General features: G+C 38.5%; 9 protein-coding genes, 1 long non-coding RNA gene and 1 other non-coding gene across 22 annotated transcripts; 3 read left to right on the top strand and 8 right to left on the bottom strand.

Moving 5' to 3' along the window:
- Nucleotides 1-10,574: 10,574 nt before the first annotated feature.
- LOC103716921 (protein LATERAL ROOT PRIMORDIUM 1-like) lies at nt 10,575-12,483 on the bottom strand. Its single transcript, XM_008805123.3, has 2 exons — nt 11,529-12,483; nt 10,575-11,302 (listed from the first exon to the last, which is right to left on the bottom strand). The coding sequence occupies exons 1-2, from the start codon at nt 12,157-12,159 to the stop codon at nt 10,932-10,934; spliced, it is 1,002 nt and encodes a 333-aa protein (XP_008803345.3). The 5' UTR covers nt 12,160-12,483; the 3' UTR covers nt 10,575-10,931.
- A 29,360-nt stretch (nt 12,484-41,843) lies between these two features.
- On the bottom strand, nt 41,844-47,964 carry LOC103716920 (phosphatidylinositol 4-phosphate 5-kinase 6). Of its 3 annotated transcripts, none has more exons than XR_005506933.1 (8): nt 46,460-47,964; nt 45,277-45,441; nt 45,019-45,184; nt 44,795-44,923; nt 44,507-44,700; nt 44,327-44,387; nt 44,103-44,216; nt 41,844-43,469 (listed from the first exon to the last, which is right to left on the bottom strand). XR_005506933.1 is itself a non-coding variant. In XM_039115868.1 (8 exons), the coding sequence occupies exons 1-8, from the start codon at nt 47,776-47,778 to the stop codon at nt 43,181-43,183; spliced, it is 2,454 nt and encodes an 817-aa protein (XP_038971796.1). In that variant the 5' UTR covers nt 47,779-47,961; the 3' UTR covers nt 41,844-43,180. The 3 variants fall into 3 exon arrangements, 2 of the variants coding, with proteins under 2 accessions (XP_038971796.1, XP_017700645.2); XM_039115868.1 differs by having other exon boundaries at nt 44,103-44,187; nt 44,281-44,387; nt 46,460-47,961; XM_017845156.3 differs by having other exon boundaries at nt 44,103-44,187; nt 44,281-44,387; nt 44,807-44,923; nt 46,460-47,778.
- Nucleotides 47,965-60,634: 12,670 nt separating this feature from the next.
- Nucleotides 60,635-68,031, bottom strand: LOC103716919 (L-asparaginase-like). The gene is given in 4 exon segments (XM_026808396.2): nt 60,635-63,931; nt 65,815-65,902; nt 67,829-67,855; nt 67,857-68,031. Coding segments are annotated over 4 exon segments (345 nt in total). The 5' UTR covers nt 67,908-68,031; the 3' UTR covers nt 60,635-63,752.
- A 4,199-nt stretch (nt 68,032-72,230) lies between these two features.
- On the bottom strand, nt 72,231-75,608 carry LOC103716918. The gene is made up of 4 exons (XM_008805119.3): nt 75,434-75,608; nt 75,142-75,278; nt 72,982-73,086; nt 72,231-72,891 (listed from the first exon to the last, which is right to left on the bottom strand). Exons 1-4 carry the CDS (start codon nt 75,509-75,511, stop codon nt 72,459-72,461), a joined length of 753 nt encoding a protein of 250 aa, XP_008803341.1. The 5' UTR covers nt 75,512-75,608; the 3' UTR covers nt 72,231-72,458.
- A 3,145-nt stretch (nt 75,609-78,753) lies between these two features.
- On the top strand, nt 78,754-80,902 carry LOC103716937 (ABC transporter G family member 23). Its single transcript, XM_008805141.3, has one exon. The coding sequence runs from the start codon at nt 78,889-78,891 to the stop codon at nt 80,809-80,811; it is 1,923 nt and encodes a 640-aa protein (XP_008803363.2). The 5' UTR covers nt 78,754-78,888; the 3' UTR covers nt 80,812-80,902.
- A 4,565-nt stretch (nt 80,903-85,467) lies between these two features.
- On the bottom strand, nt 85,468-90,216 carry LOC113462003. Of its 3 annotated transcripts, none has more exons than XR_005506931.1 (4): nt 90,064-90,216; nt 86,334-86,817; nt 86,142-86,253; nt 85,468-85,984 (listed from the first exon to the last, which is right to left on the bottom strand). It is a non-coding gene; the product is annotated as an uncharacterized LOC113462003 (long non-coding RNA). The 3 variants fall into 3 exon arrangements; XR_005506932.1 differs by lacking the exon at nt 90,064-90,216 and adding an exon at nt 86,959-86,995; XR_005506930.1 differs by lacking the exon at nt 90,064-90,216 and having other exon boundaries at nt 86,334-87,011.
- An 8,137-nt stretch (nt 90,217-98,353) lies between these two features.
- LOC103716936 (AT-hook motif nuclear-localized protein 29-like) lies at nt 98,354-99,740 on the bottom strand. The gene has a single exon (XM_008805140.3). The coding sequence runs from the start codon at nt 99,713-99,715 to the stop codon at nt 98,909-98,911; it is 807 nt and encodes a 268-aa protein (XP_008803362.2). The 5' UTR covers nt 99,716-99,740; the 3' UTR covers nt 98,354-98,908.
- A 9,415-nt stretch (nt 99,741-109,155) lies between these two features.
- Nucleotides 109,156-109,316, bottom strand: LOC113463375. Its single transcript, XR_003387510.2, has one exon. It is a non-coding gene; the product is annotated as a U1 spliceosomal RNA (small nuclear RNA).
- A 7,450-nt stretch (nt 109,317-116,766) lies between these two features.
- LOC108511028 lies at nt 116,767-118,762 on the top strand. 6 transcript variants are annotated; one of them, XM_039115867.1, is made up of 2 exons: nt 116,767-117,054; nt 117,154-118,762. In XM_039115867.1, the coding sequence occupies exon 2, from the start codon at nt 117,195-117,197 to the stop codon at nt 118,530-118,532; it is 1,338 nt and encodes a 445-aa protein (XP_038971795.1). In that variant the 5' UTR covers nt 116,767-117,054; nt 117,154-117,194; the 3' UTR covers nt 118,533-118,762. The 6 variants fall into 6 exon arrangements, with proteins under 6 accessions (XP_038971795.1, XP_038971794.1, XP_017696720.2 ...); XM_039115866.1 differs by having other exon boundaries at nt 116,768-117,054; nt 117,147-118,762; XM_017841231.3 differs by having other exon boundaries at nt 116,768-117,058.
- Nucleotides 118,763-123,934: 5,172 nt separating this feature from the next.
- Nucleotides 123,935-125,297, bottom strand: LOC103716935 (pentatricopeptide repeat-containing protein At2g13600-like). Its single transcript, XM_008805139.2, has 2 exons — nt 124,435-125,297; nt 123,935-124,268 (listed from the first exon to the last, which is right to left on the bottom strand). The coding sequence occupies exons 1-2, from the start codon at nt 125,295-125,297 to the stop codon at nt 123,935-123,937; spliced, it is 1,197 nt and encodes a 398-aa protein (XP_008803361.2).
- A 15,603-nt stretch (nt 125,298-140,900) lies between these two features.
- Nucleotides 140,901-142,183, top strand: LOC103716933 (protein IRON-RELATED TRANSCRIPTION FACTOR 2-like). 3 transcript variants are annotated; one of them, XM_026808402.2, is made up of 3 exons: nt 140,901-141,293; nt 141,458-141,742; nt 141,825-142,183. In XM_026808402.2, the coding sequence occupies exons 1-3, from the start codon at nt 140,967-140,969 to the stop codon at nt 141,924-141,926; spliced, it is 714 nt and encodes a 237-aa protein (XP_026664203.1). In that variant the 5' UTR covers nt 140,901-140,966; the 3' UTR covers nt 141,927-142,183. The 3 variants fall into 3 exon arrangements, with proteins under 3 accessions (XP_026664203.1, XP_038971831.1, XP_026664202.1); XM_039115903.1 differs by having other exon boundaries at nt 141,407-141,742; XM_026808401.2 differs by having other exon boundaries at nt 141,404-141,742; nt 141,825-142,182.
- The last annotated feature ends 1,996 nt before the right edge of the window (nt 142,184-144,179 follow it).

Here is a 144,179-nt window from a genome sequence, read left to right as displayed (position 1 = left end):
TCCGACGGATTAGACCTCAAATCAGCATACTTCTGGATCCTTCAATAGTAGATGGAGATTATTAGAATCCATTGGAGTCTATTGAGGGTTCATAGGGGAAGAATCTCCACTAAACTCAGATATGAACAATTTAACTTCTGATATTAAGGACTAAAATAGTTGAGCAATAGGCCAGTGAGCTCTGTTAGGTCGGTTCTGACCAGATTTGGGCGTAGCGGCCACATGGTGAATGTTTATTGGTCAGCTATGATGTAGGCATAACAATTTACATCTATTGTTTGCCTTTGGTACTCCTTGGCATTCACGTACACCTTTTAATGTTATGCATACATGAAGTTTCTAGTCGTCCCTCTAGCTGAATTTAATCTTTCAACTAAATTGAATTCGCATCATTATTCAGGAGGGAATAATGATGTGTGGGATACCTGCTTCTGGCCATTTCTTCTCTTCGAAGATCATCCTCCGAGATCACCAATTTGACCGTGGCCTTCAAAATTGGACAGAAGCTAAAAGTAGAGAAGTGAATAGATCATTGTATTAGGATGGATCAAATAATATGAAACCAAAAGATTATTCTCTGTTGGAGAAAACAACAGGACCTCCCCAAAGACATTAGAGGTCCCCCAGACCATTCCTTGGAGCTATGGGTCGCAGGCTATTTCCTTCCTCTTGTTCTTGGCTTCTACCATCTCCAATAGAGGCTAAATTGACACCTATTTCACTTTCTCCATGAATAGCAGCAAGATGAATGTCATCATCTCAAACTAGAACATGCATTCTTGTAACTTTTGCCGGCCAGGACGGACTGCACTGCTTGCTATTTTGGCCTTCCAACAAGGATAAAAGCTCATGTACCATGACTTCTGCCATGACTTCATGTTGGTTCATGCTTGAAACTCATAGTATTTAGAATCCAAAATATCATTATGACATATCTCCCAAATAAGAGAAAGGGGGAAGCCCACCACCCAAATAAATGGAGGAACTCCCAAATAGATTGTCCAAATCATCAAAGGAGATGATGATCAAGGCAATTAAACTGAAAACGATTAGTACGGAAGCTAGGGCTTTGGAAGGTTCATAAAAAGTTGCTAACAGACATGGACAAGCAAACACAGGGTCTAACTTGTCATCGCTCTGATACGAGTTTGTCGGTTCAATTTCTTGTCTAACTTTCTGTGTTCTTCCTACTTGCAAATGCTACCTTTTAACCTATTCGCACCAGCCGAACCTATCTACCTTGCAATGAAAGCAGCTACCCCACAACAATTGGAACCATCTACAGGGCAAAGATTGAATAAGACGTGAGCTATACTTTGAACCAAGGACAGACCTATCATTTATCCTAGCGACATGATCCTTAGGACCACTCTCCGAAGTGACTATTTAAATTTTTGCATTCTTTAACAAGCAACGGAAGCACCTTTCCAATGTCCACATGACTCCATCAATACAAATCATGGAAATGATGTCCATCTAACTTTTGCTTTTTTTTTTATGCGCCCTGTACATGAACTTTAGAGCTTCAGAGCCAAAAAAATATGAATTATCACATCACATAAAGCCCGACAAGGAACCAATGACTGCAAAATATTAGATCAGCTAAATGATTATATACTAACAATGTTAAGCCAAGATAACATGCTAAAGTGACACCAAATCACACAAAACCACCTTGAAAAATCTGATTACCACCTACTTAATCATGTATAAGGGATAAATCAGCAATTCTTCTTGACTAAACAAAGCCTTGGTTGCCTTTCCCCATATCCTCATCCTAATAGTAAGATGAATTATTTCCCTTTTTTTTTTCATAAAGTAGATTTGTAATAATAAGAATAGCAAACCTATACACCCATGAAAGCTCAATCTGATGACTTGCTTAGATTATAGAATTAACTAGTGTACAACGGTCAACATAACTCAGGCAAGAGCTTGAATTTGCGAGGATCAGCCCTTGAGATTAAAAGCAGTGGGGAAAAAATGCAGATATTTTATACAGTTCAGCAAAATGCTGGAAACCCGCAGCACACCGCATCGATGCAACGAAATAAGCAAAGATAAAAGCAGAGAGGAGGAAGGAAACAGGAGAGTGAGGACCAAGTTTTGTCTTTGCACAAACTGCCTATTAACTGCACGAACGATAGATAAACACCTGTACGCAAAAGCTAGCATAATAAGGCTTGCATAAGGCTTCAGATATAATAAGTTTGCCTTGGCGTTTAGGCGACATAAAGACTTCATCATGCCTATAAACTGGTCGACTGGCTATCTCTAAACATCAAAACCAGAGCACCCCAAAAAAAGATAAAGGATAATACTAAAAGAAATGAGTTGACAGTGGTCAAATATTCTTTGACAGGCCTATTCGACCTATTTCTTGTGTCTTAACAATAGGCCTGGAACCCTCTTATTCAAAAGATATAGTAAGAACAGCCACCCCTAACTCATCATCGCTGGAGTCAGGTAATCTCTTCATCACATTTATAATTGTAACAGAGGTTCTGACTAAATTTACCACCACATATAAATATATATTCTAATCAGTAACAATGAAAAAGTGGCATTCAAATATAACAGCAACATTCTCGAGATTTATCAACAATCATGTCTGGAATCTCGCTAAAGATATAAACATATCCATACGCACCAAAAATAGATTTACAACAGACGTCAGAGTGTAGCAATATCAGCGTCGCTATATTACATCATGCCAACGTAAGATTCATATTCTAAGGAAACTAGTAACTCTTTGATACCAAATGCCGAAATGGTATCGGAAAGAGTTTGTTTAAGGGTTAGTTCATTAATCCACAACGATGTCCAAAAGAAACAACGCAAGAAAAACGACAGTATCCTTGCCAGAACCCTAAGCAACCATAGGCTTTCTTAAGGGAAGCAAGTAGGTAAATGTTATGCGTAAAAAAGAGAAAAAGGTCAGTCACGGGAAGTAAAGACCAAGCATTGAACCATATTAAGTTTTTTGTTTCCTATAAAGTATAGTTCTGTCAGTAAAAGCGAAAGATCTGTCGAACACAAACTGTAAAAAGACATGTTACTATCCTCTAAGCCCAGCAGTCTGAGATGTAGATCCCATCCAAGAACACAATCTGCCAAGGGTGTATGTCACCTTTTTCGTTCGATCAGAACCAGTCATTTTGCTAAAAACATAATTTAGTCATTATCATTTATTGGGAGGCAGGTAATACAAACAACTGATTACAGAAAATAAATAGCGACATCGAGTACTTGGCAACTACACGTCATTCTCAGTAGTTACTGAGAATTACTAAACTGGAACCTTTTTGGGGGTGGGGAGGAATGTTACAAGAAATTGTGTATTTTCTTTAACTCCTTCCACCAAACATTGCGAACTCTGAATGAGCAAAATCCCCATTGGTAATGCAAAATTTGATAAAACGTAGAAAGATGGCTAGATTTCTTTCAGATTATAATAATAAAACCAAAACAGCTAAGTTGCATGGTTAGATATGTGTACTCTAACCATGAGAAGAGTGATGACCAATTTCAAGTACATAACCTAATCTATTGCCTTTCCCTGCAATTAACACAAATAAACATCTAAGGTGAAACTAAAGTCAGCAAATGCTTATTACATCCAAAGGGATTCAAACATTATGTGAACACAGTAAAGTTGAAAGTTTTAATTTTTAGGAAAACCATAGCAATCAAGCAATAGAAGACTGATTCCAAAGGTAGCTCAAAGTAAAACGCTTAGAAATATGTACCTAGAAATACAGGTAATCAAAATTATCACCTAGTGGTATGCAAAACATACCACGGCACATTGATAGCAGAAATCTTGAGACTCCAGGGTCTAGCAGATTCAGACTACTCTAAACTCATACATATCCTAAGAAATCTAGAATCTAGAAAAACAAGACAACTTCAGGAAGATAATTAAATACCTAAGACATCCAATGAAATTATGAGTCTAAACCACATCAGAAATGCCTAATTGAAAAATATAGAAGCAACAACAGGAATTCTAAGGATAAAATAATGTGGCTCAGCGGTTCCATGCAGCGCTGAAATCCGAATGATCCATGAAATCTATATTCTCAGTACTTAAGTTTAACAAATAATAGTTCCAAAAAAATACCAGATATTCTTCTATGAAGTTTTAGATAGAAAACATACAATTAATGCACTAAGAGAGCAATAGCAATAACAAAAATGATATTTTTCTAAGGAAACATATATCTAGTTTCTTTCTGCAAGTTCAAAATAGTAGACAAGCTATGACATCACTGTACGGATAACATGACCGGAATGTGCAAGGAAATAATTGTAGAGTAGGTATCTTCAGCCATTCTACTTATGGTTTATTCACCATTTTATTTAATTTTTCTTTCAAGTTCTTTCTACTTTCACTCTCCTCTATTTTGTTCATGTTTTCTATAATGCCTTATATCAATTGATATGGACATTTCTGAGGCCATGCTACCAAAAAACAACACAATAATGACTAAAAAAAATGGCCCAAGATATCTGTATTGTAAGTGAATCGCTACACTAAATATTTCATCTGCTATTTATTTAATTTATTTTTGCCCTCAAATGGTGTAATTTGAGTGTAAAGAGACATTCAACCAATGAAGAAATACTCGAACAAGCAGCAAAAACAAAATGACAGACAGCATCCCCAATCAAGTGCAAAATCTGAAAAAAATATTTTCTCCCTGGGAATGCAATGCATCACTTCAATTGCAACTGAATACCTCCAACTAAGCAAGACAACAACAATGCAAATGCCAAAAGAATTGGGTCCTAGCTCACCAAGATAATTTGTTAGATTCTGAAGTCTAGACCTTGTCTGATATCTCCATTCTCTGGTCAAAGCTCAAACAAAGAAAAGAAGCCTCCTCACCACCAGTAAGTTTTTCAAACTCTCCTTGGTATGCAATATCTCTAAGAGCAAATCTGATACCAAGTAGTTTTAGAACAGTACCACCCTTGACAAAATTGTAGTTCCTTTGACGAAGTGAATCGTGACAACCATCCTTAAAAACTTGTGTCTGACTAATCTAACACAAAATCCTTCAAAAGACAACAGTGATATCCCATGTTTTAACTGACAACCTTTACGCGAGCTGAAGGCATCCAATTCACAGGAGTGAAGAAACAACTATCTAATCATTTATATATTTTCATGCCTTTCCTATGTTGAAGAATAACAAAAATTTACTTTTTGCAAGTTTTCGAAGCACCTATCTCCTTAAAGATATCATACAGATTAACAAAATTGAAACAGGTGATGTTTATGAGATTCAAAATAAAAACACAATCTTGACAAACACAGTAGGTATTCCATCAGAGTCTTCTGCACACCTACAAGCAAACACAGTCACGTATTCCAACTGGATTGATCATTTATCCAAGCTTCATTCAACATAAATTTCCAGCCCAATAGTCAACAAGACATAAAAAAAAACTTTATTTTATACAATATAAAACATAAAAGCTCTAGAAATTGTGGAAATCCAAACTTGTTTTGGCTAAGTTGCCTTAATTTACTCAGAACTTCCCTTCACTACATTTTTCCCACAAAAAACAAAATGCTAAAACCAAGGTTTAGGTTTAGCTTTCAAGTTTGATTCTCTGACAGAAATCTCCATATTAGAACTAAATTTGCAATGTGTTAAACTGAGAAAAAAATAAGAATAATCATCACCACTAGATCTCTTGCCCAAACTAGAATTTCAGTATGATATCTGAAGCTCATGGTAAAGTTTTATTACAGCATTTCAGGAACTTCCCAATATGGATATTACTAGCATCTTATCTTGCTTTAATTAGTTATATAACATCCGTTTTTCCAACTTCAAGTAAAGACAGTGTTAGCTAATCATGCTATTCTTCTGGCAACATATTTTATTCAAGAAACAAATTATTCAATATTACAGTAGCTTACAGGAATAAAATCATTAACTGATCAAGCATACATCATGAGCAAGCCTATCGTCAACATGATCTTGGGTACAAGAAGTTTATTTACGAACCTTTTTCCATTAATGTTGCTGCTTCTTGACTCTTACCACTACTTCTTCCAAGCAAGCAGTCTAGATAACAAAATAGAGAACAATTTAAGGATGTAACAACCAGGACCTCACCCAAAATGGCTAACCGGAAGGTATTATTTGGGTTCCTTGATCCTGTATAAGTACCCAAGATCTACCCAGCGAATAACCGATGTGGGACTAAACACACGCCCGCACGGGTCCTCACATACTCCTCCGTTCAAGCCCCAACGTCCTCGTCAGGCTAGGGGTTCAAATCTATTCACAAACACTACAATTGACTCGTGGTCAGTCCCAATCGATCCGTGCTGCAGTGTCCCCTAGTCCACATAGGTTATGGGCCGGGTCCGCTCTGATACCATTTGTAACAACCCAGACCTCACCCAAAATGGCTAGCCGGAAGGTATTATTTGGGTTCCTTGATCCTGTATAAGTACCCAAAATCTACCCAGCGAATAACCGATGTGGGACTAATCACACGCCCACGCGGGTCCTCACAAAGGAAGCAAAAATAATATCATGCTTATTTAGAAGCTTTCATATATGACAGGAATAAATGCAAGAAACATGTTCTCTTGTTCCATCAAAGAGCTCAGTTTTAGCGCTATCCACAACATGATTATCTATAATCTACCTTCCGCAGAGCACACTAAAAACCTTTTTCCTAAGCTTTTTCACCAGTCACATAAACCTAAGTGTATAACTGGGTGTATAGAGATCCCACTGACCCCAACCAAGTCACAAGGACAAGCATTTCTGTAATTTATTCCCCAACTATTCAGAGTTCTCCATATGAATCATTAGAGTACAAATAGATGGCAACTTCAACAATAGCACAGACCACCGACCACTCCAAGATTGGCTGTAGTCATGTTAACAGGTTTAACCAGATCTCGTTTTGCTCGACATGCTAACTTGTCCCCCAGATTCTTAAGTTTTTAATTATTAAATCTGGAGTGCCTACTTACGAACACTTGGACAAGACAAAACATGGAACAACACTCAATGGGAATAAAAAATTGCTGGGTCCCGATTATGCCACTGCAACAGTCTCGACATGAGATAAATTAATCACATATCAACCTACAAAAGATGAGGGCAATGACATTTCAACTATCATTATTCTGTATCAAATCATATTTGTCAGAATTGTTCAGGCACTTCTATTACCAGTAGATAGTGAACAGGATGCATGTATTGGCTGCTAGAATAGCATCAAATAGGGCAGCTGTAGCATCAGCTTTTAGATTGAGAACAAAGGAATTATCTTATGCTTTGATATTAACCATGAAAATAGTATGTGCACAGTTGTCATCTCCAAGCATGTCATGAAACCAGTGTTCATGTGGTAGGCATCTGCAAGCATGTCTTTCCAAGTGAATGGCATATATAATTAGCCACAGAAGAGATAGCACCATTGCATCAAATCATAAAATCCAGAAACATAAATGAACTAAGCCCCACAACAGATTTAAAACATATGATGGACACAACTGTATTTCATAAGGTCATTGAGTTCAAAAAAAATGGCATCAATAAATACAATTTTTTTTAGCTTTATAAGTACTCATGACTATTAAACTTGTACCTCCTAGACTATGAGAACAAGAAAATTGCCACATTCGAGTGGTTTAATACATGCAACATTTTAAGCAACTACATCCACTAAAACAAATTATTTCTTTAATAAGTTTAAACTCTTTAGAAGGCACTGAGCTTGCTTAAGTGAATCTAACTATATTTAAGAACCCATTGAACGTGATAATCTGCTAAAAGCTGCTAGAATAATTATATGATCTTAGTCATTGACCAAATTATCAAATAATCAGCCAAAATAGAGCAGCAAACTCAATGTGCATTGACGATATCCAAAGGTGGAAGAGAGATCTCATACAATAACCAATCATCGTGATCACAAACTGATAAGATATGACAAATTTATATTGTTAGAACAGTTAGTCAAACAACATCGGTACAACAGAAAGATTGGCCCTTTTATGATATGGAGGTCGCGTTCTAAATACAGAAACAACCTTTCTGGGGTAAGGTTGCATGTATCCAACCCTCCCCACACTCCACCATAGAAGGAGGCTCATGCTCTGGCAGTCCTTTTTAAAGTACAATTGGTCAAACTGCATGAATTCTAGATTGGCAATTTCTTACAAACATCTGGTCTGATCAAAATATTACGATACTAAAATAAATTGAATTCATTGCTTAGTTATATAGATGAAACGTTATAGTAGGATATACAATAGTAAATCATGTTAGTATGTCATCTTCATCACTGCGAATGCATGTACAGGAATATCCCGGATGAGATATATGTCCATTAAACAATGTATATGTATTACATGATATTTCTGAAGAGCAATTTCCAGCTTGCAATACAATAAGTTCAGTGATAATACAAAATTCTTAATGAAGAGCAATTTCAAGCTTGCAATACAATAAGTCCAATGATAAAGATTGCATCACTAGCAATATACTTTTTTCATTAAGAATTTTAAATGTAACTAATAAGATGTTTGATAATTAGAATAGTGAACTCTTGAAAACATTAATTTTAAATGTCTGTTACACCAACACAAAAATCCTAAAAGAGTAATCATTGAAACACAACCCTTTTTACCAGTGACTTTAAAATATAGGTGTTCATGATCTTGTATACAAATAACAAATAAGAAACATGCCTCACATAGAAGCATAAACTACCCCAGACATCAGGATATATATAATATGACATGTAGAAGCACGTCAGACCAATATCATAATGAAATTCAGATTGAATCTCAGAATTAAATATTGGAATGGCCTTGTAACCATAACAGCACTGCATGTTAATAACATTAAAAGCAATGTCACCAGAATACGTAGATAAAGAATGCCCTATAGATTTTACTCATAACATGACTACTATAGAGTGACAAGTCCATTAAATCTGGCTATTGTGGCAGCTATGATATGGCTTTACCAAATTACTGTCCTTTAGTAGGACAATAATGATTACGCTGGAAGTTCCCCAAAGTGGTGTTGCAGTAAGATGTTATGTTCATATGCTGTAGTTGAAAGAAAGATGAAAAAAAATTGTTAAGTTATTAACATGATCTACACAATATGCATGAATAAAATATTCTAGTTAGCCTTCATCGCGTATCTTGATAGATCCCACATTCTAGTTCAGTCAAAATATAACAACAAACAATTAAAATTGAACATTGAATTCACAGTCATAAATTCTTTGCACACAGATCAATTATATAATTTAAAAGAACTCTCAACAAACAGCAAGCAATTAAAAACCTGGAATGTTATTCAGGAATAGCGAATTCCACAAAGAAACTGGTCCGGTAAGGTGTCTAAGGCATTGCCCGATGAAACTAGACCTTTGCCTAAGATGTTACTTCCACTTCTAAAAGAACTGAATTCCAGAAATCCTTAAAAACCTTACGTCTAAAATCCTATTAACACGTATTATTTTATGCATGCTAGGTGGTCTTACTGACAAGATTTTGTGAACGGCTGTTTCTAAATCTTATAACTATATTTAGCCTGTGTCCATTGCTAGGAAGAAGAGAAAATTCTATCTCCCAGCTTATTTCCCTTGATGGAAAAAAAAGAAAGGTATTTAACAAGCACAAACTGACATGGAAACTGCATGTTTTGGAATAAAATGTACAGCACTCTAAATTTTCCATTCAGTATAACGTATATCATCCATTACTTTTGCACCTGGCTAGCCACACACAAAAAAGTGAAGAGCTCTTCAAGTAAGAAACGTACCTACAGTCAAACATCTAAATGTGTAAACCTTTATCACAAAATATATACGCATATGTTGGCGGGAGCAGAAAGCGTCCATATCCCATTCATTGTACAATGCCGTGATTGTAGGTTGCTAAGCTACAGCAGAAAAATAAAGGAATTGTTGAAGCCTATTATAATTCTTAAGTACTGGAGCTCATTCCTTTAAAACAACTTAAGCGGTATACTTCGTTGATTAGACAGCTCTACAAGACAGCAACATTTAAACAGAAAGACGTACATACGAAAAGCTTGGCAAAACTATAGTAAAAATAACAAGGCAATACTTAGTCGGATGTGATGGGTTTCACAGGCAAGAATAAAGGGAATGCACAAAAAATCAGGAAAAGCAGCAACACGGCTCGGTATGGTACATTACTTCCCCCATGCTAAAGGAAGAAAGGGAGTAAAGCAGCCATGCTTATCGCCCAAGGCGTTGAAAAAAAATTCCTCTGCCACATGCATTATAATGCTTTGCAGGAGAAAGCGTCAATCAGTTTCAAGTTCCAATGAGATGCCCTACAGCACACTCACCGACCCTTATAAAAACCATTAGATGGCTAGAAAGCAAAGAAAAAGGGGACCCCGGCGGTCAAACATTGAGCCCCGCAACCACAAGATCACATGAAACGAAATAGCCACGAATAAGGCGCTGAATGATACGCTACAGCAGTCGAGCAGTGTTGCACCCCAATCCATCCATCCCAAACCAGGAAAGCTCAATAGAGATGAGCATAAAGGAAGACATAGCTTAAAAAACTACCAATCAACTTACAAACAGTGCAACCGTCCGTGATCCTCTCTCTTTCTCTCTTCTCTTCTCAGAGTAAGATAGGATCTAGTTATCACCACCACCATGAGAAGTAATTATTAGAAGCAATAATAATAACAGCACTAGTAGCAGCAGCAGCAAAAAGGACATAAAAAAGAAGCTAAGAAGTCGAGTAGAGAGACATATGTTTACAACAACAGCAGCAATAGCTGAAACAACTCCTCGTTGACCACCATGCATGACTTGACGATTTCATAAAGTTGAGTCGAGAATGAGAGAAAGGAAAATAGAACCTTAGATGCAGTGAGGAGAGCTCAATTTATTGGGTTACCATAGTTTGTAGTACCTCCAAGGAATCCACCGCCACCGGGCGGTCCGTCGCCGTAGTCGTCGGACGGCATAATGGCGGCGGAAGAGGATCCATTTCTACCAGCAGCAGCAGCAGCAGCGCCGGCACCCCCGAGATGGAGCTCCGAGATGTTTGGAATGGCATCATTGCTCGCCTCGCCCCGCCCGTCGTCCACGCCTTGGTCGTAGAGGAAGCCCTTGAAGACGTGTCCGCCGATCTTGACCATGGCTTGGTACGCGTACTCGTCCTCGCCGTCGTCGATGGACGTCACGCGGACGCATTTGAACACGGCCGGCGCTCGAACGTGCCCAGGCAAGCTGTCGCGAAGGGTCGCATCTGGAAGCAAGTGGGAGTGAAGGAAGAGAAAGAAAGAGGGAGAAAAAGGAAGTGTCATTTTTTCCAATAAAATCCCATGCATTCATTTCAGGCCTAATCCGGCCGAACACAACCAAACACGTGTATTGTATATAGACATTGGAGGGTAGCAGTTTAAATTTAACGATAATTAAGCTGAATTAAGGAGGAGGGGGGGGGGGGGGGGGGGGGGGGAGAGAGAGAGTACCTTGGTGGCTGGAGCTGGTGTCGAGGCTGCGAGGAGGGGTGTTGGAGTTGGAGGTGTGGGAGGCGGTAGTGGTGGTCTGGGAGGAGATGAGGCGGGGTTTCTTGGGAGCGGAGGTGGAGGTGGAGGAGCCGGCTGCGGCGGCGGCGGCGGCGGAGGAGGTGACAAGCTGGCGCTCGCGGCGGCGGGCGGCGGGGACCCAGGTGCTCTTGACGTGGGTGGAGCACTCGAATCCGCGGGACTTGCAGCAGGTGCGGCACCGCCGGTGGCTGCAGTCCTTCTTGGCCTGGTTGCCGCAGTCCTGGCACGTCGAGGTACCCCCTCCACCGCCGGCGAGAATGCCGGCGGGGTCGAGAGTGGGGACGGGTTTCTTGAGGTAGGAGAAGGTAGGGTTAGGGTTAGGGCCGGGGTTCTGGGGGGGCGGAGGGGGCTGTGCCTGCCAGAGGTGAATCCCGCCGGCGGGCTTGGGTCGGCCGCCGGCGCCGTCGTGGGCCTCATCTACGAGGCAGGGGGCGGCGGTGAGGAGGGGGATGATCGGGTGCTCGGCGGAGGAGGGCAAGGGCTCGTGGTACTGTGGATGGAACGATCCAGCGGGGGCGACGACGAGGACATCGCGGAGACCGACCATTCCCATGTCTGCGATGCCATAATTGAGCCCGCCCGTGCGGCCCGAGGCCGAGGAGATGGATCCCCAGCCGCCGGCGGTTGCGGCTGCGCCGCTTCCGGTTCCGGTTCCTCCTCCGCTTCCGCCTCCTCCGGCATTAAAACCGAGGCAGAGATCGTCTCCTCGCCCGGTTGCGGATGACGCCACCCAATCCGCGAACGCTCCGGTGTCGGATGGGAATCGCCTTCCAGAAGCCACCCCGGCTAGTCTTGTATCTAAATTTATGCCTCCTCTTATATACCCCCCTCCCCCTCCCCCTCCCCCTCCCCTCTCTCTCCCTACTTCTATCGGACTCTCTCTCTCTCTCTCTCTAAGTATCTGTCTATAGATCACCAATTATATATCTATACCCTCCTGTGTGAATCTAAAGGTAACCCATAAGTGGGGACTTTAGATTTCGCAATTTCTTGTTGGGGATGGTGTTTCTTTCTTTCTTTCTTTCTTTCTTTCTTTTCTTTTCTTTTCTTTTCTTTTTTTGCTATGTTTTTGGCGGGTGGGGGTTTATTATGGGAGAAGTGAAGGGCGCTTGGGGCTGGCTGTGGGGACTCTGAAATTCCTTCTGATCGAGATCTTCTCGATCACTCTCCTCCCTCCTCTCTCTCTCTCTCTCTCTCTCTCTCTCTCTCTCTTTGTTTCTTTCCTCGCAGGCTTCTGTCTCACTGCCACTCTCTGCTGCTGCCGCTGCCGCCTACCCTGCTGTTGTTAAAAGCTAAGCCCTCAGCTTTCGGCCCTCCTCCCTGACCATTTTTCCCTTCAATTACCTCTCTATTCCCTTCTCTCTCCGCCTTCTTTCTCCTACTTAATATTGAAGTGTAACCTTCGTTAACTCTCTCTCTCTCTCTCTGTTTTCTTTACCTGGGGTCGTGACATTATTATCAGGCCAGGTCACGTGATGGATATTAACTAGTGACAACGGTAAATCGCGATATAAATAAATTGGGTTGAAGCCTTGAAGGTCCGAAGGACGAGAACAGAGGAAGGAAAGTTGGGTAAAAAGGAGGAGACTGCAGAAGAATGAGACACGTGTAGAGAAGCCAGGACGGGCCCCTCTCTAATGCTCCTACCCCCCCTTCTCCGTGTCCCGGCCATGGGGTCAGGGGTCGTAAAAAGGGTCGAGCTCGGGAGGCTCAGCTTTTCTTTCTCCTAATACTGACCCCCCCCTTCCCTCTGGCCTCCATCAATCCCATCCCTCTTATGCTATTTTATTTTTTCTCTTTCTCCTCCTTTCCACTCGCCCGTGCCTTCTTGCTACCTCCTTAGCTGAACACTTGTGATAAAATAATGGGAAGGGAACGAATATATGCCGTAGCTTTCATGGCGTTTTTTTTTTTTATTAAACATAAACGGGTTCCGTTCTAGCTTAATTTAATCCTTTGTAGCTTCATTCAGTCCATCTTAAAAGCTCCAGCAAAAGGTTGTGTGTGTTAGTATTTTAGGAACAAGGTGACATGCACTCCCTCCGCTTCTTTCTTTCCTCATCACCCGCCTAATTTCTTTATTCTCTATAGCAATTATAGACATGCCGCGTCCGCTAAAGTATGCTGTCGAAATATTCCTATCATTATCTACGGAATAGTATTTGTGTTGTCATCTGCAAGCAATGGGAAGAGAAAGTTTTGCACCAAATTAAATAAGCTCGTCTGCGTGATGAAATCGACTTGAAACGAGACCCTACTTAGCCTTCCAAGATCCCCACAGCACAGGGGTTCAAAGCCGGAAGTGAGTAGCCTCTGCCCTGCTTTGTCTAATGATATAATGATTTGAAGACTGTAACCGAGTTGGCATGTAGAGCAAAACAGCAAAACAATAGCTTTTTCAATATATATATATATAATCATAAAGATAATAATGTCGCCTTCAATCAACTATATGGTCCTCTGCAAAACATTTGTAACATGAATTCAACATATGAAGCGAGAGAAAAATATAAAATCATATATGCTTGCATTTGGACAGTTGTATTTGTAGTGTAGAATACATGTTATTAATGTTTTTAGGATTGTCTTCAGCCTATAGTTATCCAACTTAAAAATTATGTCTAGCATCCGAATTTCCATCCATGCATTAGCATCGCAGTTTCAGCCACTTAGTGTGAGGGATAGCAGAGAGAAAAGAAAATAGATCAGGAGAGGTGAATAAAAAATAAGTGCCAAAGGAAACTAATTAATTAGGATCTTGTGATATGCATAGGTTTGGATTGTGGAAGTGGGTACATGAGTCTATTTGCATATAGTGGGTGCATGATAAGATACAAGGGATGGAATTAGGGTTTGAGTAGGTGCACCAAATTAGACTAAACAACAATTCGGGAGAGCTATGGCTCTTAGCATCAGGAGATTCTATTTTTTTTTCCCACTCCACGATCTACCATTTCCAAATTCCACCAATCGTTCATCGAAAGGTCTCAGAGATTGCACGAAGATTAGCATAGAACATTCAAGTGCAACTACACCTTCTCTCCACATACCCTCAACCATCCCTCCCATGTACCCTTCAACCATCCTCTCCAAAGGTCACCTGCGTGTGAAAGAAAGTGGAACACAGATTTCATCTCTCAAGTGTGTTAGAATCTATTGATTGATTGATTATGCCAAACTTAGTCGGTCTTGCCAAACTTCACCATTGATTGTGTCAAATATAATTGGCGTCCATAAAGGCTGATTGTGCCAAACTTAGGCCCTGTTTGGGGGAGCTGTTGGCAGTAGAGCTGTTAGAAGTAGAGCTGTTGGAAGTAGAGCTGTCTGAAGTAGAGCTGTTATAAAAAGCTGTTTGCTGTTTGGTAACTACATTCGTAAAGTGCTGTGGTACTTTATTTTGTGTTTGGTAAACAAACTGAGAAAGTACTTTTGTATGACAAAATTACCATAAAGGACATTGCATAGTATTATACAACAGAACATAATAAAACATAACATAAATTAATACATAAATATACGATATAGTATAATATTTATAGTATAGTTATTAGAGTAATATAATTATTAGAGTAAATTAATATTTGGTAATATAACATAATATTAAATTATTTAACATAACATATTAATGTATTATGATATAATGTAATATATATTATATTTATAGTATAATACAATAATAAAAGTATAAAATATTATAATTATTAGTATAAATTAATTTCTCATAATATAACATAATATTAAATTATTTAAAATAACATATTAATGTATTATAATGTAATGTAATATAATACAATATTTATAGTATAGTACAATAATAAAGGTATAAAATATTATAATTATTATTATAAATTAATTTTCCATAATATAACATAATATTAAATTATTTAAAATAACATATTAATGTATTATAATGTAATGTAATATAATATAATATTTATAGTATAATACAATAATAAAGGTATAAAATATTATAATTATTAATATAAATTAATTTTTTATAATATAACATAATATTAAATTATTTAACATAACATATTAATGTATTATGATATAATATAATATGATATTATATTTATAGTATAATACAAAAATAGAGGTATAAAATACCTTTTCTTACAGAAGGGAGTCTGACGGCTAGGGTTCTTGGCTCCAGCAGATTTTTAGGTTTATAAAGGGACAAACTATGTAATTATGTTATTTTAATATGGACATTTTTGTCAAAAATACAGTTTTCCGAAAAAGCTGAAACAGCTTCCTCCCAAAAGCTCCAAATTGCAGCTTCCTCCCAAAAGCTGTTTTCAGCTTCCCGCAAAAGCTGAAACAGCTTTTTGAAAAATTTACCAAACACAGTTTTTCATCTAAAAGTACTTATCAAACTTTTAGTTGACCTTACCAAATTTTGTTAGTCTCCTAGTCTATATAAAGCCTGCTCATGTACATTATAACAAACGGGCAGAAATATAATTTTTTTCTCTAATTCTTCTTTTTCAACAAAATGTTTGGTGAGGAGTTGAGGATGAGGATTGCATCCACACCCATATCCATTGCAGAGTGCCCGGACATGCTAGGTGGAGAGGACTTAGTGTTTTTCAAAATCAGGTTCAGAGATTTACACAGATTCGTGAGTCCAAGCTGGGGACGATGCTTGGATATGGGACATGGGGATCCACCCGAGGGTTGCTCTTTTACAGTAGAAAGTAGCTTGAAGTCATTTTTCATGTTGCTCATTGTTATACCAGAGAAGCATGATCAACACACCTCACTATCACTTGTGCTTAGAAATGGAAGAGACTATTGGCCATGTTATACTACATTGTGGTAGAGCCCATAGAGTGTGACATGTTGCTCTTTAGCATAGTATTACCAGGGCCTTGATACTATCTTTGGATGCTTTACTGGAGTACTTATAGGAGGGGCGACGGAATGACTAGGAATTAGGATGGGTGGACATCTCTTGCCATATCATTTATTACATTTAGCAAGCCGCTCCTCGAGGGCTCGTCGGACGAGATCCTCATCCCACGTCCGCCCACCCAGGGTAAACAGGTCGCAGACCCTACGCCCCTCCAGGCAACTAATATCGGCCAAGGTGGGCCAATCAGGGAGTGGCACCCTCAATATCAACTTTGATGGCAGTGTTTTGGATGAAGGTGTGGAAGGTGGTGCTAGGTTTGTGATTCGTGGCCAGCGAGCTATGATATCATTGTCCCTCTAGCATATGTGAGAAGTTCTTGGGAGGGTCTGATGTATGTAGTAGTTGTTCTTCAAGCCCCTAACATAGTCTTAAAGAGGCGATTCAAAGACGGTCATTAGCTGGTTATCCAACATCCCGTCGGATCTCGATGTCTCTCACCCCACTATAGAGGCAACCAAAGCAGTAGATTAGATGACCTCTTTTATGGCTAATTATGTTGGGTCCTTCTCTTAGGAGTCGGCCCAATTGGCCCCACCAAAGCTTTTTGATACTCTAGTTATATTTGTTATACTAGGGTTATGTCCGCCTAATTGAAAAAATAGGATGCTTTAAAATTTTAATTAGATAAAATTAAAAAAATACTACATTTTAATTTCATCAATAAAATAAGTATTTACAAAATTATGAGACTTAATTCACGTCAGCCGGGCAATTTATTCACATACAGACCTCTGATGTGGTAGAAATGAAGTTATACAGGAACAACCATATATTATGATGAGTCAATTTGTTTGCTAATGCTTGAAGCGCGCAATAAAATTAGTCCCATTGATGATATAACTTGCAGCAGGATCAATCCATACATGACATCAAAAATCTCCCAAAAGCTCGTAATGGTTCAACTAGTTGTTATATTGATAACTTTTCGGTGTTATGCAAGGTAATGATGGCATTTACTTTCTACATGATAGAGATCTCCCAGTTGATGGAGTTTGCAGTATAATTCAACCACAGAGCAAGAGGTAAAGATAATGTAGCTTTGCATGGCCATGTTCTGACAAACAGTTTTCAGAAAGTCCAACATATGGACACAAGCTGTAGTTTTTGACGCATTTGTTTGGCTCTATAAATAAATATAATCAGTTTGATAATAGGACGGCCACTCTTTTTTATCAAAACATAGAGCATCCTATAGCTCTGAAAATTTTGGTTTTATAGCACTGCGATAAAATTGTGTGATCAAAGTTAAAATCAAAAAAAAAATATTTTTATCAGAAAACGTTGATTTAAAGTTGAGAACATGCGGTTTAAAATATCCATTTCGATCCTGTTCAGCTTGCTTAAGTGCCTTTCTCTTGTATTGTTGCCTCTGTTGTGAGGTATTAACCATCACCAGTGGCAGGAAGGAACAAGGCAAAGAAGGGAAGGGAAAATTTGTCTCCAGAATACAAACATATCGTTTCTTGGGGCAGAGTGCACTCCTCATGTTTGTACATAGTATTAATCAAATACAAAACAAATTAGGTGATAGGATGTACTATTTGTAGCTTACTGTATTCTGGTTGCTTTTCTTAATATGAAACCAAGGAGAGGGGAGGGGTTGTTTTGGGGAGCATGGAATTATTGGTTGGGAGTGGGGCCCATTGCAGTGGGACCCTTAGCTTAAAGAGCGACGTCCGTACGGCCTCGCACCTCCACCACCTCCGTAAATCTAGCTTGGATTGTCTCCGCGCGTTGGCTTCTGGAGCGCCGTGCTTTGAATCCACGGCCCTCGACCATTCTCTTTATTGTTTTTTTTTTTTTGAAGAATCTCCCTCCCTCCCTCTCTCTCTTACATTGTGGCTATTATTTTTTAGTTCTCTGTATCTCTCCTATTTCCCGTACCATTTTTCATGGAATTTTACTGAGTCCAGCTAAGACCTGCGTCCTCCGAGAGACTTGAGACCGTTCTCCAGCTTTCAAAGTTTTGGATGGCTTTGATCACAAACGTCCGATGTCTGTTTTGGATGGCATGCATTAGCAGTTTAGCGTAGACTGGCAACGAGGACCCCACTCTTAGGTCTTCACTGCCGAACGTCGTGAAGTGAGTAAATAGGATTGCTTCCTACTTTAATGAACACAGGCTCATGAAATGGAGGATTTCATGTGGAGCAAGCAATGCTTCAAACCGTGAGGACACAGTGGAGAGGCAAAGGAGATAAACTTGGATTAGCATGACTCTAAGATAAGATAAGGATTGCATATCATAGGGGTAAGGCTTAAACAATGTTTGGCAGCTCAAATCTAATATTATTCAAGCAGGAATCTTGGATATCATGTGGGATCATGTCACACAGAATATTTTAGATTTCGTCATGGAAACTTTGCAACAGGATAATATAATCTTTTAAATTTCTTTGGTCAGTTAAGGTTGCTTTTGGTTTTGGAAACTTAAAGGTCACTCCAAATCTAAAAATGAAAGTATATGACTTTGATTTGGTTCGGCAATTATAGCATCAATCATTCCCCCTTTTTTTTTTTTCTCTCGGCAAATTATCTTATTCATGTGACTGTTCTATGATATTCTAGTTCATGCTATTGTTCAACTGATGATCATAATGACTATTGTTAAACTAGGCAGTATTAGGCATTTCACTTTGGTTTTTAAGATATAAATTGAAGCCAAAATATTGCAGATCAAATCTTTGTTTAAATTACAATGCACGTCGCATGTTCTTAATTAAGTTCCATTATATAAAACTATATATCCTACATTAGGAGAATTCATGTAAGCTGCTTGATAAATCGGTATAGGAAAAGAGCGTAATGGTTCCTTACAGAATGAGGTGAATGGGTCAAACTTGGAGGACAAAATGAGGAATCAGCATGGCATCTTTGGAAACCCACCTAACGGGTGACTGAATGAGTATGCATTTGATTTTCTCACTAGTATGGGTTTTTTTTATTAATTTTTTGCGAGGAAATAAAGTTGTCTACTGTCAACTTGTCAGCTGCAAAACTATTGCTCAGTCACCTGCAACTTTTTTAGTCGAGTATGGGCACAAAAACGCACTCATTGGACTGTGATCTTACTGTTCTCATAGGCAGGCTTTTCTTTTTTGCTTTATATCATCCCAAATCATTTTTGTTTTTATGTAAATTTAAGACAACATAATTGGGAAAAGGTTGGCATAGGTAGCAATATGCTTAAGTACCTTGGAAATATAAATAACCTAAAAACTGCTATATCTTTATTTTATTAAAGTATTAGAAAAGAATAATCTACTAGAATAAAGTGAGAAAATTGAAAAGAGATCGCCTCAATTGAGATGTATGGTATATATTGTCTTAAGAACATAATTCGTCTCCTACGTATAAATTTACGGCAATTTTGTCCCCAAAGTACAATAACTCGCTCAACCTGATATCCTCTTTTAATGAGCACGATCGTTATGGGGGCTTGACCAGACTGATTCTTGTAGATGCCCAAAAAATTAAAAAAAGATAAAAAGTAGAAAGTTGAAGGATGGAAGAATTCTCTCTCCAAAAAAAATTCTCAGAAGATAGAGTACCGGTAAGAGAAAGAGAGATCGGATTGTTTTTGCATTAATCCTAGAGGAGTCTATTTATAGACTATATCCAGAAGACCGAAGAGATGTGATAGTTTCGAAGATACGTTATGTTTCGAAAACACCGTATCTTTTCGAAAACCAACGTTCTCTTTCGAAGAGTTACAACTCTTTTAAAAGAGGTGTATCATAAAAAAATATTTTAAAGCATTTAAACTACTAAAATTTAGGAAATTAAAAATTTATTTATTTTTTAATTAAAACTTTAACAAAGTAACTTACAGAAGTATTATTTTTTGTTAATCTTTATGGAGCTTGAGAGAGAGAGAGAGAGAGAGAGAGTTTGCAAAAATATATAGGGTGCACCTATCATCAAGCTTTGAAGATCTATATTTCTATAAGATTCCTCTCCATTAAAAATGTGAGGTGGGGAAGGATGCCCGAGCACTACAAAGAATTTATATTGATAAAAAAGCAAGAATTAATGGAGGTTTTTTTTTCAATATTTCTATGAAAGTTGGCATCTCTAGCTTTCTAGGAAACAGTTAGAGAACCTTCCTCATATCAAGCATTGATGCCTTTCATGAAATTTATAATGTTAGGATTGCAAAATGCTCTTTTGTCCAGTGATTTAATAGTCATGCCCTAATTGAAGACATGCAGACCCTTAATTTATTCAAAATGCTTAGATACTTCATTAACCTTTTAATTAATGAGAGGATAGAATAACAATGAAAACACCTAAAAGTGGAACTTCACTGACTTGGGAATCTCCCAATATTCAAGTGTTTGAGGATTTACATGAGTAAAAGAGTTGGCAAATACTGAAAAGTGGAGTCTCGATATTATATATTATTGCTAATGCTGCATATATATTAAAGTGACATTATATTAAAGTCTATTTCAATCGTTATTTTTGTTAATGAAGCAGCATAACAACAACATTCTTTTCTGGGGTGGGGTCCTATATCAATGTCTATGGACATGACTTTCACCTCAGCAGCTCCTTTATGCAAGCAATATAAGCTTCTGCCAATTATCAAGCCATGATTAAAATAATATTTACAAATATCTAATATATTATCAAACTCTCAAGCCAAACTTAAAGATTGTTCATTGAACTTATATGCCAAGTTTGTTACAACATACTGGATTCTCTTTATCCTATATATATACTAGAACAAAAACTTTAGTGCTAAAAATTAAATGATGCATGCCATAGCAAGTGCTGGGGAAACTGGACAAATGCTTTTCAATCTAAAACTCCATTGGTTTTTTGTGGCTAGCACAAATTGATATATATATATATATATATATATATATATATATATATATATATATATATATATATATATATATATATATATATATATATATATATATATATATATATATATATATATATATATATATATTTTATAACTAGTTGAAGGAGCTGGAATTCTATGTGACATGTGTACATGCTTTCTTTGATTTGTTCTAAATATTAGGGAAACAACCAATTTTATACAATGCTTGCTTCACAAATCTAGCAGCTAAGCATTTGCATCACAACTTTATAATTAATCATCGCCGTAGCATTGCTTCATCAAATTCCGTTTTACAATTTGCACCAGATTACATCTCAAAATAGTAATGATGGCGAAGTTGAATGCAAGTACTTATGGTTCCTGACTTCTTGCTCTTTCAACATTTCTCGATATCGTCAGAAGTCTTCTTTTCAAAAAATCAGATATATACAACTCCGGGCTATCAGTAATTTGAGCACAATTTCTCCACTTTCCTTCATTTTAATTAATTCACAGTTATAAAAAACCATCTAAATGACACGAACAAAATCTAGAAAAAGTTCAAATCCTCTTTCCCATCTACAGAGAGGTCTAGTTCACCCATTGTCTGCCCATTGTCACTGTCTTGGAAAAGCCAGTTGTTTGGAAGTAAGTCAGCAGTCTACTTGCATAATGCATGGCATGCCCATTGTTTCCATGCATGCACTTAATCATACATATCCACATAGTGCAAATCTCCTACTCTTGGAAATGAATGATGGAATGGTGACTGCTCATGCTTCTGTCTGCTTGCACGCATTAAACTTTCCGAAGTGCTCATGGAGCACGACATGTGCAATGCCTGTTCAGAGCTTGGGCACTTTACAAACAGTTTTTCCAGAGACTTTTTGAAGCATGAGCCGAAAGTTTTGCGTTTATGTTTTACCTTTAAGCCGAGCAATGGAAATATTTTCTAGGAGCAAAGTAATGAACTAATGTGAATTACCTTTGGGAATCTTGCGATGTAACCCTCAAAAGATATGTTATCTCTGATAACAAGGAGACAAGCCAGAACAGAAGTTCATATTGCTGCCTTGGGAAGCTGGTTACTTTGAGCCAACTATACCAACTACTATTTGACAAGTTTACATGGTGGATGGAGGCTCGAAGAAGAAAGAGATGGAGAGGGAGGAGAATCTCTTGAATAGCTTAAAAATAACTCCAACTCCACATTATTATTACTGTTATCACGGTTATATGCTTTACTTTGGCCATGTTACGAGGTGGGCGAGTAAAAAGCCGGCTGTTTTACATTGGATGCGTGTGTCGAGCGTTCTGAAAGTAAAAGAGGGAGCGCTTACAAACGAAGTAAAAGAAGGGGACCAGTTTTGGTGTCCAAAATCTCTGTGGCACCGTCCTTTCCCACTGCAAGCAAAGCATGCATAACTCTCGCTAAAATACGAGAGAGATAGAGTGCGTGAGAGGGAGAGAGATGCTGCTGCCGTGGGAAATGGGATGGGACGAGGTGGAAGGGGACAAGGAGGAGGAGGGGAGTGGGGGGCAAAGTGACGTAATGTTTCTTGGTGACGCGTGGTAAAGTTCATTCACGCCTTCCCCCTCCTTCCAAATGAATGTTTTCCCTTTGTCAGAAGGTTTCCACCAAGGGTACAGACATGATCAATTAAACTAATTATAAGTGCTGCTGCGTGACATGAAAGGGAGTAATTGTTAAGGGATTGTATACTCTTTTTCATTTTTTTTAATGTCCGTACATTTTAAAATAATTTAAACATTGCGCAACAATATATGTCAATTTATATTATTTTTTTATTAATATATATATATATATATATATATATATATTAGAAATGATGTTATATCTGCCTATATTATTTTTTTGGTATGAAGCCTGTATACAAATATATATAACCTCCAAAATGTACCGTATATAATAAAATAGAAAAATAAAATTATTTTTCTTTCTCTTGTTTTTATTTTTTTTCTTGTTCAACGTATATTTTAACAATATATATGGTAACTGCTCAGTAATTGAAATAATATATTTTGTATAACCTGCACGAGAGGTACCTCTTTTTTAATGATGATCCACACGCCTCCAAATACACTATACTTCTAGAGATGGTTCCAAACATTATTAAGGACTTTGTTATTTAGCTGGTTAATCATTTGGTCGTTCTATAGTTTTCTTTTCTGAATTGAGTTGGGAATGTATGTTGCATGATGATATTGTTATTGGGTGAGCTTGTGCTTGATGGAATTTACGTACAGGCTTGAGGTTATAATTTATGACAGACTAGGTCTCTCCAGTATCCCAAAATATCATTTCAATACAGACATTTTTCTTAGGACTATAAGATTTTTTTTTATAAAATTGGATATAAAACAGTTGTTTCATTTTTCTTCTTCTAACCAATTTGCTCTACTTAATTTAGGGATAATCGTTATTAACCTTGTTTTTCTTGATCCAACTGCAAGCTTAACGTAATTAACCTGACCTTTTCATTGTTGAATCAAGCATTACATTTTTTTTTTTTTTTGTAAAGGAAAATACTATAAGGTGGCCACCTCCATTACCAAATTATCATCAATCTAATGTCGTACTCCGTGAATGGCCAATCACGCTCTTAATCACATGCATCTTCCAAGAATTGGATTGATTTTGCAAGGTTAGTTTGCAAACTGGATTGGTAATTGGTTTGAGTCTAATAATGACATTCCTAGTCCCAATTGTCGGCTTGTATAATGGGTGCTTGAACAATACTTTTTATTTAGTTATCATCCTTGTGTAAAAGTTATTATATGAAAATATAAATGTTGCTCATTAAAATTTTCACTTTTCATGTGCTCAAAATATTTGTTAATATTTCAATTATCATGTAAATTTAGAAATAACAATTTATTTTATGTACTATAGCCATATTACTACCATCCTCCATCCACAAGGGTATTCTATTACTATCATTTTCGAAAAGCATAGCTTTGCTAGTTTATTTTTTGCTTAAATAACAATATATGATATAATTTCTTTTAAAAAAATATTTGAAAGAGTATCACGGTTATTGATACTTCTTCTGTGTTCACACTTCTTCTCATGTTCATTGCACTTCCCAACTCTAGCTATTGTGCTATTGTTATATAAATACAACAAAAAGATGGACACATACAAGATATATAAGCTTGATTTGATTAATTGCAATTGTATCAATCTAAACAAAAAGAAGTTCGGACATTATTGCCTCTTGTCACTTGGGCAAGAGGATGCATCTTAATTTCGCTTGGTGCTATGATTAGCAAAATCCTAGCTCTTCTAGTCCTGGACTTAGGTGGGGTTGAGTGGGTATAGTGATGCACAAATTTGACCTAGCTGTCATGTATTTGACTTGGTTCATGTCCAAGGTTGCCTAGAAGTGCAAAGGGTTTTGATGTTAGGTTAGGACCTCTAGAAGCTACTACAGTTTACAAATAATTTTAAAGATCTAATTAAATAAAGTTGGTATTAGTAAAGTCTAAGCAGGTTCAGAACGACCGGACATCAAGATCATATTCGATCAAGATATATATTATAGGAACATATTTTATTTTTGTAATCACTTTCTACATATGCACCAAATCAAATCCTAGCATGTTATCGGAAATATTGTTTTTTCTCTTATTTATAATATTTTTATACATTTTCACCTAGAAATTAATATGGACATATTTGTAGATGGATTCAAAGGTGCTATAACAATAAATATGCGCACCTAGCCACCATAAAAACCATCTTGAGTTAAATAAAATTTTAAGTTCAATATTCATCCTCAAAAAGAACATTGAAAGATCATTTTGTATGCATGGACATATTTCCTTAAGCAAGAAGATCTACCTAGTAATGCAATAGCAAGATAAGAGGAAGAAGTCAAATAAGAGAATTAAAAATTTTATTCAATTCAACATAGAATTTATAATAACTAGGTACATCTATTTATAGTTATAGAACTTCTTAAATCTACTTGCATAATATATCCATATTCATTTTTTACTACAAAATTTAAAAGAGTGCTATAGATAAAAAAGAAAAAAAAAATGTGAGGGTGGGCTAGAATTTGATTTAGTGCAAATATAGAATGTGGTTGGAGAAATAAACAATATTCCTCATAATATACTTTTTGATTAGATAAAACTTTTAATCGATATGGCAGTAGGGTGCTTTCAGACTTACCTAAATTTTATAGTTATCAGCCTTATTCAATTAAATCTTCAAGATTATTTTCTATTCTATAATATCCCTTTTGACTTAGATCCGAACCTAACATCAAACTCCCTTGCTCCTCTAGTGAGACTTGGACACGAATCGGCTCGATACGCATCCTTAATTTCTCGACAACATGCATCGATATTGGGTAATGAATTAATGGAGATTAGTTTCTCCCTATTAGACAAAAATCAGCTATATATAAATTTAGCCCCACTTTCTGGTCGCATGAACCAAAAAACCCTAGATGGAGAGTTGCTCGGCAATCTCTCTCGAACTCCTTTCGAGTTCAAGGATTGAACACACCGGCCTAGTTCTACAATCATGGTCATCCATAGCATGAGTCTGATCATGACACATCAAGGCGCATGCCATGTGCGATACAGCAATTTCTTTGTGTACATAGTTCGATTGCATCGTATGACTGTTTCATCATGCATGAACGGATGCCCGTGATTGCACAACTTTGGTTCCAAATCTTTTTCGAAGAAGAATTCAGGCTCCTGGAAGAAGAACACCATGAGGTGGGAGAGTATCCACGAGATTGAAAGGTGCGGCAATGCGTAGTACTTCTTATCAAAGAAGGATACACAGTGAGTCATGCTTCAGAATGCGAGCAAAACTTTCAAACGTCACCGATGATCCAATCATCCCAACCAACCGAAAGCGTACATCTCGCTATCCAGCTTTTTAGGTTCGAAAGTGATCCCAGTGACAGCTTCACCCAACCCAACCCCTAATAATTCTGGCTCCGTGACGCCAGACTCCTTCACGATCCATCCCTTTCCATGGTACCCAAGTACATGCCACAGTAATTACAAGCAACAAATCATGTTTTTTTTAAAAAAATTGGCTGTTCTAAACTATATAACGGCTATCATTACGTTATCAAAAGGGATGAATTACATTATTTTTACACGTACTAATAACGCATATTTAAATAAATGTCCCTATTTGACCACCATTATCATCTTACATAACAGTTGTTATTTGCCAAGAAAACAAATAATTTTTTAAATTTTCACCACTTTTAAAAATAATTTTTGTTGAGCAAACAATGCTTTGCATAAATAATAACAACAGTATTTTTCTATTATTATTTGTTATCTTTTGATATGATATATATATATATAAATGGTTTTTATGTTCGATAATTTTATAGTATATAAGATTTTATTAGATAACCGTAGCTATTATAATCCAAGTTTTTGATCCTGATCTAGATCTAAAATTAGTTGAGGACGAGGCCAAAATAGTTTCATCTTGATATTGATAAGATATTTTCAATGAATTAGCATCTTGTTGTTTCACTAGAAAAATTATTTTTTTTACTTTTTAACATATTATATCCACTAAATACTAATTTTTCTTTTAAACCAACCGCTGACGATTTTGTTCTAGTTCTACGTTTTTTTTCGCTTCCGCCTCTTTTCTTTTGTTAGTATTAAATTCATAAAAATAAAATATATGATATATATTAATTATTGAGTATTAGTGACAGAAAATATATTAATTATAAGAAATAACTTCATAATTTTAAAAAATAATAAATTTAAAATCATTTTAAATAATAAAGAGATGGAAAAAAGGTAAAATGAATAGATAAAATAAGGAGAGACTGTTCATTAGATAGCTAAAGATACCATCCAAATTGCTACGACGATGTCTGGGTGGATATCTGAATAACCATGGCCTTATTAATTATAGACTGTTCATTCTTTGAAAAGGAAAAAGAAAAGAAAATTTATAGAAAATTGATAACTCGATCCATTATAGTGCAATGCAATGCAATGCAATGTAAGGTTATAAACTTATCTTTATAAATACCTGATCAGGAAGAGAAACAGAGTTAAAAAAAAAAAAAAAAGAATACAGAAGATGGAGAGGGAAAAGAGGAGATAAGAGCGAAGGGTACGGAGGGGGAATAGAGAAGTAACTGGTCGCAGGGCCCGAAAAAAGAGAAAGCGGCGCTGGTCTGACGGGGGGCGGCCTCAGCTTATCATGTCATATCACGTACGTACCCTCCCGGGAAGGGAAGCTACCAGGAACCAAGAACATATAAAATGGAGGAGGATAAATGGGGTGGGGGATCCCAAACCAAATAAATAAGGAACCAGAGGCCGTGCTGCTCGTGGCCAGGATCCAACGGTGAACACGATGGAGTCAGAGATAGAGCCCTTCTCGAGCCCAGGAACGGAAGCCATAAAGGCTCGTTTGGTTTGCGGGAAAAGAAGGGGAGAAAGTGTGGTCAACGGAAAAGTAATGAGATGCCTCTTGTTTAGTTGGAGTTTTCAAAGAAAAGAGAAGGAAAAGTTGTATTCCCATGGGAATGTGATTCCCACATTTCATGGGAAAGTCTTTCCCATGAGAAACATGGGAAAGTTACTTTCCCATGAGGCGGGAATCACTCCATTTTTACTTTTTCCCAAAAAGTCCCTTCAGCATTAAAGAAGCATTAAAGAGGCATTAAAAATCTAATTTTTATTAAGGGCATAATAGGAATTATATATAACTTTCCTAGGAAAGTGGATGGCCAACCAAACATAATCACCTTGGAAATTTGTCACTTTCCCATGGTCAACCAAAGAATGTTTATATGAACCTAATGAGTCCATACTTCTTTCAGACCTCGCCACGGGGCTTTCTGATTTTTATTTTGACTCTCTCTATCTCCAAGATTTCCGGCCATATATAAATATTGAATATTTTCAAATATCATCCCTTTAATCAAAGTAACTAATTGTATGTTATTTATTACTTTAAGAAAGTATTTTAATTTTTATTTATTTTTGACCATCTAACTATTTTCATCCAATAAAAATAAAAATATCAGCCAAAGGAACAGGAATTTTAATTTTTATTTAATTAAAAATTAAGATGCTAGAAGAAATTAGAAATAAATACTCAGTGTGCATACTAAGACGGCTTGACGAGCACCAAAGCCGGTTTAGATGATATATAAAGAGAGTTAAGCTTAATATATATTGTTGGTTCATTCTTATCAGCTTAAACTTTAGACGAAAAACCAAGGCAAGAACGAAAGTCTTGCTTGTGCTTTAAGAAATAGAAAATTAGATAATATATCAAAAGAATACTTAAAAAAAATTGAAAATTAAATTTTGAAGCAAAACTTAAAAAGTTAAATTTAAATGCAAATTTCTTGAGTTGATCATTCTAATAAAATATGTTGATTAGATTTGTGTAGGTGAGGAATAATATTGTAACAATGATATCTTAGGGTTGGTGGAACATGCGGGACATGAGATCTTATGTCAATCTCTTGTGTCAACCATCCTTGTCGTCCGCTCATTCATGGTCACGGACGAGCAATAGTGAAGGCAACAGTAAAAAACAAAAGGTTGCTTGGTGCCATCAAGCAGTCAACTTTGCCTTGGAATATTGCTCATTGGACTTCTGTAGAGTTTCCAGCTTCATGGGTCCTCTATTAACATCAAAAAAAAAAAAAAACACCCCAGAACAAATGAGCGATTGCAAGAGATACTGATTCCCAAGCAGGAAAATAGGAAGTATTGAAAGACAGATCCATCAGATATCTCTTTTAACCCTCTTCCGAATAGGTGTGAATTGGTTGGTACAGCATAGCATGAGCGGCTTAGTCTTTCGCAACTCATGTGTTCCTGCGATTATGGCTGCCAGAATCATCGTAGGTTAGTCGAGGAGCAAAATGAAGGTTGCGTTAATGATAAAGATCTCTAGAGAAACTGCTAAAAAAAGATTGAACATGTGGGAGGGAGGAGAGATAACGAATTCTGCTTTCATTTCCCCCGTTTTCAAAATCACAGAGTTACTTACAGAATGTCAAATCTTTCTCGACGCCGGCCAGCCTTTTTTTTTGAAAATTCTTGCGTTGGCTGGTGACTGAATTTTCTCCGGACCATATAAGTTTATTATTTTTATGTTGCTGGTTGCCATTGCTAGGGTTTGCTGGAAGGAAAGAAATGCTAGAATTTTTTTTAATAAATATCCTTCCATCGCTTCTGCCGGTTTGCACTTCTTCAATGAATGGCCAATTTTATGTAATCAAAAGTTCTTCCCGGCAGTTGGGATGATCCAAGCTCACTACCTAATATTTAAATCTTCTTTGTTTTTCTTTTTCTCACCACTCAATATCTAAATTTTCTTTCATGTAGACTATCATTATCATCTTGATGTAAATTTGTTTTTCTCTTCAATTTGGGTGGCTTATTTTGCTTCCCTTTCAATCCAAAAACAAAAAACATTAAATTCAGGATGGTAGAATTTCTATTATCTCCAGTGACCTAAGAGTTGTAGTTTAAGTCCGAGCAAGGTTTTATATATATATATATATATAACAATGGTAGAAGTCCATCTTTTTGTATTGGAGCAGATAATCTTTTTTCAGTGCAAGTGCTAAGAAGAAACTTGTCAATTGATGGACCCAAATCCTTTTTGGCAAGCCATAACTGACCTAAGACTTCAAGCATCGGGTCCCTTTCAGTCCTAACACAAGTGATGCATCTAGTTAATTAGGATGCCATATATGCTTGTCTATTGGTTAGAGTTTGATGGGCTGTACTTGTCAGGCCGGGGCTACAACTGCTGCCAAACGGAAAAGAGCCACCACCTACAATGGATGTCACTTTAGAAAGCATCCACCATTACTCATTTGTCAAATCAAATACTGCAAAAAAAATATTATACTAATCCCAAAGCTTTAGCTATAATAACATGTGTTATCTTAGAAATCGCAAAAGCTTAAAATGTATGTAACCATATCCTTATGGGAATAATAGTTTCGTCTAGGGGTAACAATTAGGTTGGATCGAGGCTGGATACATGATAGATTAAAAATCTATCTATCCGAAACTCGATAGGTTTATTAAACATGTCAAAAATTCAGATCCAAATCTGATCATTTTATTAAACAGGTAATCTAGCATGGATCAATCAAAATATGGATCGGGTTGGATGCATAATAGATTAAAAATCTATCTATCCGAACTCGACAGATTTATTAAATAGGTCAAAAATTCCGATCCAAATCTGATTATTTTATTAAACAATAATCTAGCCCAATCTACAATAGATTAAAATAAGTTAAATGAGTTAAATAGTCAAACATTGCAGCTCATTGTTTTGTTTACTCAAATCAATAATTTTAAACTAAAATAATGTAGCTGATCAGGCTATGCCTTATTTATATCCCAATGGCCGATATGTCAATGGGTCACATGCCACCAATAATTCCAATTGCCAACAAAAAACAGTTGACATTTGTCGTTCGCCGTAAGGACAAAGTTTTCGATTACTTGCTAAAGTAGGAAGTGGACATTTTGATCATAGGAGGCAACAAGTCTTTGCTTACAAGGCTCGGATTATCCAAGTCCAATCGCTATCACTATTAGATGAGGCTTTAGATCGAAAGCTTTTGTTGATTAAGAGAGCATCATCACATGCCAAACTTTCCTAGTTATAAGGCGATGAACACCAATAGGCCATGCGATGGCTTCCAATTAATGCACAGCTTTGTTTACTAAAATACATGAGAGAGATGATGGCACTTTAGTCTTGTGACAAAATCTTTTTACCGAATCATGTGAGGCTTCTACCATGGCTTTAAATAAATGGTTAATTAATGGTGTTACAACTGTTATAACAATCATTGCAATGGTTTACGTCGCGCCCGTTATGTTATCAGGATACATAACCATGAATATTTTCATTATAATGGAGTATTAGAACATAAATAATGGTTGAATTTTCTTCAAAAATTCCTCCAAAAAAGATTGCACAGTCAAAAAAAAAATGAATTTTCTTGGGAATCCCCCCTCCCCTGGCCAACTCAAGGTGAACTTTGATGGTAGCTTGCCCGGTGGTGGTGGAGCTGGAGCTGCATTCGTGATCAGAGATTAGGCGTTCAGATTGGTTGCTGCTGGGGGGCGCCGCTCCTTCGAGGCTTCAGTATTAGGGGTGGAGCTTCAGGCTGCATGGCAAGGCATTGCTTATGCAAGACGAGTGTTAGGGGCCAGACAACACATCATTCTGGAGGAAAACTTGACGGTGGTGATAGAGTGGATTCGACAGAGAGGGTGGAGGGGAGCAGAGCACCCGTTCCTTGGCGACATCTGGTAGTTGGTGAGGGAGTGTGATACCTTTCAGGCCGTCTATGTGTACCAGAAGGTGAACAGGGCGGCTGACTGAGTTGCCACCTATGCCGCCCAGCATATCGAAGAGATTCTCTGGACACGGGAGTTCGACGTTCCTTCATCATTGAGAAGTTTTCTCTCTCTTGATTGTGCTGGCTATACTCATGTGAGATTAGTGTGAGTAGCCGATGTACCAAAAAAATATATTTTATCTAATATACAATGAAAGAAGAATAATGTTGTTATTTTTTTTTTATTATCCATTATTTTCTGTTCTAACATCATTAATTATAGTAACCATTATGTTAGTGATTAAATTTAATGTCAGAAATTTCAAATATTTCTCATTAAGGTAGAAAACGACCCTTATAATTATTGATAACGATTTGATGGTGTATGCTATAATGGGATAATGTGCTATTGGAAGCCCGATCAAACAAAAAAAAAAAAAAAGTGTTATTAGAAACCTTGGCTTCTACTAAAGTGAGTAAATAATATGTAGTATCATAAAAGGAAAAATAATAAAATAAGTTTAGAAATGTATTTGCTTAAAGGCAATGAGAATTTGATAACTCGATTATTGATATGTGTGGGTATAAATCTATTAAAATTTAAAAAACCAATCATAGTTGTGAGCTTATAATTTAGATGCTGCCTATCAAAGTTGTCTCAATTAAAAATGATTGCCACACATGGTGGGTAGCATCATGATGGTGCCACTTTTGCCTTGTCTAAACTTTAGGCACCGGCATATCTCTTCCGTATCATATCCTTTCTGGTTTCTAACCAAGTAGGTCCTTCTATATAATTATCAATACAATTTACGAGCTAGAAATTTACCAACAAAATTATTAAGATCTGTTTACACATTAACTAGGAATCAAACGAAAATGAGAGTCTAAACCAAAAGCTACGACAAAATGCCTAGCCGATGGTGATGCCAAATGATGATCGGTCGATAGGGCGATCGAGAAAGAAGAATTCAATCACAATATCAGTTATGTTAAATTATTCTCTTAAGTAGGCCTACTTTGTTAACATATAATTATCAGGGTAGATGGCTAATTTTGGGTGATAAATAGGTCCTTAAGATCCAGCCAAATTATTATGTGTTTTTCTTTATTACACAATTGACAGTTTCCTTAACAAAAACTAGGGTTTAAGAGGCCCCTGAAAGCGCCATTTAGAAGGTGAGGTTTTTCCCGGCAGCAGTTATAAAGCATTAAATCAATTGACGGAATGTACAACTCATTGTGATAGGGAGCTGTTTAGTATACCCTGAACAGGCATCTCTATACCGTTACAGAAATCTTTACAACTACTTTTATACTGGTTGATGTCTAGTTTCACTATTTTATTATCTTTGACCTTATTCTTTTCTGATTGAGATTTTGAAGTATCATATACTGAAACCTCACCTTATGGCTAGGACATCAGAATAGGGTACCATTGCAAGTGTTGGGATAGGACCGTCGTCCCGTCATTGTCCAAGCATTTCGATCGGCATGTCTTGAGATATCTTCCGTCCCAAGTGTTAAGATAGGGTCGAGGATGGTAGCATGTCCTGTTCCGTCGGAAGACCGGGACAACCCATAAAATTTAAAACCTTGATTAGGGCAACCTAATTTTTGTTTTATATAAAAAAATAAAAATAGAGAGACCATCCCATATCCCTAATTCCTAGTGCTGATAGATCGTCAGTTGAGCCTTTTAGAATGGTTTTGTTAAGCACCTCTGTTTCATAATTTATTAGGATGTATCATGTCTTCTAGCTTTCTAGCCCAGGATAGGTTGGGCCAAAACCCATTTAGTGGTCAATGGAGGTCCATGGGCTAAGTCTGGGGCATACGCAAAAAGTTTAGTGACCAATAAATGCAAAGGAAACACTGCAAGACTAGGCCCGGCAGACTGCCCTGTTGGCATCTTTGCTTAATTTCTCCAAGATTATAAAAAAATAAAAGATCATGTGAAATCAATTGTGTTTCTTGAACAAGTCATGAGTAAAACATCTACAAATCATAACATTAGTTTTGATTACTTCGATTGTAAACTAAGAACAATTTGGGAAATCATCTGGCCAAGGAGAAAAGGGAAAAGATAGAACATTGTTACCATGGTCCAATACATTATTTTCAAACATCTCAATCTAATACCTCATAAGCAAGCTTTATTTTTTAAATAAACTTGCAGTGCACAAGTTGTGTATCCCTACATTTTCTGTTTCAAGTATTTAACTAATCCTTTTTAAGATAGTGCTGAATGAGACTGTTGATTCTAGATTAAAATGTTTGGCGAGCATCATGGAGATTGGAGTGGTAACATATCAAAACAAATTAAACAGCCAAAAGCTTCATAAGTCTCTTGTTCTATTTTTTTTTTTTTTAATGATAAGGGAGGCAAAAAGGTGCCACTCAGCCTTTATTCGAAAAAACACAAAAGGTATTTAAAAGATGGATTGAGAGTGTGTGATGAGCATGGAGGAAAGAAGGAAGCAACAAAAAACAAAACAAAAAACAAAACAGCAGGGGTAGAAGCATCAGCACGAAACTATGAAAAAATCAGCACTAATGCATCGGATTCCATCAGAACTCCACACATTGTATTCTCACATGATGCAGCACTCATCAGGTTCATAACTGCTCCCAGGAAAACATTGTAATAAATTGTTATTATATGCCCTTAGATTTTTCAAAGGTGGCAGCAATTCACCATGATCTTTGACATATGTGCCAAGTAGAACTGTGGATTCTCCATAAAGGGAAAAGTTTGGGCAGTTCATATATTTTAGATAAGCAAAGGGAGTCAGAAAAATGACTGTGAAGGGACAAAGGGAATCCAACTTACTGCAGACTTGCATCTATGTGGGAATTCAGCGTGTATCAACAGAATGTCATTGATGTAAACCTTTAAAACAGTAGTACTGCCTAGAGGTCACTTTCACCAGAGAAAAAAATAAAAGAAAATTATCAGCTTCAAAAGGGGCATGAGTTTCAGAGCAGTAGATTGGATACTAGAAGAAGCTATAAGAAGGGGGGAAAAAAAATCTAAAGCCATTTTTTCTAAAAATTTGGATTAAAAGAAAGTGAAGCAGATGATAGCCAATAGCGAACTAACTAGACAATCAGACTCGCAGATAGACAAAATTAACATCGCGGGCGGTAAGTTGCGCTTAATCAACAACACCAAAGGATCTTAAATTCTTAAAAGATTATCACTAATTGGATTGAAGTTCTCATCTTTCATTACCACAATAATTTAAGATTTTGTTAGAAATATCCTACAGGAATCGAGCCTGTCGGCTACCCCAACCCACATCTTCTAAGAGCATGTTCAAGTCTCAGCTTAAATCGCAATCTATAAGCCTATTAGTCTACAGGATGATAAAAAATATCTATGAAGGACTTTTTTTTTATTTTTTTCTTGCAAGATTTAGGTTCGAAGGTGTTCGGTTGATATTAGTAAGCTTAAATAGACAACCCAATCCACAAATCCAGCAAAATTTAGCCCGATCTTGCTGAATTATTCAAACAGGCTAGAAGGGCTTATCTAGAAATCCAACAGGATTGGGTTGAAATTTCTGTTGGATTGATAGAGCAGTTTATTTGGGTGGAACCTATATCATCTCAATTCCTATCCAGCCCAAATCTTATGAGAGAAAAAAAAAAGACCTCCATAATTTTTTTTTATTCCCATAGACCAGAAGAATTAGGCTAAAACTACGGCAGGTATTCGAAAGAATCTAGGCTGTGCGGGCCAAGAGACCCGATTCCTACAAGAAATCCATTCCAACTCTACTAAATTTCTGTTTCAAACTACATCATGATTGATGTTTCCGTTGTGATTAACAATACATTCCCAAAAGTTCTACGCAAGTGTCAGCTCCACAATGGAATGTCAGAGAAACAACAGATAATATAATTACACAAGTGATTGGAAAATAGCACTCGGATTCTGGAGTTTGATAGAAAGTGAACTTCTAAACAATTGTGGCTGTGAAACAATTGCTTGATCATTGACATGCAATCCTCACACTAAAACCATATATGATAATACATCATCAATGCCATCAAAGAAATGCAATCCTTACACTAAAACCATATCCCATGTTTTCACAAAAAAGAAAAAAAAAAAGTGATACCCTTATACCTATCTGAATATTTTAATTTGTTCTTTATGAAACTGCCGATGGATACTAGATAAAATTATGTGGAATGAGCTAATTTAACTTGTAGGGTAAACTTAAGTATCAAGAAGAAAAATGTCAAGCATGTTGATTTTGTCTTATTGATGTATGGTATGTGCCTAACATTAGAAGTGTTGCGCAAATCACATGATCCAAATGATAAATAGAACAATACGAAGAATTGAGAGAGGAAGAGAAAGAGGAAATCAACATAAAAATTTTACGTGGTTCGGCAAGATGCCTACGTCCATGGGAGTGAAAGAGCTATAATTTCACTCTCTCTCAAAATAACAAGGATTACAAGATATTTATAATTAAATTCTGCCCCAGATTCCCAACTCCTATCAGCATTTCCGATAGAATAAAACACTACATAATTATCCCAAAGATAAGCATATGCCGTCGCTTCGCTCCATTTTGTTGGAATACCAGTATACCGCTTTGGGGGGGGGGGGGGGGGGGCTTGAATTCAGTCCCACATCGGCTAGTAGTGGAAAGGTTCTGTGCCTTAAATGGGGAGTGGAAATCCTTTCCTCTCGAGGGCCCTTTTGTGGGACAAAACCGTGAGGGCACCAGTCTCCCCCCGTCTTCACTGGACGCGCGGGCCGGAGCGCCTAAAGCAGACAATACCTCGGGAGGAACGCAGTCCTCTTTCTCTGCTATCTTAATGTGGGCTATGCTGATGTGTGAGGCTCCGGCCAAAGGCCGTCCCCGCAACAGATGGCGCGCCAGGTAGGAGCGCCTCCTCTCTCCATTGACTACCCCTCAGGTTGCTTGGGGGGCTGGCGGGTAAAATCCGACGCAGGACCTTCCCGCTGGGGGGGCTATGTTGTGGGGAGGGAGGGGGCCTTGAATTTAGTCCCACATCGGCTAGTAGCGGAAAGGTTCTGTGTCTTAAATGGTGTGTGGAAATCCTTTCCTCTCGAGGGCCCTTTTGTGGGACAAAACTGTGAGGGCACCAGTCTCCCCCCGTCTGCGCTGGACGCGCGGGCCGGAGCGCCCAAAGTGGACAATACCTCGGGAGGAACGCAGTCCTCTTTCTCTGCTAGCTTAATATGGGCTATGCTGTTGTGTGAGGCTCCGGCCAAAGACCGTCCCCGCAACACCGCTCAATATGAGCCACTTACTCTAACAAGAAGCAATATTATCTCTCCTTTTGTTGGTTCAAAAGGGTTTGTTGTGTGCTTTTGATTAAGTATCCACCATCAGAGAGCATGGTGTGATTAGGCTTAACTTGTTGATGGACATAATCACCTATGCTTGATGTAGTTAGTAATAATAAAAATGCATCTATGCTATGATTGTTGATTACACACTCGGCATCTTAGGCTTAAACATATGAATGAGGATCCAATAAATAGGTTGATCTATAAGTGTTTAATAACTAATTCGAATGCAATCATGAGAATATTGTTTAGCATGAAAAATTATGAAGACTTCCATTCCCTGAAGGAATAAGAGCAAGTGAATGAGTAAAATGCTACTATAAAGGGACCTTTCCTTGTACTATTGATGATATTTTCCTGATTGGTTATGTGTACACCTCATCAGTAGACTCTGAATAGGTCCGGAATAATTTAAAAAATAAAAAAGAGAAATGGAAAAACAACTAGAAAGATAAAGTTAAGTCCTCATAACTGAGAAAGGTGGTGAATTTAGTTGTGTTGAATGTGATGACTTAATTATGCAACATAATGAACTAAAATAAATTGGCTATAAATCCAACTATCAAACTACTGTATTAATATATTGAATGTGATGAATTAATTATGCAAGATAATGAACTAAAATAAATTGACTATAAATCTAACTATCAAACTACTGTATCAATATATTATCTAACATCTAATGATTAAATCATTTGGTGCTTTTTCTTAGTATTGTTTCCACTAGGATGTGTTTGGATAGAACTAGTTCCCATGGTACTCCAAAGTGAGCATTCCATAGAAATTTAAAACCATGTAGGAAAGCAAAGGCCAAAGATGGGAAACTCGAAGTATTTGCAGAGAATTCCTGTGGCACGAGCGAGGATGTCGGATATGTAAAAGAAGTGGTGGCGTGTTTAGTCTAATGAAATAGTAAAGAACTTGGGGACACCATTGGCATAGCTTGAGATCATCTGAAACAGTCATATAAGATCCACTGTAATGGGATTAACGACTCGAGCAGATGCGTGTTTAATCCCACTTTGGCTATGTATTGAAAAAATCTTGGGCACTTGTACAGGGCCATAGAACCCAAATAACACTGTTCAACTAGTCTTTTTGAGTATAGCAAATGATATTAGAGCGGATCCAGCCCATCGCCTATATGAACTAGAGGACATTGCAGCATGAGTTCATGGAGACTAACCACGGCCTGATCGCGGTGCTTGTAATTAGATTTAGATGGGTTTGGACTTTTAACCCTGCGAGGATGCCAGAGCTTAAACGAGGTAGGAGTATGTGAGGATCCGAGCAGGTGTGCGTTTAGTTCCACATCGACTATACACTAGATATATATTGAGTACTTGAGTTAAGAAATTTAAATAATATCTTCTGACTAGCCATTTTAGATGAGGTCCTGGGTTGTATCATCATAGAAGAAGAGGAAGAAGGACAAGGAAGAGAGGATCCCATGAGCATCATTGAAGAGCCTAAACATGAACAAACTGTTTCATCACATGGTGAAATATATAACATGTTTTATTTGTTTCTGTTGGTATCCTCTTTGAGACTTGAAGTAATTTTACAATTCGGCTTGAAAACAAAATCACCCCAGAGCCATACATTATGTGCAGGAGGCAAATCAGCTGGCCCATGGGCCAAAACATTCATTGTTCCAGTTGGGCGATTCCTATAGAAATGAGTATTGCTCCATATCACCTCCTTTTTTCGCAACCAATCCTATGTGGCAGTGAGGGATTGGTGCTATTGGGGGGCGGAGGAGAGCTCGGGACTTTAGTCCCACGTCGAAAGAGTAGCAGAAAGAATTGTGCCTTATAAGAAGGGGTCACCTTTTCCCTCGCATGGCGCATTTTGGACAAAACTGTGAGAGTAGCGCACGACGTGCCCAAAGGACTAGTACCTACGCGGACCCCCAAGAGTGGCGTACGACATGCCCAAAGCGGACAATACCTTGCGCTGGGACGCAGTCACTTTTCCGCTTTAACAGATGGCGCTAGAAGGAGGGCTCCCTCGAAACTTCCCCACATGAATTCTTCCCACTAAGGGGGCTAATGTTGGGGGGCGGAGGAGAGCTCAGGACTTTAGTCCCACATGGGAAGAATAGCGGAAAGAATTGTGCCTTATAAGGAGGATTCACCTCTTCCCTCGCAAGATGCCTTTTGGACAAAATCGTGAGGATAGCGCACGATGCGCCCAAGGGGCTAGTACCTACGCGGACTCCCAAGGATAGCACACGACGTGCCCAAAGCGGACAATACCTTGCACTGAGACGCAGCCACTTTTCTGCTCTAATAGGTGCCAAGATTTTTTTTCTCCTTTGCTTTTGTTTTTTTGGCCGAGAGTCGTCACTCATAAAGGATCTTACCTAGGCTAGAGGGCAGACCAAGCCAAAGCTAATTGAGGATGGAAGCAAAGGTCCAATGTCCCTCAGATAGAACCATCGACCCCTTGTGGCTTTACCCAGAGCGCAAGAGATAATACGATCCAAGCAAGCACTTAGTGCAAAGATGCAACTTGATTTATTACCATCACAGAGTCCTTGTTACGCATATCTTATATGGCATCAAGCTCAAATGTAAACATAAAATTAAGCAGACATTTTTTTCTCTAAAATATATTTGTAGAGCACGAATTTCTTGCAAGTTCAAAGGCCATTTGGCAATTAGCATTAACTCCATGATGATGGATGGATGATTTGTATGCATTATAAAACTAATGTCATGCATGCAAGAGTTGGCATGACACATTAATTTACCAATGTCTCTCTCTCTTTTCTATTCATTTTTTCTTTCAATTTAATTTTCTAACAGCTAACCTTAAGTTTAGACGATTTCGCATCACATTTAATTGCGCATTCGTTAGCTTATATTTCAGTTTGAGTACTCTTGTGAACCATTACTAATTGCGCATTGTCAAAATGCGAGACTTCTCCTGCTGCTAAGAAGATGAGGTTTTGGGTTCAAGAATTTTGTGTGGTGTTTGGCCGGGCTATTCCTAGCCCACATAATCATGACATGGAAAGGCACTTTTAAGCTTAGATAAATAAGCTATTGCTGCAAGAAGCTTGCTATATCCCATGATATTCCTTGGCAAAAACATCAGGAAAACTGTAATCCAAGTAGAAAGTATTCAGATTTCATGGCTTGCCAACCAATCATAGGGGCTAATTTCTTGGAACAAATGAGACCTCCAAGGCTAGCTTGGCCATCCATCTACGTGACCATGCGTATCCACCAAAACAAAAATGACGACCACAAGCGTCATAAGAACCATCAAACAAGGACGACAAGAAGTAGTGTGGATAAGCATCCATGAGACAATTGCCTGTGAGTCATCCTCCACCACCTTCTTTCTACTTTGTCTTATTTGCTCACACAAAGATAGCGGAAGCTAATGGGTTATCGGAAGGCTTCAAATCATGTCTCCGGCGAAGAACGTCTAAAAGTGAGGGGTCACAACAATACCAAGAAAATTATAAGAATGCGAAAGCAATATGATCATTTGTGACATGACATCCAATCTTTTAAGGTGTGATCAGATAATAAAGCTTCCTCCATTACGAGTCACAAGCTTCCCACAATTACCTTCCTGTAGGCTTTATAAACCTTGTGGTTTGAGACATGAAGCATGTCTTATTATTGTCCAAGGGACACTATCCTCTTTGCAATCTAGCTACTAACTGACCCTATCCTTGCTGCAATCTAACTCATCTAGGGGTAGTGCCTCAGCAAAAGCAAAATTAAAGAAGGGAAGGAACAGAGAGAGCCATTTTTTATAGCCTGCAGCAATGCACTGTTCTGAAATTTGGAAAATTATAAAAGCCTGTTCTTGCTCCAAGCTGCTACAGTAGAACAAACGCTGACAGGTATCACTTTATTGGGTATCATCCTTCCTTTTCTGCAGGTCCAACGATTCTGATCATAAAAAAATATAAGATCGTATCCCACAAGGAATCCTTCAGGATTCTCTTGGTACCAGAAGCTTGTTGAGATTATGGACCTATGGTCAGTTAGTACTCTCCAGGCTGGATTTGGGGCTTAAATTTATTTGAACATATATTATACTCTTAACATGATAAAAAATGGTATGTCTTACATAACCTTTTGGACAAGAATCTTCTTTGAATTATAATGTGTTAGGTTTCCACTGCTTCTGTGCAGAGAGTTGGAATTTAATCAAAAGAGGGAGGAGGAGGTTTCACTGTGGATGGCTTCCTTTACACCGGCCATTGGCAGTACTGTTCACAGCTTTTATGCATGGCCAGCAATAACAACCTCTTGACATCACCTGCTTGCAAGCAGTGGGGAGAAGACTTCTCCACTAGAGCAGTGCTTAGAGAACTTTTATTTATTATCATTATTTTTTAAAGCACAAAAGCTATTAAAGATATATCTTTTGTTTGAGTTGACAAGACTTCGATGCAGACTTTGGCTGCATAAAATTTGAGTAATTATCTTACATCCCTTTAATCCAAGCTAAGTGGAATTTGATTCTAGTTTTCTGGTACTTGCACAAGAGATTTTACTAGTAGTCTGGCTGGCAACCTCTTACCTAAGACCTTGTAGAAAAGAAATTATAACTCTAATTTGATTTCATGGGACACAATGTTAATGGTTAGAATATTGAGCATGACCATCTAGCTCCTATATTAATATTTGATCAAGCTAGAAAACATGGCTAATATGTCAATTACTGACCTCTGTAACTATGTGAGTGTTATATTCTGCCAAATCTTGCTATGTTCTAAGCACATGATAGGAAGAATGGACAATTATGATCCCCCAACAGATTAAGGATTACATATACATTATATTTAACTTGATATTACATCTACTCTGTCGACAAAGAGAGAACGAATAACCTAATCAAGGTGAGTGCATGCAGCAACAAACTTACATCTACGAAGTGCCCCAAGAAAGGTTAAAGGCAGTTAAATGTAACAATCTGTCAAACATCTACGATATAGTAGAGATTTGCAAGGCTTTCTCAGCAAACTTGGGGATCATCCGGAGGGAGTGCAGGCTTGGGAATTATCTGTAGGCCACCATGTCCAAGAGATTCGGCAAGCGGGGACGATGTCTCTGTCACACTGATACGGGATTCAATCAACCACAACCTAGAGATCAAGCCAAGACTGCAACATTTGGAAACATATCCAAAAGGTTGACAACCATGAGGGCCACCCTGACCTACCAAGTGGTTTCCAACAGTAGGCACTCTGAGTTTCTGAGCCACTGCAAAGATTTAAATCACATATCATGTTGTTCATCAATCCATATCAGGTGGGTTCTACACAGCTGACAGCTTAAATTTGGCTGCTTCCCATGACTGTTTCATTGCAGAAAATGCTCACCAGCACCAAATGCAAGGCACCAGCTCTCTTTATCTCGTTGCAGCAAATTGTCCCCGTCACAAATTTGCTAGGGCCAATTGCTGTCTTGCATTATGCCATGCCTAAAAGACCCCATCAACGTCTGTCAGTGGTATCGAAGGAATGGAGCATCCAAGAACAGTTCTCCTGTATGGTATTCTAAGTTTTGACATTATAAGAATCCAGTCATTGATGTCAATGTTTTTGTATTACCTCATAAGTGCAAAAAAACAAGATATGGTTGACAGAGAGTCATTTCAATTTGAGTCCTCCTGTACAAAGTATACTAAAAATCCCAGAAATTCCTGTCGAGTTTCTGAGTTTCTGAGAAAAACAAAACTGATTACAGAAAGAATGAAATCTGATACATATTGCCCTCAGGTAAAATCATTTACAGTTCCGAATTGGCTTGCACTCTCCTCGTCACAATTTCTGTCTATACCTTCAATAAACATAAAAATACTAACTGTAGTGATAGATATTTAGTGAATGTATACATCCCTGTTCATATTTACGTAGGGAGAGAGCCGCACTGGTTTATCAGTCATGCAACTTCCCAAGCCACGAGCCAATCTCGAGTGGCTTCAATGATGCCTGAAGCGCTGATCTTTCTGAATGCAATCACTGAAATAATACACACATGCCGAGAAGCCAAACATCTTGGCTTCAGCTTGACCAACTTCTATGGGGATGTTCTGAAGTTCGTTGTACTGATGGCGGCACTTTTCTGCTAAAAAATTCTAGGTGTCTTCTATAAAAGCTTTGAATATGAAATCACGGAAGCGCTTTGCATACTGTTTTGGATCAACAGCTGATATTGAGGTTGGGTCATAATGGATAGACTTGTATGCATGCTCAAGTTTTTTGCTGATATCATAGTCTTGGAGTATGTCTATGATGCCAAAGATCAAGACTACGTCATAAAACTCCCCTGTGGGTTCTCCAATCAGCTGGGGTTCACAGTCATTCCTTCTAACAGTCAGTTCAGCCCTAGCCGGCATATTCACACCTAGCCTGCTCGTGGCCGACCTACAACATGCATATGATTGGAATGTGAAAAACAAGGCCGGTGGACCAGTTTGTTCAGGACTCTAGATAGTAGATATAATTTTGACATATACTCCATAATGTAAGAAGGAGACAAAACAAGATATCATACCACAGAAACTATAAAACAACGCATGTGATGGACGCTATCTGATCGATCTAACAGATTATAATGTTTTCAATAAAACTTCCTTAATGCAACCTTCAAAAGAAGTTAAGGTAATGATTTTAAAAAACAAGATTTAACCAACTCGGTCATATTAATTAATCATTTTTAAGAGGAAAAAGTCATATGCAACCATCTTAATAAAAGCCTAGCCAAATTATATAAGCCATGTCAGTTGGCTAGGGTTATGAACAATGCAGAACACTTGACACTTGGCACTTAGTAAATCACATTATGTCATGTCTCTGAAACCGCTATTCATTTGCTTGTAGTCCACATGGTACTAAAATTAAACGCTCAAAAATTAATATATCATAGACCCCAGTTATCTTGTAATATATGGATATTATACAGTGTACAATATACAATATTCATTAAGTTTCAATCAGAATAACTGAAGAGGGAAAAAAACAACTAATTAAGAAAATAGCCATGTTTTTGAATAGTACCTTGCTGGATCATGGAGAAACTGATCCATATCTGCTCTTGAAAGGTGAGGTGGTGCTTCTTTTGTGCTACCAATATCACCATGACCTTTGCCCAAAAGACATCGAATTTATCAGCTGCATAACCAGGAAAAGTTACACAAGAATTGAGAATGTTAACTTTCTGGGCTTTATAATCAACCTTCAGCCGGAGGAATCTCTATGGGGCCCCTAAAATGGACACCCACCAAAAGACTGTAATCCATGATTCTCTCCGCCTCGAGAAATTCACAGTCCTTCTCTACGTGCCTGTAAAAACCATAATGTACAACCTCTAAATTAACTTTGGGGAATTCAAAGGATCTAGGATCCCAGATAGGCAAAATATTTTATTTGTGAGGTGTTAAAGCAAATTAAACTTTAGTTACCTTTGAAATTCTTGGAACAAAGATCCTTGCAATCGAAATATAAAGTTAAGATCAAGGTCCTTTAAAGTAGTGTATTCATCGATTTCTGACTCTGGCTTAGTGGTTGTACGACCATGGGAAGACCCTTTCAAGTCGAAACGTCTATGGACGGCAAACTCAGTACAGAACAGATTTCCCATTATAACAAAGCGGACCTATAACAGGGGAAAATAACCAACTTCAAAAACATTAAAGCAAACACCGTGGTGAGGAAAGATTGCTATACATCTACAGGCTCTAGTCTCACACCCTTAGTCTAACCTTCTTTTGAGTAGCTCCTGTTAGCTTGACACAGTGCAGACCAAAGAACTTGGTCACCAAAGTATTCTCATAATTGCGGACATGGTTATAATAGGCTGGAAGCATCCTTAGAAGCACCTGTATAATGATTGTTGATTCATAAGGTCAAGCAAGGAAAAGTAGCCTTGTTTCAGTTTTAAAAAAATGCACTTAAAGAGCACTTGAGAACTCACTTTAACTTCAGATTTCTTCATTGTCTTTATCATGTAACGGTCATCATTGGTCAGGTAAAAAAAGCTTCCGCTCTTTCCGGGAGATGAGAGTTCACGAAGGGCATCATTTCCACAGATAGAGATCATATAATCAGCTGCATCAACCTTGAACAGTTTTCGGAGTGTCCTGGACATTCATTGCAATGTGATGTATTACCAAGCCTAAACACAATTAGAAATAACTTATACATGGTGAAAAGATACATATCATAGGCAAACCTGAATACCAATGGACAGTAATCCTTCCATCTGAACTCACAAGATTGGTGTGGAGGTGTATGTTTTGATCCTTCGGGAGGAAACTTTGTCCATACCTTTTCTTTTGGGTCAAAGGCCGATGCTTTCAAATCAGACGAAGCCATACTTTGTTTTCCTACAGCATGCCTGCGCCCCATACCGAGCAATACGTTTGATGATTATTATGGAGCCCAATAAGGCAAGAATATAATTACAGTGGAAAGTCATTTCACAAGCAGCTATGATAGCAAAAATTAATGAATGGCATCATATAATTTAACAAAGCTGCAAAGCATTCTGCACAGATTCAAAAAAGACACTAATGCAGCACAATGTGTATTCTATTTTGTCTTAAGATGATCCTGGTCAAGAATGCCACTTAAATAGAGGAAGCTACTTGAGTCAGAATAGTTTCCTCTTTTTCTCATCAAGATAGAAAATTAATATTAACAACTTCAGCTTGCAGTAATTTATGAATTGAAGGAAGGAGCACCGAACCAAGTAATATCAATAATAGCTACTATACTCTGCGATCGTCATGTATAATTAAAATGAAGCCCAGCATTATGGAACAACAATGCATTCCAGGTCGGCTCATTCTAGACATGGAATAAAAGCTAATAGAATTCTTCTTTTCAAATTGGTTACTTCTGATAACATGAGGAATAGCATAATGCCTACACTAGCTCAAATAAGAAGTCCAAGAGGAACTTGATGTCACATTTGAAGATCAACAGCAAGGGGAAGGAAACCTCTTCGAGAATGTTAAGGCTTGGAATTAAGTAATGTTTTCAACATTGGCGGCGGCAATGGTTCTGTTTCAGCCATGGAAGAACTACATTACCTAGATTTTTGTTCTTAAGAAAGAAGGGGAATTCAGGTTTCTCTCCTCGTATGGAACAAGAAGGGAGATGCAAGGGAAATAAAAATCATTAGTTCGCTAACAAGTTGTTTTTTTTCTTATTTTATTTACCATATGTCCCTTGCTAATTGTTCCAACAGAGTAGCAGATCAGCTTCCAAATTAGACCAACATGGATTTGAATAATTGACAACAAAGTAAAACATTGCATCAGAGAGTCAACAATCTGTATAACTAGAATTTTTAGTCTCAGCATCTTTCAATGTCAGTTCATCAACAATGCAGCCAAGGCAACAAGGATTACCTGATTCCAAGCTGGAGATTGAGCATGAGCTCATAATTCTTGTGCCCCTTGGAGATGGTCTCCCCTTGCTTCCTCAGCATCTTCTGCGACCACCGAACCTGCTGCGGTGGCGGCGTCCTGAACACCCTCGGATCCACATCCACCGATCGCCGCCCTGCCATCATATCATCCGCCTCCTCCCTGCCTCCGCCGCTCACCACCGAGCTCCCATCCACAATGTCACAGGTGATGTCGCCATCCGACTCCCAGATGCAAATCTTCTCGAACCCCCTTTCCGCTTCCCCGTTGCTGTTCACCCCAATGATGGTCTTGGTCCGCCCATTGGGCCGCCTCGTCGGCCCGGCGGCGGCATCGACGGAGGCCCGCCGCCGGGGGCGGAGCGGGGGCTTGGAGCCGGCCTGGTCGAGGCCGGACCAGTTGACAGTCTTCTGCGAGGGGAGAATGGAGACGGTCTCGCCGGGGCAGATCCTGCACTCCGGCAGCTCCGCGGCGAAGGCCTCCTGCGGGTCCCTGGCGGTGGGCGACGTCGCCGCCGGCGAGGGGTAGTAGACCCCCTTGTGCTCGGCGTCGTCCTTGCTCCAGACGCCGACGTAGAGGCTGCCGTCAGCCCAACGGAAGGTGCCGTTGCCGCGGGGCACGCCGTCCTCCCAGCCGCCGTCGTACCTGTTCCCATTGGCGAAGACCAGGGAGCCTTTGCCGTGGAGGAGGCCGGCGCGCCACTGGCCGGCGTACTCGGTGCCGTTGCGCCAGATGTAGCGCCCGTGGCCGTCCTGGGCGCCGGAGCGCCAGTCGCCGTCGTAGTAGTCCCCGTTGGCGTAGGACTTCTTTCCGGGACCGTGCTTCAGGTTCATGCTCCAGCAGCCGCGGTAGGTATCGCCGGAGGAGCCGGTGTAGGTGCCGAAGCCATCCATGAAGCCGGCCTTGAACTCGCCCTCATAGGTGGCACCTGAGGGCCAGGAGAATTTGCCCCTCCCGGTGGTCTTACCGTGGCGCCACTCGCCCTCGTACATGCAGCCGTCGGTCCAGAGGTACTTCCCAGTGCCATGGGGGAGGCCACCGGACCACTGGCCGGTGTAGAAGTCGCCGTTGGGTAGGAGGCGCTCGGCGTGGCAGGGCTCCTCGGAGGGCGGGGCGTCGTCTTCGGAGGCGTCGTCGTCGTCGCCGGCGGGGGCGGGGGGGCCGTCGGCGTCGTCGGCGGGGGCGACGGACATGGGCGTGAAGATGCAGCCCCGGCGCCGTCCGGACGGCTGCTGCTGCTGCTGCTGCGTCTTCCGCACCGTCGACTCCCACGCCTTCGCGCGGACTTGGTCTTTGAACATTCTCCCCTTTACCCCCTTCCTCCTCCTCCTCCTCCTCCTCCTCTCTCTAAATCCTTTCCTTCTCTTTAAAACCTTTCTCCTCTCTCCCTCTCCCTCTCTCTCGAGCTTTCTTTCCCTTCTCTCTTCCTGGGAATGCTAAGGAGGAGGAAATGGGAGGGAAGGGGGGGAGGAGGGGATCAGTTGGTGTTTTCTCTTTTTCTGGGGGTGGGGAGGAAATAAAGCCAAAAGCGCTGTATTGGAAGGAGGGCTGGCTTTATTTCCTTTTTTTTTTCTGTGTGTGTGTGTGTGTTGTGTTTTTTTTTATATTTTAGTTTTTTTTTTCTGCCTATAATTTGATTTTGCACCCTCCGATTCTCCCTCCTACGTTAGCTACCACCCCGCACATTTGGAAGGAGGAAATTCGAAGCCTCCCCTACTTTCTTGGGTCCTAAATTTTTATTTTATTTTGGATACACTAGCTTTTTATACTAAATATATACGAGTACAGTCTAAAAAAAACACACACACACACAAAAAAAAAAAAAAAAGCTAAACGAGTAAAAAACATTCACCTAATGCACCGTAGGAGGCCATCCAGTCAACAACTATATTGGCCTTATGATAGATATGTGTGGTTCTAAAGATTTTATCTATGTATACCTTATTTTATACACGAAAAGGGAGATAGCAGATGAAAAAATAAAGGTAAAAAAAAAACATATTTTGTTTGTTTTTGATGTATAATTTTGTTTATATTTTATAGATTTATAAATCTTTTGAAGTCATGACAAGGTACAAGTGAAAGGAGAGGTCGTTATCGTGCGCCAAATTTGTTGATGCATCGCAGTCTATTTCTTTACCACGAACCGGCCCTGGTGCTCAGGGCGTGGGGCTCTGTTTTCTTTTTTTTGGTCTACCTTTTTGTTCTTCTCCTTCTTCTTTTTTTTTTTTTCGCTTTGAGCTGTTGTGGTTACGGGGGGTGTTTTGACCGGTTCTAAGTGGTCGTAATGCCGTTAACTGTTCATCCATAATAGAAAAGGAAAGGATGAGGATTGTGATCATAGCCTTAATGTGGTCAGCAAGGCTGTTGTTAGAAGGTCCAGGTTGTATCTTTCGCGCCATAGTTTTAGGCGACATTGCATCTCCGATATATCTATCTGTTCATATCTCCAAGTGGCAATTATGCGATCTGACGATTGACATTACGAAAGAAGGTGAAACCATCAATGGATAGATTGGATAGAGCTGGTAGTTGTGCTTTAGCTTTTTAGATGACTGATTCAGAGGGCATCCTAAGTAAAATTAAAGCTAATTTGTGAGATCTTCTCTTAATACTTTAATATATATATATATATATATAAAAGATGAGGTCGAGAGTATCCTCGGCTTCAGACCTTAGTCCCCACCGATCGTAGACAGAATAATGGTTGCGTCCCTCGCAAGGTATTGTCCGCTTTAGGTAGGAGTTTTATAGTCTCTTCCTCCCACACGGTTTTATCCCACAAAAGGTGCCTTACGAGGGAAATAGTTCCCCCATCCATTTAAGGCACAGACATTTTTGCTACCTAACTAACGTGGGACTAAGTTCGAGACTCTTTATTCTCATAACATCAGCTCCCCATCCATTTAAAGCACAGACTTTTCCGTTACCTGTCCGATGTGGGACTAAGTTCGAGACTTTTTATTCCCACAATATTAGCCTCCCAGCGGGAAGGTTTGTGCCGGCGTCAAGGGCTCTCAACGAAAGCACCAATGATGAGGTCGAGGGTAGAAGAATGGCTGCATTCCTCATAAGGTATTATCCGCTTTGGGGAGGGGTTGCATAGTCTATTCCCTCCATATGGTTTTGTCCCACAAAAGGCGTCTTACGAGGAAAAGGGTTCCCCAACCATTTAAGGCACAGACCTTTCCGCTACCTAGCCAATGTGAAACTAAGTTCGAGACCCTTTATTCTCACGACAATATATATATATATATATATATAGTTTCTCTAAGTGAACTCTTTTCTTGCTATACTTGGGGAAAGGGAGTGAGACTTGAGCTCAAACATGGAGAGGTAAGAAGCCTATTAACCAAGGATATAGGAGACAAGCGGACCAAGGTGGAGTAATGGAGACTGGGGATTTGAATGTATTAGGATCTAGTTAGCAAGATGTACTATAGCTTTATTATTGAACCCACATTATGAGTGAGAGATGTTTTTTTTTTTTTTTTGGTTCAAGCACCTTTCAAATTTTAACATCTACCTCGGCGTGTTATAATATAAAACTTATCGAGTTGATTTGATTTTAATTAGTTCATAACATTTACTGTTTTTCTCTATCATGCTTGTAATGCATGAATTTGAACCCTGGACCACGTGAAGAGTAAACATTTGAAGATAAGATGTCAGCCAAGTGTTAACAACTATTGGCATTGCAACTATCTCTTTCACATTCTTTATAGGTGCTAAATAAGGATATTTATTTCTTTTCATTTTTTTTTTAATTTTTTGGGGTGCAATGGAAGGGGAGACTGTAAAATTATCTATCCACGAAAAAAAAATCTTTTTAATCCCTAAATGGCATATTAATTTTATTAATATACAAATTTATTGGAAGTACTAAAATGGCTACTCAAATTCCCATTAGCTTCTTAGGAGGAGTATTGCAAGAATCAATGCAGCAGCCAGCATAGAAATGTAATAGAACAAATGATATATAATATAAATAAATTAAAGATAATATAGAAAATGTAAGAAAAGAAGATCATAAAAAAAATACATGATGAATAAACTTTTTTAAAAAAATAATTTGATACCAATAAGTACGCTATGCTAAATTCTTCTTTGGTATAGCGATAAATGTTTTTGAAGTCCTGGAATGAAGGATAAATTAATTATTAGATGGGCCTTTAAGTGTGGATGGTGCAAGTTAATAATTCTATCCTAGCACTAGTCAACGTTTGGGTTTACAATAGAGGTGGTAATTTGTGATCCAATCCACTAATCTAATTGGCGAAAGACTCTCTTTAAGCAAGTTTGGGTTTGACATAAACGAGTTTGGGTCATATGTGGATTAGCCAGTCTAAACTTATTTATTAAATGGGTTGAGTTGGGATTTAAACCTCGCATTTTGACCTATTTAATAATTGAATCGAAGTTTTTTAATCTATTTAAAACTTATTTAACATGTTTGAAACCTGTCTAACCTGTTTCTGACCCGTTTAACCCGACCTGCTTAACTTGTTTAAATCTATTTCATCCGTTAAAAATTCGTCTAATCTTTTTAACCCGTTAATCTGTTTAATAGTAGGTCGGGTTGGGTTACACATTTAATAAATAGATCGGATATATATTTAAATTTTTGATCTATTTAATAAACAAGTCAGGTTTGAATTGATGAATTTTTGACCCGACGCACATCCAGCCTAACCCGATTGCCACTCCTAATTTATATGGATAGAAGTTCTAAGAGCATCTTGAATTTTGTTGGGAAGAAAGCTAACATTGTACATTTAACAAAGGAAATGCCTTGGGTAGACAACCATATAACATTTTAGTGATAACCTACTAATCTAATCAAAGAGAAGGAAACAATATAAGCCACCTCCCTCTTTTAGTTAAAAGAGACGAGACTTTTTTCTAAAATGGTAAAGAAATTGCGTCAAAATGAAATTTTCTTATTAGTTAGATTTCAGTTCTTATACCAACTTTATCTTCCATCGTGCATTGAAAAATATACCTAGTGAAGTTGTTATTAAAAAAAGTTCTATTCTAACTCATCCATTTCGGATCTCAAGTGTCATCAAGCATCTACATTAGCAAAATGCAATGCATTCTTGCAGTGCTCAATGATAGTTCCTTTTTGGCATCTAGAGTACTAAAAAATAGAAACTATATAAGAAAGTTGTTGCCTTTGCAAATTATATCTCTTGATTAGAACTTAGATGTAGGTGATCTTACCATCGAATCACATCCATATCTACTCAAAGCAGCCAAATTGGTGCACAATGGCTTGGATCGTGGTTCGCCGATCTTCATAAGCTTTTATACATGTGCACATGTACACACATACTCATATTTTATATTATGGCTTTCAAAGATTTATATATTTCGAGTATTGTGTTCGAACTTACTATTTTCTATTTCGATTTCGATTGGGTTCAAGTTCCATTTTCATCTGGATTAATGGAAGATACTATATATAATCATGCAAATCATCTTTTTTTTTGAACATTTCAATTTCTTATGGATGCTAACTCATTTTAATTTTTATAACTGCCATGGCCCTTTATCTATTCCTATCCCGTTTGTGGCATTGCAGACATACATGCATGGTCTCTAACAAGAAAATATATCATAAGTTTTCTTCTGTTTTTTTTTGGCTGAACTACTACTGCAAATACTGATTCTAGCACTTCTATTGCATCATAATCTTGTCTGGACCTTAATCAAGAACTGTTGTGTATTATATAGACAATAGGTGATTGAGAATTAGATCGATCTCTCTAACTCAATGTGGATAAAGGACTCCAACTTAACAAAAATCCTCTCATGAGCTACTCTACTAAGCAGTCCTATTAGATGGCTTTAGCTAAACACAATTATACAACTAGTCGGTATATTAGGGATAAGTAATCATACATGAAGTTGCTCTCGATTCGTACCCAAAGTTCTTCGCATCATGCGATGCTAGGAGTTTGGTGTGATTCACAAGGGCTGCTGCAATTCATCAGGAGTTGGCTAGATCGCAACATGGCGTAGCAGTGCAATGTCAACGTAAAGATTTTTTTGTTTCGGTGATGACTAAATGTCTCAAACTATGACTTTTTCTACACAAAAAAAAGAAAAAAAACAGTGCATGGTTGACCTTAAATTGAGTTTTATAAGTTTGGATTGCAGAATTACACCATAGCTCACTGTTTTTTTTTTTTTAATATGGTAGACCAGCCACATTTTTGCTCAGAAAAATGTGGTCCATTGCTTCCCACATATGATTTATACTAGTCACATTTTGCACTAAGTGATTATAAACTAGTTTTCAAGCACTCTCTTGATATTCTTTTAAATTAATTTGCCACATTAGCCCACATGTTTCAAGTTGTTCTGTGTGTTTATCATGTGTGGCCAAACATCTATTCATCATGGGAGCCATGTCAATTTCCTAGCTAAATTGGCTGTGGGCATGCTTGGTTGCAAGCAGACATGTTTCTCATGACCACGATCGATGATCGCCGTATCTTGACAAGAGACATATGCTTTGAAGTAAATTTGCTAGGGATTGAAAGAATAGCATGGCAAGAAAACATGTTGGAAAACTTTATGTGTAGAGAATATTGTGATTTTATAAATAATTGAAGGCAAGCTCATGTGTAGGGAACATTCTTCTTTTCTTTTTTATTTTTTGTTCCTAAGATCATTGCTGAGCACTGGAGGTAGACAGTATTCATGCATGGCCTTGAAGCTTCCACACATATGACAAATTAGTTAGGTATATTTTGATGGATTCACAAAATGAACCTAATACAAAAGAAAGAAACCAATGGAAACCATTTTATGTAAAAAGAATGAAACAAAATAAGAGAAACCCAAATGGACTATCTATGAACAGAAGAAAGATATGCCCCTTTATGCAAAAACTTTTTAATTAATGCAAAATCGCTATATTTGATCTTGTTTATCTCAATGTAGGAAGCACCATTTTTTTATTTAGGAATTGGAAAGCACTTTCTATTGAATTATCTCATGAGTCTTCATTGGTCCTCCTTGAATCATGCATGCATTCTTGATTCTAAACTGATTTCTCATAAGCCTCGGTTGATTCTTAATGATTTGTGATTAATTCGTTATCTCTATAGTTTATGATTGGTGAATCTTGCATCCATATATGTGAGACTAGTCAATCCATAATGAGGCTGGATTTAAATTCTCTCAAGTCTTGCTAGTAAACAAGCCTAACAACCCAAATATAGACCCTTATAGGTTCCTTAGTGATTGGAGTCATCATTAGATATAAGCATGGTAAATAATCTTTAAATAGTTGCCAAGAGAAAATATTTTTTTTTAAGCTATGGGAAATACTTCAACATGCTTTATACAAGCATGAAAAATATAATTTATTTGTTATAAGAAGGGCACCAGCACTGTGACAAAATAAAATGGTTTAGTAGAAATGTGAGGACTCGTACAGATATATGTTTAGTTTCATATTGATTATTTACTGAGAAGATCTTGGGTACTTATATATGACTAAGTAATCCAAAAAATATCCTCCAGCTAACCATTTTGGGTGAGGTCTTAGGTTGTTACAAATGGTATCAGAGTGAACTTTACCCATAGCTCATATGGATTAGAGAACACTGCAGCGGGGGCTCATTGAGGCTGATCATGATGCTTATAATTAGATTTGAATGGATTGGACCTTTAGCCTGATGAAGGCGTCGAAGCTTAAACGGAGAAGTATGTGAGGATCCGTGCGGGCGTGTATTTGGTCCCACATCGATTAGTCACCGAGGAGATCTTAGGTACTTATACAGAACTAAGGAACCCAAAAAATTCCTTCCGGCTAGCCATTTTGGGTGGAGTCCTGAGTTGTTATAAGGATAGAGGACATCGATGTCTCAAAGAATAGTAGGTATTTATCCATGCTATCTCACTGATCATGGTCAACATGAAATGCCTAAAAATGCATTTTTTTTTGGAAGTGCTTGTATACTCCTGGAAGAATTACATTTATGTTACAGATCATATCTTTCAATTTCTTTTACTAATTTTGTACAAAAATGCTTCTTTCATCTAGTCATCTAATCTAAGGATATTTGTAGTTTTTCTCTTCATAAATTCTATACCAAATGTTTTCTCAAAAATGAATTCTATATCAAAGGAAATTGATAAGATATTTTAGATTGCATTATATGCCGTTCTACAGGACTCAAGAATGAGCTTCATTTCTATGATATCTTTGATTCTACTTTCCTTACAACAAGATTGATTCTTTTCATGATGCCCATAACATGTAGATGCACTTATGTTCTAAAGAAGATTGATATGTGCTAATCTTTACATGCCTCCTTCTTCTTGCCTTACAAAATGCCCAATGGTTTAGATGCTGGGCAATCAGTTTTTGAGTTTGGAGTGTCTCATACTCTCATACTTTATTTAAAAAACATGGTCTTTTTTCTAATATAAAAGAAAGAATAGTGTTTTTATTTGTTTTTAAAGAAAGAAGAGGTTCAAAGAATGGAGTAGATAATTGGGGATAGCCCTTCTCTAAGTACCCTACCCCCATGAACCTCATAAAAGTAGGATTTCATCCCAAGTTGGTACAAACATCAAAGACTTTATTAGCTTAATTAGTTGGTACCTTAGAAAACAAAGACTAGTTAGTTAAAATAACTAATAACTTTAGAATTGGAACATATCTTGATAAGGCAATGAAAAAAAAATTGTACAATCACCTTGGAAAATATAATGAGGTCAAAATTGCACAATAAATAACAATATGCAACATGCATCATTTCCATGAATTTCATAAAACTGAGATTGCAGAGGATTCACACAATTGTTGGGTTTTCGGCTAAGCAAAATAGATTAAAAAAAAAATCGTAACATCTTGCATGAAAGTAATCTTGGAGTTGTCAATTTTCGATTCACAAATTAAAATATTCTGATCGAAAAGTAAAAAGGATTATTGCAACAAAAAAAAAAAAATTATATATAAAAGAAGCTCTTGGTGAATGTCACCTTGTGTAAAATTGTGGTGTAGGCTATCCACGTGAACATTTAGCCCCCAGCACAAGTAGGCTAACAATCATAATCAAAAGTACAAACACTTAAGAAAAAATATAATGTGAGAATCTCATCTTGCTTTATGTAAAGATGCAAGAAAAACATATATTAAACTTTTTCTTTAAGAAGAATGACATGCGAAGTTAATTTAAAATCATGAAATATAGTGAAGATAGGATTTGAACCTAGACATTTCCAAGATAGCATCACTCGTGCATGACCTTGCTCAATTGCTAATCATCATTGTTTCCATTGAATTAGGAATCAGGAATCAAGTGCTAACACTTGGTCATTGTGTAGGGATAAGAGTTACATTGGATATGGGAGGGGACAAGATTATTGCACCTTTCAACCTTATAATCAAAAATAATGTTGGATACTTCCAATTCATTTCTTAATTCCTATAACGGAAGAAAAGTGCGCCTCCACCACCTTTACCCACCCATGCCACGGCCATCATCTACATGCCACCTTTAAGCCATTGTACTAAAATATACACAACAAGTTGGGAAAATTTTAAATGCCAGACCCCACAATTGAATGCTCATACGCTAAAATAACTCATGGCGCTTTTGGTTTGCAACTAGAATTTAAATCAGAATGATCATATTTTTTGATATGTTTGGTTCGTAATTGAAATTAAAATCGTAATCGGAATGAAATTTAAGTACTAGGCAAGAGTTCAGATTGAATTTTGAGGAATTTTGAGTAATCAGAATTGGAACTCGCTCCAACTGAATAGATAAAATTGGAGTTATTCATTATCATTCTCATTTCAGAGTCCAATTCCCTCTAATCAAACATACCCTCAGTATATCAGCTTATCCACACTTGTTACGTGTACATGCCGGTCCCTTGAAATGTGCGATTTCCTCACAACCCTATCCATTTTATTAGCTAACCACCATGGCTACTTGCTGAATGTGGCCATATAGATAGAATTCCACCATCAAGAAGACTTGTAAAGAGTTCGGATCCTCTTCAGTCCTCGATTGCATTAGAAATGGCCAATTAATCTAGTACGATCATTCATGCTCAACAAGATGGCCCGTGATTAAGTGGCTAACCCGTTTGATCGCGGACTATATTATCGATTACGAATGATGGTGATCGGAGGACCGGATAGGATCCAAACTCGACAAGTAAAACCTACCTATTGATTAATTCTTGGCATCAATATTTGGCTTTAGTTTGATTAATAAATGGTGGATTATTCCAACAAAATGTTATTGTGTTATGCCATAATGGCATGTTATTAAGGTTCAAACAAAAGAGGAGAGAATAATGAAGGTGGGCTTAATGATCATTCGAAAGACGACCACACCAAGAATGGGACCGAGAAGATGGTGATGTGATTAGAAGGGGAGGCAAGTGATGGAGTTTATAGTGTTAAACGGATTAATAAGTCATTGTTGATGGGGGAACACAACACCACAAGGAGTCTCTTTTGTTCTTGGGATAGCGAACAGACTTTGGAGGGTGGGTTCCGCTCCCCGTTGCTTTGTCCGCCAACTGCTCCCCTTTTGTGGCGCATCCCCTCGCCCTCTCCCTTTCTTTCTCTCTCACCATATCCTCTTCTTGTCTTAGAATTATATAGTGTTAGATGGCATCATTATAAGGGCCACTAAGCCATCAAATTACAAGCTCCAGCTGCTCCGGTGGAAGTTGATTTTTTACTTGTGATTGGTGGCAATTGAGACCAGTTGTAGTGGTAATCGTAACCATAGAATATGACCTTAATCGAAATGCATACATTTATCTCGCACGCTATGGAGATGGTGAGAAGAGATATATTTTACATTCTAGAAAGGCTATAATTGGAGATACCATTGTTTTTAGGTCACATAAATCGATAGTTCAAACTGCACTCAAAGTGAGATCAGTCACTGACCTAATTTGAGTACTTCTACGGGATCGACCTTAGCAGTACTTTTTCAATGAAACTTTGCATGCTTTGCATGAGATGTGCTGATATTGAAGAGAGTGCAAGAGAATGCGATAGTCGAGGTCATGAATTTAGACTTGTATAAAGAATCGAATGGTTAAGAGGATATCGGCAGATGATGCACCACCTCCCTTTGATACAAGCAAATATGAAGTGTCCTTAGGTTGGAGTCAGTCATTTGGGTTTGAGTCTAGTGTGCAATATATCCGATTTATTATCTCAATGAATTGGATGGGGCCCAAAATCTCTTCACCTCTTCTTTGAAACAAATAATAAAAAAGCAATGATAGAGTCTGAAAAGCTGCAGCTTAAAGGTGTTCACTGGGGGTAAATGGGGCGCTCATGAAGAAAGGTAACAGAGGTATAAATTGAAAGAAGTTGCTTTTTTTTTTTTTTGAATAGGTTCTTGCGTTGTCTTGTGTTTAGTAGGTGTATTTGTGCTTGGAGCTCTACTAGTTATTGTATATTTTGGATCGATGCTGAACTACGAAAATTTTATAGTTGAGAGATTATGGTTTAAGCTTGGCTTCATCTTCAATGGTTTCTTAGCTCATTGCAGCTTGGGCAGTGATAGGTTGCTAGTTTTTGTACTAGCTGAATAAGGGTCAATTATCCAAGAGAAAAAAGAATAAAATCAGATCTTATATATAGCTCCATTACATATTTACTAATCCATCGTTTCGAAAGTCCTTTTTGAAACATGATATCTCAGCCATCTAGTGGGTGAGTTTCAGATAATCGAAAGATTTATTAGGAAAACAGTGAAATATCGAAAGGACCGAGATATTCTTAAGACAATACCATATCAAATTATCAGCCTATATACTTAGAAAAGGAGATTCTATAGAGAAACTTTTGTTTCATTGTTAAAAAGTGTCACATTTATTTATCTTTACAAAAAAATGATTTGTTATGGACTTTATGGAACAATTATGTCTGCACTCTTAGATGAATGTGCACATTTAACTTAGTTGATAACCAAATATTGATAATTAATGCACATAGAGTACAAGTTGATCCACATTTTGTAAGTAGTTAGGAGAGTTTGGGAATAATGATTTAGTAAAACTCAAAATTGACTATTTTCGGAAAGTAAAAGAAGTGACCCTTTTCTGAAAATTAGGATTTATTTGTAAAATCTTTAGAGAGAGCTTTTCTTCTTGGGGAGTAAATGATTTATCACTTTTAAAAAAGAGTGAAAAATACAATCGCGGAAGAGCAAAAGTTTTGTGCAAATGCTATCTTAAATGTCAATCTTCACATGATATTTCACGAATTTATAGGGAAACAAGAACACCAAAAATAAACAATGATGCCTAATATGCGCTGCATGATTCTATTTTTTGCAAAATGTCTCCTATTTAAAAACAACATTAATATGGTTTTTGATTTTTTAATTTTATGAGAACTGAGGTTCTAGAAATAGATATTAATATTTAACAAGTAAAAACTAATGACAGATAATCAAAAAGTTAATACATCAACCTATATAAAAAATATGTACTAGCTGATAAATTTTTTTCATACACTGGTATAACTAAAGCTGATATTTTTTAGAAACCTATCTTGACCAAAATCAAACTCATGATTAAAAACGTAAATAGAGGTATTGTGACAAGAGATGTATGCCATGAATCCTAAACTTAGTATGAAGCGTGAATTGAATTCAACTGTTGCTAAGTCCTAGCAAGAGGGTTATGTCAGCTTCTTGTCTTTACTGGTTGGCACCTCTCCGTAGGGCATATTGTGGGGAGAGAGGCTCCAAGTTCAACCTATAAAAGTGCCATCCCATCATTTTCTCTTGGAAGGAACATCCAACTACAAATAATGTTGTGGATGTGGCAATTAATTTTTCTCCTATTTTCTTAAGTAGTTGATCGACTAAGATTGATTACTACTCATCTCTGATGATGCCTAAGCTTGAAGAAAGAAACCATAATCATCAAATCTTGCTCCTACTAGTTCTACTTTCGAAATTTTCAAAAGTCACTTGATCATGTTGAGGGCCACTTTTAATATAATTGTAAGTTGTTCCATATCCTTCGTCATTAACAGCTTTCATCAAATTTAACCTCACCTTTTCTCCTTATCATATGAAAATAGCTATCAACTTTAATATTGAAAAAACCCTACATCGGTGGTCCTCTCCGAGCTAATAAATCTTTATGTTCCATTTCAAGTAAACAATAAGTAATGAATGGCGCTACGAATAGCTTACAATGTATACTTCCATGGACACCGATTGAGTGAGAAACTAGGGAGGAGATGTTCAAAGATAATTGAGCCGATAAAACTCTTGAACCAAGTCGAACCCTTCCGACTAGTTCGCATCGAATCCCAAACCTAATTGACAAATTGTACATATGCCCCCAATCGGATGGTTCGGGTCAGTTTGGAAGACATTGCATATATATAAATATGCTCGTCCGACTCCAAATGCAGGTCAACCCCAATTTCATCCAGTATACGGTACATGGACCATATGGTCCGACTGAGTCATGGTGGTTCAGATGGCACAACCAACTCAGTGGTTCTGCAAATGCTCTCCAAAAGACAAAAACAGCTAGAACTAACATTGCTAGTCCTTTGGGTCTTGTAGAAGTATCAGGTGAATGTGACATCTCCAAATACAATAGGATCAGGTAAAGTGATACTAGGTTTTCATAGCATAGATCATATATGCCCTGTCTGCTGAATTATTTCATCTAGAAGGTAGGCCCCAACTATGGGATGATCACATTGTAGGAAAGAGGAGGTAGACTAGCACTCATGAAAAAGAATATACTTGGTTTAGATCCCTATGTAAGGTGACAATAACTCCGAGTAAATAATTCACCTACAACCATTTTGTCCCGCATCATAAGGGATTAAGTTCACAAGTCCTAGCATCATTGGAACTTGGACTTTCCATGGAAAGTAGCCACTGTTCCTGCTGTTCCTTTTTGCTAACATATCAGCAAATTCAAAAGGAACAAGCTCCAAAACCTAGTTGAGGTCTAATAACTAAATAAAAAAAACATCAAACAAGTGCCTAGAGCTACTCCTCCAATACACTTTGTATATGCTTTCTGTTTCAGACAAATGCATAATGTGCATGTACCAGCAGAAAGTCTGGTAGATAGGGGAAGTATAAAGGGAATTTGGATTGGAATACACAATAAACCTGCAGAAAACTGATAAATTTTATTTTACTGCAGACTGCATCATGGTCATCTTGCATCATAGTCATCTTCCAGAGGCAATGGGGTAATCAAACTTCTTATATCACACATACAAGTTCCTCGACTGGTTTACCATACATATCGATTTCTTGTCTGTGTACTGATGTATGACCATCGACTGTGGATTTGACGATGATGTCCGATGGAAGCATCATCCTACAGGCTATAATTGGGTTCATGTAAACATCCTCACCACCCAGGAGGCAAGCAATCCTTTTACAAGCGAAAGACAGTGCAGCTCCCTTGTTAAGAAACACTAACACCATTAAGTTCAGCTTGGGCTACTGCAGCATTGATTGCATCAACCACCTCCATCTTTCCCCTGCTTACCGCTTCATCCACTGGAGTCTGCTCATGGTTGGAGAATGATCACAGCAGCAAGCAATCAAGTAAGGGTGGAGAACATAATTTATTCATAGCCAACATCCTAAATGGTCAAATAAATATATCTATAAAAGAAATAAGGTAGGAATACCTGTTCAGAACACTTACGCTAGCTCCTCTCTGGATCAAAGTCTCGACCACCTAAAGTTCATTCGTTTCCCTTGACTAAGAGTTCACAGGAGCGCCTCCAAGTTTCTCAAAGAAAAGACACTACCGATAACAGCTTGCAATAGTTTGAGATACTCGTAAACTAATTGCATATTTTTCATGATTTTCTTTTATCATCGAAGTGTCATGTTGGTTTACCAATTCCTTGAGCATTATTAGATTTCAGTTAGAAGTTTTTTGTACTAATCTTGCATAACACATCATCTGTAAGTATGGTGCAAACAAGCTGAGATGACTGACCTGGTCAGGCTTGGCTAAGTCAAGCTAATTGATGTTCAAACTCATCTCAAGATTGACTGAGCTGAAGCATATGTGCTCAAGCTTGGCATGATTCATCATTTGTGATCAAGGCAAGGTCGAACTTGAATCAAGTTTGACTTGCCAAAAGAGTCGATCTCCAGTAGACTTTTTTTTAAAAAACTTAATAAGGTGGTTAAAGCAGAAAGAATAACTTTGTGTTAGAAAGAGGTGGATAAGGAGATATAAAACAGAAATGTGCAGTGTAGATGGGAGTACCCTCGAGAACAATCTCCAGCATAGTCTCCAGCCCTGTAGAGCAGCACATGAGTAGAAAATTCCCAAGTGTCATGAAGCAGGGGCAAGTAGCAGTCCTGGGCTTAAAGCGTTTGACATTGGAGCTAGTGGGATTAGGGGGATGACTCCAGCAATGGGGCAAGCACATTATCCAATGATGCAGTGAGGCGAGCATGAGAAGCAGAGAAGGCAGAAGGCCAATAGGGGAGATGGCAGGGTGACAGGAATTGGGGAGATGATCTCTGGTGGTGTTGTGTGCTGGCAAGGACAATCTCTAATTATCGGCAAGTTGAGACAAGACTAAGAGATGGGGGGAAGCAAAAGGCTAGAGAAACTCGAGTACAAGATTTTAAACATGAAATATAAGACAAATTATCCTCACTTCCTATATACCAAACAAGCCAAGTACAATGTTTTGTTCCTGCTCCTCTGGGCCTGAGCTATACATGAATAGCCTGGTTCAATTGGAAGCAAGATCGAAGGAACCGATACCGGGCACCGTACCGATTTTTCGGCGGTATGAGTCAATACAGGCCGTGCTGGGCCTGTACCGACGAGGGCATGGTATTGTGGAAGAGAGGAAAAGAGAGAGAGAAGGGAAAGAGAGAGGGAGAGAGGTTGAAGGAGGGTGGCGGACGCCAGCGGAGGGTCGCGGGGGACCGGCGGAGGCTGTGGCAGGTGAGGCCACGGCCGGTTCCCTTGTTTCGAACGAAACAAGGGTCCGACAGCGGCCTCACCTGCCGCAGCCTCCGCAGGCCCCCTGCGGCCCTCCCTCTCCCTCCCTCTCCCGCTTGTTCTTTCTTTCCTTCTCCTTCTTCAGCTTTGGCAACGGGTCTCGTTTCCGTTACCAGAACCGTACCGATGAGCCACCGGTACTGTCCGGTTTGGGACAGTTCTGCTAACCTATCTACAACCTCCTACTCCACAATGCTTGATCTCCTTAAATCTCTTGGTTCTAGTGCAGAGCCTTCTCAAGTCCATATAAAATCTTCCTTTGTTAATTTGGTCCGTTGTACCAATATTCTTGACAATTAGTCAACATCCTCACAGTGTTGGTCATCAGAGAACCTTTGATGAACTAAATGGTTTAATACGTAAGATATGCACCACCAAATACCAAGGAGCTGTGCATAGATGTCTTTCAGATCTTGCTCTACATGAAGCCATTTTCTTATATGGAGTGATGACATGGCTGACCCTCTGCTAGTCATAAATGAAATGAAATCCTCAAAGTAAATGAAATTTGTACTGATTGACGCTTATTCCTTATCTAATAGGATATTAACATAATATAATTTAATCCAAGGATTTAAGTCCTGGTGGGATGGCAGGGTGTCCTACCATTCTGAGGGTTGGGATGGGACAGCACCAGGATAGGACATTCACCATCCTGAGTGTTGGGACATGGCATGCCCCATTCTACCCAAAATCGTGTTGCCCACATCCACAGGATTGGAATCATTGTATTAATCTCTAACTAGAAATTAATTTCTCAATGCTAATTGACTAGACTTTATGCATTTCAATAAACAAAAACATTGAGGAGAACGCATCAACCTAGTGTCACTAAACAAAACAGATAAATCTTACTTTCAACATTTGAAATGATTTTTGTTGCATCTAATAGCTTTTGCATTTCAACTCTCATGATCATTTGTCCTATGTGCTGAAATATAGGATCAGCAACTCCTGGTTTACACAAATGTCCATCATAAGGAATTCTTTAACTTCTGTATTGGTTGCACAAAATAAAAATACAGCTAAACATTATTGAAATCAAATTTAACAAAACACAATCTGCTGAGCGGTAACTACTGCCATAATTATGATGTTGATTTCAGAGAATCTCCAAAAACAACTGAAGCGTTCTATTTAAGAAGGAAAAATCATGCTCAATACAGAGTGCAACATTTTGACCGCAAGACATGAAAAGAGAGTATATTCAAAATTGCATAAAATCATCAAAACAGATTGTTCAAAGGTGACCATTAGCTTTCTGAAAATAATGATTATAGAAGAGATCTTTGTAATTGATCTGTTTATTATAGTAATTTGGTAGCAAAATGTTCTTATACAATTGCCTCCTCACCACTCCATTATTTATAAGATACTCCACAATATCTAGATGCCCATTAGCAGCAGCCATATGAAGAACTGAAAGTAAACAAAAGTAAAATAAATTACTGAATAACAGCTTTTTAAAGAAATAGAATTCAACAAGGATTAACATTTTAACAATCAAGTAATATGAGCAAAATGATAAATAAAATATGATATTGGTGATCTCACATAAGTTCTTGGATGACATAACTAAGAAGCATGTGCATTACCAGAGATATCATTAGGGACCTTGAAAATCAAATGGAAACCATATTGAATAGAGCTTTAGAGATTGTACACAAGTAGTATAAGATAGAGATGTTATACGGATCATGGCATAATCTAGAGAACTGAAAACCTAGTCAGTATTGTAACTTGGCCAAGCAACATTGGCATAAGACCATTTTTTTGACAACTAGGATTTTCTTATTCTAATTTGATTCATTTTAGGAGCAATTTAGCGAACCTTGTTTTGATTTTGATCTAAGAGACTAGTGAGATGCACCATGCAAACCAGCACAATAAGGAGGATCTGATGTTGAAAACCCAAGATCTGAACAATATACAAAAAACTGCCTAAGTAAGGCAGAAATATAGGTATCAAATCACACCATTTTTCCTTTCACCAACTTATTATTCATTCATGTTTACTCTATGTGGAAACAATAAGTATGATTAATTTAATCAAGTCGCAAAATGAAATTGTCAATTTTCTTGTTTTTAGTGGCACCATGAGTCTTTTTGTTTTTTAAGAAAAAAATGCTCTATGAGTCATAATCAGTGCAGTTGTGCTCTTTCCCCTATTCATTTATACATGAAAAAATTAAGAAAATCTTGATGGTCAGGTCCTAGTTATATGAGCTTAAATTGTGCAAGTGCCAACAAGGTACGTCCCCTTATAAGCAACATGATCTGCAGGTTTCATAATGAGCCCCTCTCGTTCCCACTGATGCCTTGGCGAGAAAGTTGACACCAAGTTAAACAATGGATATTGCCCAAAGGTCAACTCTCAACAATCCTCACTCTTCCTTGGATCCTACTTTCAGAGCCCTAAGGCTTACAAATGCTTGCTGATTAGGTGGTCAGCTGAGATTCATGGGCTTCATTTTTCAGGTAGCAATCTAACATAAAGGAGATTGCCTAAAGAGAGTAATAGAATAGAACAACTTTCAGATAATTTAGCCTTCATAATGGATTTTAGATTCATGTCTTGTAATGAAGACTTACAACATAGTCCTGTTACCTAGTATTTTCCTACACACTTCACCTACTATAAAAGTTTGCTACGAGAATTTATAGCTCAAGACAAGTCACCTGAATCCAATATTATATTGTAGGTGTCAAAATGCTATCCAGATTATCGCCAATTTAGTAGAAGCCAGCAAATCCAACTAGAACCATATCAATTGATGTTTTTCTTCATTTGCTAAAAAGTGGCCATCATGTAGTATAATTACTCATATTCATGATCTGTAATTTCCATTTAATAAGTGAATCTAAATTGTTCATGATATATTATAAATTTACAAATAAATCGATATTGTATCCTTCAGACAACAACTTTTTACTAAGAAAAGAAAAAAGGGTTAAACTCAAAGATCAGCAACATAGTTGAGCTCATAAAACTGCTTAATATACTTATTTTTTCAGGTTGCCTTTATCAACAATATTGAAATCATAAAGTTAGACTTTCACTTTGGGAGCTCTAGAAGTCCAAGTCCCACAAACACCTATTGATTGGAATTCAGTATGCCTTTTTGACTTCCAGTTTTGCATAAAAGTCCACATCTATCAAAGATGCCCTACATTCCTTTCCATGAAGCATAAGATAAATAGTAGTAGTAGTAGTAGTACGAAACTTAAAAACAAATTTGATGGATTTAATGGTTACCAACAAACTAAGATAAATTTCAGTTGAAACAATTTGAAGATCTAACCTGTTCGTCCTTGAGAATCTCTGGAGTTAAGAGAAACACTTGTGGAAGATAAGCTTGCCACATCTTCAATGTCATCATATCTAGCAGCCTGAAACAAAAAATGATGATATCCAAACAATTAAATAAACATTTGTCCCATTTGAAAATAGCTAAAAATTGTAGTATGCAAATGCTGAGTGGCAAATTCACAAAACATAATAAATGCTCAAAACTTCTTCACTCACTCAATGTTTTTTGAAATATATATAGGCAATGGAAAATGAAGTTATATGAACTGGAAAAAAGAGAGGAAGAGTATGTGATAGAGAGAGAGTAGAAGTTGAAGTAAAAGAAGCAAAAATACATTTTCTAACCTTTTAGTGTAATAAAAAGTGAAGATATTTTAGCTTCATCATTATCAAAACTACTTTTTGCATCAACCTAGCATCTGTCGTGAAGCAAAACATTAAGTAGAGAAGACTCCATGGAAGGATTAAGTAAACATTTTTTTTTCTTTTTGAGCATACAGTACTAAAGCACTGGATTGAGAAAAACGATTAGCTATCAACTTGATGCCAACCTTCTAAAAGCTGTCTCAAAATTTCGGATCAAGGTAACTTAAGGCAACAGATGGACCTCCCACAAAACCAAATGAAACCAAATGATTTTGTTCAGTACATTGGATACTGATGTGGGAAGGGCCTGAATTTAGTCCCATACCGGCTAGGCAGCGGAAAGGTCTGCGCCTTATAAGGAGGAAAAACTTCCTTTCTCACGAGGCGACTTTTGAAGGGCAAAACCGTGCGGGTATCCCCCCGCCAGCGCTGGACGCGTGGGCCGGAAAAAATTTCCTCCGTAGCGCTGGACGCGCGGGCCGGAAAAAATTCTCCCCGTAGCGCTGGACGCGCGGGCCGGAGTCTCAGAGCGGACAATACCTCGTGGGGGACGCGGGCCGTTCTCTGTCATCAGTTGGTTGGGACTGTGCTGTTGTCGGGTCGGAAGGCCCACAACAGATGGCGTTAGAAGGAGGATTCGCCCGCACATAGAAACTCTCCCTGGGCCTGGGGGGCTATCACGGGTAAAACCGGCACAGGATCTTCCCGCTGGGGGGGCTATGATGTGGGAAGGGCCCGAATTTAGTCCCATACCGACTAGGCAGCGGAAAGTTCTGCGCCTTATAAGGAGGGAAAACCTCTTTCTTCACGAGGCGCCTTTTGAAGGGCAAAACCGTGCAGGTATCCCTCCGTCAGCGCTAGACGCGCGGACCGAAAAAAATTCCCCCCATAGCGCTGGACGCGCGGGCCGGAGTCCGAGAGCAGACAATACCTCGTGGGGGATGCGGGCCGTTCTCTATCGTCAGTTGGTTGGAACTGTGTTGTTGTCGGATCGGAAGGCCCGCAACAGGTACATTATCTTCACCCTTCTGATTACCAATCCTAAAAATATACAGTGTTTAACACTGACATCAATTGGTACCAGAGATAAATTTGATCCACAAAAAAAGAGAAAGAAAAGAAAGCAGCTTTCGGGTGCTGCATGCTAATGATCTTCAAATTTATACGCCATTTCCATCAGAGAAAGCTATGCATGCAATAGCATAGATACTGAGCCTTCCATATTTCTTCTTTTAAAAGAGAACAGGATTATAAGATGAAGAAAGAATCCACTTCCATTCTAGGAGCAAACACTCTTAAGTAACCAACTCCATATAGATTCTTTCCTATAGAAGGATCCATTGCCACCCACTAAACAATAGGGTACACCAGTAACGGAAATGCGAAATAATCTAACAGAGTAGTCCTAGCTCAACCAAGCATGAGGAATTCCCATGCCAACCTTTCTTGCATAAACCCAGAGCCTCCTGCCAGACAACCTTTCCTGAATAAGGAATTCCCATTCATTTGATTTCAGTACTACAGAAGAAGGCTAAAGAAAGCAGAATAGGAGAATCCCAAATTGCATGTCACTTGTTTGAGAAAATGCCTCAGAGAGAAAGGGTTACGAAAAGTGCAGCAAAAGAGCGAGGGGAATGGACCTCGAGCAAGGCCTGGACTTGGTCGGGGGGTGGTCTCGCTGGGACCCGGCTGCCGCGCGGCATCCGACGCCGTGTCCATCGCCTCCTTCCTTCTCAAGAAAAGAAAGAGCACAAGTTTTAGAAGACGGGATGGAGGAAAGTATCAGAAAATAATTCGGATTTTGAGGTGCCGTACGCGGGTTGAGGATTTTGATTGTTGAGAGCCATTGCGGGTGGCTGGCAAAATTTTGAATGCAATCGGAGTTGTTTTGATTCCGGGTATCCCCACCCATACCCGTACCCGGCCAACCAGCTACTAAGGCCCTGTTTGGGGGAGCTGTTGGCAGTAGAGCTGTTGGAAGTAGAGCTGTCTGAAGTAGAGCTGTTATAAAAAGCTGTTTGCTATTTGGTAACTACATTCGTAAAGTGCTGTGGTACTTTGTTTTGTGTTTGGTAAACAAACTGAGAAAGTACTTTTATATGACAAAATTATCATAAAGGACATTGCATAGTATTATACAACACAACATAATAAAACATAACATAAATTAATACATAAATATACGATATAGTATAATATTATTGTAATATAAAATAATATTATGTTAATATAGCATAATAGTAATATAATTATTAGAGTAAATTAATATTTGATAATATAACATAATATTAAATTATTTAACATAACATATTAATGTATTATGATATAATGTAATATATATTATATTTATAATATAATACAATAATAAAAGTATAAAATATTATAATTATTAGTATAAATTAATTTCTCATAATATAACATAATATTAAATTATTTAAAATAACATATTAATGTATTATAATGTAATGTAATATAATACAATATTTATAGTATAATACAATAATAAAGGTATAAAATATTATAATTATTAGTATAAATTAATTTTCCATAATATAACATAATATTAAATTATTTAACATACCATATTAATGTATTATGATATAATATAATATGATATTATATTTATGGTATAATACAAAAATAAAGGTATAAAATATTATAATTATTAGTATAAATTAATTTTTCATAATATAACATAATATTAAATTATTTAACATAACTTATTAATGTATTACGATATAATATAATATGATATTATATTTATAGTTTAATACAAAAATAAAGGTATAAAATATTATAATTAATATTATAAATTAATTTTCCATAATATACCATAATATTAAATTATTTAAAATAACATATTAATGTATTATAATGTAATGTAATATAATACAATATTTATAGTATAATACAATAATAAAGGTATAAAATATTATAATTATTAGTATAAATTAATTTTCCATAATATAACATAATATTAAATTATTTAACATAACATATTAATGTATTATGATATAATATAATATTATATTATATTTATAGTATAATGCAAAAATAAAGATATAAAATATTATAATTATTAGTATAAATTAATTTTTCATAATATAATATAATATTAAATTATTTAACATAACATATTAATGTATTATGATATAATATAATATGATATTATATTTATAGTATAATACAAAAATAAAGATATAAAATATTATAATTATTAGTATAAAATAATTTTTCATAATAATTTTTCATAATTTTTTATAAAATAATTTTCCGCGGTCCAGGGGCTCTTCTTCATGGTCCACGCTCGAGGAGGACCTCAACGTGGGCCGCGAGGTTGATGATAAAAAAAAAACAATAAATTGATTTTGGAAGGTATAGAAAAGGATTAAAATTTTTTTCTTCTAAAATGTGGTTCAAGAGATGCATACAAAAATTGAAAAGAAAAATATCTTTTCTTACGGAAGGGAGTCTGACGGCTTGGGTTCTTGGCTCCAGCATATTTTTAGGTTTATACAGGGATAAACTATGTAATTATGTTATTTTAATATGGACATTTTTGTCAAAAATATAGCTTTCCGAAAAAGCTGAAACAGCTTCCTCCCAAAAGCTCCAAATTGGAGCTTCCTCCCAAAAGCTGTTTTCAGCTTCCCGCAAAAGCTGAAACAGCTTTTTGAAAAATTTACCAAACATAGTTTTTTATCTAAAAGTACTTTTGGAGGGCCAGAAAGTGCTTTCTGGCCCTCCAAAAGTTCCCCCAAACAGGGCCTAAATTCAATATCATTTCATAGCTCTCTAATTTTTTCACACAGTCCAATTCACTAAGAAAAAATTTATAGATAGTGATAGAGAGGATAAGCTGTGAGATTGTACTTCAGCTAGTTTTATTTTTGATTAGTACGTTTGTCGTATATTATAAAATTCTTAATTTATTATGATATGATGATATAGTTAAGTTAAATTTTATTTTATTATTTGTGATCTTGATATATATCATATGATGACACGTGAAAACTTTAATCAATTGGTGGGGATATGTGAGGACTCATACGGGCATGTGTTTAGTCCTATATCAGTTATTTATTGGATAGATAACTAATTTTTTTGGACGAGATTCAAAATTGTTATAATGGTATTAGAGCGAATTCGACTCATAGCTTATGTGGACTAGGGGACACTTAGCACAGGTTTATGAAAACTAATCATAAGCCAATTGTAGTGCTTGTGATTAGATTTGAATGGATTTAATTTCTTACTCTGAGTTGAACGTCAAGGCTTGAATGGAGGAAGTATGTGAGGGGATCCGTGCGGGCGTATCTTTAGTCCCATATCGACTAAACATTGTGAGGTCCTGGGTTGTTATAGAATTGAAAATTAAATTGCCATAAAAAACCCAATGCAATAAAATGTAAAAGTGAAGGAATCATATGGTTTGATCAAAGCCAAAGACATCCTTTTCGCTCATCAACACTTCAACTCAAACTACCAAAGACACATGGTATGGGATCCAAAAAAAAAAAAACGATAAAAAACAAGCATCAATTTGATGTGCGGCAGATTAGGTACAAGTTAACATATTATACTTGATAGATAAAAAAGTTGTACATATGCTAGTCCAACTTTTCAGACTTCAAAGCGCATAGAATTATTGAGATAACAAAATATAAAAATAAATTATTTATCCATTATACAAGGGAAAATAGTTACTCTTTGCTGCTTATGAAAAATTTGTTGTTTTTATGTCCTTTCTATGGTCGGTTGGTCCATCATCATTAACCAGTTGATAGTCGGTGTTTTCCATTTTTTGTGCTGGCTATTACCCTTCAGTGAATTAAATGTATGATGACATGGATATTTACTTCATCTATATAGTAACAAAATCTGTAAGACTAGATGAAATGTTTTGCAATATTTGATATTTAGAAATGGTTATCATATTCCTAGAAGAAAGTGGAGAAAGTTTCCCTTCAGCCCATCACCATAGCAAAAGTTTTTTTCACTCCATTGCTATAGCATCGAATGTTGTATGAATGCCAGAAAGATTCACTCATTAGCAGACATTGAGAGAACATGGAATGGAGTTCCAAATCATGTTCCATCTCAGATCTGTCAAAATCCTGGCTGAAATAATGTCCTGAGTTCCTGGAGGAGACAGCTACTCCAGAACTGCAGAGTTAATGCATGGAACCCATGCCGTAGATTAATGCATGATGAGTTCCCTGAAACATCAAAACACATATAAAACAATGCAAACTGCAAGACCTGTACTGCATAAGCTGTTCTTGGATGACAACTTGGAGCCTAACTTGGTAAACAGCTGCCATTTGTGCGTGGTTCTGCCCCACTTCATCATCGAACATGCATATAGAAAAATGAGAATGTTGAACTAAGTGGCCAATTTCCGGGTCGCAAAGCTCCCAATATAGATCAACAACTCTACCCATTATTTCGCCTTGATAACTTGTTCTCATGAAAACTTTTGTCAGGTTTCATTGACAACAAGAGAGACATACCGAACGACTGTATGAAGTGAGAAATCTTTATCTCTATGGATCTCAGAGAAGGTGATCCTGAGAGCTGCAACTTAAGACATTTGTCTCACCCACAATCACATTAGCCAGACAACAGAGAAGATAGTTAATGCTACCATGCATAGACAATTTTATGATTCTTCAGTGGAAAAAAAGAAAAGAATTGGTTGTAGTCCAGAAAACCACATGTATATGCAAAGAATGATACAGCCACACAAGTCTCTCCCCCCCCCCCCCCCCCCCCCCCGTGTATGCATGTGCGTGCGTGCGTGCGTGCGTGCATATATATACACATATATATATTCCCCTTGGCTCAAATGCCTCTCTTGCTGTGCTTAGCAGATTAAATTCATATAAAGGTGTCTTTGACTTAAAACATAGGAGCAAGACTGCCACGGCATTCTTCATATAATCTTATGATACATTGGCCATAGAGACCTGACTATCATCAAATGCACGATCCTCATCATGTCATCAAAGATCAGAAACCACCAAGAAGAAGCACATCCACTTGTTAAATGGGTATAGGCAATGATATCATGAACCAGGATAAAATTACAGAAGTAACATTTTAAATCCTAACAGAAGTAGCATCTGTGATGTGAAGATGCTTACTTGCATATGGTGACCACTGTCACAACACTTTATGCTGAATTTAGAAGGTTAACATACTGTACAAATGCAGCTGAGTTGCCATCTTACAAAGAAAGGCTGCATGATTAATTCTTGAAGTAGAAGATCACTTGCAACCCAACCTCTGCAAGTGCTGCTGGTGCTTGGCTGCAGCTGCTTTGTCTGCAGCTTCTCGCTTCAGCGCCCTTTTTGCGCGTCGACCTGTTGCATCTTTAGATGGCTCCTTCTTCTTGGGGCACTGGGATGGACCGGCACCAGAGTCATCCAAAAATTGTCGATTGACAGGTCGTGCTTCCTTCCTTCCTGCCCTCACATAACCATTGTCACCCCACCTCCTGTTACCAATACGAATACTTGACGAGCCACCAATATAGTAAGATTCATCTATCTCATCATCATCATCATCTTGATCATCATAATACTGGGCATAGTCATGAGGCTCCGCAGATGCCTCTTCTTGGGTCTGTACTGTCAGAGGCACAAACCAAGTAGCTCGAAGGAGAAGGCAAACACTCTCCTCAAACATATAGTCATGAATACTGAGTGAAGAAATAATGTTACAGCATTAGCATAAATTCAAGTTCGGTGACCACACTTTCTCAAAAGGAAACATGCAAAAGTGGTATTACCAGCCATCAAGTGAGCGGTGAACATGGAGGGACTCAAATGGATGCTTGCACTGAGGGCAAGAAGGCTTCTGATTGTACGTTGCCCATCTCAAGATACATGTCACACTGCTCAATGCAAACGATGGCCATCATAACATTAGCATCACATGCAATTGAAGGACTTATCCCAAGATATGCCTTCCATGTTGAGATCAATAAATCTATATGTAGTTGCATAAATTCAACTTCAGTAATCATGCTTTGCAAACATAATACGTTATAATAATACACCTTCAAAGGTTGGCCTTGACTGGCATTACATGTATGCCTGAACTGCAATTTGCCAGGATGGTTGCCATAGTAAAATTTAGAACTTTAACTCATGAGCAAACCTGATCAGGACTCAAAATAGTAGCATTGGGAAACTCAACATCTCAGACATCCAAAAATACTAGCTTTCAGAACATGCATAGTTCTAATGTTAGTGTATAACAACTATTATTAGACATACAGAATTATGTGACTTCTTTTTCAATGGTCATACTCTTGGAGAGTGTCAACTACAATTCTCTTTTCTTAATTGGAGAACACCAACTCTGACTCCCCAGCATTACTTTTAAAAAAAAGGTATATCTGACAGGGTAGCAATATCCGTTATCAAATTCCACAACCACAATAGGAGATGAGGGCAAACTGGTAAAGAAAAGGAGAAGTGTGTGAATATGTTATTCACACAAGAGTTTGGTTTTATGTGTGCGTGCATGCCCTGTTGTTTTCATGCATGTGCATATGTGCAAGCATGCATTTGTTACCATATTTTGTCCCATAGCTCTCAAAACAGTTTTTGTGATTAGTAACCACTCGTCAATCCTTAAGCCTTCAAATGATTTTATCTGTTTTAACAGACTATTAGATGGTTGAGATGTAAGGAAAAGTACTATGTAATTATGACAAAACTTACTGGAAGTGACTTTGTATAAAATGATTATTAAACTTACTAAACTTTTGAACATAATGATCTGGAACGTGACATTATCATCAAGCTTATGAGTAAAAAGGGAAGGGGGAAGATTATGAGCAAGTACAAAGGCCCAACTTATGATAATTTTATGATGACAGCAATGAGAGAAAGGGATAAAAAGAAAGCTTAAGTTAGATCTTCACTCACAAGAGAGTACATTGAAATGATTTAGAAAGGGAGAGGACAAAAAAGGAGAGAAATCAAGGTGGAATGTGATAGTTTCATCACGCAAGGAACGGGAAATGAAGAAAAAAAAATAGAGGATTATATTCGGATGATTTTATGATGACAGCAATAAGAAAATAAGGGATATAATGGAAGTTTCAGTCAGCTTTTCACATACAAGAGAGTGCATTGGAATGAATTAAGAAGGGAGAGTATGTACAACCACTATTCTCTTTAGTTATCATATATGCAACTAAATCAAAGTTCATATGCTTTAAATAAAATCCAACTAAACAAGATATGCATCAAGCAATCGACCTTCTATAACTAATAACTCATATGACCTTGAGAACAACATATCCCTTTGAGTACAATTTTTGGCATGGCTTGTTCCGTTTTGATTTTTGAACAGTTGGATGATGTCATTTGAAAGATGATCTCTTTCTTAAGAGCCAGCCAAGCCAACCTAATATCAACTTTGTTATATCATAAAAATATTCATAAAAGGCTTTCTAAATATTCATAACACCTATGCCATAATTTTGCAAATGAACTCGGCAATCAAACCCTTTTACACAGTATTTTCGCTTTTCATCCACCCCAATGTGAATTTTTCGTTCTTCATAATCCAAATCTTATCTACACTACCAATAATTCCAATCTTTAAGTAGATTTTTTTTTTTTATTTACCTTCTCGTGGAAAACGATATTTCTCCATCTAATTCTCCACTACAAAAATTAACCAAAAAAATATCTTTCTAAAACATACAAACACATAAACATCAGTGGGTTCCTTCTGCTTAAATTTATCACATATCCATAACCAACACAAACCATAGCAGCAATTTAAAAATAAAATATCAACTAATTTAACCAAAAAAAAATCCCTTTTTGCATTTAGATGGAAATACCGCTACAAGCATCACAAACCTAATACTAGAATTAACAAAGCCAGCGTAAAATTTTTCAGAAACGAGAAGTTCTTTTAGACAAACCAGTAAGAATGCTCGCAACCTTTTACAAGCGCCGTCTCCTGAAGAACAATCTTCTCCAAACATATCGCACAGAACCCGAAATCAGCAGCCGATCCACACGAATCATCACCTTCTATCCCCTTCGCTTCATCACCCACCTAACCTCAAATCACCCCAAAAACACCAAGAAATCAAGAAAACCCCTACCAAAACCAAATCAAAAACCTCGACAGATCCGGAACACCGATTCCTCCAAGAACGCAGATCCATCTAAAGAAATCAAAAGACAACAACATGGACATGGATCGATTACCTGTTCGTGGGATGGCGGTAAGAGGGCGATCTCGCGCTGGTCCTCCATGGGGGCCGCAAGGCTGGGCGAGGTGGACATAGAAATGTGGGGACGAAGGAGGGGAGAGGAGAAGAGAGAAGCGGGTTCGGGGCTTCCCCGGGGAAGACCAAGGAAAGATGCGGTGGTTTATTCGTCGAATAAAAAAGCTAATAACATTTTTCTCTTTATCCCATTTCATCTATTTTCTTTAGCGGGTCGGATGGTGACCCGATCCGTTTAACCTATTTACAACCTATTTAATCTAATTAAAAAATTAACTAATAATTTAAATAGCTTGTTAAAAATTTATTTAAACTATTTAACCACAGAAATATATTTTTCCCACTAGAATTTTTTTTAAAGCTAATATTTAGATATAGAATCACTTTGGCCACTATGAGTATTCAGAAGGATCACCAACTTGATGTGGATCACTTTAGCTACTACGAGTATTCAGGAAGATCACCAAACTTGATGTGAAATACTTTGACGATTACGAGTATTCAAGAGGATTATCATGCTCGATATGGAACAATTTAGCTACTACGAGTATTCAGGAGGATCACCAAACTCGATGTGGATCACCTTTGGTCACTACGAGGATCAAAGAAGATAGGAGATCCCTGCCGAGGGTCGTGGTGGACAGTGCTACTTGTCTAGCTACTGAGATCATTGCCACCATCAGGGTACCACCTCCGGGGTGGGCTAGGGACATTTAGGGTTCCCACCTTGCTGTTACAGCATCTCGAGTGATATTTGTCTCCTGTGAACTCCCACCCCCTGGCTACCTCAAGGTGAACTTTGATGCCAGTGTCTCGGCTGGTGGAGATAGAGGAGGGATTGGTTTCGTGATTCGGGATCATGAGTCCAGGCTAGTTGTGGCAATCGGACGACGTACTTGCGATATGATGGCTATTGGAGCCGAGCTGAGGGTTGCGTAGGAGGGAGTCACCTATGCGAGGAGGACTTTAAGGGCAAATAGCATTATTCTGGAGGGGGACTCTACTATAGTGACTAAGTGGATTTGTGACGTACGGTGCAGGGGGGATGGCTACCCTATACTCAGGGATATATAGATGTTGGTATTAGGATGCCACTCGATATAGGTTATCCATGTGTTTCGAAAAGCGAACAGGGCTGCAGAATAGGTCGCCTCCTTTGTTGCTCATCATTCTGGAGAGGTGCTATAGACTGAGATTGCAGGCGCCCCGTTACGTTTGCATCATTTTTTTTCTCTTGATGCTGAGGGTAGCGCTCATGCTTGTTTGATGTGAACTACCGATGTACCAAAGAAAAAAAGAAGATCACCAAACTCGATGTAGAACACTTTGCCCACTACGAGTATTCAAAAAAATCATCAAACTCGATGTGGAACTTTTGCCCACTACAAGAATTTACAAATATCACTAGACTCGAAGTGGACCACTTTAGTCACTATAGATATCCAGAAGGATCACCAAGTTCGATATAAATCATTTTGGTTACTACGAGTATTCAGAAGGATTAATAGACTCGATGTGGAATACTTTGACCGCTACGAGAAAGGCTGGATAGGGTTCGGGAGTGAGATCCACTACATCAGAAAGCCGAATCGCATGCTAAATTTTAGGAGGCCATAACTTGGTCATATGATACTCGATTGAGATGATATTTTTTTTGAAATTGGGTATCTTTTCAGATCTATAACTAAGAGTTTGAATTATATGAAATTCCATCATTTAGACCCAAAAATGGACCGGTCAAACCATTTTTTTTTTTTAAGTAAGACTTTGACCAAGCATAGCTCTCTACCTGATTAAAATTAGGCAAAATGATAGAAAGCAAAGTTGATGTAGAAATCGATATGTATCTCCTCAAAATTTTTATCTATTTCTAAAAGATTTCTACTAAAGATATTTATTTTAGAAAAAAATAGTCATACTAGGTTTAGAAAGAGGAATCCGACCTAAATTGTGTTAGAATGTACCTCACATTATAAATAGAGGCTATGTATCTTATTTTTTTCATGATCAATAATAAAAAAAAGAGGACTTAAATCCTACTTTCGCAATATTTTATCTTATTCTTGTTATCTTCTAAGAGATTCGAGTTGAATGGTTTGAAGAAAATCTTTCTTCTTCTCGATCGAATCATATATCAATAGTTTCTTTGGTTTTGGATGGGACAATGTCATTCATTGTATGATTTTCGGTATAAATATATAAGTACATATTTCTTTATTATGTATGCATATCGAATGTCGATGATTTTGATTAAAATTTGGTAAGAAATATAGTAATAAATTATAGAAAAACTTATAGTGACATCTCCTCAACTTTAGATGTATCATAGAGACACCCTCTCAACTATAAAAAGCTTTAAACTGACCTTTCAAGTTTCTGAGGCATTCAAAAGTGGCTTTTCTGTTTATCTCCTTTAATAGAATGGTGGTACGTGACTATCACATAGCAGCATAAAGCGATTGTAGGACAACAATACTTTTGAAATATATTGAATGGGATAGAGTCTCAAAGAACCTTTTATGTTAAACAGTTCTTAAAGCATACATTTCAAAACATTTTTAGTATATGACCTATAGTTAAGGATCACTTAGAATATAGATCTCAACCGATCTCTTCCAAGATGGAATGAGATGTTATTATATAAGAGCAGGTCATAGATGCATAATCCTCTTGATGCTCATCAAGGTACATAAGAGAGGTGCAAAAGCCTTGTCCAATATTAGGATAATTAAGTGTCCATGTATGTAGAGTGCAAGAGAGTGAGCGAAATACTCTTCCGCTTTTATGATGCAGATTGGAGGTTATCCTCTTTCAGTGGTTCCTTGGCTCCCCTCTTGGACGTTGGCTGTGGTATATGCATGTGTTTATGTATATGGTAATAAATTTTAGCCTATGTAGGGCTTGACATGTAACCGAGATCTCTGGTGGGCCCAAGTATTGTTTGCCAAGAAAATTTTACTAATCATGAATGAGCAGCAACAGTGGACAGGATAGAAATCGAAAAATTGGATCAATAATCAAGTGCCCATTTAGAACAAATAACAATGGCATGGAGTGGACAAAAAATTTAACCTAGGCCTAGCTTGTTTTTGCATGCTCAATCTAATCCAGCCACCTTGAATAGTTTATAATAACTTGGTCAAATTGTTTTGATCACCTAACCCTGCCAAACTCTCTCTACGCCCCAACAGACAAGCACCCTCCTGTTATTTAGTAGCTGCACCACCAAAACATTCCTATAGTTCTAGTTAGGTCCAACGCCCATCAAACCCATTCAAACGGTTAGGTTCGATCTCCATCTCCCGCTCATCGCTCACCCCCGACCTTCTTCCTCACGCCTTGCCATGGTTCCTTCACTTGCCTGCCTTCTAGTATTTCCCTTCCATCCCCTCCACATCCTCCTCATTGCTCTTCTTGTTCCTTCTCTTCCGAACCATGGAGGACGTATGCCTCGGCATCGATTCCACGTTGCATTCGACGACCTCCGACTCCCCCCGTGAGTCCACCTCTCCTTCCTCCTCCTTCTACCACTCATCTCCTCCTCTCTCGATCAAATCCGCCATTCCGGCCTACCGTCTCGCCGTAAGAAACCTCTCCTATTCCATTCGCCCCAAAAGCAACTTAGCGGCCTCATGCCTTCACCCGAAGCGCAAGCCTAAGGCGGTCGAGTTGCTCAAGTCGGTCTCCTTCACAGCAAATAGCTCGGAGATCCTCGCCATCGTCGGCCCGAGTGGGGCCGGGAAGTCCACACTGCTTCACATCATCTCAGGCCGTGTCGACAGCTCGAGCTTCGATCCAAGAAGCATCTCTCTCAATGAGAGATTCGTTTCAAGTCCCAGCCAGCTTCGTAAGATTTGCGGGTTCGTCGCTCAGGAAGACAATCTCCTTCCTCTCCTCACTGTGAAGGAAACGCTCATGTTCGGTGCCAAGTTCCGGCTGAAAGGCATGAGTGCAAGGGAGAAGGAAGAGAGAGTCAGGAACCTAATGCATGAATTGGGACTTGAGCACGTTGCTGATAGCTATGTAGGGGATGAGGAGACGAGAGGGATATCGGGAGGAGAACGGAAGCGAGTGTCGATTGCCATCGACACGATCCATGATCCACCAATTCTTCTCCTTGATGAGCCCACGTCGGGCCTCGACAGCAGATCAGCATTGCAAGTTATTGAGCTCCTTGCATCCATGGCTAAAACCAGGCGACAGACCTTAATTCTATCCATTCACCAGCCTAGTTATCGGATTCTTCAGTATGTATCATCTTTCTTGCTCCTATCTCATGGTGCAGTGGCGCATTGTGGTAGCCTCAAATCTCTCGAGGAAATCATATCGCGGCTGGGACTGAAAATTCCAGTCCAGCTAAATCCTTTAGAATATGCCATGGAGATTATGCAACAACTAGAGGATTATAGAAACAAATGCGCTATGTTCATCGATCACACCGACTCGCAGCGAGGACAGTGTTGCATGGAAGAAGTACTCAAATGCGACGGCGAGATGGATTCTAGCTATGGTTCAAGATTAGAGGAGATAACCTCGCTCTGTTGGAGGTTCTGGAAGATCATCTACAGAACAAAGCAGCTCTTTGCGGCAAGGACAATGCAAGCCATTGTTGGTGGGCTAGGACTGGGCAGTGTCTACTTTCATGTTAAGAGGGATAAGGATGGTGTCACCGAGAGACTTGGCCTCTTCGCATTCAGCCTTAGCTTTCTCCTTTCTTCGACCGTGGAGGCGCTCCCGATCTTCCTACAGGAGCGGCGTGTTCTCATGAGGGAGACTTCGAGGAGGATGTATCGCCTTTCTTCTTACATGTTAGCTAACACTGTGATCTTCGTCCCGTTCTTGCTCGTGGTGGCTCTGCTGTTTGTGATACCGGTGTATTGGCTAGTAGGACTTAATCCCTCCTTCGGTGCCTTCATGTTCTTTGTATTGGTGGTGTGGATGATTGTGTTGATGGCTAGCTCCCTGGTTCTCTTCCTTAGTGCAATCTCGCCAGACTTCATATTGGGGAATTCTCTTATATGTATAACTTTGGGGATCTTCTTCCTTTTCTCAGGTTACTTCATTCCAAAAGAGAGCATCCCAAAATATTGGATCTTCATGTACTATGTCTCCCTTTATAGGTACCCCCTGGATTCTCTGCTCATCAATGAGTACTGGAGCATGAGAGGGGAATGCTTCTCTTGGCGAGGGAATGACCATTCCCTGTGCTCTCTTACAGGTGCAGATGTTCTGAGGGCCAGAGGTCTGGACAAGGACACAAGGTGGATTAATGTTGGAATTATGTGCGCTTTCTTCTTCATTTACCGAATTCTCTGTTGGATTCTATTAGTTAGGAGAGCTTCCAAGACTATGCTCTGAGACTAGATCTCATCATACTTTCATTGCTGTTTTTCTTCTTGTTTTTCTTTTTTTGAATTCCAAGGGAATAAAGATCTTTTTTATTGTTATCTATGATTCTTGTATACTGAAGATGTGTCTGGTGTCCTAGTCACAGAAACTCATGAAGTATTCAAGCTCATGCAATACAAAATTTCAGTTGTTTTATGTTCTCATGCAGCAATCACAAGGTATATGCTAATATGACTGGAAGCTAAACAATTTATATTTGTGTATTCGCTAATAAACTAATTAATATGTGTGTGTGTGTGTGTGTGTGCATCTGCATGAAAAGATAAATGTTTTGCATTACAGAGATCTGATATAAGAGTCCTAGGCTACCTTAATAATGCAAATAAGCAAAACTTAATCTAGATCTTGTTCAGCCATACATAAGATCCGTCAAATAATGAACCACATATCTACTATTCTGTGCTTGTTATAGCGAACCGTGCTATATCTACTATGTTACATTTCTTTTTTTTTTTTCCCGGTTCAGAAGTTGCCTTAGTACAAACCTGAAATTTGCTGCAGAATTTTTTTTTATTTTTGACCTCCAAACCTGCAATAACCCCACAAAGAACACGGGATGAAGGGCCCCCATATATAATATTTGATCCTCCTTTTTCTGTATCATTGATAGAAAAGGAGGGAGGAAACTCCACAAGAACTGGTGCCAATCGTGAGGCCGTTGTGTTGCTGGCAAGGAACCACATTGTCTTTTTGATACTTTAATTTCACACTTACACAATCTTTTTGAGCTATTGTGTTTAGGGATGCTAATTGTATAAGTTTGTAAGTTTTGTTCTTTATTGCTAATAGTTGTTGCTCGGTAAACCCCAACAGTTTTGGTGGAAGTAGGTGTTATCATCGACCTAAAAGTTCATATTGGCCAATATGTTCTTTTGCGTCCTAATGGGACTGAAGACAATGGAGATATAATGCTAGATTATTACTCTAAACAGGCAGTCCTATCTTTATTAGCCAAGTTCCATTCAGATTAAAATTAAGTTCTCTCTCCTGTGTTTGCATGGTTAAGTTTTGTAATGGCTGTTAGATGATCTCCTAACCTCACGGAGCTATCGATCCTCTTAAAAGGCTCCTAACTTGATTGATTCCATATCGAACTCTGTATTTGGCTAATCTAAACATCTATGCCTTCAATGTATTTTAGACTGCACATAAGTAATAAATATGTATTTTTCTAACTTCAGCATGTGCAAAAGTATATAAGGTTTTTATATCACTACATGAATATTATTTCTTACAAAAACATAATATTGAGATAAGAAAAGATAAAAATCTAAAACCAAAGTGCATAGGTCAAAAGATGTTGCACCAATGAGGAGAAATGTTTGAACATATTTATACATACCCATCAATACCCTTTATCAGCACGATCCTTGGTACGAAGCACCGAACCTATCCATGGTCAATACAAGTTTGATCCTCTCTATTTCGAGCCTCACTTGGGATCTAGCTTAATTGTAAGCCAATATATTATTAATGCATGAGCTAATGATCCTCATTTTCTTAAGTTGCCTACTTAATTTCTGTCTCTCCAAGATCTGGTCCCCCACCTTTTGTAATCTACGTCATTCTTCTATTTAATTTATGTTGCAATAAAATAGGAGGAGGTGCCTTACTTCCTCCATTAACCCTCAAAAAAAGAACTGTGTACTTGGCTAGGAGATCCCATTTTTATTCTTTTTATACGGTGGGATGCTCGGTCTCTTTGGTCAAGTGTCCTTGGTCAAGACCTATGGTATCCTGCCATGAAAGCCACAAAGGCTTGTTCCAATTTGGGCGGACGTAGAATTAATAATAGCTATTAAAATAATCATGATTATTAGCTGTTCATATGAGAAAAAAATAATGGATAATAACAAAACACAATATCAATCACTGAACAAGAAAAAATTTCTTCCATCTGGCATATTATATAAAACATGGATACTGTTAAAAAATGGTCAATACATATTATATAAAAGCTTGTATATGTAACGTTCAAAATGCAACTACTATTCTGTCTATATGAAACATGAGAGAGGACTTTGAAACCATTACAATTAATGGCCATTTTCTCAAACTTTGGTATTGAATAATGAATAGCTTGATATATTAGGGGTGTCAATTGTCAACTACCGAGGTTATATTCAGTCCAGGCCTGAGTTCTGAAACCACATATAAAACTGGTCCAGCCCAACCCTGGTAATTACTCTTCACCACAAAGCAAAGCCATGACCCAGCTCCAACTACTTCGAGCTTCCTTTCGGCCACATCAAGGCCATGCATTCTTCTCCATTGACATCCAATCATCCCTCCACAGTACTGCTACATGACACAATCTGATGATATCTTTAATATAATTAGCAGCAGAGTGAAGAGAACCCAGTAGCAGATGGACGGTCAAAATGAAGCTCCAAAGTACTGTACTTCCCTGCATTGCATGCACGCGAAATGATCCGGAGATATTAACATACCTGCACCATTGTCACGGGCTCAGATAAAAGACTGTTTAGACTTTACGCAGAGAAAGAGATTAGAGAGAGAGAGAGAGAGAGAGAGAGAGAGCATCTGAATGCCCTCCGGTGGCACAGAACGGTGGAAAAGCAACTGCTTTTACTGTTGCTCCCATGACCTTTTTCTTCGCTTCTGCTTCTCTCATCTCTGAGACTCTACGCAACACTAGAGCTGAAAACTTGGAGGCTAGGCCGTCCCCTGACACAGGCGCGCTGACCAAATGCCTGCTTACACGCCTCTGCCACGCCACCATCTCCTCCTCCAGCACCACCATCACCACCAGAGAATCTCAGGTCAGGCTGGTTGAGGCATTAAATCTCCTTCACCCTTTAGTCCACCATTCAAAGCTATCCCTTTGTTTATTTCTTTTGAACTCTTTTTATATTCTGAGAACACCTCTCTCTCTCTCTCTCTCTCTTTTTCTCTGTGGTCTTGTGTGGTCCTATCAGTGTCCAGTTTAGGCCATGCCTTACATGCAACAGTACAGAGATACCAAGTGGCAGATCGAGGCTTATTTGATACAAAACCTAGGAAGGGTTTTAACTTGCATGGGATGGAAACGCTTGTAGCTTCGGTTCTTGGGGCAGTGCTGCATGGAATGGAGACGGAAGTTGGATTCTATGCTGCGTCCACGTCGAGGTGTGCAGTGTTGTCGGCTTCCTCAGCGTGTAGTATTTTAAACAGCGGTTACTAGTTTGCTCTCATTGGCCCTTGGAATTAAGACCACAAAATATAGCTTCATACTGAAACATATAATTGTTGATATATTTAATATTTAATATTATATGTGGAACGATTCAAGCTTTACAGCCCCCCTCTCCTTCCCTGAATGAGAGGAAAAAAATTAAAAATAAAGCAAGGAAAGGAAAACATTTGTGCCATGTACATGCAAATAGGTCAGCCTTTCCTAACTATCTTTGATGTCAAGCAGAATTTGAACACGAGTCTCAAGTATAATTAATAACCCAACAAGTAGTACCTTCTACAGTAGAGGTTTCAAAAGAAGAACAGATATAACAACTGGTTTTATGCTCCACTCAACAATTAGCTATACTTCGTTGGATCTCATGACCTAGAGACTCTAGAAACTAACTTTAATGGCTCATAATTAATTATAATATGGTCAATCCCATAGAAAATCTAATTAGGACTCTTAATAGCTGTAATTTTGTTTAAGCTTCCACCTAAAACCAACAAATTGACAACATTTTAAACAATGTTGTGAGAGTGCTTTGAGAACTTCTAGGACATTTTTCATGATATGCTTATTGCAAGAACTTCTTAACTCCGAAGGTTAAGAAACCTCGGAGGAAGAGGATTAAGCTGGAAGAAAGAATTATTGGCGAGACCACGAAGTTGAAATTCAATGCGGGAGACTGAATCCGCGAAGAAAAATAGGCGGAATGGATCGCCAACATTGTCTCCAGCGACAAATCCACTTTGTTGATCTGATATGATTCTAGGAAGAAGAGTGAAAACACTACAAAAGAAGCAGTTTTTCCCGGCGCTTTGCAGAGCTTTTACCGACGCTTATACGCGTCGGAAATTTTCCTCCCCACGCGACCAAAAGCGTGACGAAATCGTCGGGCAGGTGGGCGTGGAAGTTTTTCGTTCCGACACGTGTCGTCAGCGTCGGCAGATAACCCGACGCTTTTAAACGCGTCGGCAAAGGCAATGTTTCCGACGCTTTTATGCGTCGGTCTATTACCAACGCTTTTAAGCGTCGGTAGTTCTTGTATTACCGATGTTTCTGTGCTTCGGTGTACCTGTGCCGGGAGAGTTATTTCCGACGCTTTTATGCGTCGGTCTATTACCGACGCTTTTAAGCGTCGGTAGTTCTTGTATTACCGATGCTTTTGTGCTTCGGTATACCTGTGCCGGGAGAGTTATTGCCGACGCTTTTAAGCGTCGGCAATAGCATTTTTTTTTTTTACAATTTCGTAGAAACAAATGTTAAACCTGTATACAAAATTCTTTGAGCCCTTCTTTGGCTTCTTTTTCAGAACCTGTATACATTAGTTCATAAATGCCCATTTTTTAAGTTCCATATAGCTGCATTGGAGATCAAAGACTGCAAGGAAAGAAAAGAAAAGCTGTTCATCCATTCCAGCTGAATTGATTTTGGAATCGTTCATGTAAAAATTTGATTCAATTATAAGAGAGATAACGTCAGTGAGAAGGAATTTTGATACGAATATTACCACAATCAACATAATGCCTTCCCTCTACAAATTCAACAACAACACAACATTGATTTCATTTCCTTGGTATTGGTTACAGACAGACAATGTTAGAAGCCTAATAGTCATTAAATATGCCATAACGGCTGCAGCAACGGGTAATCATATGGAGCAAGAGGATGCACAGTAGTTGCCAGGTTGCTTAACCATAGCTCAAGCGCGAGTCTGAAGGACGCATCTAGGTCTGGCGACGGGGAATCCCAATCTCACATGAATTAACCCTTGCAGCAAAACGAAGAGAGCAAATTGACTCCCCGACAGACGATGATTTCGGGGAGATGTTGACCACATATTCATCCAAATATTCATCCAACTGACCACATATCAACTCCAGTTGAGTAGTGTGTGGTTCCCAGCAGAACCTCAGGAGCTCTATACCAAAGTGTGACAATCTACAAACAAAAAAGAATCTAATTCAGCAGAGACCAACTAACAAGCATAAGTAAACAAATGTATCATAGTCAGCCAACGCAGCTAAGAAAAATATCAAAACTAGGTTGAAGTTGATTTCTTGATAAGAAAAAGTTATAAAGGCTGATAATGCAAGACCTCGTGGGTGTAGCTCTTAAGAGGGATGGTAAAGGTTCTTCCTAGCCCAAGATCAGCAATCTTCAAGATGCCTTTCTCTTTGTCAACCAAAAGATTTTGAGGTTTCAAATCCCTATTTTCATGGTATAACATCATATAGCAGATAATTCCTGCTTGACATATTTGGAAACCGAATCGAGATGAGAATACAACCTGTGAAGCACACCATGGCTATGACAATTGGCAACTCCTTTGCACAACTGATATAGAAAGCTCTGCTTTGGAAAAAAAAAAATGAATCAGTCTGACATGCACAGATCCCAGAAGGGAGGAAAAAGAATAAAAAAATATTCATTGAAATTGCTGCAATGGCCGAAAATTAACGAAACTCCAAAGAGGAAAACATAACCTTTAAAAGCTAGAATTTGTAAGAATTTCACCGCACATTGTTAAAAGTCATACCATGTTATGGCAGAGAACCAAAAATCTGGAGAAAAAGTATACATTCACAAAACCCGGAATAGGGACGGCACCTCAAAGTTATTCCCATAAGAAACACTCATCTTTGTTTTTTTTTCTTTTTTTTTAAAGAAAAAAAAATGATTGAATGGATCCCTCGTTTTCTCCTTCACTTGCCAAACTGAACTCATTCAACCACACTAGGAACTGGTGAAGTAAGATTTTGGAAACCATGTTCCTGTCAAGTCAACATAGAACATACTAATTAAAGTCCTTTTCAAGATCTATACTTATCAAAGTTCTGGCATAATCGTATTTTGGAAATTGAGGTAAGTATCAAAAAAAAAAAATTTAAAACAATCTAAAAACATTCATCTACGATGTATCAAGAGTCGACGGCATCATCATCTCTACGAGTAGATGAAGTATCAGCAACCTACAAGAAAAAAATACTTTAGAAACTAAAAATATGAAAGTCATCACGCTCATACAAGAATACATTATAATTATATAAAATATTCAAATATATTTATTTATGTACCGGAGGAGCAAGTCTTTGCAAAAAAGATGAAATATGGTCAAGCTGATCTTGCAAAGATTGTATCTTCAACTCTTGGCTCTGCTTCAACTCCGCCATATCAGTCATATGACTCTGCCTCATCTCCTCTATCCTTGTCTCATATGACTGCTTTAACTGTGCCATCTCTGTCTTCAAACTACAAACCTCTGCAGTGCTAGTACCTTGTCTGGCATCTTGGGTATATCGGCTCACTGCAGACAGCTGAGTGGGGGTAACTCCGATACCGTAACCCCTCACGCGTCCATAACGTTTTGGGCCCATCAATTCTGCATAGACCTGAGCCTCGACGCGACTGGCTGCGTCGGATGATGATGACTCCCCGACGCGCTCTGAAATGAGATTTGTAGCTCTTTCCTATATCTCTCTCAAAAAAATAAACAGTCACATTAATAATTTAAAGGAAGTAAAATTAATAAAATAATTATGATCAAATAAAAAATGAATACATACAACTATATCTCTCGACTCGTCCTGGACAAAGCTGCCATCTCGGTGAGTGTGGGTCATCTTATAAAACTCTACCTCACCAGGCTCCCTTCCATGCTCTACTATCTACACATACGGAAAGTATATTGCCAAACTATATATCATGATACGTGCTATATGTTAGTAGAGTTTCAAATAGTTTCAAACAAACTTACGAATTCATTTCTACGTCTCGCATAACTCTTCGAGCCTGAAGTATGAGGAACTGTTTGAGATGCTCGTGCAGCTCTACCAATATTAGAATATGTCTGCCAAAATAAAAGCACACAGTATAATATTATTCAATGTATATATTTGCAATCTATATTAGTAATAAAGATAATAGAAGATATTGAAACAATATACGTGACCTGTCCTCTTTCAGAAAACCAGTAGTGAACAAGCTCCCTCCACTGCTGAGGGTATACATCAGGAGGAGTCACACGAGCAACCTCCTCCTCTGTCATACCCTCGCGCTTGAAGTCCGTCTTCAATTTTGCTTTATATTCTTTCCATTTGCGGTTGAGGGACTTTAGCACCCAATCATGGCTCTCTGGAGGGAGTACAAACTTACCCTACAACAAGTTACAGAATGTTATAATAATATTAAACCTCTAAAATAAAATTATGGTACAAAGCAAATTAACATACAGAAGGTGTCGAATTAAAAAAGAATAAATTCAATTCATTACCTCTATAAGTTTAAGAAGCTCAACCTTATACGAAGGAAGCATGTCATTCCACTTCGTATAGTTGAGTGGACACAGCTGACCCTTGCGTGCAACCGATCCTAAAAAGCTTGATAGTAGACTTCCAGCTCTATTGATGGGCTGCCCCAATTCGTTGCATCGGATGATGATCTTCTCACCCGGAGGAAGCTTCCACACATCCTTTACTTGAGTGGGTCCCCGTCTCCTCCTCACCGTCTCTTGTCCATCTATTAAAATTAAAAAGTCTTAAAAAGTTGAAGACAAATATGAACATAAAATATGAACTTTAAATCGAATTACCCTGGATCCGGAGCTCATCCTCCGGACAATCAGCAGGAGGCTCGTGCTGAGATCCTGACTCGTGCTGCTGGTGCTCACATGGCTGCTGGGACTGCAGGGACTGCTCAGAAGTAGATCCCACTTGAGAATGCTGGAACTCCACATCTCTAAATCGTCTCCCTCGAGGCATATTGTTACCTAGAATGCACAAAAAAGAATCAATATTTGGTTAAATAATAAATTTATACTAAATAAAGGGCTAATAAAAGAGAATATAATACTTGGTTAAATGATAAATTTTACTTACCATTATGAAACTACATTCTCATTCAACATCCATCCTAATCAAACTCCTTGGCGCATTTACTTCATCAGTTGGCACAATATTATAAGGCATACACTGAGTATAAGTATCATCGTCCTCCTTTTGCAACCTTTTTCCCATATCATACAAGTCCCTAGGTTTCGTCTTAATAACAAGAGACCAATTTTTATCTTTTGAGTCTTGCACAAAAAATACTTGTCGAGCTTGAGATGAAAAAACAAATGGATCATCTTTCAATAGCACACCTGTATGTATCAACCTTGAAAAATTTACAAGTGTGAATCCATTTATGTCTTGCCTCAAACCTCTAGGTGAGTTTATATCCACCCAATCACATCGAAATAATACTACCTTAAACTTTCCATAATAATCCAACTCATAAATATCTGTTAGAGCACCATAATAATTTGAAAATTTGCAGATTGTCTGAAAATTTGAAAATCCAAGACAGGACTAAATCATATGCTGTCAGAACTGAACAACCAAGTGGTTCATTATTGTTTTAGGTCTATGACATTCGTCCTTTAATTCCTCTCCCTAACAAGGACATCCAAATTAGAGCTTATCAGGCACATGGTTACCAAGATCAGACAAAGCTAACAAATGTGTAATAAAAAATTAATCAGACAAGCAAGTCGAGGATTTTCACATATAATAGTACATAACAACAAAGTGTAAACAAGAACTTGTAATTTGTAATGGTCTCGAGTATATAAAACCTTTTCTTCTTCATGGTAAGATGATGGAAATAAATGACATCACCATACAAACTAAAAAATTAAAACAAGAACAAGTATATATGTGCATGTGCACTCACATCCACATGTATAACGTGTGTGCCTATGTATGCATCAAATCTCAATGTGTTTCACTTAACTAAGTAATGCTATCTGACAAGCATGCAACGTTATGCAGCTTGTTAAAAGTTCATCAGCTGTAAGAGAACTAAAGTGGGATTATGTTCCCTTCTTTTTGTTTCTTTTTTCTTTCTTGTTTGTTCATATTGTGCTTTCTCTCACTCAAAAAAGAGTGTTAAGTTTTCATATATAAACTAGCTTTGCATCAATAAGTAAATACATGCAGCATCAAGATTTAATCATAGTAAATTATAAATGGGTGTTAAACCTTAAATTTCTTCTTCAGCAAGTTCTTGCTCCAAAAATCTCCTTTTGCAAGCTTGTGCTCCAAAGCTGCTGGTGCTTTCTATGCAATTTCTTGACTCTCAGGTGCCCAAAAAGCTGCTGGCAGTTTTTTCACTAATACCTGTAACCTGTATGTGCAGTATCAACTTTTCAGCAGCCTAAGATTTTACATGTAATGTGACAGCAAATTGAATTAAAAAAGCTGTTACTGATGATCATGCAATCTATTATTTTCCTACACATTACCAAAAGATTTGTACATTAGAACTAAAACAAGCAGGCTGAAAAAGACTGCAAACACATTGATGTCATCGGCATTTCAAGGTCAACATAAAGCAAAATCAGGTGGTTTCGGATTGCATCTCATACAGAGATATTTAGATCTTTTGCATAACTAACAAAAAAAAATCAGGTTATATCCATCTGAACAATCAAGTTTAGGGAAACTTATTTAACTCAATGATATATGATAAAAAAATAGTAAATTTTAGGTTTAACTTTATCTTAATGAATGAGAATAAAGGAGGAAGAACCACTTATGCATTTTATTAATTGTAATTCCAGCATCCGTTGCTTTCTCTATAGATCAGGAATTGGATACTTTCTGATATAGATGGGCATTTTACATTTCCAAAATCACATTGGGCACACATATGCATCTGATAAATTCAAGAAAAGACCAAGCTTCAAAAATGATAAACTATAATTTCATCCATATATAATTATGTATACTTTGCAACACCTTCAATTGAATATGCCAAGTATTGCAATCTTGAATACAAACCCAGGCAGCATGCTCTTAAGAGAGCAGATTTGCTATAATGACAACTCTAGACATTACGCTTTACCAATGCTATGAATTATTTAAAAAACAAAAAAAAAAAGTCGAAGCCTTTAGAAGGTCAAAACCAAGTAATATAATTTTACAATATCTACTGATCTTAATGAGAGCCAGAACAAGCAAAATTTAGACCACATTATAAGCTGATATATAACAGTCCAAGACCAGTGGCAAATAAGAGAGAGATGGGTCATAGATTTCATTTTCATGCTTCCATAAAAGAAATTCCACTTAGGATCCCATTTTCCATGCGAGCGTCGAGCGACGACAATAGGTCTTCGGATCATAGGCACCATGTCTCCTTCTTTGAACGATCTGGACCTGCTTATCGAAAGCCTGAGCCATGTATGAATGGTAGAACGATTCCATGAGAAATTTACAGGTCTTTTACACAAGCAAAAAAAAATCCAATCTTATCCTGCAAGTATATGTTCTATAAATTCAACCCTGGATAGTTGGAAAAAAGTTGAAAGATCATGGTTGCAGCTCTCAGGCAACTAGGTGATCCATTAACCAATTACATGAAACTTAACTCGAACCCCTATGATAACCAAGCATAAGTCATACAACCCTTCCTAATTCAAGCACTAAGTGCCAATGAACCTACAGAACAAGCAACCATCCAACCACATAACGAGAATGCTGATAATGTTATCTGCATTTTAAAATAGCTTTTGAATTCGGAAAGCACCAAGTAAGAACTATCCGTATTTGTCAAAAAGCCTCGGCAAACCTAGGCGATGGACCATCCTATAGCCTAGGCAATACAAGCGATTAGGCGACTGCCCAGACAAAAAAAAAGGGGACAAAATTTATAGAATAACCTATATGTATTTCAATTATTAATTAAACCTTCACTTCTCAATAAACTATCTATACAACATGATTCAAAAATACAATGGTAATAATTAACGTATGATTTCTATTTAGGACATAATACTCAAAGATCATCACAATTTTATTCTTTTGATCCAAAATTATAGAAGACAAGCATATAAAGCCACCGCTGTTTTAGCAACATATAGTAATAATATTAATTATACTTGATGTTACTACTCCAACAATAGTAGTAACACTAGTACGTTTCTACTTACCACTATGATTACAGCAGTAACACTGGCATGTCACCACGGTAAGTTACGAAAACAAAGCATAACACAAGCAACAAACTGTAAACACATGAAATAAATATTTCTCGTTTTTTTTCAAAATGCAGAAACGAAGCCAAGATAAAAATTAATCCATCATCAATCAATAGAAAAGTTCGCAAAGACATATTCTCCAAATAACAACTACTGTAACTCCAAAGGGTTAAAAACAGAAACAAAAAAAACCGGAGAGAGGGAGAGAGAAGGAAACAGATAGAATTACTGATTGGTGCAAAACGGGGGGAGAAGCCCCTGAGATTAGAACTATCAACGCACATAGAGATCCCAATGCTCCAATAGCAGGGCCTCAAAAGATCAATTACAGAAGATCCCCCAACCCATTCTCTGTGCTGAGAAGAGGAGTGAGAAGCTCTGATTAACAGAGCATTCCTCAGGAAGAGAGAAAGTGACAGAGAACAGGAAGAGAATGCAAGCGAAGAGAGCAAACGAAAATATGAGATTGAAAGCATCAAGAATTCACCCCAGACGAGATAGAAAGATAGAACTAGAGGACGAAGTCAATTTACCAGGAGATAGAAAGATACTTTAAAGTATCTTAGCTATATATTAAGAGAAGATGATTTTTACAAATTTCGAAATGGAAGGACATAAGAAAGGAGTTCTTTTCCGGTACCCTTGGGAGAATGGGCATATTTGGGAAATAAACTAGTTGGCTTGACCTACCTATATTGTCTATCATTTTTCCTTTTCAAGTCCTGAATTTTCTAATCACCCAAAAGCTGAAGTAGAGTACCTGTACTTTTATCATGCCAAAGCTCTCATCATGTGCTGAACTAGATAATTTTCGCTGGAATTATATCCAGAAATAGCCTGCAATATTATAATTCAAGGATTAGTTGCTTTTCAGCCATGATTCTTATTTTGCAATGACGCTTTGCAATGATTCAGTTTATGATGAATTTTTATATCTGGATTAAAAAATAGAAAAAAAAATAATAATGAGCTATACTAGCCTAGTAAGTAATATAATACTCCAAAATGGGGTCAAGCAGGCCAAATAATTAATCAAAAACACAAAATATTGATAAAAAAAGAAATCATTTCTCGAATAATGTATATTTTTTTTGAAGTATAGAATAGTTTTCACAAGAAATACCAGAAACAGAAATTAAAAATTAGACATTAGAAATCAGGCTATGGCCACATAACCTAGTGATATGGGTTAGAATGCACAAAGTGCAAAAAACCATTATTCTTAATCATCAGTGGCATGCTGTTCCAAATACCACTATTCTAGTCACCCATGGTACGGTGTCGAAATTAGTTTCTTACGGATTACAAGTCGATAGAGCTAACAAATAATCTTCATTGGCGGGGCCAGATCAGATCATAGCTGTGCTGACAATGCAAACTTATAAAACAGATTTTTTTATGATTTGCCCAATCACATTTTTTAGATTTTATAACATAGCATAAAACATATTTTAAAATAATCATAACATTAACACGATTGATCTATTTAACTAAGTATAAAACAGATATCATAATTATATTTAATCAATTAATTATTATTTTACTAAAAATTTAGAAAATACACTTTGAAGCATTAGGTTACTTATTTCTTCTCGCTTCAAAAATCCAACTTCAATTAGATGGGTCAGGTGTACCTATTTTAATATAATTAAAACATCATAAATTTCATCATCATTCCAGAAGTCAAACGAAATCAAAATCAAACACCACTAGTAACGGCCTCATGCCCCTAAATCAAGTTGGTCAGGTGATAGTGCACGATTGCTCAGATGGATCCAAGCAAGAATAATTTAACTAGTCAAAAAAAAGTCAATAGTGGCTAAATTTCGAAAGATCTAGTTGGGGCTGAAGTAATGGACCAATCTACCGCCCGAGTACCGGGACTATTCAGGAATCCAAACTGCATCAACTTGGATCCAAGCAATAAGAAGAGCAAAGCTTACACTAGATTTTCTAAACCTATCTAGAGAGAGAAAACCCTATAGAGAGAGAAAGTGAGGAAGGAGAGAGTATCTTAGCTCGGGTTCATTTAGGGGTCAGAGTTTTGTCCGTCGATGGCACGAGCCATTTAAGATCATCAATGAATCTTGTCCACAATTAAGTAGAGAGAGAAAAGAGGGTTTTCCTTCTTTTTTAAGATTAATTACAAATAGGGGGAAAATGGGAAGAAAAATGGAAGAAATAAGAATAAGAAGAATGGACAGGAGGAAGAGAAAGAAGAGGAGGGAGAAGAACCCAAGGGAGAAAGTCCGGTGGCGATTGGGCCTCGGTGGTCGATGAACAACCGTGAACAGTAGATGGCAGTCGGCTGCAGCTGTAGCATTTGACGAGAAAGGAATACCGAGATCATTCTCGGTTTGGCTAAAATAGGAGAAGAAAACCACTCGGTTGGCTTGATCGGAGGAAGAGAGGAAGAGAGCTTACTAGCGGTGGACGGAGGTGATGGATCTTAACTGAGGGAGGCTCGGTCAGCTGCCAGCGGCGACAATGCTCAAAACAGGGAGAAGAAAAAAAAAATAGGGTCATCGGTGGTCTAAAGGAAAGAGGAAGATACTTCAGCGGCGGCGCTTAGCTGAGGGGGCACTCTCGTCACAGGAGAAGAGGAAGGAGGAGGAGGAGGAGAGGTGCCCGGTAGAGCTTAGAGGTGGTCAATTGCTGAGAGTTGAGAGATTTATAGGAGGGTTTTCCAAAGAGAGAAGCTTGGGGGGTGGTTGCTCTGTCGCAATTCTCGCGGAGGATAGGATCGACTGAAATGGAGGCTAGGATATCCGGGAGCATCCATGGTGGAGGAGGACTCTTTCTCCTCTGTGGGGTCAAACAGGGCTCTGCCCTATTATGAATGGGAAGAGGGCCTTCAGGCCGTCACTTGACGTGTGGCCGGGCCAATGGGCCGGCCCAGTGAGGCTGGGCCTCACTGCAAAAAAATAAATTTTTATTAGCATACAAAAGTGCAACTAAAAATAAAAAAAAATGCTACTAATATCTTTAGTGGCAATTTTTCAAAAGTCGACTTAGTGTCGTCAAAAATCGTGTCATTGGTTGATCTGGGCTCTTTGCTAAAAGCAGGGAGACATTTGATTATCAAAATGTTGAAGAAGATTAGCCACCTAAAATGATAAATTAAGCATCAATCTATAAAATTTTCATTTCATTTATTATTGTTATTATTTTTTGTTAGGTCATAATTAGGAACTATTAAAGATTGGCGTGGGATGCTCGTGTATTTTTTATGTTTAAAATGGTTATGTTTATCTAAATAAATAAATGATAAATGCTCGAGCAAGGATTTGAAACTTTCATATATCCCAATTAATGTAGGTTAGGAGATGTGAGGAACTGTGGGCCAGAAAATGTGGATGGTGTCACGCCCCCGCCTGCGCGAGGCACGTGAGGCACCCAGTGCCCACGTGGGGGCCACATGAGAGGGGAACACGGGACTCCCCTGCCAGATATTGTCCAGTTCTGGAGCTTCACGCAAGCGTCCTTCACCCCTCTCCGGTTTTGTTTTCCATCCAAAACGCGTCTGCAGGATTAGGAGACACCCGCCTCATATGCCCAGGCTCTGGAACGAGTCTTTCCGATGTGGGACTATTGGGCCTCACACCCTTCCCACCATCGGACAAGAGCCGTCCTCGGCTCTGATACCAAATGTCACGCCCCCGCCTCCGCGAGGCACGTGAGGCACCCAGTGCCCACGTGGGGGCCACATGAGGGGGGAACACGAGGCTCCCCTGCCAGATATTGTCCGGTTCTGGAGCTTCACGCAAGCGTCCTTCACCCCTTCCCGGTTTTGTTTTCCACCCAAAACGCGTCTGCAGGATTAGGAGACACCCGCCTCATATGCCCAGGCTCTGGAACGAGTCTTTCCGATGTGGGACTATTGGGCCTCACAGATGGTCAGTTTTTCCTTCCAACAAGGGCATTAAACGTTATTTATTAGAATGTGTTTTCAGGAGATTTCAAATGGGGTAGAAACATCCTACAATAATTAAACATTCTAAGTATATCCTATAATACCCCTTTTAAAATTTGCAGCCACTGTATGTGGAGAATCACATGTGTCTAGGTGGAATGCCTCATTGAAGTTTGAATAGTCTAGAAAATATCCGTGTTAGGTAGTAATTTGTAGGAACGGGGAAACAAGTGCATCTCTCGCACTTATCAATTCAGTTAATAAGAATAATTATAAAAAAGCTAAAATTCTATAGAGATAGATCTCAACCTCTATATCGACTTTACCTTTAACTACTCCATCTAATTTTTCCCAGATCAGGAGTAATGTTTGGTTAGAATCTTTCTTGAAGAAGAAAAGTTTGCTTTAACTAGCTCATTTTGAGATGCAAACGATGAATTTTCATCCTAATCACTTGATATGTCGTAGCCTTTTGAGGTGGTAGTACATCATAAAGCTCAAATAGTCACTTGATTTCAAAATAAAAAAGCATTATCGATCAAGCATCATTCAAGCAAGTTATGACCTTCAAAGTTTAGTATAGAATCTCGCTTTTTGATATAGCGAATCTTGCTTGTGAACCATCTCCAACTCTTTCTGCAGTAGCAAGAATGATCCATACATGATGATTCTTTTGATATATTTATCATCTGATTCAACGAGGAGTAGATGGCTTAAAGGGAAGAAACAGTAGATTGCATCTCATCACAGCCCCCTATCAGACAATAAGTTAAAACACTTTTTCTGCAGGAATTTCTCATTGCCAATGCTAGTGAGCTTCGGACATTTGGCTCCGTGAAAGTTAAAAGGGAAGACACAGTAATTATATCTCATCAAATCTGTGTATCTTCAAAATCCTGCCACACACCAAATTTGGCCGTTAAGATTCACCTTATTAAATAAGGATAAATTGAGGTCCCATCCCTCGATTGACAATCATTTGTTTTTAATACCCGCTAGTTAAAAAACTCTAGACTTAATATTCATGGTTTTCTTTTTTATGAGCTTCGCTTCCACCGTCGTAGTCCAGGTTCAAAACACGCAGACGTCGATTAAATGATGGGGACCGGATACCCCCACCTGGATAAGCTCGTTGGAAACGCCATCTGGTCCAGCTGGCACTAAGGTGGCACTGGAATGACGCACTCACACGTAAGGTAACCCACGGGTTGAAAAGAATATGAGCAAAATTTCTACCATCATCGAACATTCTCTATTGAAAGAAAGGCCCAGTGAGGACTGCTACACTGGTGAGGTTTTTTCTCCCTCTTTTTTTTAATTAAAAAAAAGAAAAAAAAAAAGAAGAAAAAAGAAGGAAGGATCGGATGTTAAAATTTTATTCTCGGCATTGGAGTCAGAATTCTCCTCTTTATGTTTCCAATTAAAGATTGACATCTTGGCTTCTTAAGATCTCCAGTGGTGGCGTAGCCAACACTACCAATCCTCCCTTGTGCCATAACTCTCTCTCTCTCTCTCTCTCTCTCTCTCGGTGTGTATGCGTGGGGAGGGGGGGGGACAACAAGGATCTAAGAATGATGGCTCCTGCTGATGAAAGATACCTGGGCATGCTGGGCTAGAAACCCTAATGATAGCCAGCCCTTGCCCCTAGCTACCTTCAAGCCACCCAAGATACTAGCTAGGGACAAATCGATCGATGGATGGTCCACTGAACTCATAGGACATTAAAGCAAAGTACACTCATGGCCTTTAGTCCCTGCACCAGCCGTGGAGTCGAGATAAAGTAAGAAGAGACATCCTATGACAAGTAGGAGCAGCAGCAAGTTAACGGCCGAAGGAAACATAATTTTCTATGAGGTGCCAAATCCTTCTTTTCTCCGTTACCATATATCGATCCTTTCTTCGTCAAAAAGAAAAGAACAGCAGCCTATCTTTATCCCCCTTTCACCTTCTTTACCCTTTGGATCGGACAAAATAATAAGCCATGTGCTACTGCATCTGTGCAACTTGGCGAAGCTCATCAAGTGCTTATGCGACACCTCATCTTTGCTTTTTTGAGATTGGATGCAGAGAAAAAGTAAAAGAAGATAAAAGAAAAAGAAAAGAAAAGAAAAAAAAAAACAAAAATAATCCATTCTGTCATCTAACCCGGAGCAATGGTGTAGTTTGAGGTCCTTCCAACCATTCTGATCAACTCCACGGATTCCACCGTCATAAAATGGAGTTGGTGCTACTGCTACTACAAGAGAAGTTTGATACGTGCAATCATGCATGGATTTATCTCCAGCGTGTGCCCATTAGAGACATAGGAACAAATGAACTATAAGGTACACATTAACCATATATCAGCTCCACGAATAAGACAACTGAACAATTAAATAAAACCAAACTATTGATCACTGCTATAAAATAACAAATGGTACGTTCTGATGATAGAAGAGAAACACCCTGAAACATCTTCATTTCTTCTTTTTTTTTCTCTCCTTGGTCACCTCCTTATGTGAAACAACAGAAAAGTAAAAAAATAAGAAGAAGAAAGAAAGAGAAATATGCCTCCAAGCTTAACCCAACGGCTCTCTCTCTTCTCCCAGCTAGCCTTGCCCTGCTTTGGGAGTCGAAGAGGCGACGCTTCCCGAGAAGAACAAAAAAAAATTAGAAGAACGTCTTTATAGCCCTAAGACATAGACCGACAAGACGCACCATCCCCTCCGGCCACCTTCACCGTGCCACGGAAGGACTCCTCTCTGCTTTTTCTACTGCTGCTACTACTCCCAGCGCTAACAAAAGAAAACAGGCCTGCCTTACTATTTGTTTCCTTTCCTCCTAATAATAACCCCATCCTCCTCCTCCTCTTCCTCCCCTCTCTCTCTAATCTTTCTGTTGATTTATTTTTTTTTCTGACAAAGAAAACTAAGATATATGGAGTCGGACACACTCAGTAGTGAGGGGGAGGAGGGTGGGGAGAGCGAGCGGAGGAGGGCTGGGCCCACAAAACCATCTCATGGTGGGGAAGTGGACCGGTCAACGGGCGGGATCCACCGGGCACGCCGTAGACCGCCACGCCCGCCTCCACCCCTCCGGGCTTCACCTCGTCCACCTTGACCGCCGCCGCGGCCTCATCATCCTCCGCCGGGGAGACCACCAGCGGCAGACGGTAAAACTCCGGGTTGACGAACGACGCCGCGACCAGCACAACCGGTCCCGCCGCCTTCAGTGGCCCAGCCAACGTCCCCCCGATCACGTGCCCCTGCGTCCCCGCCAGCGATATCGAGAAGGTGGCCTGCCCGGCGGCGGAGTTCTGCGGGAGGATGGTGCCGGAGAGGGAGAGGATGTCGTAGCGGCCGTGGAGGGTCATGACGGGGGGATTGGTTGGGGGGTGGCGAAGGGGGACGTTGGCGACGACGCCGCTGCCGCTGAGGATGGAGATCCCCATCCGCCGCCGGCGGGCAAAGGCGGCGACGCACTCCAGCACGTCGAAGCCAGCGGCGAGCTCCAGCACCATCGGGTGCATCGCCGCCTCGCTCTCCTTTGTTATCACCACCGGCGGCTTCGGCTTGTTCTTCGACCCCGGCGGCCTCCCGCGAGGCTTCCTCCCGGCCGAACCGGAGGAAGGCTCTCCTCCGCCTCCACCTGCGGCGGGGTCGGCGGAGAGGGCGCGGCGTCGGGATTCGTCGTCGTCGGAGGGGGGATTGTCTCGGGGCTCGGCAAGAGTGATCATGGTGGGTGGCACGTATTCGGCCATGGCTAAAAACAAAAAAAAAAGAGAAGAGAAAATTCGCGAATAACATAATAAGGAATGGGGTCACGCTTTGGTCGTTATATAGAACGAGCCATCCGTGTTCCGCTGGTCCCGCGGATCCAATGTAATTACGCCATATCGGCTGTCCTTTTAATTTCTCGGCCAATCGGAGGCTTCTGGTGGGGGGATTCGTGGCAGGGGAGTGGATTCCGTGGGGACATGGTAACGGTGCGGGCGGAGGTGGGGTCCACAGGAGGAAGAGCGGGTCACATCGCTGGCCGAGTTTTGCATGGTGAAAGGTGATAAGATTCCCGGGGTGTTCAATTAAATGCAGTCGCCGGAAGACAACCTTTTTTAAGCTGGCGGTTAAAGGTAAAAAATAAGTTTTGGTCTGAAAAAAAGGTAAATGGTAGTAGTGGCAATCACTGTAGATGGCGTCAGAGGGTGGGAGCTCTGTGGAGTACTATTCAGCAATCTTCTCAAGATTAAATGGCAGTGGATGTTAGCTAGAATGCTATGTTATGTGCTATTGTCTTTGTTTAATTTAATTATGTGCAGTGATTGTGAGATCCATCTAGGGCATGATGGGTGGCTTAATTGGAGCAGTTGAAGGTAAATATGGGTTATAAAGGGCCAAAGCCTATAAACATGAAAATTGATTGTTGAGAGGTATCAAGTGAAGGGGAGAGGGCAATTGTTACTGCATTTGATAGCGAATTTAAAGCATGCATAGAGAGGAAGAAGGAAATAAGCTTATGATAACGTCGTCGGCATTATTTCGTTTAAATAAGTTTCTATGAGGTTATGATTATTATCTTTTATTTGTTCAGTTTCGCTTTTAATACAAACTTTTTTAAAAAAATTAATGATTTTTGTTATAGTAATTATCTTTTCTTCGATAGAAATAGTTATTATGTTTTGAAAGAACGCAAAGAGATTTGGCAAGATTTTATTTTTGGGATCAAATCAATAAATTTTATGATAATTATTTTTGGATAACGCAACAACTTCACGTGCAACCTGCGAGGGTTATTATCACGGGCAGTAATTCGCTCAGTTTTGCCAGCTATCAGATTTTTTTGAAAAAAAGTGACGTTTATTTGAAAAAAAATGAAAATTTGAATGAATTTTGAATGAAATTTTTTTTGCATGTATATCCTTATAAATATCTAAAATTATATACAAGTAAATGATGAATTTACGAGGATATATATGCAAAATACAATAATTTACGATGGCATATATAAATTCTAAATTTATGAGAGTACATATGTCATTTTAGATATTCGTAAAGGTATATATACAAAAAGAAATAATTATATAGATATACATGTATATAGATATGTTAAAAAAAACTCTTTTGTAATAGCCATTATAGTTTCTCCACGAATTACCTAAAGGGTTTGATGTGACTCTTACTTCCTCATTTTATATATATATATATATATGTGTGTGTGTGTGTGTGTGTGTGTGTGTACATATATGCATATGTATACATATATATATTATAGGTATGTATGTATATGCATATGTATGCATGTATGAATAGAGAGAGTGCACTAGTGGTCGAAAGTAATATGTAAACCCATTCCACTTTTGCCTATAATTATAGTTGGGCTTGACTAAGATAGAGGTACATGGACAGTCTAAAGACTAGGCTTGTTCGAGGTTTAGCAGGGTCAACAAGGATTGGAGTGCGGTGGAGCCTAATTCATGTTTAGAATGAGTTTACAAAGTTACAGTTGTAAAAGTTTAGTGTATCGTATGCTTCTATAATCTTTATTTTGAAGATCTTGTACAATTTATGAGGAAACTAGGGCGCATTAGGGTTTTACAGTTTGACAATTAACACCAAACCTATGGGACTTCACTACAATGAAAAAATAGTAAGATAACTCTTTTGATCATGCCCATGATTTTGGCATTTTATGTTACAAGCTCATGCGAATATTCCTATATATAAAAAGGACAAGCTAGTTTTAGATATTCTTCTTTGGTAAAAAGAAATTCAAGAAAAATTATAGAAATATATGGCTCTTGAAGTTGTATAAGCATGCCTTCAAGGATTGATCCTTCATGAACTTACTGTTTGCATGGCCTCTGTATCCATAGATTCGCTCTTTACAGCCATATCCCCTATTAGGTTATACCACAAAGTTGCAAATTCATTCATCATATTACAATAAGCATTGTATGACAGTATGAGAGCTTTTCATGCATTAGTAAATGAATCTCAACTATAATGAATACTATTTTACTTCTTAGCTTGGACATGATAATTCAAAACTCACAAGTAAAGATATCCTGCAACAAATTCCTATTTATCTTTGCAGATGGAGGTTTGCAATAGTTGGAGGCCCATGGCCTAAAAGAAAAAATTCAATTCCTCGCTAGCAGAGACATTCAAGTGATCAATCATGACTCAATCACCCGAAGGATACACAATGTACAAATGGTGTCCCCTTCTTTTAAGAGACATATATAGATCACATAAAAATCTTGAGCTATGCTAATAAAATGGGTCCTCAATGCATGCTTTTGCGACTGGTTGGCGGCACAAGGTGGATATATGAAATGATGCCAAAACCTCATTCCAAGCTTCCCCTTCATAAGCTCAAATGGTGGTTGGTCTAAAAGTAACAGACTTAGAGGCCTTCCATTCTCAGGATTGAGTTCATGTTATTGGTTTAGGCTAAATTTATTGTTCCTTGCACTGTGCTTCGGATATGTTAGACCAACCATGGTATATATCCAGCAAGGCTCCATAATTTATGGCACGAGAGGATTGGTTCAGTTCATGGGTTTGGAGCCGTGGGAATATTGTGCTGTGAAGTGCCAAGCATGCATGACACGTGGCAATAGAGGTTTTTTCTTTGAGCTCTGATATTATAATAACTAATGAGGTAAAAATGATGCATTTGGTTCTTTATATAATCAAAAGTTTTTAAAGAGGACCACAGCAGTGGCCGTGTGTGTGTAAAGGTTTATCTAGATCGCTAGTTGCAAGTAGCTCGGGATAGTCGACCTTAGCGCATCGATATATATTCTGGTCAATGTAGAGCTTTATTGTAGCACGAGGCTCTGGGTTCAAGTATCTTATTGGATGTTTGCTGTGAAAAATGATTTGCATGTGGTTATGCGTGGATATGGTGATAGATAGGCTCGATGACTTGTTTTCTATCATGTCCTACCAAGTCCAAGACCCTATTGATACATACCATGTCGACGCATTCTTACATAGGCGCCGATCATACACTAAGAAATTAACGCTATACCATCTAAGATTTCTCCTTCATGATGTTTTTATTTCATTTTCCTTTTAAGAGAATAATTGTAATGTCCGACCCAATACAGACCGGGCCTAATACTATAGGGCCTAGTTGGAGAGTATTGAGCCGGGGGGGTTAGCAGGCCACACTGGCCCAAGATGACAGTGATCTCCCGCCTGAGAGCTGAAAGGACAGGACCACCAGGTGGCCAACGGAGAAGACCTCCACAAACATGCAAAACGGGAACCTGCCACCTCCTCTTCCCCTCGGCAGGCGAGCTGTGAGCTGGCCTGAAGGGGAGGGGCAGCTGGTGGCTCCCGGGACACTGAGGAAGGAGAGGATGCCACCTCTCCTTCAGGGTCAAATCCTAAGCTAAGTTTTTATACCCCTAAAATCCGCTAACCCCCTGGTTTTTGAGATACCCTCCCTAACTCTCTAACCCTCTGAATTGCTATACCAGAGAGCCAAGCCCTGGAGCTGGAGGCAGAAGGGACCCCGCAGCCTTAGGAGAGGAAGGAGGGAGTGTACCGAGGTGATACTGCATAGCTTCAACCAGCCACAACAAGGTATGGACCCCTGTAGGTAGGTCTAGGCAAGAAAGGGGTGGAGGAACCCCTTTGTGGGGTGTTTCCCTCCCTGTTTCATCAACGAAACAGAGAGGAGGAGACCGGCACAGTGAGGCAGTGAGGGTTAATCTTGACAGGGGAAACCGGAGGAAGACTCACGGGCTGCGGGCCGGACCCACAGGCCGCGGGCCAGCCTGAGGACGGCCCAAGCCCAGGCCCAACTGCCACCCGGGCCGAGCCCAACCGGACTCGGCCTGCAGGTGACAGCCCTCGGCCGCCGCCGCCCTAAGGCTGAGGGGCAGCCAAAGGGGCCGCCGGGTCTGGCCGTACCGACGACAGACGCGGCCGCGAGGCCGCCAGCCTCAGCTGAGCCCCCCCGCCTCTCCACCGGCGAAGAGGTGGCGGCGCGGCTCCCACACAAAAAAAAAGGAAAAAGGAGAAGAGGGTAAACGGAACAAAAAAAAAAGAGAGGGGCCTTAGCGGGCTGCCTAGCGGGTCGGATCCGAGTCCGGATCCGAAACCCGTTAGGCCCAAATAATTCAATTCGGTTTGGGTGAATCCAATGAAGGGTTGATCCAAGCCCAATCGAATTAAACGGGTCAACTAAGCCTAATTGGTGTTGGGTGTGAACCCGACCAAGCCTGAATGAACCCAAATTAAGCAAATTGGGCTAAATTCGAACCCAATTAAACTCAATTCAGCTGGGTCCGAACCATGTTCATAACAGGTACGTTGACTCCAGCAGGCCCAATTAGCCCTAAATCAGACCCAGACCAGGCCCAATTAAATTGGCAGAAGGCCAAATTGGCTAGGAAAGAGTGGACTTAACCACAAATCAGGCCCAACCTTTCCATTAGAGGCCCAATTAGGCCTGGTAGACTCAAATTTACTTCAATTGGACTAAAATTTATGATAAATAGAGGATATTGTGAGTCTTATAATATGGTTCTAGGAATTAAAGACTCGTCGTCCGGACTCAAAGAATTGATAACAACTTATTGTAAGTAACCTGTTCTAATCCTGTTATAGATCATGCCATGTTTACTAACATCCTCTAAGTAATTTTTTTTAAGTATATATGATTCATGCATGATGTGTTACGTTGGATAAGTAACTTGCCTAATCTCATAGACTATGGCCATGTATCGTACCACGATTTTGCTGCTATGTTAATCATATATGCAAGTTAGTATAACAAAATACTATAATGGGTTCAAAGATGCTACTGATCGAATGCAACTGAGCTGGCCTTGCTAGTGACCGAGAATGACTAAGCTGGCCTTGCTAGTGGCCGAGAATGACTAAGCTGGCCCTGCCAGTGGCCGAATGGATTTCGCAGTAGCATCCGAGAGAATGGACCACAGCATGCCGGGGCACGGTTAGATATGCATATTTTGTGAAAATTTTTGTGACTTGCAATACTGCTCTGTTTAATTCGCATACATATTATGCCATGATAATTGTTAGATAAATATGCATGTCAGCTTCTCAAACCCTGATAAACATGTTTAGCCTACTAGTTGATTCGGTAGGATTATGCAGGATTACTTACTGAGCCGTGTAGCTCATGCCTGTTTGTTTTCCATTTTCTTCCAGATCATCATCAGTGATCGCCATCAAAAACATTTTTCTTTTGTTACAGAGCTTTGTTATTTTTGGAGAAGCCTATATACTTTTGTACATTTGAACAGCTTAGAAGTTCTGTATTTTTGTATCAATCTTCAAGGTTGTAATGCAAATATTTTAATATATGAAAGTTTGAAATCCATTGGCTACCTGTTACCCCTGTATGAGGCTGCGTGCTATTGGGGGCGATAGCCGGCAATGGCACGGCCGTGTCACGGATCCGGGTCCGGGGCATGACAATAATCATAAGGGTGTCATATTATTAAAATTATCAAGGTCGGCCCTCATACAAGTGAAAGTAATTGCAACACTTTTACCAAGATCAAGATGGTGTTGTGAGATAATTGTTTTTGAACATAATTTTCTTGCTATGTGCTTCTTCTTTTTTTGGTACAACAGCAGCTCACACACGCCGGGCGTGGGTGCAACCAACAAAATTAAAAAAAAGGATAACACGGAGGGTGAGGCACCGATATGTGGTCAACCCAAGTGAAACCTTCAGAATGGTGAGCCACGAATGAGGCCACCCAATCAGCCATGTTGTTCGCCTCCCTATAAATATGTGTGACTCACGAGAGTCCACACTCATCTAAGAGCCTACGAATATTGTGTAGCAGCGGTCTAGAACCAGCGTCGAGTCTCTAACCCTGGATCCACTCAATCACCGTGACCGAGTCTCCCTTAAGCAGAATGCGGTCCGTCCCCAGCACTCACCTCGCATAGGTGACTCCCTCCTATGCAACACTGAGCTCAGCACCAACTACAGACGTGTCAAAGATCTGCCGGTCTCTAGCCGCTATCAGTCTGGTATTGTGGTCTCTGATGACGAACCCACACCTCCAATACACCATCTCTCGCCAACACTACCATCGAAATTCACCTTGAGAAAGCCAGGGGTGGAGGCTCTTAAGAGACCAATACGGTCTTGGACGCTGCAGGATCAAGAGGGGAGTCCCAGATTTCTCTGGCCATCCCAAGGGATGACGGCATGGCGGCATGGGTGACCTCTGCTGTATGAAGAAGAGCCATATCCGCTATTGACTTCAAATGCACTCTGTTGTCTTTGAAGATCCGAGCATTCCTATCTAGCCAATAGTGGTAAGCTAGGTAGGCAGCCCTAATCCTCGGTCGCTCCAGACTTGGCCTCTTCAATGAAGTCTCCAAGAAGAGCAGGAAGTCCTCAGTTGACGACGACCACTGCTGAGGGTCGTGGGGGCCCGAGACGCATGCCCAGATCTGCGCAGTCCTTGGGCATCCGATGATGACATGGAAAATGGACTCCTCCACCTCCGGACAGTTTGAGCACTCAGAAGAAATATGCATCCCTTGTCAGGCCAGCATGCCTCTAGTGGACAAGCAACCCCAAACCACCTTCTAGACGAATAAGGCGACTCGTGGGTGAATGCGAAGCCTCCAGATACAGCCTCCCTCAATCTATTGAGCTGGAGAACTCTTAACCACCCAGACTAAGTCTCGGGCCTTCACCTCTGACCTTCTGGTCATGCTTCATACCCTCCTATCCGCAGCCTCCACAGTAGGAATCGACAGAGATAGGACTTGCTCGACCAACTACTCCTTGAAAGCCCGTCGGACAAGGTCCTCATCACTCGCCCGCCCGCCGGGGGTAAACAAGTCACGGACTTTACGCCCCTCCAGGCATCCAACGTCGATCAGGGTAGGCCAGCTGCGAAGTGGCACCTTAGAGAGCCAACTGGCCTCCAAGACGTCAATAGCTCGACCATCACCGATCTACCATCTGATCTCCGGTGAGACCACCGGAGCGCAGATGTAGATCTCTCTCTAGATGAAATAACTATGATGGCTAGTATTGAAGAAAGCTGGGTCGAGCGGATCCCCATACTTAGCTCTCATCAAGGTACCCCAGAGACATCCCGACTCCAGAAGAAATCTAGCTACTAATCTGGTCGCAAGGATCTCCCATCGCTCGGTCAAGGAGTGGACTCCCAATCCTCCACTGCTGGTCAGTTGATAGATGATCTCTCAGGCCAGCAGATGAACACCACTTCTGCCCCCATGTCACCCCCAATGAAAACACCTAAACTATCGCTCTATACACCGTAGCGCTGCAAGCGGCACCATAGTATAGGATAGCAAATAGACATGGATTGAGCTCAGTATTGAGCATACTAGGATAACTCTGCCCATCGTAGATAGAACACTCGCCTGCCAGCTCTCTAGTTTGCGCCTAATGCCCTGCTCCATATGAGCGCACTCCGTCCTGCGTAGATGTTTGCTAGTGATCGGGACTCCTAAATAACTCAGAGTGCTCTCTTGCTCCCCAATCTCTAGGATGCCAGTGACTGCCGTCTTCACCCCTAGGTGGATCTTCAAGCTAAAGCAGATGGCTGACTTCGCCAGATTGACCTGCTGAGTAGAGACCGCATAGTACTCCCTCAGAATTCTCCGAATATCCTAAGTCGACCATCCGATCGCTTGGGCTAACAATAAGCAGTCATCAGCAAAAAGCAGGTGCGAGATTTGAGTCGAATCCGGTGTCGTACTATAGGCCTCCACCTCCTGCAGTGTTATGGCACGGCGGAGCACTCTAGACAAGTAATTGACACAAATGATGAGTAGAATCGGTGACAAGGGACATCCCTGCCTCAACCCGACCGAAGACTCAAAGAACTGCAGGGGGGATCCATTCACCAAAATGGCAAAGGACGGGGATTAGATACACCGCTGAATCATAGAGGGTGAAAACCAAAGCTCTCCAGAAAATGAGTCATGAAAGTCCGGCCTCCATTCCTCCACGGCCAGCAGCTGGCTAGCCACCTGCCATGGCCCACCAGCCAACGCCGCCACGCGGTCGCCCTCATTTTGGAACTGGAGCGTTGTCACCTCCTCCGCCATCGGGACATACTCGACCTCATAGTCGAGTTTACCCCGCGCTCGAAATTCGTGCGCCACCCATTCCGCCAACATGCGTCTCCCCAGGCTTCGGATGAGCACCGCCCTTGACTCCCAGGCGCTCTAGGCCTTTGACACCCTATCGGTTGGCAGCTGCAGCACATCGGGGAAATGACTTTGGATTACCGCCGGTTCCTCTACCATAATGCGCTAGGTGGTCCAAATCGGTCGCTGAGGAGCTCCCTGTGCCACTACTGACCACGTCGGAGTCGACCCCGTCATCCCCGGACCTGCCCTGCCCCTTGTGGTCGCATGCCTGCCCCGCCCCATATTAGCCTCCGCTCCGGCCGGCAATGTCACTCCGTAGTTTGTCATTGGTGTCGCCCGCCAGATGTTCGAGGAAATGCCACTCTGTAGCACAAAATCTCAGCACCTACCTCTCCTCCAACTCCCTTCGCCTCAAATGGTGCGCCGTCGTCAGTCCTCGCCGCCCTGCCACCCTCCATCGTGGTTCCCTAGACAGGGCATCAGGATTCCAATGCCCGCCGCGCCTCCCTCACTCACTAGACCACATACCTTTTTCAAATGGAGTACTACATTATGTTTTGATTAATTCATTCTCCAACCCTAAAGTTTAACACTCTTGCACCCTCAAATAATTAACCATAAAAATTTATCCATAGCTGTCATGCAAATATATGTTAGTCTATCTCTTATCCTTGTTAGATGCTTCCATTTCCTCAAAACATTTAATTATGTGTTTTTAATCCTTAGTAGTTATAATAACGAAAAATGGGTGCGATGTATATCTAGTATGCTACCAAAAATCTCACTATGGAGATGACCATAGTTTATCCACAATTGAAGGGCACATGTGGCCAAAATGGTTAATTGCCAATGCACTGCTCTATGGATTATCCATGCATGTCATATTGCCATCATGTATCTTAATCATGCTTAACATGTAACAAATAAAGTTTGTACCATGCAAATAACCTATTCTGTATGAATTTCATATAAATCAAACATTAAAACATGCAAAAATTTACATTCATATTCATATAACTATATATCACCACCAACTTCCAAAATAATTTAGGGTAAGAATTGGGTAGGGGCCGCGCGAGCGCGTACCCCCGCTATCACAAATTATGACGTCCACTCTCCCACTTGGGGAGATGGTAGACCAGCGCTCCCACCAAGTGCAATGTGGACCGCGGGCCTAGGACATGGGCCTTATTGATCGCCCATTGACCCCGTCCAGGTAAGTATGGATCAACCCACGGGCTCCGCCTCCTTATATTGAACCCCCAGCGCCCTCCTTTTTCTACGGTAACCGATGTGGGACTAATTGTCCCGCACTTATTTCTCGCACTGCTGAAATGAAGGTAACCATGAATTGCTCCATGGGAGCATTTATTAATCATTTCCTAATAGCAAGTGAATCCGCAGAAATATTGCCCCTCTAGCAGATAATATTAGTTATATTAATGTTTGTAACGTGCATTGCAGTTGAATGTTGAATAACTGTTAGAATTAGCATCGGCTAAAAATTGTGGTACAACTATGAGGGTTCGGATTGTATCTTTTGAATGAATAAATAATTAATCTTTTTTCACTTTTGGGTTGCAACCTACATAGATCTTAAAATACTCCAAGTCTTCATTCATCTATATGCACAATCTCCAAGCATCCCTTGCATGTTCCAACTATGATTCATGCAGAGCAAAATGAGTCATTCTTTCGTGCGAAAGCTACATTTCTTGTCCCAACTGCAAGCTTACCAACTTAAATAGCTAGCACTTTCTCTGATTAAGGGTAAAAATCTATAGCATTGGCAACCAACAAACAAACCAAAGGAGCTTGAAGCAATAGTTTGCACCCACTAAGCAATCTGCTACCTAAACCAATTATCATGTCTAAGAAGCCATATTATTTGACTAATCAAGTCAGGGATGTAAATAGATGATTGATTAGAACAACCTATTATGCATATCATATTCTGACCTGATGGCCTGAGCCGAGCACGTGACAGACGGCCGCACATCCTTAGGGTTAAACCCCACAGGACATGCAAAGCCTGCCTTTCCATTCATATACATGTGATTCCAAAAGTAGACAATGGTAGAGATAAATAAATTAATGCATTTATTCAAAAGAATAGCCTATATTTACTAGTTAAAAATATATCAAATTATTTCTAAAAATACCCGCCAATGTTCTCTAAACTGTAAGCTTCTCATTGCTCGATCTCAAGCACCTTCTACTCGGCTACATTTGTAAAAATATTAGAAGAGAAATAATAAGCTTCACAGCCCAGTAAGTTACGAAAACCTCTAGTAAGAACAAGTTATTCTGCAAGAAAAATAAATTTTCAGTTTGTATGCTTTTTCTATATATAAAAACATGCCAATAAACATATCAAGTCTATCAACATAGATTTGAAGATATATAATGTATTTGTCCAAAATAACTTTTCAAATCAACCATGGGTGGACTACTCTCTCTCACTCTCTTAGTCTTTACGACTATGGCCACAATTGGCCTGTGGCAAGTTTTAAAAGAGACTAGATCCTGACTGCAACATGCTGTCTACCAGTCATACGTTGGTGATTGCCCCATTGGAGGCCTAGAAAATAACTACTTCTAAAATCACATGAAAAAAGTGCTTTCATTAGTATGTATCAATGATTAACCCCGACTAGCTAGGCTCGAAAGAAAACTAGTTCCTAACTACAATACGTCGTTAACCAGTATGCGCCAGTAATCGCCCCACTGGAGATCCGGAAGGAGACTAGATCCTAAACTAGTGTGATCATAGTCAGACTAGAGAGCAGCAAAATAAGAATATATACGATATCAATATATTTATTGATGCAATAAAATATGATTCATGCCTAAGTAAATCATATCATACTTGATCCAATATTTTACGATTCAATTTCACACAACATGCATACAATATTTAATTGAAATATATTAGAAATAAATTAATTTCTAAATAATGTAGACCATATAATGTGTATGGTTAAACACATTAGGGGCAGAGGTATCTTACTATTTCCACTCTAAAATCTCTTGAAATTCACCCATCAGAAAAATCATCCAAAAACCTAAAAGGAGAAGATGCTGCAGCCATGCCGTGGCGGCGGGATGTCGGCGGCTGTAGCAGCCACCAGGAATGGACCGAACATGAGGGAGGACAGTGAAGGCTCAGTTCCGATGTTGATCATTTAATCCCTACATAGAGAGAGGATGAGGGCGACACGGATCTCCGGCAAGGTGGCCACGGCCCATGATGTGCATTGGCGCTTCGGCCGCGTGCACAGAGAACATGGCAATGGAGGCAAAGGGGGGCAGTGCCTCTAGCTGCCTCGGTGGCGGTTTCCTCGACCAAGGGACCACGAAGAAGGAGCAAGGGACTGACCGGCGAGCGGCGGTAACGGCGGATTCGACCAATGGCGGCGGATTCTGACAGAAAGAAGGTAATAGATCTCGGAACAGAGGAGACAGGGGATGTTAGAGAGGGAGGAACCCGGGCTATTTGGATGGCGATGCTCGGCTACGACAGCACAACAACCACCGGAGAGAAGGAAGAAGAAGGGGGAAGGCTCGGTAATGAATCAAACGCGATGGAGAAGGAGGATTAAAAAAAAAGCTTAGAAACGACGGATAAGACTGGTCGTTCGTCGTGGCCGTTCGAACGACCTCGTGGAATCGTCACCGGTTACGACTCCACGGCTTTATCTACTCGACGGCCGACGAATCGGACAGAAAAATGAGGTTCTTCTATTCCGATCACTTTTTGTTTTTTTTTTTAAGAAAAAATTATATTGAAGTCGGTTGCGCTTACCGACTTCAGCCCAATATGGGCCCAATATATATAATTAGTAACCCATATACATATATAACCCTCGTCATCGCAAAAGCCAATTATAATATTTGCTGCTAAAACATTTTAGTCAGCTTCAATTGAAAATAGTTGTAAAGTTATTTTTTTGGACCGGAAATTCCGTATTATTTTTTCGAAGTTAGTTGTACCAATTGTACGTTTCTCAATTTGCACCATAGAAAAATCTAAAATACTTTGGTGGAAGAATAATAGCCATGCTTGACATAGGTGATAGTCGTCATTATTTTGCAGGAGGAGGAAAAATAAAGGATAAAGTAAATTTTTTGTCATATTTTGCTTTTACTAAGGACTCGTTTCGTTCATGAGAAGAATTTTTTCTTACTGAAATATTTTTTTTAAGAAGCTGATGCTTGAGTGTATGAAATCTAAAAATATAGGTTTTGCATGTTTAATTAATAATAGAAAAGTGACACATTACAGAGTGATTTATATTTAGTTGAGCATCTATTTTGCTGGAAAATTATTTAAAATATATGTTATACTTTTAATTAAAAAAAACCTTATCCCATTCAATCTAAAATCTTAAGGGTATTTTTTAAAAAAATTATATTTATTTTCGGCTGGTGGGAATTAATTTTTTCTATATCTTACATAGATTTTTCTTTTCTATGATAAATAAAAATTTTATTCTCACAAAAAAGCTGCGTATTTATTTTTATCTTTTAAAAACTCAAATCAAATATGGGGCATATCTAATTTGTTTTGTTGACCACATTTTTTTTTAACCAAGTGAGTCCAAAATCGAAAAGTTTCTCAACCCTGTCCTTTCCCCTTGACAATTCTTATTATTTCTTTGTCGATTTTCCATCCTCTTCTCAAATCTTGTAGATCGTAAAATTATTTTAGATGAGGTCAAGAGAAAAAGATGGTTTAGGAGCCAGTCACTTGTCTTAACCTCCATTGTATCATTATTACCCTTCAACTAATTAAACCTTTTACCTTGCTGATGAAGGATTCAAAAAGAAGTCGGATCCACATTATACTGGGCTATGTTCATTGAGAGATAAGAGGGACAGGGCCACTGAGGTGGTAGCACAGTGGGAACAGAACTTTGATTCCACCGGAGTGGCCTAGATTCGAAATGCGCAGGCGTCGATTAAATGTAGAGATCGGATGCCCTCCGTCTGGCTCACCCGGTGGAGTCGCTATCTGGTAACAACAAACTTCAAGCTATCATATCTCTTAAAATCCACAAAAGCTGAAAAAGGATTCACATAGCTGATTCCAGTTGGTAGAATTTAGGAGTTTATTATTTTCCCTTGTTTATTCTTTTCATCAAATTTGTTTTCAAGAATTTAATGAAGTAGGGCATGCTTTATGGTCGCACCACCTACCACAACATTTTAGGTTTTTTTGGTTCTCAGATGGTTCCACAAAATTTTGATCTCCGTGGGTTTCCCTCCCTTTGTCTCAAATATTAAAAATATTTTCATAAATTTAAATTCAAAAACCACCTTATGGTGATCAAATATCTATTCTGAAATTGTCAGATTTTGAGGAAAAAAAAACTCTCTTTGTTCATTAGGTCATGGTGTAACGGCTCGATTTTTTTCTTCAGAATATATTTGATATGCCATTTTTTAACTTATGGGTAAGGCTCTGGATGCTTGCACATTTTTTTTTTAATACTACATATTATGCCTTTGTCAAATTGGAATTTACACAGATCCTCTTTACCTACTCTTTCCAGCCACCTCCAGAAATTGACATTTAAGGCAATTTGATTGATCCTGCAACCAGAGAACAGTTAAGGGTAGTTCTCTTATCTTTCAAGGCTTTCACCCTGAGACTACAGAACCAATGCTAAATATTTGGATCATATAAGGGTATTGTCTTTGGCTAAATTATCCTATTATTATACTAGGTGGGTTATTTCCATTGCTTGTTGATAATAAATCAGGGTGAAGCAGCCATCAGCATGAGACCTTTATTATTATTATTATTTTTGGATTTTTTTCATGAATACCCTTCTAAATATAGAATTTTGTATGAATACTCTTCCAAAATTAATATTTGCATGTATACTCTCATAAAACGCTTATTTTGCTATTTTACTCTTTTTTTATCCTTATTTTTGCATATGTACGTGCACCATCTAAAGCCATTAAAAAATTAACGGTTTCAAATTAAAAGGACTAAAATACTCTTAATGGGTATATGTGCAAAAGAAACATTTATAAAGCAATCGCGATGAAGGACAAAAAAGTAATTTCAAAATTTTATTTTATTTTTAATTAAAATAAATATGGTATATTTATTAACAGTGTTAGAAAAATAGTTATATTAGGGAAATTTGTGCAAAAATAGTGTTTTATGAGAGCACAAAAATAAATTTAAATTTTAAAGAGGTATTTATAAAAATTTAAATTTTTAGAAGGGTATTTATTCTATTTTATCGTGCATGTACGAATGATTTGCATTTCACATTAATACTCTTTTCTTAAAAAAAAAATTGTAAGCCGTAATACTACTGTCAAAATTATATTTTTAATTTCATGTTGTTATTTCATTACAGAAAATTCATGAAACCATTACAACAAACTAATAGGACATACCCCAATAACCAGGGACTAAAAGACCATTAAATCTGAAACAATTTTCCAGTTGATTATTTTCCCAAATCATGATATAAGCAGAAAATATTGCATCTTGTTTGTATGGAAAAGAGTTGTTTTTCATGCACTCTTCAAAGTGCCATCAATAATGATTCAAGTGCTACTGAAGAACAGAGACTTAATTTAGTTTCTTTCAAGCCTAATTTGGTACACCAAAATGGATGTGTTAGTTTGGAACTAAAAAAACAAATGGTTCAAACACTGATTTTTAAATGAAAGCCCCAGGGGAATTTAAACCATGCTGCATCATAATTCTGAATCTTCAAATGCACATGGCAATGGTGCTAACAGATATACTTCTAGGATAAACTCCATTTAATATTTTATTTTCTTCTAAGATTTTAATATGTAACTCTTGCAAAAGTTCAATACCACATGAGGCACTTAATATTCTGATTACTAGACCGAAATCTTACTTAGTTGGGCCTTTTAGTTTGAAATCCCCTGTCAATATTAGCCCATTAGAAATATTAATTATCTTGTAGATATTCTTCCATTCTTCCAACTGCATTACTTAGTCAATTTTTCATGTAACTACTTGCCCTTAACTTTTGTCAAGGTTTTTTCCCCCCTCTAATATTAGTGGTCCACTATATCCACCCATAACCATCAATCTCTCCTATTTGAAGATAAACCTTTGGTATAGTGGTTACATCAACCTTAGCAACCAACCTTGATTAAGGGAAGCTGATGACATCAAAGAAAATGATTTCTCTAATAATCATTTGACTTCTTAGACAATAAGTGTCTCAAAGTGGGCAATTGCATCTACCCTCTTGAAGTTTTGATAGAGTTTCATACAAAAGGTCTACTCTACTTTTCATGATCTCTCCTTCAAACAAATCAATCAGAGTCCACTAGTTCTGTCCTGCCATCATAATATACCATAAATTAATGAAGAGCGATCCGCACGCCTCTTGGTGTGTCCTTCTATTGATAAAGATGCAAAATTTTATAAAAATTTACCCCTCAGCCCTTCAAATACCACGCGAATGCGCGTGCACGTACCAATCATAATATGCAAGCATATACGCATTAGTTTATAATCCATTCATCCTGCATGGTTGCTTAATTAAGCTAACTTATGACTCACGCTTCCTCCGTCGCCTTGGATAAAAAAAATTGGATCAATTGGTAAATCTCAAATTAATTATAAGGGTACGTACTAATATGTATTTATCTTCTACCTAGTATATATAATTAAAAAATTTAAATAATATTTTCTAGCTAGTATTTTTGAATGAAATTTTAAATTGTAACAAATGGTGCCAGAAAGGATTCAATCCATAATTTAATACTGAATTTGGGTGTTGATATTAAATAGTATTTTAGGGCTAGCCTTAGAGACCACTTTCATCTCTCTTTTTGAGGGTATAATAACAAGTAACAAAAAGATTTCTCTTGGATGACATTATTTGGCATCTAATTATGATCTAGGGACATGCACTCCAGGTCCAAACCCCACTGGAACTTTCCCACTTCAATCAAGTGGTTGTGGTGGGCCCAAACATTGAAGACTAAAACCATTCACCAAGGATTCTAGTATCCAGCGTTGTGTGCGTGACGCCTTGCGCAACCAACCGCCGCCCCACCCCCGTCGTTTAATGCGGACAGCAGGTGAGACACTGACGGAATTGGTTAAAGATCACAATAACAGTATATTTATTCAACAGAATCCTTCTACCTCTCACTTCACCGACAAACCCTGTCCTTTCTCTACGCGGGAGCCCACGTCCTCATTTCCTTCAGGACCCAGCCATCTCTCTCTTCCTCTCCTGCTTTCCAGTTTCCACACCGTTTGCGTGCGTGCGCCCGTGTACGACACAGCTAAAGCAAAAGTTGGTGCTGGAGGAGGGGGGTGAAGCGACCATTGAGGTGGTAGCCGGTGAAATGAGGCTTTGATCCACCTGCCAAATGCGCGAGCGCCAGGAGACCGTTTGTTTTTTGTTTGATTTTTTCTTAGAGTCGCTATCTAATGGTGCTGGTGTAAAGTATTTATAAGTAGAGCTTTTCATAGATGAAAAAAAGTATCGAACATCCTCTGGCAGAAAAAAGGTTTAGTGAGAGCTGCTACGCGAATAAGATTGTTAAAAAAAAAAAAAAAAAAAAGAAAAGAAAAGAAAAAGAAGGAGGAGGAGGAAAAGAAAGGGGAGGTGAGGTGACGAGGGGAGATGGGCCCATGGTGGGTCCTCTGTCCTCCCTCTCAGTGGAGCCGACCTCTCTCTCTCTCTCTCTCTCTCTCTCTCTCTTTCTACGCTACAATGTCAAGCATTCACAACCAACCACCACAACACAGCTACAAAGGAAAGTCATCCTCCCACCACCACTCAACCCCTCCAAAAGGAAGGACACAGCTAAGAGAAGAGGAAAGACAATTGAGAGGTGAGAGCAATAAGGAGAAGAAAGAGATGAGAACCAGCATCATATCAACTCCACCATCTCACCAACCCACGCACTAGTGAAGCTGCTCTTCTTCCATAAGGTAGGTAAGTCCCTCTACAACTTCGTGTTATGTATTCTAATGTCTTTCTTCCTAAATTGACAAAGCATACAGCTTCCTGCTGTTCTTCCAAGAATCTAGGAAGGAACTCGTCCGACAGGAAAGGTAGAGGAGATCTTTAGATGGATTCCTTGAAGGGGAGATCAGGATTCTGTTACGGTCATGGTCGGGAGGCTATGGAAGATACCGAGGGTGGCGGTGGCGCCTTCTCGGGCCTCCTGGACATCTACGTTCATCATGCTCGCGATATCCACAACATCTGCATCTACGCCAACCAGGACGTCTACGCCAAATTCTCCCTCACATGCAGCCCTGACGAGGCGCTGTCCACCCGGATCGTCGCCGGCGGTGGCCGGAACCCGCAGTTCGACGAGCACCTCAAGCTCAAGATCGCCCAGCGGGATGCCGTCCTCAAATGCGAGATTTGGATGCTCAGCAGGGTCAAGAATTTCCTGGAGGACCAGCTCATGGGATTCACCCTGGTGCCGCTCTCCTTGGTGGCCACGGCGAAGGGGAAGCTGACTCAAGACTTCTCCCTCTCCTCCACCGATCTCTTCCACTCCCCCGCCGGGACTGTTCAGCTCACCCTGGCCTTGGACAGCTCCTCATGCCATGCAGGTGCCCCTGATAAGGCCTTTGTGGAGTCCAACACAATGAATTCATCCATTAGCTCGGAGGTTGTCCTGCTGGACCCTGTTGATTATGGAAGAATCGAGTTTCCCGACATCAGCGTTGTGAAGGAGAATCAGATCATGGTCTCGGAGTACTTCGAAATGGCGGCACGCAGGGCTCCTTCGAGGCCCGTCGGGACGGCACAGCCTGCTGCACCATTCCTGCATCTAGGAGCTTCGCCGCAGTCTGCGGAGGACTGCGACATGACTCTGAATTCGAGCGAGGAGAACAATGGTGAATCTGATTCTCCTGATGCTAGCAGTATTCAGAATTCAGGAATCTTCAGTAATTCTACCATGACTAGCCTGAGCGACGATAGGAATTCTGCTGACTCCTTGGATAAAAAGATTCGGGTGGCTTCGAACAATTCAGCTGTGGACGCAAATCAGAGCTCCGGGGCTTCGCCAGATACTCCCACTTCGCAGAGCGGTGGTGGCAGAGGAGAGGGGAAGGAGTCCAAGACATCAAGCAAGGAGGAGGCAGAAGGTGTTGCAAAAGAACACAAAGTGCACAGCAATGTGGAAATGGGGTCTGTTTTCAAGTCCCCTTTGGGGAACATCAACCTCGAGGCCGAGCAGACTGCGATGCAGCAGCAAATTGTGGACATGTACATGAAGAGCATGCAGCAATTTACGGAGTCCTTGGCGAAGATGAAACTGCCAATGGATCTTGACAACCCGAGATCTGAGGATGGAGGGGATGTAATCCAGAGCCAGAATGACAAGTTGGATCCCCAGAAGAAAAAAGATAAGTCCAGAGTGTTTTATGGTAGCAGAGCCTTTTTCTGACCAGATAATACACTGTGTCTGCTTCAAAAGAGTGTTAGCTGCATGAGAGATAGTAATTGACAATAACTTGGTTTTACTTGATGTGTGTGTGTGTGTGTAGATGGATGTCTGTTGTGTGTGTTAACTCTTTGATTCTCTCCTATATTACTTCTCTGATTTGCTCTTTTATTGCAATGCAAGCACAAACATTACAACTGTTGATGCAGTTAACTTCTTACAGGTTCTTCGACCTTATTTGTCTACTAATAAACTGCTGTGAAACTATAACCATTTGTGCCATTGTGTTCTATGATTGAAGATGAATAGCTAGCTGCTAGTCTTCCCCTTGTCTCACTGTCTTAGAATTGGACAGTCTGCATCTTAAAATAGGACCACATTTACAAAATTTTTCTTGTTGTTTTCTTGTCAAACCAGAAGGGGTTTTTATCCAATTCATTACTTAATATTTTGCATTCCATGTAGACTCCTTGTCCTTAATTTGTTCTTTCTAGGAGAGACAAACTGCAGCAACTGTGCAAGTTTCTTGTAAGCAACTAAGCTAGAATACCTTGTGCATGGATTTTATGTGACATTAACTTTACAAATATCTTTATCCCTGTTTATCTGTGTCTAGAGGTCTTGGAACATGCTCTGGTTAAATTTATCATGTCTTTATGTCGACTGATTACTTTATACATTGAAAATTCTATCTGTATCCTCATTTTTTTTTTGCAAAACTTGAACATGTTTCGACATCTGAATGAAGGAAGACCCACCCCGTGGAATTATCCAGGTTCGAATACTCAAGGAAATACTATCGCATTTCCAAATCTGCTCCAAAGAACATAATATGTAGCTGACATAACTGATGACTGGAATACTTATTTGATCTAATTGTCAGGTGTATCCAATCCCTTCTAATTATAGTGATAACAATGCTAGTAAATCTTACCCCTTTGGATTTGGGATCGAATCTGAAAGCATAAGAGGAAGAAAAAAGTAATTTTCTAGCTGCTTAGAAAGCTGTGCCAGAAATGTTAGTTGAATGGATCTATTTGGTTGTTAGATCGCTACTATGGTTCTCTATAGGTTTCATTACTCTTGCTTTCTTATGTTACTTCATATGTCATGGCACGCTTTCTATAACAGCTGAAATGCTATATTTATGTCCATGTAAGCATTTGATGATTATTTGGTAGGAGTAATGTTAGTGAACAGATAAAATATAAATGCTAATTTACTTTATTTTTAAAAAATGGTAACAATATATTCATTTCATGGCACTCCAAAATAACAGTTGTGAGGTGGCCTTCCTCTTTGTCCTAATGAAGAATTTTGGATTGCATAGCAACAAATATTGGAGTTAACATGCCAAAAGTTAGAAGCTGTGCATTTCAACACTTTCTGACAATAGTTTGTTTTAATTTTTCTCCTCAAAATCAAAATAATTTGATTTGGTTATTTTACCTCTCAGAGCTTTTGACTCTAAGAAGTTCAAGTCTCTGTTTAGACTGTCAGATGTATTAAACTTCTATTGAATTATGATATCAGCTCTGAGGATTAGTAGCATCTATCACATGTGATCATCTTACTAATAACTTTTGATCCTTATAGGGGCTTAATTTGTGCTAGTTTCACAAGGGTAAATTGAGATTGGGATTTATCAGCCAGCTTATGACTATTTCCCTCTCTATGAAGAGGGATCCTTAAGGTACGGTGCGTTTAAGCATTTTCCAGAAGATCGAATGACACATCTATCTTTCTTTTCTTTTCTCCTTTTGCGTGCGTGCGTTCGGGAGGGGGGAGGGGGGGTGTTCTTGACTTTGTTTAGATAATGTGCCAGATTAGCAGAAGGGAAGTTTAGTTAATTTGGATTATTGTGAAGCAAAGAAAGAGGGAGGAGATGGTTTTATGTAATTCTGTTATTCTCTTCTAACTGGGGGATAAGAGCACTGCTAAAGATGTATCAAGAATAGGGTCAGATCAGAGTGCATTCTGAGGGAAATCAAAGGCTTTCCTTCCTACTTAATCAGTTCACTTAAGGGAGGACAACTACATACATGAGAGGAGGAGAGAGGTAATGAAAATTGTGGATGCCATTGAAGGGCTGTCGATGACTTCTGTACACACTTCTATGGTGATTTTGCAAGTCATTATTTGGTTATTTTTAGGAGCTCTAGTACTAGGAAATGGTTGTCCAATGTAACTAGTCCTAGGTAAACTGTACAAATTTTATCAACAATTGCTTGCATGATGACACAAAGTGGTAAACTTAAGTAAGGTTTGGAGACTATTGTGAAGTTAAGAAAACCTGCAGACATCTGTATTCTCTCATATAAAACGTCATCAAAAATTTTTATCCACTCAATGGTTACTTTGGGATGGTATTTTGCCGAAATTAAAAACTATCTTGAGTTTCAACATCATCACAAAGGATAGTCAAGCTTCAATGTAGTATCGATTGAAAAACATCACTCAAGAAGCTATGGTGTTAAAATCAAAAAGCTACATTTGATGTCCTGGAAAAAAGAGCAAAAGAGGATCTAAAATTCTAAATGAAGAGTATTAGCCAGCCAGCAAATAGCAGTAATAGGACCATTTGTCTTGGACTTTATGCCATTTGTTTCATCATAATTTTTGGACAAATGCGGAAGTCAAGCATCTAAGGCAATGGATTTAAATGACATTATAATAACCGTTATAATGGCCACTATAACAGTTTCAACTACCTCCCATTTGGGATAAGTAACTTGAATAAAACAATGGCTATTATTTTCACTTGTACCTTTTTTAAATAAAATAATATTATTTTCAAAATCTAAATCTTTTATCTCAAAATTCCTTTCAAAAATAATTGTAGGGTCAAAAAAAATTTCTTTTATCTAGGTAAAAAGAAAAAAAAATTACTTTTCGTTATTTCCCGTTATTTTCTGCTATAACATCATTACAAAAATCATTGTTTTGGTAATTATATTAACATTAAAATATTAAACATTGTTTTTCCAGATAAATACCGGCCACTATAACCATTATAATGGTAATAATATTCATAACAGGATAGCATGTTATTTTGCACCTTGTCCAGGGCATTAATTCGAGTCCGAAGCTGTAGCTGAGCCTTTTTCCAGCACAGAGGGACCAAAAGGTTTCTCTCTGTTTTTTTTTTTTCTGCTTTTTCCTGTAGTTGCTTGTTGTTGTAAGAAACAGAGAAACAGAGGAATCTAGTTGTTACAGGGATTCTTAAGGCCTATAAAGAACAACTCCTAATTTTTTCTCATGTTTATTTTTAGAGGAGTACAGATATGACTTCCAAAGGAGAGTCCCAAAGGAACGGACGTTGAAGTGAATGTGGTATGAAATACAAGGAGGAAATCGTTAGGCCTAGTTTTAGCACCACAGGGAGAAAATGGTGTTGATAAGTTTTTTGGCCAGAAAAACAAAAAGGTCGAAATCTAGTAAATTATACATCTGAGGAGTGATCTGAGGTCAACTCATAATTAATAAAAGAAGAAAGGTACCAAGAGGAAATTTGAGAATATTAATGATTTGGTGGTACATTCGAGCTGGTTGTTCCCCTACATTTAGACCAGAATATAAAAAAAATATAAAGGGATAGATAGACATGAGATCTATTTTCTTATTTCTATGTGCATATATCTGGATGAAGATTTCAATTTTGTGTTCTCCTTTAGGTAGTAATATTTGAAAGCAATAACTAATAATATTTATGCTGTGGTTACTTCTCAACATCACAAAGGCACAAGAAGTAATATGCGGTTCTATTAAGAGTAGATAACATAAGGTTGTATACTTTGACATAGCTAAAACAGATTCTAAGATGGAGTTTTTTATGAAAGAAGTAACAACAATAATTTCATGTGCTTTCATAAATCTATTGTAAGAGTAGAAAGGTAAACATACATGACTGCTTCATTGGAAAGGATGGAATTCTTCCCGCTGATGGCTGAACTATGGAGATTCCCTTCAATTGTACACAATACTCTGCATTTAAACCAAGCAGAGGGAGGCAAGTTAACTTCTGAGAGAACAATCCAATCTTTTTCTTGGAAATAAACACTTGCAAGAGCACAAAAACATCGCTCTCCAAAATTAGGAACAGTCCTCTTGGCCATTAGTGAGCATTTAGGAACTCCACCGCAATTTTGGCTTCTGATTCCAGCCATGCTTTCTGAAAGCTATTTTGTCTGGTCACCACAATGAATTCCAAATTGGCATCAGCTCTACACTACAATATCCTCTATCATAGATTGCTTAATCTCCACCCTGCTTGTCCTTGCAAATGAACTGATTCTTTGCAACCTTTCTGGATCTAATCAGCAAGATCAGTGTTTACCTAAGCAAAATCCCCAGCCAATGAAGACCAACTCATCACTCTCTCTCTAGCTTGGCAGCAGTTAGTTTTCTAATTAAGAGTTGCCAAGTAATCCCCTGTTTGATGCACTATCCTTCAGGCAATACCTCGGTTATCTGCCCTCCTCCTCATTTCTTCCTTTCAAGTCATTCCATCAGGAAAATGTTACAATTGTTGCCAATATAATGTTTTCTTGGTTAGCTATCCAACTCGAAAAACATTTCAGTATCAACTTGATTTGTTGGGATTTGCTGTATACAGTACAATATGGGCCCAATAATGATAACATTGACATCCCTATAGACATCATTCTTCATCCTTTGTTCCACTCCTAGCTACAAGGTGCCAAAAATTTGCAGCTGATGATATGTTTTCTGCAACTTCCATAGGAACAAATCAAACTCTTGGCTACAAGGTGGTGCCTCAGAAATGGCTCACTACTATGCACTTCACATAGCATCCTCCCAAAGCAACTGATAATATGCCAACTTGACTGTAACATTTATTTTGTGGCTTTGCATACAGAAAATTGTCTTCCATCCTTGGATCGGGTACTCTGCATCTCTAAGATCCTTTGAATCATTTCATACATGAAATAGTTAGGGCCATTCCAAGTATGAAATGAAGAAAAAGGAACTCTGGAAAACATAAAAGAAGGCCGATGTAATGAGTTTCAAGTTTCTTCCTGTTCTTGCATTCAAATCATCACGCGCATGGTCAATAATGTTTTTGTTGATATTTTGCCGATGTCATTTGCTTAAATGAAGAGGTATATACAGCAAGAGTCTACAAAGTTCCAAGGCAATCTTCATTGCTTGTCTTGTAAACTTACAAACTTCCGACATGCAGCCAAATCTTGAAACTATTTGCTACGTCCCATGCCAAAGATTCTAATGCATCCACCATCCATATCAGTGACAGCCACCAACACCACTGTCCACAACATGGATGCATATTGGATGCAATTATCTGTTAAAATTGTTTGCGATAGCTCATCTACTCAATATTCCCGTGAATTCTGCTATCTGAGAGTAGTGATGACCAAATGTTCTCATTGGCTTTGAAAGACATCCATTGCTTCTTTCAGCCTTCCTGTCCTGCCAAACATATCAACCACACAAGAATAATGATCAACAGCTGGTTCTTGAATGGACTTGAAACATTGATATCCCTTCTCCACCATTCCATGGCGACTGCATGTGGAGAGAACACCTACAGAGGTTATATTGTTGGGCTTTATGTCAGTCTGTTTCAACAATTCTTGGAATGTTCCAATGGCTTGGTCAGCAAAACCATGCTGAGCTAGGCTACTAATCATGGCATTCCAAGAGGCCAAATCTCGCTCTGGCATCTCATTAAACAGCCTACTTGCTTCTTCCAAGTATCTGCACTTGGCATACGTGTATAATAAACCATTTGCAACAAAAGTATCATGTTCAACATTGAAATCTGATTTGATAATTTGGGCATGGGTCTGTCTTCCTTAGGATTGTGGCATATGTGTAGTGGTTTGGAGGTTCCACTGATCCCTCAGCAACCATTCTCACATACAGGTTTATACCATCTTGGCTCTTGCCACTCCGAGAAAAACCTGAGAATGCTGAAGTCCACAAAACCAGGTCCGGGTGATCAATCTGCTCAAAAAGACGAAGTGCATCATCCAAACAGTGGTGCTCAGAGTACATTCTAATCAAAGAGCCAATCATGGATACACTAACAATATTATCACAATATCCAAACTTAATAACTAAAGCGTGAAACTGCTTCCACTGATCCAGTCCTTCTGTCATCAAAAGTGAAGTCATGGTCACCTCACTCAACTCTATTTCCATTTCCAAAGCCTCAAGAAACAAACCCACAGCCTCATGGAGCTTCATTAAAGCAACCAAGATCCATGTACACTTCAAAAAGACTTTCGCATCCAAAACATCTAATTCTACCTCCATCATCTTCACAGTTAGACCACGCAGCCGCTGAACCATGCGCATGGTAAGAATATCTTTACAAGCTCGAAGAACACATGCAAAGGTCATGTGGTCTGGGCTTATGCCCGGCAACCTCATCCGACCAAATAACCGCAGAACTTCTTCTCCACTCAAACCCCCAGCGATCAAAACATTCCATGACACCGCACTGGGCTCAGAAATCTCCAAAAATGCTTTCTTCGCGCTCTGCTTATCACCAGATTTTTCATACACGTCAACCAAACTGGTGCCCTCAAACGCATTGGATGCCATTTTTGATTTGATAACTTGGGCCTGGATCCGCCGACGGTCGAATAGGAAAAGAGTTCTGGCACAGGCACGCAGAGCACAAGAATAGACATGCTCGTTCATCACTAATTGATCATTCTCTACCATTTCTTTGAAAATTCTCAGAGCCTCTGCATGCTCTCCGGCCTCAGCGTAGCCCATTAGCATACAAGTGAAGACGACAACATCTCTGTCAGGAATTGCACAGAACAACTTATGGGCAATTTCGGTGAATCCAAATTTGAGGCATGGATTGAGCAAACAAGTGTTCGATGCAGTTAATTCTGAAGAAGTGAGCAGGCTTTGGAGAAGCAAAATCATAATATTACAGATTGAGATAAATCTATATTTATAAATATTTAGAAGTGGCTTTAGATTGATCGATTAGGTTAGTACAATCAATAAAATCATAATATTACAGATTGAGATAGGTCTATATTTATAAATATTCAGAAGTGACTTTTAAATAGGCCGGCTTGAATCTTATAGGAGAAAAAAAAAAAAAATAGACCTAGCCCAGCTTGTAATTTTATGATTTTGTTAGTTGTTTTGGTCCAACTCATAAATCTTATATAATTTTCAGCCGAATCATCCAATTAGACCCTATTGTTTCCATAGAATTAGGTTGAAAATTTTGTAGGATTCATGGAATGAACCATCTACTTAGTATGCCATGTCTCATCTGAACTCTAACTCAAATCCTGTGGGAAGAAAAAAAAGGTTTCATAGTTTTTTTTTTTCTTACCGTGTAAAAGCTAAGATCTGAGCTAAGCTTGGGCAGATTTTCAGAAAAGGTAAGCTAAATGGGCTAATAGTTCGATTTCTACAAAATTTTTAGCGTAATTTTATAAAAACTCCAATTATAAATTATAATGCACATCATTAGAAGTGGCAGATGCGCCTCTTCATCCTCAAATTTTCGGTCTTCGTTTCTGCATACTGTCACCAATGGCACCTCCCAAATCAACTTTTTAGACGGTGTGCCTTCCTCCCCTTTTGGATCTACACCGTGTCTTGGATAATAAATATACCTCATCTATTGCGGAAACAAACAAAGAAAAAAAAAACCCTCTCTTTATCCATTTTATATTAGTTTAGAAAAAAAGAAAAGGGGTATAAGATAAAAACTATGTTCATCAAATATGTTTCAAAATGCCATCACAAGTATTCATCAAATATATATTTTTTAAGCAAACCTGATAAATTATATATGCTAAAATACAACTAATGTAAACTAACAAAAGTATTTCTACTCTTGCTTTTTGCACTTCTTTTTCCTTCATAAAATACTAATTAAATAAAGAGAGGCAGATACAAGTATGAAAAGATGTAGATATTTGTTGTCTTGGTCATCCATCAAAGGCGTTTGCATTTTAATACCAGAGAATTGCATCAAAAATCCCTCCTTTGTTGGTGGCGGTGAAGGACGAGAGTGCCGCCCTACCCCCTTCAGACTGGGGGGTCCACGGGTGGGAATGGCCTATGAAATATATATCATTAAATTTTTTTAAAAAAAATATATGTTTTTATGGGAATAATATTTTATATTTTATAAAAAATTATATGAAAAAGTTTAATGTCGTCTATGGATGAAATTGGAGAATTTTTTCTCCAAAAATATCTTTAAGCTTTTAAATAGAATGCGATAAGATTTTTTTCTTTATTAAGAGTATAATGGATATTTTACATAATTTTCTCACAATAGTAGATACTCAATCAAATATAAGCTATTTTGGAATATGTCATTTTTTTTGTTAACACCAAATATCTAGAAACTACTTTTCCATGTATTATAGATTTTTGCATCAGCTTTTCAGAAAAAAACATTACAGTAAGAAATTTCATTCCATGATTTTGTCCTAAGGAGATCCATAAGAGAAAAATAATCTGCTAGATACATATAGAGATGGGTGCAATTTTTCTTTTAATAGTATATACACAAATATAAATAAATAGCATGATATCTGTGAGAACTCGTGCGGGCGTGTGTTTAGTCTCACATCGGTTATTCGCTGGATAGATCTTGAGTACTTATACAGGATCAAGGAACCCAAATAATAACTTCCGTCTAGCCATTTTAGGTGAGATCCTATGTTGTTACAAAAGGTATCAGAGCAGACCCGGCCTATAACCTATGTGAATTAGGGAACACTGCAGCACGGATCCATTGAAGCTGACCATAGGCCGATCATGGTGCTTGTGATTAGATTTGAATGGATTTAAACCCTTACCCTGACGAGGACATCAGGAGGAACCCAAATAATAACTTGCGGCTAGCCATTTTGGGTGAGATCCTGGGTTGTTACAATATCCTTGCAAAATTTTGCTATTATATTTTTTTCTTTCTTTTTTTTTTCTCCAACTTTTCTAGTAATTTTTTTTGAGGGAAAATAAGGGAAATGAGACACTTCCCGAGCTTCATTGATGAAAAGATCCTTGTGTAAAAAAACTAATTATGGCGAAAGAGGTGAGTAGTAAAACTCAAAGGCGGAACCATTCCTTGATCATTATCCATCCACAAGGGGGTTATAGAGAAATCAGTAGATTTCTATGACTCCAAAGTTTTCCCGGAACAGAGGTTACCCCACGGTTGAGAGGTACGTAAGGTCTTTCGCAGCACCACCGCAAGTAGTTGAAAATTTGCCAAGAGAGTGCCATTTGGAGTTGGCGCCATGCCCTTCCTCTCGTGCCAAATCAAACATAGGCCGCTTCGGACTGGCCGCTTCTCCATAGAACATATCAAAATTATTTTCGTAAATATTATATTTCTAAAAATTAGATTCTTAAAAAATATATTTCGATGATTTTTTTTTAGCAAACCAAATAAGTCAAAAGAATAAACACTACGTTGGAAACATGACTGAACAAATCATATTTTATAATTTCTAAACTTGAGATATTGCCGAACAACATAATCTGAACATAGTCCATGATTAGATCTTATATTAGGAGTATGAAGTGACATGAGAAGAAGACTAACAACATGAATCATTAAATAAATTGTTTATCAGAAACCTGCATTTTGAAACCACTTTTATATCATTAATTTGTTGGAGTTCTAATTAAAAAAAAACTAAAATTTTCTTATTTCTTAAACTTTAGTTATTTTAAATATTTTAAAATATTTTTTTGTAAGATGCCTCTTTGTGACTCTTATCGCCTCTTCGATTTTCAGATAGAGTTTGTAAATAGACTCCTAGAAATTAATCAAAATTCAATCCAATCTCTCTCTCATTAGTACTCTGTCTCCCGAGAGTTTATTCTACAGACAGAGAGTTATTTCACTCTTCAACTTTCCACTTTTTATCTTTTCTTTTTTTTTTCTGGACATTTGAAGGAGTTTGTCTCCAGCAAACCTACACATAAGGGATAAATCATGTTCTTAGGGCAGTGTATATTACACGCCTCGGTCTGGGCAATTTTTTTCAAATCTTCTGATTTTATTTTAGTAGATTATTCCTCTATAATACTTCTATAAAATAATGATATATCAATTTTTAGGCAAAATATTTCTAATATCATTTTTGTACCCACGCATCAAAACCTAACAACAAACAAGTTGCAAGTCTGAGCTGATACCTCTTGACATTGCGAGTCCCTTGTTTGTTGGGTGCCAAATTACATAATTTGTCAGCGAGTTGGGCCTAGATCAAATGAATCGTAGAGTTCCAATAGGCCCATGGTTCAGACCTTTGGAATTTCCGAATTGACATTTTTTGACTCATTGCAGCTTCGTGTTAATAGATGTGGCAAGAGATTACAACTCTATAACCATACCTCAGAACTTCCAACATGCATTCCAACTGATGCTTCCATGTATATCGAAGGAATCACCGGATATTATAATTGGACACCATCACATCCCAATATGGTTTGCAACACTTATTTATGTTTAAGATCTTACATCTTTCCCCTAATACACTAAAATGCTTGCTCACTGCTGCTTAAAATAACCAATAGGAGATATTGCATTAAGAGAGCCAAATTTGTTATTTGGGCTGGCCTATTTAAAATGTTGCAATTTCTCAGCCCTGGGCCAGCCCATTTGCATATATAATGATTTTATTTAAGGTTAAAAATGATCGGATATGGATATATATTAGTATATTTATATTTATATCTGTTTTTTTTTGACCGATACGGATCGAATAGAATATTAGTTGGATATCTATAATTATTTTAGATAGATATGGAAACAAAATTGGAAATTCAAAATATGGATATAAGTCAGATAGATATATGTTGAGAAAATACCATGTTTATGATACGCCACTTATTTGTGAAACATCAACAGCACATTTGCGTGTATCAAAAGATTTAAAAAAAAAAAAAAAATCCTAGGAGATGTGCAGCAGCACTCTACGAGATAGAATCCATCCACTACTGAAAGCCATCACAACTAACAACCAAAGCAATCCTACCCCACTCCAAATATCTTCCGAGATTGTTGCTCTCGTATGCACTACCTTTCATGGAGAGTCTTCCTCCAAAGCAGGAGATCAGACATCTATGGAACGAATGAAGATGGATTTGGAAGCAGAAGTGCCGTCCCATTCTCGCTTTTGGCCTACTCCATTCCCTCCTGGATCAGGTTTACACCCACGGATGAGGAGCTAATAGTGTACCATCTCAGCCGTAAGGTCTGTCATCAAAAGCTTCCGTGCGATTTTTTCATTGAAGATGATTTATATCTGTACCATCTTCTGCAACTTGCAGGTAACATCTTCTTCTTTCTCTTCCGTTCTTGCGGTCTGCTAAACAGAAAAAAAAGGAGAGAAAATCCATAGATGGCATGGTTATATAGCTTTGTAATGTGGATCTATGATGATCCTCCGTTACAAAAAAATGAGTAGATATAGAAGATGATATTGGTTACTAAAGATAGAGTAGATATAGAATGACAGTTTCTCTAGCACACTCCTTTGCAGATAATGTAAATGAAAGTATAAGAACTTAATCGATCTGTTCGTAAGAAATAAATGAGTAGATATAGAAGATGATATTGGTTACTAAAGATAGAGTAGATATAGAATGACAGGTTTCTCTAGCACACTCCTTTGCAGATAATGTAATGACAGTAAAAACTTAATAGATGTTCGTAACAAATGCTAACCAAGTCTATTGTCTGAAGTGCTGAATGGGATACTGGAAAAAGAATTATAGAATAACACTTGAACAAATCTTATGCAACTTTTTTATTACGTGTGCATTTAGTGTACAATGTCTGCACAGTACTATATTAAAGACGCATCATGGAGCATGAACGGTTAATGTTAATTAATTTTGGGAGAACATTTGAGTTTGGTCATTATACCTTTGTGCTTTATCTTCACTGATTAGTATGAGGATTGACTGATTAGTTTGAGGAGGAATGTGATGATTTTGATAGAGAAGTACAAGGCAAGCGTGGAGGGCACTTGGTATGTTTTTACTCCAATAATCCGTAAATATCCCAATGGAGGGAGACCAAATCGCTCTGCAGGAATGGGGTTCTGGAAGGCCCCTGGGTCGGATCAAAGCATCCGAAACAGAAAGGGCAAGAAGATAGATTACAAGAAATCTCTTGCATATTATGAGGGCAAACGACCGGAAGGAAACAAAACAGGATGGATCATGCAAGAATATCGAATAAAATGAATCTCAGAAACCTATCAACCCCAGATACGAATACGTGGTGGTGAGCTAGCTTACCTTTTAACCTATTCTTTATTTTGTTTACCTTTTTTTATTCACTCATTTCATTTCTTATGAAAACACTTGAAAGCAACTCATTTAGCTCTCCAAGTGCAGAAAATAACTTCACACTCCATGCTAGTGCACTACTGTGCTAACAATGATAATCATTTAGAATACTTCTTTATTGAGAGCACAATATTCTATGTTTAGTTGGAGCAGCTCATGACATCATTATTCATTCTTGAGTATTACAGAAGTTGTTTGACAATGTGAGCATGTAATTTTTGCTAAAAAATTGCAACTTTCTAGTTGTTTCGTATCTCCATTACTAAAAGGCATTGCAAAATATAACCAAGTGAATTGAAAATGCTTCCTGTTTTCAATTTGCTTCGTTAGCTACTGTAAAAGTTGTTTAACAATGAGCTGTACAAGTCTCTGAATTTTGCTTTTCTAGTTTCTCTTTTTGATCATCATCATCACTATCATCATCACTAGGAAGGCCATGAGCTGCTGGCCAGCATATTGCCTTTTGGCTTTCATTTCAAAATCTCGCTGTTGTTGCATTTTTTCTGGTTTTTGGCCTCTCCAGTTGATTCTTTGATGAATAAGTTTATCTACAACCTTGAGCTCACATATAATTTTATAATGATTTATTTTGTTGTGTCATGAGTAGGCTACAACTCGGGTAGGTCGGGTCAGGTTCAAGACAAACCCTAACCCAATCCAATGCAATCTATATATTTCCCAAATCTAAGACAACCCAACTTAGTCTTGTTTGGGCTCTTTCTAACCCAACCCAACCCCCACTTCAACTAAATTTGGGCTAGGTCAGGTAGGCAAGTTGGATTGAGCCATGCATGCAAATTGGGTTAGATTGGATTGAATAAGAAATTGAAAACAAGGAAAAGGTTTGGGATGTTTTTGTTAGTTTGAGGCTTAATCATTCATCAACTTAAATGATAAACTTACAAGAAAAAGAAGATAAATAACCCGTATAATATATAAATATGAATTGGATAATAGTAAATGTATGCATAAATGAATTGTTTGATCATTCTTATATCAAGTTAGGTCAGGTTGAGTCAGGTTGGGTCAGGTCCAGATTGGGTTAAGGTCAAATTCGAGTTAGGTTAGCAGTCAACAATAACCCAACCCAACCAAAGGTTGGGTTAGAATTTTTGAGTCTAAGTCCAACACATTTGTGAAAGTCTAACCCTACCCTACCCTACCCTACCCTACCCAATAAGCGGGTTGGGCAGGTAGGTTCTAGTTAAGCCCAACCAAAGTTGTATATTACTAGTAATTTGATGAATGCGTTAATAAATTTGATACCTTTAGTGACTTCTCTTCCATATCATCACTTATTTTATGATTTTTAGTCATTTAGTATATTTGGTTTAAGCCTTCTCTTGGAGAAGGATATATATAAAGGATCTTTCCTAATTTGTCTTTTTTAAAAAGTAATTTCAAGTTTTTAAATATCGATGTCAATGGCCGGTATCAATTTTCCGCCAAAGAAGTACAATATCGGAACCTTCTGACCACTATGTTGTGTCCCAATATTGCACTAGGACCCTTTTTTGGTTTTGGATTTTTAAAATTTTTAAATATTTTTCATAATTAAATCTTAAATGTCTTTTCAAAGTTTCTTTCATATTTAACCAATTTTTAATATAAATAATGATGGGGTGGATGATGCCAATTAAGATTTGTCGAACTAGTTGGTCGGTGGATGGGTCGGTACAGTATCGATTTGGTACGGTACCAATATACGGTATGCTTAGGCGTACCGGTTCCATACCAGCACATTATTTTTTTGAAGTTTTTCAAGTTGATTTAATTTGTAATCAATCTTTTAAAACTTTTTCAATAATTTTAAGTCTAATTTGATATTTTTTAATATTTTTTGATATTTCTATTATGCCAATTTAACCTAAATGATGTATCCTATTATTTTAAAATAATACAAAAAATAAAATAATTAGTAAGATACTGCATGCTACAAGAAGCAATATGAAATATCCTCAAATCAAATAGTGAGATAAAAATATAAAATAATACAATCAATTATATGTATTTAAAGTACAAAATACATACTGATATTTAAAATTTCGTCGAATGGTGATGCTTTTTATAGATATCCAGATCATTAGCATAGTCAGAAAACACATCAGTCCACTCCTCTAATCAAGCAGCATTGTCGTCTTGTATGTTCATCCTATAAGGAACGCACTTTGGATTATAAGCATTCTCAGTTCTCTCGCTGAAGCTCTGGCTCTGAGAGATATTCTCTACTCGATAAACTAGCTGATAAAATGGCTGTGAAGGAGTTTATTAAAATAAGCCAGCAGCAAAATCTGACCCATAAGATGGGTAGTAGCCACTAGAAGATCTTCAAACGCACCATATCTATATCCATATTCATATGGGTTATATGCTGTCTATGGCTGCAGATAATAAAATCTAATATATGACTCAAAATTTGATACATCTATAGATCCTATTTCATGTGCAAGATCATTTACAGATGCATCGTATTCTCCTGAATGACTTCGAGGAGCCCGTTTCTTATATGCAATTGGTTCTCATGGGCTTCAGTAGATTGTGAACTGTGGTCCCTATCGTATGTAGCAAACGTAAACTAAAATTTATCGGTAAATTGAAGCCCACCCTGCGACTCTGTCTCATAAATGATGGTCTCATATCCTCCACTCCCTCTCTGGCCGCAGATCCATGACTGCCAGAAGTGCCGCTCCTAGTCTTTGAATCTAAGTGAACTGGCTCCTCCTCCCCACTCTCTATTGGGGCTACATGTGCCTTTTGTTTTTCTTTTTTGATGTACTGGTTAAGTACCTTCTTACCCTTCATGCCACTAGCTGCCTGCTTAACCTTCGTGCCACTCTTTGTATGCTTACCCTTCGTGCCACTCTTTGTCTGCTTACCCTTCATACCCTTCTCTGTCTGGCTATATTGGGAGGATGCATGTTGCCTTCCTGACCGAGTCGATTGGAAAGCGTAATGACCTTATCTAAGTATCTCTCGATTATATCTCTGAGAAAATATCTCGGATAAGGAGTCATATGGTGACCGACTCTTCTGTAGCTGTGGCTGATTAGCTGAAAGGATGCATTAAATATTACTTTCTGCCCATTGCCCTGCATTGACCCTAGCCTTATTGGCCACGAAACTGGTCAGTCATAGAGGCGATCCTCGCTCATCAAGCTCCAGCTCCTACTGTTGGCCCATAAGCCATCCAATCATAGGATCATCCTTATAATCAATAAAAGCACTATGGATTGAATAGGTGTATTTTAGCTTTACTTCCTCCTCAATGTATTTCAGCCTCAACCTCAGACTGTAGTGAATATATACAAGGTCGTTGAGGTGCTTCTATGTCAAACGGTTCCTCTGCTTCTGTGGATGAGAGCGAAGGTGAACCAATTATGCTCATAGCCACTTGAGGAGAGTATCTGGATAGCTTAGCCATAAACTTCCAAAACAAACTGTTGGCCTTTCCAACATTTGTTTTTAACAAAAGAAGCATAGAGGGAGGGGGTCTAGTTCCATACTGATTTGGTACCGGTACCCTGTATTATACAGGTACTGTGTTAGTGTGGCATGGTCCAGTACCAAGTCAGTGAACCTTGAGGAAGAGAGTGGCAGCGGCGAGGGAGGAGAGGGGGAGAGGAGGCTACAAGAGGAGAGGGAGGAGGTAAGGAAGGAGAGGAGGGTGAGGGAGGAGAGTGTGGAAATAGAGAGGAAGCGGAGAGGGAGGAGGGAGAAAGGGGTCTAGGTGAGAACGGGCAAAAAAGAATTTAAGGGCAACAGTGAGGAGGAAGCTGAGGTCAGCAACAGAGAAGGCGAAGAGGCCCGCCATCACTCTTACTCTCTCTCTCTCTCTCTCGTGCGCATGCGCAAGCGATCAATCCATGAAGGAGGTAGCCGACTAGCTGACCGCCTAAAGATTTAACTCAGATTTTTGGAACATGGAGGGCACCATCGACCCTAACTTTGAATTTTTGATTTTTTTTTTCACCATATGGATATTTTGGTGACTAGGAATTGAATCCACATCATATTCTCTTTTTTTTTAAAAAAAATCCATGTAAGTGAACTTCCTCCATGTCAGCTGTCATGTAAGCATCTTTGAATATGAGTCCTGATCCAAATTAGGAGGGTAGACCATGTTGCAATAATCTGAAAAATACAGGGTTGATATTGCAATAATTCAACTTGTAGGGTGTATTTACAATTCTATACAAAGTCTGGGGAGGTTTAACCTAATATAAATGACAATCCTTTCAAGTGGGACCTTGAGTGGAGCAATCATATTAAGCTTACCATCACATATTTAAAGGATGACAATGACTAGTCTCCTCAACCCTTAGCAAAGGCCATGTATGGTAAGAAGCCTTAGAAGGCATAAACTTTTAACTTTTATCAACATTCGATAATTTTGACCTCCAAATTTAGGGTTGAGTAGCCAAGCAGTTAGCTAAATCTATGTGGAATGTTTCTCAAAATGTTTACCCTTAATGACATGCATATATAGATGGTTGACATTCTCATCATATTTTTTTTTTCCCATTGAATAAGGCCACTCTAGATCACGACAGATGCAATATATAAGAAACCCACCTTGTTTTGTTGTCCTTACAACTGCTCCACCACCAGGGATCATTTATTTTTAAAACTGTATGAATCCTAAGACGTCTCATCATCAAGGGAAAGTGGCATGATAGAAAACAACCATTAAACTAATCCAAGTTACCTTCAAAATGATATTGTGGACATAGGTGCTATAACCTTTGGAAGTGCACCAAAAGGAAGCCACACAAGATTAGGGTTATGCATATAGCATGTAAAATATTGAGAGAAACAATGGTAGCTATATAACTTCTTTCCCTTTCCTCCACTCTTCTCGCTTTGTTGCTTAGGTAATCTAATGTATTATAATAGTCTAGATTAGGTTGCTGTCCAAAGCAATACCTACAGGATAGGAGGAAGAGGCATTAAATAGTCTTGATAGGAGAAGGTGAAAGAGAGCGTGGTTCCCACATGGAGGCGAACCATGGGAACACGCAGACCCTGCCTCTGCTCGTGCCAGGGCCATGCCTATCAGGTGGGACACTCATCATAAACTCAAGGATTGCAGATCACCTCCGAGCTCCAAGCAATATAAGGCCATGGCAGTATCAGCTCACTTTCCCCATGAGAGCGATGTCTTATCCACCACAGCTGAGCGAAATATAGAGCACTTGGCATCGTACCCGTGGCTAGAAAATGTCAACTATGACAAAGTTCCCATCGGCAGGATATCTTTCGAGCGAAGTAATAGATCATGTCTTAAGATCCGGATGGATCGACTAGATATATAGGATCCAGCGCTAAGAGGACTATTAAAGATCGGGTCTATCCCAGCTCCATAATTCTTGAAAGATTGATTCATTTTCAGTTGAACCGCTCAATACATCCGGGTCGATGAGGGCCCATTTGGATCAACGATATGATGCTGAAAAAGAATTTATTCTATATTTAGGATTAGGTTTTGGTTTTAATAACAATGAATTTTTCTTTCTATCCCAAATCCCATATGTTCATTCTAGGATATGCTTGGTACGATATATCTTTTGTTTTTGCAAGAATAAATTATGAAATCCTATCATTATTTGTGATAAAGATATTATGTGATATAGATATTATATGTCTATTTGCTTAAAAGAATATTGCATGTGTAGTAGAATTATAGTTGTATTTTTTAATTTCCTCATAACTTTGATTTTAAATTTTAGTATTTTATAGTATTTATTTCCTTGTATGTTTATAATATTACGACTTAATGAGTTGATTCATAGTTGCAATATAGTTAAGCCATCGAGAATATTAGACTTGGACGCTAAAACGTATAATTTGGACCATGTTTGAGAACATTGACATTAATGATGTCTTTCATATTTTTCTTTTTACTAAGATTCGGAGGGGTAATCTCTACCTACTATCCTATATTCATTATCGTAACATCACTTGGAATCGAACCTTTCCCCCTTGCTCAAATGGCAAAAAGTGATATATACCAGCTGAATTAAAAATCGCTAGTATCGGTTTTAATCATATCACAATAGTTATATAATCATTTGAGTGAAAAACTGTTATTAGCCTTTATATTAGAATCTTGACTATCATTTGAAGAAAACTAAAAAATAAATAACAAAAATGTCAGTAATTTCAATCGTAACAATTGCCTGGCCATGATGCGCCAAGTTACCCATTGCATCGACATCATTTGGTTCGAACCCTTGCCTCCTTGCTCAAATGCAAGAGATGATGTGCCATCTGAATTAAGAAACGACAATATCAATTTTAATCATACCGTTATAGCTATATAATCATTTGAGCAAGAAATTGTTATTAGTCTTTATACTGGCATTATGGCCATCATCTAGAAGAAAAATAAAAGATAAATAATAAAAATGTCAGTAATTTTTCAACCATCTTCATAAATATATTTGCACTAGAAAAATATTTTTTTGGTAGAGGCTGCTACAATAACATGATAAACAATTAAGATAATTACAACTATAAATTATAAGGTCAGCTAGCCGCGTCAACTGCTTGGCCATGACGCGCCAAGGCATTGGTGGGCGAGCAGGTCACCGACCAGCTCATTGGGACTTTGACTACTAGAAAGAAAAAACAAAAATAGAGCATTGTCAGATGAACTCAATTTTTAATTTGTATGCCCATGGCTTCCTCATAACATGCCACATCTTCTTGGAATATAATCACAGCATCTATCTTGATTAGTAGATCTATGGCTAGAATTCACAATTGGCAATCCAATCATATAAGAGAACCAGAGGACTGTTTATTCCTTTTTCTTTTTTTTTATTTTCCATTCCCATCTTCATCCTGATGTAATCAATCAGCGGAAAAACTACTTATAATAAATGCTTGATCATCGAACCATTTGATGCTCTAACACTGAAATTATGGGGACTGTGTAGGCATGTCTAGTCCCATACTGGCTACACACTGAGTAGATATTGGGTACTTATATATAACAAAAAAATTCAAATAATACCTTCGGGCCTACCTTTTTAAATAAAGTCTTAGATTGCCACAAATGATATCAGAGCAAACCTATTCCGTCACTTATGTGAATTATGGATACCACAGCACAGGCCTTTTTGGGTTGATCTTGATCGGGGTATTTGTGATTGAATTTATGGTACTTATGATTAAATTTGAGTGATGGACCTTTAAATTGTTGAGGACGGTATATATTTAGTCCCATACTGATTATGTACTAGATAGATTTTGGATATTTTATATAGAACTGAAAAAGCTAAATAATATCTTCTAGCTAGCTTTTTAGTTGAGACCTCGACTTGTTATAACAATAACATCCTCTAAATTGTATTGTGATATATATAAAGCACAGCTTTTGATGTCTTGTAAGGGTCAGTGTGCCTATCTGTGGAAGTCCAAGAATTTGTGCCACCTTTTCAATGGATTGAGATACATGTAATTAGGTGCAGCTTTTGATGCCTTGCCTATTCATATTCTGCATGATCTGTGCTAAGCATCTCGAAGAAAATAAAAGAGAGAAAGAATCACTGTAGATTAAAGGATTGCATTGATTGGCGAAAGTTGAGGTAGGTGAAGGAATCCGGGAGCGTGCTTCTGAATGCACTTCTGGTGAATGCAAATCCACTGCAGGCCGGAGAGGAGAAGCTGCACCAACCGTTCTAAGTTGGCGAGTCTTTATACACTTTTGTTTGTTGTACTACGCCATAAACAAACCTGGGAGATGGGGTACTTTCCTTGTACCTACTTGCAGGTATAAGAGCAAAGGGATGAAACGAAGTCAAACGACTCCATATCCCTAAGTGGGGCCTTCTATGTCCAATTCTGTCTTTGTATAGAATTGTGTGAGAAAAATTAAGTTAATTACTGCCAACACATTATAATAAAAAATAATGAAAAATAACTGTGCCATTTGGGTATATTTTTGATTTGTATCAAATAAAAGAAAGTACCAGCTAACCAAGTTAATAAAATCTCTTGATGGTTGTTTGAAGAAATTCGGATTCAAATCTCATCTTTATCAATGTCTGGAGGTTCGGAATCAATGGTATTTATCATTGATTAGGGAGAATTGAATTGTTCAAAATGTCATTTTAATGAAAATAACAATCAATGATTGTTATGGATCAACAAAGACAATCAATGATTATTGTTTACGCATGCTATTATAAAATTTTCTTAAAACATACAATATTCATATCTATTATTACCATGGGAACTTTATGGGGTGCATCTCTTCCCCAATAATTTCTACTCCTTTCAACTCCACCTTCACATGGATAGCATGTGCAAAAAACTAATACAATCTAAAGAGAGGCTTATAAGATGATTAAAATGGTTGTTATAATATTTTAACGCTTTAAAACCGATTCATCCTAGGGTGGTAATAGCATGCTATTACCACCCGACAAGGCAAAATCCAATCCTGGATCATTAATTTGGTATAACTATCGAAAACTTTAACAACTGGACAAACTAGCACCTTTAATTAATTTGGAGTATTCTAATCAAGCAAAAACTAAAATAATTGTTTTTAAGATTTTGTATAAGAATTATGAAAATAAAAAAATAAAGAAAATAATTAGAAAGCTAATTTAGACAAATATAACTAGTCAAAAGCTCATTGACCGAATCCTGTAATTAAACTAGAGTAGCATAATTGTTATCCAAGTAACCTATGTCGACATCTCACCAACTTCAACGAAGGATGCTCTCGAAAGGGAAAGCTTCAGATGCACACCAAATTTATTATAGAGTGGCGCCAAGCAAAGGAGTCGACGAAAACTTACAAAGAACACATAAAACTAATAGGACTATAGTAAGAAATGGATTTCTAGAACTAATCCCAAAGTTCAGGTGTGAAAATAAGACTTTAAAGCATCTGGTGGCGTCATAATTAGCAGCTGAACTATTGGATGATCCTGGAGCTTTGCAGACTCAAAAGCAGCTAGCAGATATGTTTAAAGAAAAAAAAGCTGCAGATATGTTTAAACAAAAAAAAAGTAGCAGTTTTGATTTGATTTATAGCCTATTAATTCTATGATAAAGTTTAGAAAATCTTCTAGCGAATGAAGCAACGAAAGAAAGTTGAGAAAAAAGCTTAGTTCACAGGAAATGGAAATGAAGTCACATTTTGCAACCCCAACGGCATATTTGTTTATAAAATCTGTATCTTTTCTAAAATAACTTGATTATGGAAAATAAAAAAAATGAATTTCTTTTATTTTCTGATAAAATCTTCTTTAGAAAACCAATCTATAATCCATTCACTTCATTTTAGTGAGATAGTGAAAGAAGAAAGGAGGGCTAAAACCATCCAAAAGCAAGTAAATTAAGGTTTCATGGACTAAGAAACCACCCCAAAACCTAGTACCATGTGTAGGTTCTTTCCCAAGATTTTACAGAAAACATGGACTGCCAAACAAAATAAGAATGTAACCCACAATAAAACGAGAAATGGACTCCACGAGAAAAAGGGCCTGAGAACTGCACCAACAGCCTTAAAACTTCAAGTAGTTCCTACAATCTCATACCTCCATGTAATTGTCTAATTGTTCATTACTGTCTACTAGACCACCCACCCAAAAATGGCCAGTATAGCAGTGATTATTGTATTTCCAAAAAGTTCATCGAAAAATGTCACACCCCTCCTCTTAGGTAGGTTTGTGGGCAGAAGCATTGGTTGGTGCATCATCAAATATTTTTTTCCTAACTAATCCAATCCTAGATGAGCTATGCATCATTTTCTCTCAAAATATTGATAATTTGCTTTTGTTAAAAGGAAGTCCTTTAATAAGGTATATCTGCGTTGACATTATTAAAACCTTGGTATACATTTGCATCATTTTCATATGTATGTATGTATGTATTTGTTCTGAAATTATATGCTATCAACCAATAATATACCATATGGTCACATCATATCCTACAAAAATAATGATTGCTGAACATGCAAGTCTCTCTATAAATTGGACTTCACTGCTATTAGTTCCAAGCAACTAGCGAAGGACGCTTCCTTGTTTCATCACAAAACATTTCCTTGGGATTAGACCTTTTAGGATACCCGCCATGTTATCCCTCTCTCCCCAGTGTTCACATCTCTTTTCCACCTTGGGTTGGCAAGAAGAGGACAACATCGGCCATGTGCTCAACTGCGAGGAAGCCTTTGCAAGCCACACCCCAAAGGAAACAGACGCATCCTACCAATCTCTTGGCCTTTCCCCCACTCAGCCAGAGTTTGAGCTTGATGACCTCCAAACCTCCACTCTTTCCATCAGAGACCCCTCAAACCCCACCAGGAAGCTGAGCCACAATGCCTACGAACGCGACCGAAGGAAGAAACTCAATAGCTTGTACTCCTCCCTCCGATCTCTACTTCCAGAGACGGATCAAAGCGTATGGCCTCTCTCTCTCTCTCTCTCTCTCTCTCTCTCTCTCTCTCTCTCTCTCTCTCTCTTTCTTTCTCTCTCTCGATCAGCGTGTATTCACCATGAGTTTTATAGCAGAAGAAGCTGAGCATTCCATCGACAGTTTCCCGTGTTCTAAAGTACATTCCTGAGCTACAAAGACAGGTTGAGAACCTAACACGGAGAAAGGAAGAGAACTTATTGATGGTGTCGAGGCAAGAAGAACATGCCTATAATAGTGGCATAATCTATCCTATTGTTTCAGCAACCTGTCTTAACAACAAAGAAGTCATGCTCCAGATCTGTTTCTTGCATAAAGATGTCAGGCTTCCTTTCTCTAAGGTTCTAAGAGTTTTGGAAGGAGAGGGTCTTCAGCTCATGAATGCCTCCACTCTCACCACCCATGCTGACAAGACCTTCTACAGTCTCCATCTTCAGGTTTTCCTTCTGTTGCCTTAATCTTTCTATGTAATTTTGTTTGATGTGCTAAATCTTTTGCTTTTTGTTGTTTTATCAACAGGCAAGCGAATCCGGGAGCATAGAGTGTCAGATCTTCTGCGAACATCTCATCAAAACTATAAGGGAGCAAGCAAGACTTGGTTCCATCAGACAGTGTATGTAACTAAGAACCGGAGGGAAATTCTCTGATAAATATTTACATGAGATTAGAAAAACTCTTGAGTGTTGCAGGCTTGTAAATAGGTTTATCCCTCTTAAAGAAGTCTAATAGTTTATGGCCTATGCAAATTTCTTGTTGTAATAGGCACAAGCAATATGATTTGGTGCTTTGTTTGTGTGCAATCTTTCTCAGAAATGGTTTATATGTGACTTGCCCCTGATCAAGATTTTATGAAGAGAAGAAGATCATGACAAAGTGAGATTTCTCTACTTATCTTAAAAGCTGTGTCATCATCTCAGTGAAATTCAAATTGCCTTCTAAAACTAAAAATTTCAGTCTTCTTGAATACTCTACATTTCTTACGATTTCTATTTCCCAACATTTAACACAAAACTTGTCTATATTTCTAAACCTGAGATTGCTTCGGTACGTTTCAAATTTTTAGAAAAAATATAATTTCTTTCAATCCTGACCATCCAAATTATATAGGATGATATAGTAAATTAATCATCTACCGATGAATCGATGTACTAGTGAAGGCCACAAGGAGGTATGGGATGTCAAAGGAAACTTGGGCTGTTCATCTATGGTGGCAGCTATAGAGGGGAGGCGGGGAGGGGGAGAGAGAGAGAGAGAGATCATTCAGTCTTTTTGCTCTTGCATATGGTCACCCAGCATTGATCATCCATCGGTTAACCCATGAAGAAGCAAAAATACTCTTACGAGCCTTCTAGTTCCATCTAACCGATGTTTAACAGCTGATAAGATGATAAAAATAGAAATTTTAGGTGTTGGGTAAAACCAAACCAACAGAGATAATTAATAACTGATCCGATCAGAAAGAAGAAAAAATTTCTCCAAGATGCTCAACTCAAATCTCTCAAAAAAGGTTTAGTAAAAAATAAAAAGATGGCAAAAGTAAGGTCGACATCTGATTTTCTTTAATTGATAAATCATAAATTGAGACATATAGCCTCTATTTATACTAGTGAGGTCTGCTCTTATATAATTTAGGTTGGCCTTCTGGTTCAAACATGACTTAGCTTTTCCAAAATTAAATGACTAGTAGAAATAAACATGAAAAAGCTAAAAATCCTAGATATATCGACTCTACCTCTAGATGCTCTACTAAATTCTTCTTGGATTGGAAGTTAAGTGCCGTTAAAATCTTTTTTGAAAAAAAAAATTCACCCATTTCAGGGTTCAAACAATAGAATTTAGGTCTGCTCACTTGGTGCGCAACATCCTTTAAGCTTGGTGCTATGCTATAGAGCTCAAAAGGTTACTCGATTTGAAAAAAAAAAAACATCTTAATTGGGTGTCGTGTAGCTTGGTTATGATTTTTGGAGGTTTGGTATACAGTTTAGCATCCTGATATAATATATTTTACTTCTGAATCCTGCTCAATCCTATCTATAATGGCAAAAGTCGTCGATATAGAGTTTGGGGATCCTCTTAAATTAATAACTAAAAGGGTTATGATAATAGCCTCTTGTAAGATAGTTGTTTTAATAATTGTCTCCTCATATTTCTTTGTTCGTATACCATAACATCCATGATCCATCCATTGCTTTTATTTCCTGAATTATCTCAATTAACTATTTGTTTTCCCACATATTTAATGACCAAGCTACCCTCTGCTACACCATTCACAAGCTTAAATCATATGAGAGACCGGCATAAAACTCAAACTTTTGCTCAAGCCCATCAGATCTCAATTGCATGACAAAAAATCAATTTGGATCATTGGATTATTTGAGTATATTTCTTGGGATCCAAATGAGCAGATTATTTGCATACATTTCTTGGGATCCATATGAACTAAAATTCATGCCACATTTGGAAACAATTCAACAATTGCATGTTATTAGTTAAAGTGCTCCATTGAGGTGTATAATGCATGCTAATAATCCAATGGTCGTCATTGTTTAGCTGACATATGGTCCACAGATTGACACTGTTAGAAATATTTTGCCTAAAAACTGCTATATCTTTATGTTATAGAAGTATTATAAAGAAAAAATCTACTAGAATAAAATCAGAAGATTGAAAAGAGCTTGTCTGGATTGATACGTGTGATCTACACTACCCTAAGAACGTGATTTGTCCCCTATGTGCAGGTTTGCGGTGATCTCGCGAGTTTCTCAGTTCTGAGTGGACTCGCGTCGTCTTTATCAATCATTTTGTCTTCCTTATTATAGAACCTGATGTAGTGGTAGAAGGTACAACAACCCGGCTTATCCCGATCCTCCTCTA

Source organism: Phoenix dactylifera, unplaced genomic scaffold (assembly GCF_009389715.1).
Source record: "Phoenix dactylifera cultivar Barhee BC4 unplaced genomic scaffold, palm_55x_up_171113_PBpolish2nd_filt_p 000026F, whole genome shotgun sequence".
NCBI lineage: Eukaryota > Viridiplantae > Streptophyta > Magnoliopsida > Arecales > Arecaceae > Phoenix > Phoenix dactylifera.
The sequence above is the reverse complement of the archived record's forward strand: the minus strand, read 5'-3'. Positions and strand labels throughout refer to the sequence as shown.

Bases quoted from the DNA above. Each gene is read 5' to 3' on its own strand.
- LOC103716921 (XM_008805123.3), bottom strand. From the start codon at position 12,159: ATGGGAATGGTCGGTCTCCGCGATGTCCTCGTCGTCGCCCCCGCTGGA. The intron at 11,303-11,528 runs GTACTCTCTCTC...ACTTGCTTCCAG, and splicing joins CACCAGCTCCAGCCACCAAG to ATGCGACCCTTCGCGACAGC.
- LOC103716920 (XM_039115868.1), bottom strand. From the start codon at position 47,778: ATGTTCAAAGACCAAGTCCGCGCGAAGGCGTGGGAGTCGACGGTGCGG. The intron at 45,442-46,459 runs GTAATCCTTGTT...TATGGGGCGCAG, and splicing joins AATCTCCAGCTTGGAATCAG to GCATGCTGTAGGAAAACAAA. The intron at 45,185-45,276 runs GTTTGCCTATGA...ATGAATGTCCAG, and splicing joins TACTGTCCATTGGTATTCAG to GACACTCCGAAAACTGTTCA.
- LOC103716918 (XM_008805119.3), bottom strand. From the start codon at position 75,511: ATGTCCACCTCGCCCAGCCTTGCGGCCCCCATGGAGGACCAGCGCGAG. The intron at 75,279-75,433 runs GTAATCGATCCA...ATTTGAGGTTAG, and splicing joins TACCGCCATCCCACGAACAG to GTGGGTGATGAAGCGAAGGG. The intron at 73,087-75,141 runs GTTTGTCTAAAA...TGCATTGAGCAG, and splicing joins GGTTGCGAGCATTCTTACTG to TGTGACATGTATCTTGAGAT.
- LOC103716937 (XM_008805141.3), top strand. From the start codon at position 78,889: ATGGAGGACGTATGCCTCGGCATCGATTCCACGTTGCATTCGACGACC.
- LOC103716936 (XM_008805140.3), bottom strand. From the start codon at position 99,715: ATGGCCGAATACGTGCCACCCACCATGATCACTCTTGCCGAGCCCCGA.
- LOC108511028 (XM_039115867.1), top strand. From the start codon at position 117,195: ATGGATTCCTTGAAGGGGAGATCAGGATTCTGTTACGGTCATGGTCGG.
- LOC103716935 (XM_008805139.2), bottom strand. From the start codon at position 125,297: ATGGGCTACGCTGAGGCCGGAGAGCATGCAGAGGCTCTGAGAATTTTC. The intron at 124,269-124,434 runs GTATGTGAGAAT...TGCCAAGTGCAG, and splicing joins AGCCAAGATGGTATAAACCT to ATACTTGGAAGAAGCAAGTA.
- LOC103716933 (XM_026808401.2), top strand. From the start codon at position 140,967: ATGTTATCCCTCTCTCCCCAGTGTTCACATCTCTTTTCCACCTTGGGT. The intron at 141,294-141,403 runs GTATGGCCTCTC...GTTTTATAGCAG, and splicing joins TTCCAGAGACGGATCAAAGC to AAGAAGCTGAGCATTCCATC. The intron at 141,743-141,824 runs GTTTTCCTTCTG...TTTTATCAACAG, and splicing joins TCTACAGTCTCCATCTTCAG to GCAAGCGAATCCGGGAGCAT.